Source organism: Manis pentadactyla, chromosome 3 (genome assembly GCF_030020395.1).
Source record: "Manis pentadactyla isolate mManPen7 chromosome 3, mManPen7.hap1, whole genome shotgun sequence".
Taxonomy (NCBI): Eukaryota; Metazoa; Chordata; class Mammalia; order Pholidota; family Manidae; genus Manis; species Manis pentadactyla.
The window spans coordinates 39,931,819-40,053,714 of record NC_080021.1 but is presented as its reverse complement, the minus strand read 5'-3'; the positions used below and the strand labels follow the sequence as shown (position 1 = coordinate 40,053,714).

The 121,896-nt window shown below is 36.9% G+C and overlaps 1 protein-coding gene and 1 long non-coding RNA gene across 2 annotated transcripts; both read right to left on the bottom strand.

Annotated features, from left to right (window-relative positions):
* Positions 1 to 15,773: 15,773 nt before the first annotated feature.
* Positions 15,774 to 70,962, bottom strand: RNF19A (ring finger protein 19A, RBR E3 ubiquitin protein ligase). The gene is made up of 10 exons (XM_036876259.2): positions 70,708 to 70,962; positions 45,308 to 46,070; positions 34,019 to 34,227; positions 29,340 to 29,484; positions 28,506 to 28,668; positions 25,370 to 25,484; positions 24,713 to 24,874; positions 21,842 to 22,055; positions 20,549 to 20,692; positions 15,774 to 19,921 (listed from the first exon to the last, which is right to left on the bottom strand). Exons 2-10 carry the CDS (start codon positions 45,901 to 45,903, stop codon positions 19,231 to 19,233), a joined length of 2,439 nt encoding a protein of 812 aa, XP_036732154.2. The 5' UTR covers positions 45,904 to 46,070; positions 70,708 to 70,962; the 3' UTR covers positions 15,774 to 19,230.
* Positions 70,963 to 80,865: 9,903 nt separating this feature from the next.
* LOC130683153 (uncharacterized) lies at positions 80,866 to 92,265 on the bottom strand. Its single transcript, XR_008996765.1, has 3 exons — positions 91,984 to 92,265; positions 81,902 to 81,939; positions 80,866 to 81,600 (listed from the first exon to the last, which is right to left on the bottom strand). It is a non-coding gene; the product is annotated as an uncharacterized LOC130683153 (long non-coding RNA).
* Positions 92,266 to 121,896: the final 29,631 nt, after the last annotated feature.

Sequence of the window (121,896 nt, the reverse complement as noted above, 5' to 3'; positions counted from 1 at the left end):
GCACCCAGAGTACTGAGGGGAAGAAAGAGAAAGTGAGGAAAGCGTAAGTAAATCAAAGGGCGTTAAAGGAATGTGGCTCCCACTGACTGCTTCAGGACTTCAGCAAGTATCTGCCCACAAGCCTCTGGGAGCATCCCACTCAAGGATTTACCCCCAGGGCCCAAGGGTGCTAACACCCCCAAGCGTTAAACCCACACCTCCTCCCACAGTGTGGCTGGGTCCTCGTGCATTGTTCTGAGTGTGGCAGTGAGAGCAGGTCCAGTGATCAGAATATTCTCAGAAAAGCAGACCAGGGTCTGTGGGCATGGGGGAAACCACAAACAGAAAAAGTTAAGAATTCTGTCACAAGAGGGAGTAAGTAGAGTGTAGCAGCTCTGCCCATTTAAAAGCTGGGGAAACCTGATACAGCAACACCATCTGAAGGCAACCATAACAATCTAAGGACATGTCTGCTACTTCAAATGAGAAAACAACACATAAATACAAGGAACATGAAAAATCAAGAAAATTAGTCACCCTCAAAAGATAGCAATAATTCAACAACCAAGCTCAAAGCCACACAATACTGTAATCTAGCTGATAATTTAGAATAGCTCTTTTGAAGAAACTCAATGAGCTACAAGAAAACTCAGTTCCATGATATTAGGAAGGAAAATACATGAACAAAATGAACTCTTTACTGTAGAAATAATTTTTAAGAAGGACCAAACAAATTCTGGAGCTAAAAAATCAATGGATAAGATGAAGAATACTACACAAAGTATCTGTAGTAGAGTGGAGCATATGGAAAACAGAATAAATGACTTAAGAGTATAGGAACTTTGAAATAATACAGTTAGAAGAGAATAAAAAAAGATCAAAGAAAGCTTGCAAGATCTATGAGACTCGATCAGAAGAGCAACTAGTAGAATAATCAGAGATCCAGAAGGAGAGTGAGAAGGAAGCAGAAAGCTTAAAGAAATAATAGCTGAAAACTTCCCAAACCTAGGGAAAGACTTGGACATCCAAATTCATGAAGCTAATAGATTACCCTATTATCTCAATGTGAAAACACCTCCTCCAAGACATTTTAATAAAACCACCAAAAATCACACAAAGAATCTTCAAGGCAGCCAGGGGAAAAAAAAAAAGCATGATCTACAAAGGAACATCTGCTAGGCTAGTAGATTTCTCAACAAAAACCCAAGGCCAAGAGAGAGTGGAATGACATATTCAAACAGCTGAAAGATAAAAACTGCCAAACTGCCAGCCAAGAGTACTCTATCTAGCAAAATTATTCTTAGATATGAAGGAGAAATATTTCCCTATATAAACAAAAGCTGAGGGAGTTTATCACCATCAGAGCTGCCTTGCAAGAAATGCTGAAATGTGTTCTTCAAGCTGAAATAAAAAGATGCTAGTGAGTGACATGAAAATACCTTTACACTGATGTAAAGGTGAAAAATACTCAAATTTTTAAAATTCTAATTCTATAATAGAATGGTGTATTAGCCACTTAACCATAGTATAAAGGTTAAAGGAAAAGAGCATTTAAAATATCTATAGGTATCATAATTTGTTAAGAAATACACAACATGAAAAGGTCAGTATGGCCCCAAAAATGTTTAAGGGGGGGGACTAAAAGGGGAGAGATTTTATAGGTGAACAAAGTTGCTTTCAGCATAAAATGGACTGTTTTATCTATAAGATGTTTTATTAAGCCTCATGTTATCATAAAGCAAAAATCGAGTAGATTCCTGAGTGATTTTAAAATGGTGAAATAGAGCTTCATCATGGAAAATCACCAGTTTACAAAAGTGGGAAGAAAAAAACCAGGGGGAAGAAAAAAAAAAACAGACACAGAGGTAAAAAGAAACAATGGAAATACAAAACAACCAGAAAGCGTTAAGATGGCAGTAGAGTAATTACCTTCCATATCAATAATTACTCTATGTAATTGGTAAATTGCTAAATGTAAATGGACCAATCAAAAGGCACACACAATGGCTGAACTGAAAAAAAAAATGACCCAGCTATATGTTACATACAAGAGACTCACTTGAGTTTTAGGACACACATAAAGTGAGGGGACAGAGGAAGATACTCTATGCCAATAGAAATCAAAAGATCAAGAATAGCCATATTTAGGCAAAATAGAGTTTAAGCAAATATGATAATGAGACAAAGAAGGTCATTATATAATGTTAAAGGGGGTCAATATATCTGAAGGGAGAAATAGACAATACAATAATAGGGGATTTTAACTCCCCGTTTTCAGCAATAAATAGATCATCCAGACAGAAATTCAATAAGGAACCATTTGAACTGAGCCATACTTTATACTAAATGGACTTAATATACACATCTAGAAATTCCACCCAAAAGCAACATTTTTCTCAAGTAGACAAGGACCATTCTCCAGGATAAAACTATATGACAGAATACAAAACAAGTCTTAGCAAGTTCAGGAAGATTAAAATCATACCAGCTACCTTTTTTGACTACAGTGGTATAAAACTAAAGACCAACATGAGGAAAGCTGTGAAATCTACAAATAACATGGGAATTCAACATACTTCTGAACAACTAATGGGTCAAAGAAATCAAAGGCAATATAAAAAATACATATCAAAACAAATGAAAATGGAAACAGCATCTCAAACCTATGCAAAAGCAGTTCTGAAAGGGATATTTACAGTGATAAATGTGTATAAGAAATTAGATCTCAAACAACCTAACTTTACACCTCAAGGAAGAAGAAAAAGAACAAATTAAGCCCAAAGTTAGCAGAAGGAAGGAAATAATACCATAGCAAGAAATAAATGAAATAGAGACCAGAAAAATAATAGAGACCAGAAAATAAATTTTCAAAAATTTAAACAAAATTGACAAACCTTTAGCTCAACAAAGAAAAAGACTCAAAATCATAAGTGAGAGAGGACACATTAAAACTGATACTACAGAAATACATAGGATCATATAGAGACTACTATGAATAATTATATGCCAACAAATTAAGTAACCTTGAAGAAATAGATATATTCCTAGAAACAGAATAAAGCCTGAGTCAGGAAGAAATAGATCTAAACAGACCAATAACTTTCTTCACTTAGAGACTGAGTCAGTAATCAAAACCTCCCAACACAGGAAATCCCAAAACAAATGATTATGCTGGAGAATTCTTTCAAACATATAAGAAGAATTCATGACAACCCTTCTCAAACCAAAATCATTTGAGGCCAAAATTACCCTGACATCAAAGCCAGGTAGGGACAATATTAGAAAACAAAACTATAGGTACCTATTCCTGATAAATACACATGTGAAAATTCTCAACAATATATTAGCATACCAAATTCAAGAATACATTGAAAAGATTATATACCATGATTAAGAGGGATTTATTGCTGGGATGCAAGGCTGTTTAAACATACAAATAATTTACTGTCATACTATGTTAATAGAATGAAAAAAACCACATGATCATCTTAACAGATATAGAAGAAGCTTTTGATAAAATACAACATCCTTTCATGTTAAAGCCCTCAACAGATTGGATTATAGAAGGAACATACCTCATAAAGGCCATATATGCACAATGACACCTAACATACTCAACAGCAAAACATTGAAAGCTTTTCTTTTAAGATCAGGAACACAAGGATGCCAACTCTAACCACTCCTATTCAGTATTAGTACTGGAGGTCCTATCTAGTGCAACTAGGTAAGACAGAAGTCATCCAAATCAGAAAAGAAGTAAAATTTTTATTTGCAGATACAATTTTATATATAGAAAATCCCAAAACTCAACCAAAAACTGTTGGAATTAACAAATTCAGTAAGGTTGCAGGATATAAAATAAACATAGAGAAGTCAGTTGCATTCTGTACACTAACAATGAAACATCTGAAAAAGAAATAGAGCCACCTCTTTAATAATAGCATTAAAAACAAAATGCCCAGGAATAAATTTTATGAAGGAAGTGAAATATCTGTACAACGAAAACTACAAGATTTTGTTGAAGGAAATCAAAGATACACAAACCAGTGGAAATACACCCATACTCATGGATTGGAAGAATATTGTTACACTGTCCATATTACCCAAAGCCATCTATAGATTCAGTACAATCCCTATTAAAATTCCAAGGACACTTTTCACAGAACTAGGAAAAAAAAAACCTAAAATTTGTATGGAACTACAAAAGACCCCAAAAAGTCAAAGCAATCATGAGAAAGAGGAACAAAGCTGGAGGTATCACATGTACAGATTTCTAATTATATTGCAAGGATATAGTAATTCAAACAGTATGATACTCGCGTAAAAACAGACACATACATCAACAGAACAGAATAAAGTGCCAGATTTAACCCCCCACATATATGGTTATCTAATATTCAACAAGGGAGCCAAGAACACCCAGTGGAGAAAGGATGGTCTCTTCAACAAATGGGGTTGGGAAGACTTAATGAACACATGCATAAAAATGAAATTTAACCCCTAATATTACAGCACAAAAATTAACTTGAAATAGATCGATTATAAGACCTAATACCATAAAACTCATAGAAGAAAACATGGGAACGAGCTTCTTGACATTGGTCTTGGCAATGATTTTTTGGACATGACAACAAAAGCAAAAACAAGTGGTTTCAAACTGAAAAATAACTAAATGGAAAGGCAACCTATAAAGTGGGAGAAAATATTTGCAAAGCATATCTTGGATAATGGCTTAATAGCCAAAATATATAAAGAACATATATTTCTCAATAACAAACAGGAACATGAAAAGATGCTCAACATCACTAATAACCAGAGACATGCAAATCAAACCCACAATGAGCTATCACCTCACCACCTGTTAAAATATCTATCATCAAGAAAACAAGAAATTACAAGTGTTAGGATGTAGAAAAAAGGGAACCCTTGTACACTGTTGGTTGGAATATAAATTGGTACAGTCACTATGGAAAGCAGTATGGAAGTTACTCAAAAATTAAAAATAAAACTACCATGGATCCAGCAGTTCCACTTCAGGGCATATACCCAAACAAAATGAAAACAGGATATTGAAGAGATATATACACTCCCATGTTTACTGCAGCATTATTCACAATTTCCAAGATAAGGGAAAAAAACTAAATGCCTATCAACCAATGAATAGGTAAAGTAAATATGGTATATGGAAAGTGTGTGTGTATATTATGTATATTCCACATATATAAAATGGAATATTCAGCCATGAGAAAGAAGGACATTATGCAAAGTGACATAAATGAAACAGAGACAAGTACTGTATGATATCACTTATATGTGGAATAATAAAAACAGTGAAATAGTCATTACCACATGGATGGGGGTTTGGGGAGTAGGAGAGATGTTTAAGTATACAGACTAACAGCTAATAGATAAATAAGTTCTGGATATCTAATGCACAGTATAGTGGTTACAGACAACAATATAGTGTTATAAACATCAAACTCACTAAGAGACTAGATCTTAATTATTCCCACCACAAAAAAGAAATGCTAATTATATGACATGATAAATATGCTAACACTACAATGGCAATCATCTTGCACTATATAAATGTACCACATCAACTTGTTGTAAACTTCAACCGTATACAATGTTATATATCAAATATATTTCAACTACAAAAAATTTTAGGTGATATTTTTTGAGCTTCACTTTGTGCCAGGCACTGGGTGTAGTTTATCACATATTCTCTAATATAATCTTTGTAACAACTCTCTTACAGATGAGGAAACCATGACACAGAGAAAATTTTTATTAAATCCTAGTAACTTAACAAGGATTTCAAATATTGAGAATTGTCAATCCAAGATTCAAACCTGGGCAATCTGTCTTTTGAACTCTGAACACTGTGCTGTGTAATGGAAAACATTAACTATGAGTGGAATAATCATTTATAATAATAATAAAGGTGCCTGGCCTTTGTTACAGTTTAGCAGAGGCAAAGGATATATGAGTTACCAATCTTGGTACACTAATAGAGGTCTTTATAGTGATTAGGCAGAGTGAGAGGAATGCCCATTCCTCCCTGTGAGAGTTTGGAAAGGTGTCGAGGAGGTAATGTTGCAGCCTGAGTTTGTCATTTGGACCAGAGAAAAGGATGTGCTAAGAAGAGGAAACAGGAGACATAAAGGTATAAGAATGTATGTTGAAGGTGCATGTTGAATGAAAGTATGAAATAAGTGGGGAGTTCAAGCAACTGCAAGCAATTTTAACATACATGGAGTATAAGGTTTGTGTGATAAGCCCAAAGAAATGATAGTTGAGTAAAATAGCTGTATGTTGCATATAAAATGGTAGAAATATAAGTTCTAATTACATTAGTAGTTCCTTTGTGAGTCAGGCATTATCACTCTAATGAATACCTGGTTTTCTTCCCCTTCCAGGCATACCGAGACTGTACCTCTCAGCCTCTTTATGATTGACTTAGGGCCACTGACCAATTCTGCCAGTAGAGTAAGAGATAGAAGTGATGTGCACTTCTGGGCCCAGGTATGCAAGAGCTGCAGAGCCCTCCAGGTCTTTTCACTTGCGACAGTGACTGAGAAGGCCTTATGTTCTCATTATGTTACAAGATGATGACACGTCCATCATCCTGGTTCTTTGAGTGTTGCTCTGAAGCAGAGTTCTGACAATCTGCACTGGACAGGTAGCATGAATAAGAAATCAGCTTTTTTTGTTAAGCCACTGAGATTCTGGATTGTTTGTAATTAAATCCAAAGACTTAACCTCTCACTGAGATTCTGGTTTATAATTATACACAAAGATTTAACCTCTCACAAGTCTTTCTATGTCTTCTGTTTTAACCCTTAGTCTTTCCTGAGATGACCTGTTAACTTGAAGCTGTTCATCTCCACATGATGTCTCAGACATTTCACATGTAGTATGTCACAAAGCTCTGTTCCTGCAAACTCAGGCTTCACTTATTTATTCCCTATCTGGTAAAAGGTACCGCATTCACACACTGGCCTACACCAGACAACATTGCCTTTTCCTAGACTTTTCTTGCTCTCTCAAATTCTACATCTAATATTTCATCCAGCAAACAATTTCATTACCCAGATACGGCACACTCACCCAACACGGACAGCTTTTGTATAGGATGTTTCCCTGCTCCAAAACCTCTTCTCTCCTTCCTCTTACCTCCAAAACACCACAAGGCTAATTTTAAAATCTAGTTCAAACGTCGTCTCCCAAAGGTTTTTCTTCACCTGCCTTGGCTGAGTTACATGATCTTTGTTTTCTCATAGTGCATAGCTCTACCCTAGTTCTAGCCATTGCTTAGGCGTTTTGAGTTGACTTGTCTGTGACAAATGTCTGGTTTTGTTTTGTTTCCCATAGTGCTTGCTCAGCAAAATGCCTGGCATAATAGAGATTCAATACATCTTCATTGAATGAAAGAAAAGCATTACTAACTGTATAATTGTATTTTGGGGCTACATATATTAAAGTACTTCAGTAGAATGCCAGCACTTGTTATATATAATGGGTTTCTATAAATCATGCATCTGGAAGTAAAGTCTCAAGGAAAAATAATATACAGAGTGACAGTGATTTACTATCAAAGCTTAAACTCATGCCTTAGGGATCTTAATAAGCAAAGTTTCTGGATATAAGAAAGACAAAATATTAGAACAGAAAAGGAAGGGAAAAAAAGTCTTTTAAATTAAAACTGACAATACTAGGTGTGTAACACTGAAGCAAATCGCAATCACTGGGCTTAAGTTTGCATATTTTAAAATGATTAGTAGATATATGGGCTGACATGATGTTTGTTGTAAAATAACATGAAGATGCCTTCTAAGTTATATATGATATGAGATTCATTTTATCTGGCTCATGGACAATATGAAAATTCCCCATGTACAGAATGTGAATCTAGGGTTCCACATTTCCTAACTATGGACCATCAATTAATGGCCAGTCTCTGCAGTTTTTGCCACATGATCCCATGGTCCACTTACCCTGGTCACCCTCAGCCTCCTGATCTTAAATAAAATAACTGAGGCCATCCCATATGACCACTCTAATCAGCTTCCCTTTCTTTTGACCAAATTTTCCCTGCTGCTTCTCTCTCCGAAAGTAGTTTTCTCTCTCCTTTCTGATGCTGATCCCTGATCCTATTCCTTTTTCAAGGACTTTCCTCCAGGAGTAATGCCCCTTTCACATCTGCACTATGTCCCTTTCTATTGCCACCTTCTTCTCAGCCTGCAAAGCTACTGAACTTTCCCATCTAAGTCCTTCCTTCAGTCCTCAACCTTCCCGTACTTTCCTACACCATCATGTTTTAAAAAATAATTTCATTTCCCCTATCTCCTAAATTTCCTTTTTTGAAAGAAATTTGGCTTCTATCCCCCCTCACTGTTGAAACTGCTCTCAACAACCTTGATCGAATCCAGAAGACTTTTCTAGTCATAGAATAAGGATATATTGTAGCCTGAAGAGATATTTCTAGAAATCATCTCACCTAAACCTAATCTCTTTATACTGAAGCCCAAATAAGAACACATGTTGTGTGGTGTGAAATGCTGAGAAACTGACTGCACTGGATTTGCTCCTTTGCTGAGGGGTCTGTGGGCAAAGGAGGTGAAATTTGAAAGATGAAGAAGCAAAGCCTTAAGGGCAGCTACAACACTGACTCTAAACTGGCTATTATATTTCTGAATTGCTCAGAATGAGCAACAATCTAGGCAAATTCAGAGAGTACTTCCTTTATGAACAAGATCTCAAAATGCAAAGGGCTCTACAAGTTGACACTGCAAAGTGATGGATATTTTGAGAATTTGGTGTTTGTCAGGAAAGCTTCAAAGACATAGAATGTAAGTTTAAACTTTTCACTTCCATTTATATGCATTTTGGTGAAAACTTCCCTCATATGACCAACTTGTGATGCCTCACTATTAGAAATGATATACTCTTAACTAGAGGCCTTCTGAGGAGGAAGTACAAAGGGTTAATGCTTTTTGTGTGCAAAGAGATTAACTATCAGTTATAGCAGAACATTAATGTTTAAATGATTTCAAAGGTATTTTCTTATACTTTTTTTCCTAATATATTATGGGTTTGCTGTCAGAAAAGGATGGAGCAAAGTGTGTTCATTTGTAATTTGTTTTACTCTCCTGTTAGCCAGTTGACACCACTCAGACCAAAAGGACCCCAATAACTGATGTGGAAGTCATAGAATCCTGCCTCTCACCATTCTCTTCACAGGGGATGTCTGTTAGCAGAAGCCTGTCTTCAGAATACAATTAATTTCAAGTTTATAGGCTTTGATGCCTTTTGCCAAAATTCAAAGAGATAGCTTAAGATTGATGGTAGAAAGATCAATGAAAAACAAACAGGTGATAGGGTATAAGATACTCCCACAACTGCCTCCTCTCTTTTTCTCTGGGAAACTGCTTTAGAGAACAGATTTTGGCACCACAAAAGCCTAGAATTAGATCCCAATTCTGTTACCCCTGAGCTGTACAACCTGGAAGGCTAGGTTCCACATCTGCAAAATGAGGAGGGATAGCTTCTCCATTTAGGGTTGTTGTTTTATGTAGTTAATATATTAAGTACCACCAGGCATTTTATAAGTACATTATCTTTCCTTCCATGTATGTAATTGCTTTCTTCCCATAAACATAATGATCTCATCTATATTGTTAGAATAGGGTAAGAAAGCTCTTTTCAAATGCTATGGATACCTTCACATTTACTTACTGTTTAAGAGATGTACATTAAGACCCCTCCAATGGAAATAGTATAGGCAAATAAGTGGCTGGCCTTGGACATCTGGTGCTGGCCTGGAAATCAGTCATGCTAAAACAGGAAAGAGTGAACTCCACAGGTCAAGATGCACAAAGAGTCTATTTGTAATAGCATGCATCTCTTTTCTAACCTCTCACTGTTTTGAGGGTGAGCCAATACAAAGAAATGTATATTCAGAGTCTGGCATAGACCAGTGGGTGTTCTTTTAATTTTTAAAAAATTTTTATTGAAGTATCACTGATATACATCTTGTATTGGCTTCAAATGTACAACAGAGTGGTTCAACAATTACTCATATTATTAAATCCTTACCCCCTTTAGTGTGGTTACTGTTAACATAAAATATGTTATAGAATCACTGACTGTATTCTCTGTATTGTACTATCCCCATGACCAACTTACATTATGATTGAGAATTTTTGTGCCCCTTTATCACCCTCACCCTCTCCACCCACCCCAACCCATTCTCTGTGGTAACTAGTCACGTAACTAGTCACTTCTCAGTGTCTGTAAGTCTATTGCTGTTTTGTTTATTCTGTTTTGCATTTTCAGATTCCACAAATAAGTGAAATCTTATGGTATTTGTTTTTCTCCACCTGGCTTATTTCACTTATTTCACTGAACTCTAGATCCATCCATGTTGTTGCAAATGGCAAGATTTCTTTTTTTTTAATGGCTGAATAATATTTCATTGTGTATATGTATCACCTCTCTTTTATCCATTGATCTGTTGCTTCCACATCTTGGCTATTGTAAATAATGCAGCTATAAACATAGGGATGCATATATCTTTTTAAAACAGGGAATCTGTTTTCTTCAGGTAAATTCCTACAAGTGGAATTCCTGGGTCAAATGATATTTTTACTTTTAGTCTTTTGAGGAACCTCCACACTGCTTTCCACAATAGCCATGCCACTTTGTATTTGGTAGGTGCTTAGTAAATGTTGAATGAATGCATCTAGAGGACATTGCCCTGAAACGTGCTCTGGTTTCCAAAATTCAGATTAGAGAAGTTTCTATTACTCAAGTTTACAATGATGCTCAATTTCTCAAACATTTCTTGGAATACTTGCATTAGTATCACTTGGGAATCTTTGAGTCCAAGAGATTAGGAATCTGATTTTTAAAATATCTCTTATGATTCTTAGGCAAGTATGGAACCCACTGTCCTAAAACTGAATGTACAGTAACTAATTAATATCTGAGTTTCACTGTAAGTGAACTAAGTTGTTGATGACCCTCTAAACAAAGTATTGTACAGCAGGCAGGTGAGGGAAATTAAAAAGGTAGCTCCTGCTTTAAATAAGCTTATGACTAAATAAGTTAATCAAGAACATTTTCAGGAAGAGGTAAAATCTAGCCAGGTTTTTAAATAGACTTAGATCAATGAGAAGAGCTCAGTATGACTGAATTACTTTACTGCAGAATTCCCAGTATTGCAGTGCACAAGATGCTTAGTAAAACTGCCACTGTGTAAGTGCTTCACTGATAAACAGGCAGAAACCAGACAGGACACTTACAAACCAAATTGACTTGGTTTTCTATTTTTACTTAGTGTTTCAATTGTGAACAGAAATTCAAAATTGTTGAAAATTTAATCTTACTAGCTTACCTCTACACTATGTCAATTTCCTAACTGTAAAATAGGGCCAAGTATTTGCTATAATTAAGCAGCAGGTTGGAAGGACTATTTCAACACACACAATTTTGATCCTAATTCATTTTGTGCTAAAACAATGGCACAGATTTCTCTAGAATGATTATAATAAAAAAGACAACAACAAATGTTGGCAAGGGTATGGAGAAATTAGAAACCATATATATTGCTGATGGGAATGTAAAATGGTGCACCTGATTTGGAATATAGTTTGGCAGTTCTTCAGAAAGTTAAACAGTGTTACTCTGTGACCCAGCAATTTCAATCCTAGTATCATATCCAAGAAAACTGAAAACATTTATTCACACAAAAACGGGAAAAAATGTTCATAGCATCATTGATAATAACCAAAAATGTGGAAACAACCCAAATGTTTATCAACTAAGTGATGAAAACTAAAATGTGGTACATCCATGCAACAGAATCTTATTTAGCCGTTAAAGGGAATGAAGTACTGATATACATTTCTCCATAGATGAACCTTGAAAACATCGTTAAGAAGCCAGACACAAAAAGGTCACATATTATATTATTCCATTTACATGAAGTATCCAGAACTGACAAATCTATGTAGACAGAAAGCAGCTTAATTGTTGCCAGAGGCTGAGAGGAGCAGGTAATGAGAACTGCTGATGGGCACAGGGTTTCTTTTGGGGTGATGAGAATGTTCTGGAGTTAGGCAGTGGTGATGACTGTATAATCATGTGGATATACTAAAAACTACTTAATTCTACGCTTTAAAAAGGTGAATTTTATGAGGTAAACTATAGCTCTCTCTTAAAAATTGGGGAACAGAAAAGCAAACCACTTGAGGCAGACAGTAACTAAATGGCAAATTCTGGGGTCCTCCCATCAGCCCCCAAAGGTCACCCCTTTAAGCTTGTCAAGAATTTACCAGAAGGAATGAAAGGTGAGGATGAGTGAAAGACTAAATCCTTCCTCGCTATGATTGGAAACAAGGTAAGATGTCTACTCTTACCATTCCTATTTAACGCTACATACTGGAGGTTGAACCCAGGATAAGCCAAAACAAAAACAAACAAGTAGTAACTACTGAAGGTTTCCAGACTGGAAAGAAAGAGGAAAAACTAACTTTATTTGCAGACATGATTGTCTATGTAGAAAAATCCCACAGAAGCTACTAAAACACTATTAGAATTAAAAAATGACTTGCAAGTTTGTAGGACTGAAGATCAAACTCCAAAAATCAACATTTCTATATTTTATTATAAATAATTAGAAGCTGAGGTTTAAAAAAAGAAAAGTATACTGAAATCTACCAAGCACTGTTGAAACTTAAAAACTAAATGAATGGATATATAACACTATGGTCATGGGTCAAAAGACTCAACAATCTTAAAATGCCAAATTGACCTATAGATTCAATGGAATTGCAATCAAAATCCCAGCAGGCTTTTTGGTAGAAGTCTAGAAATTCCGGTATAAAGCTCATAGTTAAATCAGTAAGGAAAAGATAGATTATTTAACAGTGCTATCACAGCTTTCCATCTAGAATAAAATATAAGACTGGGCCTCTATATTATACAAAACATAAATTCAAAACAGATTAAAGCAAATGTAAAAAATTAGATTAAAATCTCAAATTTAAGACTGTAACTTGGAGCAGAAGAGACCTTAACCATGAATAGGTTTGAAATATACAATTTAGACACATATGACAATAGTTTTCATAAGGAAAAAAATAATATATGGGTAAAGAGTATATGAGAAATCTCTGAACTATCTTTAAAACTTTTGTAAATCTAAAAATATTCCAAATAAAGTTTATTCAAGAATAAAATACAGAGCAAAAAATAGTTAAAGTCAATAGTCAAATAATAGATTTGGAGAAAATACAAATATCTATAATATATATATATAATATATAGCTACTATAAAAGCTATATAACACAAAGCTATTATAATAACTATATAATATATAATCACTATAATAAAGATCTCTTTCAAACTGACAAGGAAAAAAAACAACCCAAAAGAAAATAGGCAAATGATGTAATTGTCAATGAAGAACAGCAAATCAAATGCCACCATTCCCCTTCTTCCATAAATAAAGAAAACCACACAAAAAGATGTACAAAATCATTAGTGGTCAGAGATATGTAAACTCAGGTAATAGGTATTACTTTGTCAAACAGTCTTGCAAAAACTGTTAAAGCTCTAACATCTATTGTTAGAGGAACACAAGGGAAAGCAGACTCAAGTATTTGTGGAATTATTAACCGTGACAGTCTTTTTTGGAAGGCAATCTCATAAACTTACTAAAATTAAAAATGTGTTCACTTTTCAACCTAGCCATGTGACATCCATAAATCTATCTCCCATAGTCATTAACTACCAGAAAATAAGGACTTACGTATGAGGATATTTCTTGCAGTGTTTTATATAAAGTAAGGGAGGAAAAACCCCACAAAAAATAAAGGAGATGCAAAGTGAATGCCCACCAATATGCAGCCATTAAAAAGAGTGAATTGGGAGCTACACGGGTTGACTTGGACTGATTTCTGGAAGATAATGAAAATATCAAGAAAATAATCAATGCACATATGCACTGTGTATGATTACATGAACATGGAGGTGACTATAGTGTCATATGTACTTTGGTCATTTGCATTAGTTACTGGAGAAGGTAATGTGGGAAAAGGGGTAGAGAGGAAGGGGAAAGGTTAGAGGGAGAAATGGGAAATAAATTCTCTTGTGCACATTTTATTGTTTTTGTGGTAATTGTTTCTAAAAATTTTTGCCATCATACATCTTAGAATATTTATAAACTAACGTATTTGGTATAAAACCTTGTTAAAAGTGACTGCATAGTCCGCCACTGTCGTTTCAAACAATTTAGTGTACAGTTTAACAAAGTGCCTGATCATGGACTCTGAGGCCTAAGTCCACAAACATTCTCATTCTCTTTGCTCAGTTATTCTGTCCCATTATAGCAAGCTTATCTTCAATTCCCTGCCAATATATAAAGTATTTATTAAGAATTCACTTAGAGAAAGAAAAGGAAAGACAAGTCTTTTCAAGAGCCTTCAGTTTTTTTCAAAAAAATCTTTCCCCCAGCATCCTGAATTCAGAATTTAGTGGCACCTTGTACACATGGTGTGAAATACTAGGTTTTGCCTTCTTCATGCAGGACAAAAGGTAGCCAAAATAGGCGCTTCAATGCTATTAGGCAAAATGCTGGAAAGAAAAAGAGAAACGATAAAGTAGGACTGACTATGTTAACAGAGAGACAGCAAAATCTACATATTCTAGGATTAGTTAACTCTTACAGAGGAAAGAGCTTGCCATTCCTTACTGCTCATATTATTACAGATGAAAACGAATTGCTTATTAACCCTGAAAAACCTGGCTTTCTATAGTATTAAAAATCAATTCAGAAGGCCCAGACAGCCTTAACAACAATTTCTACCCAACATTCAAGGAAGACATAATTCCAATCTTACACACTCTTATACTGAAGTTTATCCTAGGAGGTTAATTTAACATTTGAAAAATCAAACTCACGACATTAATACCTTAAAGGAATAAATCCCAATTACGTGTAGGTCCCCTGCCTCCACCCCTTGCAAATAGTCAATAAAATTTAACGTATTTCCCGAGGTAAAAACTATTGGCAAACTAAGAATTAGAAGAGAATCAAATAAATTTGATAAAGAGTATCTATACCTGCAACAAATATATCTACAGAGTGGGGAATATGTCTGCAAGGTAAATATATCTGCAACAAATAATCAAAATTAATGGCTAAAACGCTGAAAAGATTTTCCTGAGATTATTAAGTGAAGAATGCCCCTGTAACCAGTGCTATTCAGCACTATACACTTGAAGTCCTGGCCAGTGCAAATGGGCCAGAAAAAGATATATATGATGTAAAGATCTGAAAGGAAAAAACAAAGTTTGAATCCAGGCTCTGCCACTTACCAGCTATGTAACTCTGGGCAAAGTACTTACTGACTCTGCCTTGGTTTCCCCATCTTTAGAAGTGGGGATAATGAATACCTTCTTTACAGGTTTGTTCTGAAGAGTAAGTATTTTAAAAGTACACAAAGTTTTTCATATTTCAAAGCACTATAAAAGTGGTTAATAAAAAAATTATTCACAGATGATAACTGTACATAGAAATGTCAAAGAATCTAGAGATAAACTATAGGAATAAAATTTCCTAGATACAAATTATTACACAAAAATCTGTATTTCTATATATGACTATAAACAAACAAAATGACATTAAAAAAGATAAATCAAATACCTGGGAATAAAATTTAACAAAAGATGTGAAAAGCTTCTTTATGGGTAATTATAAACACAATGCAATCCCAATCAAAACTGGTGGAACTCAAGGTTAAAAACTTTATGGAAATATGAAATGCCAAAAACAGTCAAAACACTCTCCAAGAAAAACAAGGTGGCATACTTGCCTTAATAAGTATCAAATTCCAAGACTGATGTCTAAATTGTCCATTAACTCACCTGGGACATCTTTCTAAAATGCTCATCCATTAGGTATGTCCATACAGTTCTTCCCTCACTTCTTTTAGATCTTTGCAGAAATAGCATGTAAGCAGAGATCTTTCCAGTTTGCCCTGTATAGAACAGCACTACCCCAATACCTCGTCACTTTATTCCCCACCCTGTATTTTTTCATAGCACTCATCTGACATTATTTTAACCTATGTGTATATGTTTTTTATGCCTCTTTCCCAACTATAAGCTCTTTGAAGCCAGAGTGTTTATTTGGGAAAATGCTCTACTTTGTTGCTTTGTTGAATGAGTAAGTAAATAAATTGGAAGAAATCACAAAAATTCTGATAGACTTATTAAGTATAGCAATTAACTAAATTTAAAAACTGTAACTCCCAGTCACTATTCATCTATTAAAATGGTATTACCAAAATACAGTAACTCTCCCTAAATTTAGAATATTCTGGTCATTCAAAATCAACCACGTTGTAAAGACTGGCTTTTGACAGTGGTACTTCATACTTTAATATGATAGTAAGTGAAACAAACCAATTAAAAGGAACCATATAAAATATAGCTCTGAGAATCTTCATGACTCTATAAGGCAAAATAATCTAAAGAACTCTTGAGTTTATTTTGTTTATGTCATGTAGGAATTAATAGGTCTGCTGGTTTCAACATATATTTATCCTTTGGGGATCAAAGTTTATATTTAACTAGAAAACATGCTATGGAAAGTCTTATATATTTACAATTTAACCCAATTTCCAGTGGAAGTAAGAGTGATGAAATTTAGCCCAATTTCCAGTGGAAGTAAGAGTGATGAATTGTGAGAATTTAACATAAAAAAGCTAATTCAGTGCTCTGAAGATGGGAATTTGTACATTTAGGATAATTCAGTGAAACTGGTGGCTTATATAATGAACAATAAAATCTTTGTATTCTCTCTCACTACCATGTGATTTTTTCCCAGAGGTCTTAATAAAAGCAAAGTACAAGGGATTTAAAAAAGATTCTGGTGAGTTAAGGCCTGTCTTGAACCCTGGAGTATTTTCTTATTCTAGGCTAGTCCAGAGTTAAACTCCAGGGGAATTCAGCTTGGTCCTAAATTAATCCAAGTTTGAAGGACCCCTGGGAGATGAAGGAACTTCTGAAGCCTGTTGAATGGTTTAGACCATTTTAAAAGTGAGACTGAGGTGGTACTGGTTGGGGGTACAACCAGAAGAGGGGTTCAGTGAACTGAATGCACTGGCCTCCTACATGGCATCATTTTTGCTTAATTCCTCCTAAAATCATTTAGTTTTCCATTTAAGCTCTATCCTTTTATAGAAATGTCAAGAAGGCCATTAAAATTCATACAGATTTTCATACAGTATTAACATTGTAACAGGAAAACAGAAAAAAAATCTAATGCCTTTATGGAGGCTACAAGAATAGAAAGGGTTTGAGTACAATTACCAGCTTCAATTTAAATGGCTCTAGTTTCATAATCTCATGTTGCCAAAGACTCTTTAAAAAGCATTTATACTTATCTCTTCACAACTTAATGGTAGATCTATTTACTTTCCAACCAATTTACCTTAAAAAAATAATGTTGATGAATAAGTCAGTTTCTTCTTGAAGGAAAGGCAGGTATTAGACATGAAGAAAGGACAGTGTCTAACATCGCCTGTAGAGAAGTTCAGCAAATGCTTCCCTTTGGGCTGAGACCGGAATGAAGAATCATCTCAATGTCTTGCAGGGTAATTTTGAGTAACTACCATGTGACAAACTTATATTCCTGTTCTTAGGAAAAAGCCTGTGCACAAACCATAGGCAGTGATACATTATTAGAATTTACATTTATTTCATGTGTGCAGTTTACACACACACTACTGAACAAAACTGGAATGCAAACAAATACACAAATGCCATAATAAGCATTATCGAATAAAAGAACTGGCACTAGTGTTATAAGCATATTAATGGACCTGATGAGAAAAGTGATGGAAGAAAAACTGCAGCCCATGGCGTTTTTCTTTTTATCAAAAGAAAACGCTCAGTAGCACCATAATGGTAATACTTAAAAGAAACGTGTAAGATGGAACATTTTTAACTGCTATCATTGAGGTTAACCTGTTTTATTTAAGTGAATTTTACAGGAAGTTAATAGTACAGGCAGTATTTGGCCAACTTCTGTTTAAGTCCACTGCACATCTTCCATAAACAAAAACAAACGAAAATAAAGCCAGTCATACATGGACCCCTCCTTAGGACATGAAACAAACTGCACTGTGCTTTGATTTCATGACGGGAGAAGATAAATGTGTTAAAACATGAGATTATGTAAAGTTATTCACTAAAGCCTGAGTGTGTCTTTGGTAAGCTAATACTTTTTCAGCATTGTTATTATTAATCATGTTTAAGTTTATCTATCCTGTGTTTTTCCACATAATCCAAGGAGGCTAAAGAGGAAATTATGGAAAACAATACAGCAAAATCTTCGAACAAGTAGGTCCTTAAAATCCAGTCTCTTCCAAAGGCACCAAGAATCAATGGGGTGCAAACTTCCCCTTGGTGAAAGATGACTTTTTGTAACACTTATAAATGCTAATGGAATTTTATTTTGTAGTTTTATATATCTTACTTGGTGCTATTGATATACTTAATTACCTACCCTTACACTTTTCTCCTAAGGCGGCATCAACAATATACAATATAGAGAGAGTACCAGGTATTTCTATTTCAAAGTTGTGCAAAAACTGCCACAATCTTGCTCAAAGTGTTTTAAGTATCCAAATGGTAGCAAATGGGCTGCATTAAGCTTTATGTCCACATTGCATATGAAGAAAAAATGAAATTTATACCGAGTTATGAACAGAAATGTTACAGAGTATCACATACTGAGAGTGACCTGCAAAATACTTTGAACAGTATTCCCTTAGTGGTTTCCATAAAATGTCACTAACCACTTACACCTAAACCTCAAGTTTTCTTCATAAGAATGCTATAGAACTGCATTAGTATTTTATATTGATTATAAATTAAGCCAAATTTCTATCTAAATACACAAAGTATGTGCTTCAAGCAATGTTTTGTGGCAAAAACACAAAACATAGTTAAGAATTATTTTCTTACAATAATGCACTTTTAAAGCCTTCATTTCATAGTTTGGTAATTAAGATCTACATGAAACACAATGATTTGCTGAACATAGAAGACATATCTGCATTATGATTATGCAATCTGGCATTTCTGGTAACTTGAAACAAAGTAGTCACACGTAGTTCAACCAGCTCCAGACAAGGTTTTTCAGTGGTAATAATTTTGCAGCAGTTAGAGGTTTAAATTTCAGTCTGAATTGCAACTTTTAATTCCATTGTCTGATGTGAGTGGTTGTTATTTGTTTCTTTTAGTGCATCACCAAAATATAAATCAACATTGGGTTTCAGTCCATTGTTGCCATGTTCTTCAGCAGTATGATTCAACTGTGGAACTTCTGAACATGAAACAGTTTTGGTAAGCACAGAAATGCTACACTGCTGTGGTGAATTTTCCAGACGGTCATTTTCTACCTCAGGAAGAACATTAACAGTAGCAAAGCGGGCATGATAATCACTGGAACCATGACTACAAGAAGTTTTCATGCTTTCTAGGTCAGAACAACTAAATTCAGAAAAATGACTAGAATGGGAATCAGCTACAGATGGCATACTGTCACTGAGGGATGGAGCCTCAAATTCACTTGAGTTCGTACTTTGCTGTTCTAACAACTGTGCATCCATGTCCTCTCTGGTCTCATTTATCTTCATGTTACTCTTCTTCCTCAATTTACCACTTTTCGATTTCTTTCCTGCTGTTGCTTCTTTGGACCACTTGGTGGCACTGGATTTACCTTCAGGCAAGCCACTGGATGAGCCACCAGGACGACTTCGGGTGGCACTGCCATCCTCCACACTACTGCTTCCGCTGTTGTGCCTGAATTTGGATGGCTTTGATTCAATATCCACTTGCACCTCCATACTGTTGCCTTCTCTAGAACATAAAAGTGACCAAGGTAAATACATTTTTTGACTTTTAAATTTTTATTCAGATGACAGCAGAGGGGGAGGAGTTTATGTATGAAAAATTCTAAGACTATAAAAGCATTCAGAAATTAACACAGGACACATTCTACTAAAAAAAACTGCTTGAAATAAGAGAATTGTTCTTATAATAACAATTAAATAATAAAAAAAAAAGAAACAGCTACATTTATTGCTTATGCTGTTCCAGGTACTATGATACCTTACTTCTCCATTTTGTTCCAGAACAGACTTGTTGAGATGTAATTATGCATCACAAATTCCACCTGTTTAAAGTGCACACAGTTCAGTGGTTTCTGTCATATTCAGATAATTATACAACCGTCTACCTAACTTCAGAACATTTTCATCATCCCCAAAAGAAACCCTGTGCCCATCAGCAGTTCCCTTTCTTCTCTCACCCCAACCACTGTTTACGTTTCTGTTTCTGGATTTGCCTATTCTGAACACCTCACCATTTTCTTTACCAGGGAACCTCTGGAAACCATTATTCATAATAATTTTGCCTAATGATAGGGATAATTCTTTTTAAATTAACTTAAAAATATTTCTCATTTTATACTAATTCTTTCCTTACTTGTCCAATGGGATGTAAGAATTCAGAATGGATCCCGCCATTGCTTTGGTGCTGGCATTATCACTAACTGTTCCCAAGCTGACAGTGCCAGATTCTCCACTTAGACTGTACCGTTCCTTCTGTACATCTGCTTGTACTTCCAACCTTAAAGAGGGAAGTATTATATAAAAAACTGAAATTACATACACTATCAGCACTATGGTAGTATCTTTAAATAATTCAGCTAAGAGCTCTAGTAACAAGAAACTATTTTAGAAACAACTATAAACATTTTTTTATATTCTCCAATTGTTCAAATTCTACTGTAGCACTCTAAAAGGTATTAGCCCATTCAAATAAAATGGGAAAAACTAGCTGTCTGCCAAATTACCCAAAAAGGACATAAAGAATTTTAATTTAAACATGCGCCATTATTCTCAGTCAGGATGTGGCACTTTGCTTGCCATGTTTCAATGCAAAACATAAAATAAGAAAACAATGAAAACCATTCTATGTGACAAATCAGTGAATCAAAAAGTCTTGGGCATCTATGTGTTAGAAACAGTTCTTTCTATAAATTTAACACCTGACTTTAAGACATAATAATAATATACACTACTATTCTTAAGAGTTTGTGTTTAGAAGCAAATTACCTAAAAATAAGATAAATATGACCAACTTATGTTTTTTAATTCTTGTACTCTCCCATGTTTAAAAAAAAAAGGCAAAGCTAATAAAAAGGAGTAGAGAATAGTAAATTAGAGAGGAAACAAAGGAAGATAATAATGTTTTAAATTCTCCTATTTATCTATATGGCCATTGGCCAAAGATTTTGTGAAAATAAAATAACCATTAATACACAAAAGGGCCCAGGCAGACTATCCTGGCCTGTGAATTCATGCATTCCCAGATATCCTGACTCCATCTGCTCCCCCAGGCCTCAGTGTGTCTCATTTCTTAACATCCAGTTGTTGACACCTCCAGAGGTTAAGATCTAGGCTTAAGCACTGTCTTTACTATGTGAGCACTGATTTGTAGCATAAAACCGGACAACTACAGTGAAAAAAATTGGCAGAATGTTATGCCTTAGACTTGGTTCTTACTACATCATGGTATTACAACAAAAAATTCAAACAAGTAAAAATCTCCTTATTCACTGTTCCCACTAAATTTCATTTTTTAACATTATTGTTTTCAACCCTGACACAGTAGGGTTTATATGTAATCATGCTTTGTGTTCAAATTTCTCCTCATCTAACTAATAATTTGTAGTTACAAGAGAAGGCAGAACAAAGCAAACCCTATTTTTCTTACCTGTTAAAACAGTTTACCATGGCACTTCCTGACAGACTCCCCGTTATACTGGCTCCAGCTAGTGCCATGGTGCTGGCCGTCTCACTCAGGTTGTCTCGAATGGCTCCTATTCGGTCCATATGGCTTCCACTTGCACTCAAACTGCCAGTCAGACCACCAACACTTCCCTCTCCTATGCTAGGGTTGTGTCTTGCTTCTGCTACTGAAGTTGTGTCTAAATGTACATATTTCGAAGAAATTAAATAAATGATTATTAATTTCCCTCTTTTAAAATTCTTCCATGATTTCAGAGAGGACACTTTATCATATAAAGTATAAAACTAACATAGGAATAGAAAATACATCTGGACTCAGGGATGCATAACTATGGGGTAAAAGTAAAGAGAAATTCTCAGAGAGTAAAGTTGGATCAGGAACTGGTCTTCAGTTCTAAATGCTGATTACTTTTTTAAAAAAATCTAGAGATTTTAAAAAAATCTAGGAATTCTATAACGAAATTGTTTAAACATTTAGCTGACTTAGGAAGGAAATTATGTGAGTTTTCAATGAGGGTGTTATTTAAAGAGCTCATTATGCCCTAAGCCAATAAGAATGGGACAAAAATTGACTTCTAAAAATATTCCACAGCTCCAATGGTCTACAAGTTATAACAAGATCTGACACCACTATATTCCAATCTTACAGTACTTTCTACATGCTTTGTACTGAAGGATTCACTTATTTTCTCCAGTATTTGAGTTCCTTTTACATACCCAACACTGTTCTACACTGGGAACATACTGAATCACAGATACAAACATCCTGCCCTCAAGAAGCTTACATTCATTCTCACTGGGGAATGCAATAAATATTATATAGTGACAAATGCTAGGAGAAAAAAATAATAAAGCAAAATAAAGGGGAGTATATAAAAGGTAGTGAGAGTGATGAGGAGTACATGTGTACATACTTCTGTGACATTTTATATAGAGTGATCAGAGATGGTCTTTCATTAAAGTGACTCAAAGTTAAGTGAGCCATGGAATTAACTGGGGAGAAGAATATTCCAAGCAGAGGGAACTGAAAGTTTAAAAGCCTAGAAATAGAAGTGTCCTTGGCATCCTTGAAAATGTCAAGGGGTGGTATAAAACAGAGTGACAGGAGATGAGTTCAGAGATGTAGTCCTGGACAGATCATGTGGGATCTTAGGGGCCATGATAAGGACTTTGGCTCCGTGCCACCCTCCCCCCCCGCCCCAGTATAGTAGGAGCCCTGGGAGAATTTTGAGCATGAAAAAGACATGATCTGACTTACGGTTACGAAGTATCACTATGGCTGTACCATGAATAGTGAATGGAAGCTAAGAAGGTAACGCCATCAGTTAAAGAGGCTATTACAATAGTCCAAGAAACAGGACAGCAGCTTGGACTAATGAAATAGCAGTGGGAAGGGTGAGAAAGGGTTGGATTATGACTAAATTTATTGAAGAAAGTAACAGAATTTGCTGACAGATCAGATGTAGCGTAAGGGAAAAGAGTCATCCTAAGTTAAGGTTTTTGGCACAAGCAACAAGCAAGGATGGAAACGTTACTTAATGAGGTGAGAATGACCGGAAGAACAACAGGTTTTAGAGGAAGAGTATGGTAAAAGACAAATTAAGCTTGAAATTGTTAGGCATTCAAATGCAGATTAAAGAGAAGAGTTAGAAGTACAAACGTGAAGCTTGGAGGAGAGTTGTAGCCCAGATATAAATTTAAGAGTGGCTGGCCTATTTATTATTTAATGGGTGAAGTTACCTAGGGAGTGAGTGTAGATAAAGGAGAGTAATCTAAGAACTGAACCCTGGAAACTCCAAATTTTAGAGGTTAAGGGAGAAAAATGAACCAGCAAAGACAACTGAGGAAGTGCAGCAGGATACATGATTAAGATGAGAACAAGGAGAGAAGTAAAAAAAAATGTTTCAGGAAGGAGGGCAGGGTCTACCACGTCAGGTGTACTGTTGCCTTAAGAGGAAAACTAAGAATTGACCACTGTAATTTGGTAACACGGAGGTCACTGGTTGACTCTGCTTTGTGGAAGAAGTAGAGATGGAATTCTGGAGTGGTAGGGACCAAAATCTGATTAGAATGACTTCAAGAGAGAATGAGAGGTCATAATGTAAGTTAGTGACAAGCATGGTAATACAGCATGAAGAATAGAGCCAATGCTAACATCTTTCTATGCTGACAGATAGTAACTGCACTTCTTGGGGTGAGGATTTAACAATGTGTATAACTGCTGAACGACTGTGTTGTACACTTGAAACCAATATAATATTGTATATCAACTACACTCCAATAAAAAAAAGTGAGAGAGAATGGGAGGTAAGGAAGTAAACATTATCCTTCACATATGCCTGATTATTTCCCTAAGATAAATTTCTTTAACAAGAATTGCTAGAATATAGAATACAGATATTAACTTATACTCCTACTGGTAGTCTATGAGGGCCTTTTCAATTCTCTAGTTATTATTCTAATTCATATTTCTTTGAATGTTATTGGGTTGAAGATATTTTCTACTCATTGGCCATCTGTATTTTTTGAATTATAAACTGCTTTTCTCTTTATATCCTTTTCTTAATGATTTGTAAAATTTTAGGAAAAATTTAAAATTAAAAGTTCAGAATTTCTATTGGAAATTCCACTGGAAGATAGGTACCCAGAACTATTCTACCCTCTTTCATCCATTCACCCTTCCTTGGCAGTTCATTTCGCTGTTGTACTATTCTGGATGAATACTTTTAGGCCAAGTGAAAGGAAGGCAATGGAAATTCTGACTTAAGTGTTATGTACAGCCTCCCCACTTGAACTATTAGTAAATACATTTTCTTTCTTTGCTTAAAAGACTTACCTACAGCTGTGTTAGTTCCACCAACATTTATATCATTTTCATCATCAAATTCAATCCTGACTCCTTTTCCATTGCCTGCTGAGACTCCACACCCTCCACTTCGACAGAGAGAAATTGGAACAACGCCATAGACATAAGCTAACATAATAGGAACACCAATACCTAAAGAGGAATTAAATTAGTCATTATAAACCAAAAAATAAATGAATTTATTTCAGAAACATGAATTTTAGATGGTCTTTTGAGAGAAGGTATATAGGAGAAATGTGCTGGAGTTCCACAACCCTTGCCAAAATAAATTTACCTAGCTATTGAGGCACAGAAGCAAATTCAAAGTTTCCAGCATTACAGGTGAAGGATAAAGATGTAGACCTTTTCATTTAAAGTGTCAGGGCTCTATCTACAAACTGTATTTGTAGAAGGGGTTTCAGCCACTAATAATTTAACAACTATTCTAAGGCTAGGCTCTTGAGTCTATAAACTTTTAACCAAGTTACTGAATGAAAGGTTTTCTGTAGACTCAGCTTCAATTGTCCTTAAATAAAAAGGCAATGCTCTTATCTTTAACAATATAATGCTTTGTTTTTAAAAATCCTTTCACACAAACTTTACTTCTACAAAATCTGAGGTAATTAGTATTTTCAAGCATAATCTTACCTACTGTTACTGCAGCTACAACTGGAGATATGATTACAGACAATGTTACACCACCTGTTATAGCCAAATTCCGTTTGTGCTTTGAAACGTCCTTGCCTTCATATCGGTTATGAATCTTAAATTAAATATAAAAATGGGGGTGGGGGATTAAAGAGAAAATATATTACATATTTATATTAAATGAAATAGACTTACATTTGCTAGAAGTTAAAAATTTCTCTATAACTTCATAGTTAAGTGTCCTAGTTTAAAAGGTAAACATATTACTGTTCTTAAACCATATCTTACAACACATAATTTGCTCCTTAGTAATAATTTGCTTACATAAGATAGTGATATAATAGATTTTATTTGGTGCTTACTTTTAAACCATCTTGAGTAAAAGTAGTCTTTATAATCTTATTCAAGAATAATATAATCATGTTTTGAACAAAGAAGGAATTAGTATTATTTTCAACATAAACTGAGTTGAATGTTTGACTAATAGGATTACTTTTAAGAAACTGAGCATTTCACATGTTTCTACATAAGCATCCCTAAATGGTAAAAATTTGCTTCTAGGGGAGGTTTCCACAATTTTTTAAATGACCTTAAAAAGTAGTGCTAATAAGTAAACATCCCACAGAATCAATTTTTTTCTCCAATGCCTTTTTATGAATAAAAATATTATCAAATGACTCAGTATCATGGGCTCTCATTTATAGCTTAAATAAGGGTTAGAAAGAAAAAAAAAGAGAATAAATATTGCTGCCAAAGACACAAGCTGAATCTGCTTAGCATCTTTGTATAGTACAGGTGTTAATAAATAGAAATTAATATCACCATGAGAGTGGCTTGTGAGATTTTACATGAACTTCAGGAAATAGCTCAGTATCTTTGTTCTCATGGTTTGCAAGGGCTAAATAAAGCACATTTCCCCCTCTCTTTCAAGATGGATTCAAAATACCCTCAAAAATATTTTTACAGGTAGTCTATAAAATATTTGACTTATAAAGAATATTACAGATGAGGCTTAATAAATTGATCTACAATTATCATGTGGTTATTTTAAAGGCTATGAAGTACAATGAGTTTGTGGGATACATTAAATAAACAGTGAAAAGTATGGGGTGGGGAGGTGGGCGAACATACATTAGACAAGGAACATTTCTGTTTAGTAGTTAGAATTCTGTTTCCAAGCTTTGGTTCATGTTACCAGGGAATGGACCTCTATACTTCCTAAATAATCCATGCCAGCAGAGATGGCAGACCTTCCCAAGACACAGTTCATTATCCTTCAGTATTGCAGTTAATTCCTGCTCTTCCCCACTCCCGTTTCTGGACAACTTAGCACTGAAGCAGAGAAAAGCCAAAGGTAAGAACTGATGAAGGAGACTTGCAAAGGCAGGGTGCCAGAAGAAAGGGATCATCCAGAAAATTATGGACCCTCAAGCACCAATGTTCAATTACAGTGATCATATCATTCCACTATTTCTGGTCCAACTTACTTGTTCTGTTTTGCAATTTTGTACCACATTTTCTATTTGCTATTGTAAATAAGGGCTCAGCTTTTAGGTACTTTTTTAACTTAATTGTTTTCCTGGGCTGGTTTGTATCCCTAAATACCACAGAGAACAATGTTTCAATGGAAAACCAGTTCATCATTTTGCAACCCTTTGGGTACATGTTTGAAAAAAGGAGACTTGCAATCACACCTAAGATTTGAATTATGAAGTAAATAATCTCTCCTCTATAAATTATTTGTAGGTGTATGCAGTACAATAGTCCATCTTTCCTTTCTAGTTCTATTTCTAAGTATCTGAATAAGCAGTTTTATTTCCAGCAAAACCTTACTTTGGATAACTACATGAAAAATTGTTTTAATCAGCTACTATGTTTGGGACTTAAAACAATTTAAGTTATTTAAAACCTTTTGATACAAACATTTGCTTCATAAATAGCTATGACTGTCCTTCATCCCAAAGCCAGTTTAAAAAAAATAGTATGTATTGTTATTTTTCTGATTATAAAAGTAATATATTTTGAATATAAAAATAATTGATGGGGGGGTTATATGGAAGATCAGCCTTGTTTTGACTTTGGTCCTCAAAGTCAAAACAGGAATTAAATGCAACAATTTAAAGGGGAAGAGATTCTGACTCAACATAAGAATTAACAATTATAGATACCTGGCAACAATGGGTTTCACCATTGCCCAAAAGGCTAGATTGAAATTTATCAAGGATCTTATACAGATCTGCACATTTAGGTTTAAATTCCAGCTCTGCTTCTTTCTGTGTAACTGAAGATAAATTACATAAACGTTCTTAAGCCTCAACATTCTAGCATACAAATTGCCGTGAGGTTAAAATAACTCAGTATACATAGTACACCTACGACACAGTAAAGGCTCAACAAACTTAGTTTCCTTTTTTTAAAAATTCTTTTACTTTGTTCTGTTTGGATACAAGGTTGGGATTAGATAATTCCAAAGCTACATCTCTAAAATTACTTTGGAGTCACTTCATAAATTATCCCTTTAATCTTTCAAAAGAGAACTATTGCTTGGCTAATGAAGTATATAACTCATAACTCATAGGCCAATGGTAAGAATTGGTGTTTAGACTCACAAGATTGTTATAATCTACAAAACAGCATATTTACTAATAGCAATGATCTGAGGAAAAAAAAAAAAGATTTGGACCTTCTTTGAGGAAATAATTGGTTAAATGTAAGTTGGAGATCATTTAGGGACTGGCTAATGTTCTCTGCCTGAGGCATGTGTTATTTAAACAACTTTTTATAGACCTGACTTTACAAGAATATCCATGAGAAAAATGTCAGGTGTATATCCTTCAATGCTTTATACTTGAAGTTTGGTTTATAATGCAAATTACAATATATTAAAGGTTTCAAATTCAGATAATTTTTAAGCAAGTCTACTTTATATGCATGTATACAAACTTGCCAAATTTTATTATCTGAAAATGTATTATCTTATGAAAAAATAGTAAATGGTTTTATACCAAAGATACTAAAATTAGCCTTTGTCTTTCAAAACAAATAAAAAACAAAACAAAAATAGAGCAAAATCATCAATCCTAAGCCTAAAGGTTTAAAATAAGACAATGAACTAACCAGGAATTATGCATTTTACCTTACGGCCCACATATACAGGAATGCCAAGAATCATTGCAGGGATAGCAATACCAGCTATTAAAGCAATTCCTACAGGAGCACCAACAAGTGTTCCCAGCTGCCACAATATTTTCTTCTTTCGGCTCCAGGGTTTCTTCCCCCAAAAAGTACATCCTGATGGACTAATGGAAAAAATTCTAATGTCAAGTACATGCTGCAAAACATCACAACAAATTACTACAATACATTAAAGCAGTGACTATAAATGAAGACTTCTCATACTTAGGAATGAGGGCTTTTTTTCCCCTTTCTTTGAATTTGGAGTTAATTGAAAAACAAAAATTAAGGTAAGAACCACCTTAATTATATTAAAAGGATACTAATAACTGGGATTCAGGTTATATACTTTTTGCTAATCCTCCGTTAGCCCCAAAACCTTAGGTTAGTTTTTGAAGAATAAATTAATGCAAAATACGTTTATTTTATCCCTGTTAAAGTATCTGGCATACAATTATCTGATTATATCATAAACTCACTTTGTGTCCTAAATGAGGGAATTTATATGAGAAAATTAAATGAGACTATTTATGACCCAGCATAATTACATGGGGTATTAAATACTGGTTTTCTAGTTCAACAAAAACAAAAAAGTCTAGTTATTAATCCACAATGACTAGCACAATAATTTGGTTACATTTAAATTTATGTAACTAGAATAAAACTTAGGATCCCTCTAAGTATCTTACGTCCTAAATTTAAAAATGCTTAGGATAATACTTTTTCAAAAAAATGTCCTTTTGTCTTACAATATAAACTTCTATTTATATAGAAATAGTTCCTTCTACAAGCTTACCTGAGATAATGTAAATCTGAGATTTCTTTCATACACAACCAACAAAACTCACAACCACAGACAGCACATGTCATGTGATTACAGCTCCCGTCATTCATCTTAATTATATAAGCAGCACATCGTGGACATGGCTTTATATCATCAGCTATTAGGAAAAGAGAGAGACCTGTTTGACTGTATCAAAATGGTCTAAAATTAACAACTTCTAGTCGATAATTGTAGCACTGCCAAAAAATCTGAATGTTTATAGTTTGTTAACTGATAGCTTTAGTCTGCTATTTTTATACATGAAGCATTTTCTCATCCCTTCTGAGAAAAGGAACATATTTTACATTAAAATTTCAAGTTTTAAACATTTTTCAAACACAATAGCATAACAGTGAGAAAAAAAAATAACAGAAAAGAAAGGAGAACCAAGGACAGCCCTAGGCAAATTGTTAACTACATAGTTTATCTTTGTCCCTAGCCTATAGCTATCTTCTCTGAGTGGCACTTCATGTTCTGGAACTTTTCTAACCATCTCTACTTAATTTATATTCTGCAAGCCCTTTATGAATAAACACTAAAAGTGGTGACACTTTGCTATTAATGTGAAGCACTATATATAAAGCACTGAATTTATTTCTCTCTTCCAAGTAATATCAACTATAAGTACTATAAATATAACATCTTCAGGAAAGTAGCCTTTTCTTCCTATTTTAGTTCATACAATGGACATATGGGCCTTATTCAGTACCCAGAATAGAAGGAAATAAGTATGAAGCTAAGGAAGTTATATGGTTATTAACACTTAACCAATGGAAAACAGTTTCAGAATTAATGCGATCATTTGTTGATCATGCTCATGACTGTTTTTAATTAGTTACGTCTGTCCTTCTATTTATTTATTCAAATGTTGTTATTGTATGCTTTTTGTATAGTAATACGGTTACAAAGCACAAAGGTGCCAATTTAAAATCAAGTTGTACAAAAACTTAGTAATCACTGACACAGAATAAGAGTAGTCTCAAATTACACAACTATTTTGAACTTTGGCATCTATTTAAATAGCAACAAGTAATTATTTTACTGTTTCTAGTAGCCAGCTATATTTTCAGTATACATAGGCAGTTCAGAAAAGATATTTATAGTGCTAGCCACTGAATTCAAGTATTTGTTCCAATTTTTACATGATAAGCATTTGGCTGTATTCTATTTTATTTTCTATAAATTTTATGGTCAAATTTTACCTATTTTGCCACTGAATTCAGGTTTCCTTAGTGCTTCTTTTAGGGCCAAAGCTGTTTTTTAACTTAAGAACAGGTTAATGCTTACAATTAGTGTTTTAACAATATGAACAATTTTGAGCAAACTGATAACTCTATACAGCCAGACCAAGACAAATGATAATTACTAGAATATAAAAATTAAAAATATCTGTAAGTCATTATGTAAATGATCCAACAATCATAAAGTCTGCATTAAAAATGTTTTAACAATAGCATGAATGAAGAGAAGCTGGCTTTTATAGGGTATATTACTATATCAAATTAAAGAAATGCTAATACTATCTACTTAAGTGGCATATTAATTGATAAACTTCCTCATTCCAGAGTATACTCATAAAAAGCCCAATTAGAGGTGGGAATAAAGAGAACTGGGCTTTGGTTCTGATACATACAATCTTCCAAAACAAACTGAAAAGTGAGATCCCCATTTATTCTTAGTGTTCTAAAAACACAAAGCAGCCTTTTAATATGCTCTAAGATTACATGTTAGAGAATTCACACCAGAACATTTTTTTGGTAAGTTTAACATACATGTACATGCATGTTTGTACTCTCTGTAGACTTATCTACAAAATCTGTTTTGTCTGCTTTGTCTCTTTTCTTAAAACAGTAAGTTAGTGGGAAATAATTACTATGCACATAAGGATACATATCTCTCAAAGTAGTCTCAAAATGCAAAAATCCTAAATAAAGCTGTTTTACTGATTAGACAACTGATGCCCCCTTCCCCAAGCATCAATTAATCTATAACTACTATATATTTTTTAAAAGTTTCCCATTCTTACTTTAAGTGTTTGACAAATAATTACCTTTGAATACTATGTTTACTATTAAAATATGGGCAGGCCATTGTCATATTAAGAAAAACAATAGGTTACAAAACTCTATGTTCTCAAAATTTATTTTACAACTCCCCTGCCCCTGCCACCTTACCTGTAAGGACTTACAACAAAATGTTAAGCAGTGGTTATCTCTTGGGATGGTAATAGCAGGGGACAGAGTATGGATGGGGAGCAAACTGAACACATTTTTATAAAGGGGTAAAAACATGGTAATGACATTGAAAGATATGTGGTTCATTTAAAATGTAACTCCAAGTGCATAACCACCCTAATAGATATAATAGTCTCATGCAGATGCAATAGTATCACCATTTAAAGACAAACATAATCATAATATAAATTATTTAATGTACTATATGATTAAACACACTTATCCTCAGGTAACTGATTAGAAAGAAATAGTCAACTAATAGTTCTTATTATACCAAATATTTATTACTAAAAGTGTAGCCAATTTTTCGAAGTATTATAATTTGAGACAAAAAATACCAAGATACCTGGAATAATAGGAATTAATAAAACCATTTTACATGGTAGTTCCTTTTCCTCTTTTCTTTCCTTAAGTCAGTGAGAAGCCAAGTTCAAGTTTTTAATTTTTGTAGATTATATTAAAAAAAACTGTCACACATGAACATTTGTTCTGAGAGCTTGGACATCTGGAGGATTGCAGTTAAAAATGCATGTATTTTAAATGTTCAGAACTATGAGATAAGATTTTTAAATCTTGGAAACATGGAAAAATGCCAACAATGCTAGTATTTAAAAGGCTCAAATCATTTGAGAACTTTTCTTTCATAATTACTTTCAAAGCTACTTTATATTTAAAAATCACCCTCATTATAATACAGCTACATCTTACTTTGGATGAACTTCAAACTAGTGATTCAACTTGATATAATACTCAAGGTGTGAGACGTAGCTCCAAAGAAACTCAGGCATTCCCAGAAATCAAACTGATAATAAGAAGGTAATTAAGTGAATGTGTCAGGATCTAAAGGTTGTGACCAATAAGGTATTCAAGGGTGACACTGCTGAAGTAAACATAAAATCTCTCACAGTGATAACTAGGAGGAAGACCAACATTCATCAAAATTATGATGTTTATTTTAAAATTAATAACACAAGCCATCTCTAAGTCTTTTTTTTTTTTTAATGATAGTTCAGACACACGTAAATCTCTAGCATGTTAACTGTGGTTTCTCTAAGTCTCTCCACTTCATATAGCCAGAGCCCTTATAATGAGCCAGGAAATGTTTCAACTTTATGGACATGAGTATTATTAGTATCTTCATTTTACAGATAAGGCAAGTAACTTGCTCAGGGTCACACAGAATTAGTGGAGAAGCTGGGATCCAAATCTAGAAAAGTTGGATTCCAGAGTCCATTCTCTTACTCTGTATGTCTGTATAAATACCAATGCCCAATAAATACCTATTCCCACTTAAAGAAAAGGGATATTATTTCGAAGCAGACCACTATACTGTAGCTGACTACAGGGAATAGTTTAGATACATCTGTGTTCTCTTTGAATTGCTTCTTGATCCTTACCTATAAATTATTATTAATAACTTTAGAGTTTCACTCCAAATCTTCAGAAAAGGAAATAGAAACAAGTCAATGAGCTAACAGGCATGAAAATTCATTTATATTTTGTGAAGTATTAAATGTCAAATTTAAAGTATATATAATTTTAAATGTTAATTTTAAATTCAACTTTAACTATGAATAAGATTTTTTCCTTGTAGCATAAGTCACATGATCATCTCCATACACTACTGGTAGGAATGTAAATTATTTTCTTGATAAAATTCTGTATCTTCCAAGTTTTTCTCTTTTATAATCAGTAAGAAAAGTGATTATTTTTGTAAAATTGACTGAAATTCCAATAAACAATGAAAATTCAAGGCATGTGAAATATTTCTTTGGAATTTTATTCAAAGAACATTAAGGTGTTCAGAAATTTTTTATTAATTTTTGATATTTATGAGATGCATACATTACTCATGTATAGATTCCCAGATAGTTTTTAAATTTTTAACCAAAGACACAAAGTTTTTAGTGTTCTCCCCACTAAGGTATGATTTTTAATCTGTTATTCTGGAATTGGATGAGACATCTGTAAATAAAACCTGTATTTCACAAAACATGTAAATGAAAAAGATTCAAAAAATAAACTGTTTTAAACCTGTAACTGATATTTACACAATTAGAAATAATCTAAAGGTAATATTCAAAATTAATACTTTATTAAAAATCTTTGCTAAGCTTTGCACAGCACACCTTCATAAATAACAGTTTCAGACCATCTTTGGCCTATGAGTTATATAAATTATAAATCATCATGACACTTCCTTTTGCTTTTTTTTTTTTAGGCAATAAAATCTTTCCAATCTCAGTCCTACTTTCTTCCACAGGAAAGAACAAGTGCTATTGGGAAAGAAATGCTAACACAGAATAATTTTGATAACTGAGGGAGAACATGTGGTAACAGGAACTGAATACTGTACTTCTACTGAAATAACTAATGCTCTGTATGTGTCAAATATTTTATTAGAAAAGATATAAATACCTGCTGCTCCAGACTCTTGACTGTAACTAATGGATGAAGAACGTATAGTTCTCAGACGTAAACTCTGGGCTCTCTCTTGTCGAGCAGCATCACAGGTCTGATTGGGGTGCCAAATCTGTTTACAGTGGTAACAAAACTCTGTTCCACAGCCTTCTCGCCCACAAGTTAATTTTGGACAGCTGGCACATCCAAATGCTATCACAGCATATCTTCAAAGAACAATAAAAATTATTTAAAATGTGGTATAAAACAAAAGATATTAAGTAAGAAAATTATACAATTTAAATGCTATTCCTGAAAAAGTTTTCTATTTATGCATGAGCAAGTGGTCATGAATCCTAACACCATCTCAACATACAAAAATTGGCAAGTGAAAAGTTCACAAATGAAGACATATAAATGGTAATAAACATTTTTAAAGTTCAATCTTTAACTTTTAACTTCCAACTTATAACTAGGAAGCCAAACTGTATAAATAGCCTAATCCCGATTTTATAAAAATTCTATTAAATTAGTATTCTATGCACCTAGAAAAGACTAGAAGGAAATTCACTAAAAATCTTGGTAGTTTTCCTACTATTAGGGTTCTAATTATCTTCTTTATATAGTACACATTTCTGACTTGTACAATTACCTGTTACTTTTAAAAACAGAAAGGTAATAAAATTACATTTTAAAAAATACAATGCCTATAGATCAGCTACACTTGTCAGTTAATAATAGGCTGTGCCAATTCATAAATTGTGTGCTGATCTTGTATTTATGCATAAATTCTCATATTCTTGTTTTTAAGATGCATGGTAAAAGTGGTCTTTGGGTGCCAATTTCTACCAAAATGTATACAAACTTGAATTTCTCAATCAGGAAACTTTGTTTTTTACTTCATATAAAAGATTAAGAACAGTAGACTCATTACTAGCCCTAACACTTATACTTTGAGCTAATATTGTTGGCACTTTAAAAATTTCTGACTTAAATTCTGGGCACTCTTGGGCATTATCCCAGATAAATGAACACTTATAGTCACATAAAATAAATGTTTACAACAGCTTTGTTTGTAATAGCCAAGAACTAGGAACCCAGATGTCCTTCATTAGCTCGTAAATGGTTAAACAACTATGGTGCATATCTATACCACAGAATACTACTCAACAACAAAAAGGAACCACCTACTAAATACTTAACAACTTGGATGAATCTCTGGGGAATTACGCTAAATGAAAAAAGTCAAATGCCAAAAAGTTATATACTGTATGATTCCATTTATATAATATTTTGAAATGATAAAGTTTTAGACATGGAAAACAGATTAGTGGCTGTCAGAGGCTAAGGATGGAGTGAGGGAGAGGAAGGGGTAGGAGAGAAGTGACAGAAGAGCAACATGAGGGAGCTTTGATGTGACAAAACTTACTACCTTTACTAGCATGGCAGATACATGAACCTACAGGTGGTAATAAAATGGTATACAACTAAATACACAAATACACATACACACAAATAAATACAAGTAAAACTGGGGAAATTTGAATAAGATCAGCAGACCGTATAAAATTCAGTATCCCAGTTGTGAAACTGTATTACAGCTTTGCAAAATGTTACCATTGGGGCAAACTGTGTGAGGGACACAGGATTTCTTTGTATTATTTCTTATAACTACACATGAATCTACAATTATTTCAATAAAACTTGCAATTAAAAAAATGTCTAGGGGTTTCTGGTTCTCCCTGAAAGAGAAATAAACAAGTCTTGTCTATAAACGAGGCTTTTGTAAATCTCAAATATTTCCTCCTGACTGGAAATACAGAGGAGTTCTCAGAGCTCCTCTTCTTACTGGCAATACAATTTAAATAATAATTTAACTGAGGTTTTTATTAAATTTCAAGATAATCCATTAAATTATACAAAATTTTAAGAGTCAAGAAGCTCGTCTATTTTGGACCTGTTGCTTCCATGGTATCTCACCCTTTTAACTTAAATTTTATTTTATTTTTTAAATTAAGGTTTCACTGATATATATAAAGGTTTTAACTTGAATTTTACATCTTAAATCCAATTTTATTTCTGATAGACCAATTCTCCAAGTGACATTGTCTACCATAAATATGTTCAAACATGATGGAACTAAACACAACTTAAATCAAGATGGGGATAATTTAGCAAAGTTTCACTTCCCTGAGCTTTAAGACTTCCCTAAGGGCTTTTTCAAGGCAGTCTCAAAAAAAGAAAAAATCTTTGAAGACTCTATTTTTTTTCTATCAAGTTATAATCTAAAGCAATCTTTAAATTATTAATTTCAGTTTAAAGGAAATGACATTCTCTTCTAAGGCTTCTCTATCCTACTCTTGAGGAAGAAGGGAAGAGGAGGGACCGGATGGGGAAATCTGTCTATATAAAAGGGACAATGCTAAGATCAGCTAAATTTTTAAGTCAGTAACAATTTATAAAGGCAGAAGAAAAGTTCAGTCTACTTGGCCCAAATTCTACTTCTACCACTTATTACTTGTATAGTTTTATATAAATTACATAATCTCCCTACAACTAAGTTTCCCCAAACAAAATAGGGATTCTCTGAAGTTTGGCTTAGCCTCAGTTTACAGCCAAAATCATCTTCAGCTTTGGTCTTGACCTTAGAAGGCCAAATAAGCAACTGACTGCTTCAGTGACATTTCTAGGAGCTCTGTACTTGTGCTTGATTAATGACCATGTGATCATTCAAATTACTGTCACTTTCACATCAGTATGAATAATGTGTCAACTAGGCTGAATATTAATATCCAAATATTCATTTTAAGATAAACACTGGTAGGCATTTTAAAGCAAAAGTCCTGTTTTTTTATATGGTGAAATTTTACTGGACAACTGAAGTATAAATACATATTGTGTTCCAAGAATAAAATGCAAGAATTACTGGTGATTGTGAACCCCAAATTTACATACAAATTTAAGATCTTTCAAACAATAGGGAAACGTTTACAATTAATATGAACACTGAGATTGCATTAACTAGATAAACTTAGGAAGAACATACCCTTCTTGAGCAAATATTCATAAAAATATATCAGGCAGATTAATAGAAATTAAGTTATGTCATAATTCTAACCTTTCAATAAACAAAACTTTTAAGTACTGATTTAATTTTTAGTTAATGACTTAGGCTATGAGTCTTTCAATTCAAAGTCCTACCAGGGAATTCTTCACATCTTGACAAGAAGAATTAAAAGCAGAACATCAACTTTGCCACTGCAAAATTTCATGAAGAGAAGTTCCAAACTGACACAACATCCACAAAACATGATGGGATATGGCAAGAATCTCAAGAGAAAACTGAGGACTCAAAACACATTTTCTTCTCAATAATCAAACTTCAAAACAGCTTCAGAAATTGCCTTCAGATGAAAAGTCCTTACAGTTTTGAGTCTAGAGATTTAAGCTTGCTCAAAAAGACTGCTTATAGACAGTGAGTACCTATTTAGAATTTTTTAAATATGCAGTATATTTGTCAGGAGCAAACTAACAGTTGACACATAGAATATTATCATTCCTGCATTATGATGTCAAACATTTAAAATTTGATTGCTAATTTAAAAAAATTATTTTTTAAAGTAAATTTTTACATTTATTCTCATATCACAGAAATTCACCACTTTGACAGGTGATACTTTGGCTTCAGAGGAATAGTGATGTAACATCTGGTCACTTGGCATTTAATAAAAATGTAGGTCTTAATGCATCTCAAAAATTAGGATATAATAACAGAGTTGTAATATTTAAATCAGACAATGTGTGTGTCTGTGTGTGTATGTGCAGAGGGAGAGGTGGGGGAAAAGTGGGAGAAAGGGAAAGAATTAGTCCACAGCATATCCATGTACTCATTGTGAGAGATAAAGTATAACAAACTTGTTTTACGCTACTTCTCAGTATTAGTTGAAAAGGTAAGATGTCCTAACCCAGAACTAAACATTCAAGACCCATTTAATCTGTGCAAATTCCAAAGACAGGATTATCTTTAATAATACTACCCAAATATTCTCACGAATGTGTATCTTGATGACTGCAAAAGTTTGTCTACTAGTTTTTTCTTATGCTAAAAATTAATGACTACTAACTATGTAAGTGTTCTGTGTTCATATACACATTCATTCCTAATAATATGTCAGGCACATTCTTTATGAAGGATTAAATATACCTAGCATTCACATATTCTGAAAACGGAATGTTATGCCTCTTGAAGATGACTTTCACTGTGTGGAAGCCAAACTTACTTTAAATTGGAAAACAGCTTTCAAATTATAATAGAAGAAAGTGGTAAAACTAAAAGACAAAATATTTGCTTTAAAGAAAAATGTCAGGAGTCTCTCTGCTCTGGTGCACTGTTATTTGAGAAAAAGAACAGGCTCAGCAGAAAGTCAGATAACCAGTAATACTGGCTACCTACCTAAACATCTCTGGCTTAAACAGTACCTAAATCTTGGTTTAGAAGATAGCTTAATTTCTTTCTATGATCAACTATGTATGTAACTTGTCTTACTTTGTCTCTTTTCTTCAGCTGAAGGTCACTAGCTACTTGAAATGCTCAAACCTTCCTACCTAGCAGAAGAGGAGTAGGAAGGGGAAGAAAGGGGCTGAAATAGGACAGTCTTTCCAAAGTGTTTTCTGTTCACTGAATTATCAATAAATGATCCACACTGCAAGTATTCAATGGTCAAATTAGGGAAATGCTAGGCAAAATTAAAGTGTTTTAACTATATTACACAGAGGATATATAACTAGGATTTGCTAAAACATTTTTAACATACCAATGTTCCATATATAGTATTCACTACCTACAGAATTTATATGGCCATGACACTTATTTCCTCAGTTTCAGAGTACTAGAATTCCACGAATTATACTATGGACAACACTAAGGAAGTAGGGATATTAGCTAGGCAGTATATTCTGCCTAAATTCCTTATAAAAGAACAAGTAAGAAGAACAAACTATACCTAATATGAAATGTAATCTGAAGAAAGATACAACAGTCCCAATAAAAATTTTAATGAGAAAAAAGAATGAAAATTATCCAGAAATCCAAGATTACTTTTTTTCCAGAAGCTTTAAGACAACCTCTCAAGAACAAAGAAAATAAAATCAGAAATACCAAAGTTATTTGACCCAGTTAAGGAGAAAAGTCAAGTTTTTTATCAAAATCAATAGGCTCATGTTTCCACTTGTAAGATGTAAGTATTACTCTGATAGGACAGGAGTGACTTACTCAATTAATGTATTTGGGAGAAGGTCTAGTCAAAGCGAGGCTCATCTCCTATTTCTCTCTTTATGGGTCTTCTTTGCTACATAGGATGCAATCTATTCTGCTTTCCACTACATGCTTCAGGGAAGGCCTACAGTTACGCAGAACTGCCCAGGCTATTTGAAGAAGTCTGTCTAATTTAAGGGTGGAGGGTTAGCAAGCCATTTTGGCTGGGTATTTAAAGCCACATTCTTTGGTCAGCTAATTAATAAGAGAATGCTGACTCGTTTCCTATCTTACATTATCAACTTGGTTCTGAATGAGGGTGTGAAGGGGAAAATGTTACTTTTATCGATTCCCTAAAACTCCACCCAAAATCTTGGTATCAATTAACAATGTTTGGTATAGCAGTAGTATATACTTAATTATTTGATGTTAAAATAAATTTAGATTAACTTTAAGATTAGGCAAACTCTCAGCTCAAGCTATTAACTCAGAATACTTTAAACTTTAATGAATGTCTATGTTAACACATACAATTTATCCCTAGTTATGAATTACAACTTCCCCTGAAACATAGTTTACTCATTATGGCTCCCTATACACAAAATCTGCTTTTTTCTAAGTCAAATGTATTTCCTCCCAAGAAAATCAAAGTTGTATCTGTTCTCTAAAATTTCTAAAAGGTAAGCCTACAAAGCATTTCTAGTATATCAAAAGATGGTCAAGTTATGGCTAAAACCCTTCTTTGTAGGGTGAGAATGAGAGTCAGATGGATATTAAGTAGAATTCTAAAAATACATATTTAGTCCCTAATCAATGGTCTCATTTTCTTAATCCATTATGAACAGTATCCTTCACCAGAACAAGTTATTATTTAGAGCCATTTCACTGTCACCAAATAAGCTTAAAGCTACACTAACCTGATTACATTTGCCCACACTGCTTTAAAATCGTTTTTATCAACTATTTCTTAGATATATGATTTATGTTAATGGCATATAATCAAATTGGTTCATTCAACAATTCTTGATTGAGCATGGGGTTAACCTGTAGTTACAAAGAAAAAAGGAATACCTGACCTTTGAGGGGCTCACAGACATTAAATCATTAATTATTATTATAGTATAATAAATGTTCTTATATATTCAAAGTTCCCCAGCAAAGTCAGAAGCACTCACATAAGATGACAGGGATAATTTGTGCTGACAGAAGAGAAGTCTTCACTTTTTGCTTTCTGCCTAGACAATGTACAGACTAGGCTTCCTAGGCAGAAGGTAATCAGATATTTTTTATCGAAGGCAGGTTCTAGACTTCCCTTCTTCCATGTCCCTCACCCCAGTTATTCTCCCCAGCCATGGTCCGCTTTTTCTCTGAACCTGTGTAGACTGGCATGTTCTAGAGGTAATCTAGCTAACGTCAACCTGGTTAAATCACAGCACACAGGTTTGGCCTCCTACACCCTTTCTCAAGGCGTTTTTTGTTTTTTTTTTAATACTGTCTTTTAAACAAGCTTAATCTGCCCTGACCTTCAGAGGAGTGGTAAGAGTATTAGGTCAGAAACCCTGAGAGATCTCAAATAGAACCAGGTCAGGTTTTCTTTCTACTCTGAGGGAAGGACAGCATTTCTTAAATGTTAAACTAATCGTTGAAGTAAAACTGTTATCAGACATAGAAAATGGTCATACTGATAAACATCAAATGTAAAAGGAAAAATTCATAATTTCAGACTTAGCATTTTTGGAAAAAAAGCCTTTCAAGGGTGTTGTAAATTAAAGGGGCTAAATACAAGCCTATCATCCTAGTACTACTGGTTAAGCATTTTATGAATAACTGTCAGTCAGATATTTACCAGTATTCCTTTTGCCAGATTTAAATAAATGGAGTTTGAATAAAAAAATGTCCTTTTGTGGATCCAAAAATTTAGTTAAGTTCCTAGAGGGTAGAGGTTTTCATGTTTTGTTCATTATTAAATTTCCAGAACCTGGCCCATAGGTGTGTTAAATACTTGAATGTCTGATTTTTAAAAATACAAGTAAAACTTTAGAAATGGAGATGAGGAATGACAAAACTATGAAAAGCTTATTACTGTGTGCTAGGAATTATGCTAGTATAATAACATTAAAGATCTACTTAATCCTTACAACATAACAGGACAGAGATTTAAAATCAGGTCTATATATGAGGCTTTATATAGTATTCTGTTTTCAAAGTATACATATAAATTTTGTTACTGGGTGATATTTTATACATAACACATCCATAAAACCTATGACATAATCAAGTACATTAAATATGCTCTTAACAATCTAGACAGTCAACATAAATATAAATGAAAATACATAGTAATAAAATAAAATAATTAATCTCCATGTCATGTTTTCTTTGTCCCTTGTGGATAAGACTACTGATAACCACCAAAACCAAGAATTAATTTATAGCCAAATTAATCAAGACCAATTCTCTGTTAAACTTATATAACAATCAAGTGGTTGTTTTCATAAAAATAATCTACTAAAGTAGGTGTTTCGATTACTTCATGATATTTTATATTTGAATTAGTATTTTCTTCTCCAGTATATTTAGAATACTAAGCCATTTTACTTTTTAACAATGTCTCAATGAAATTTAAGTATGCAAAATATCCAAAATATGAATTTCCAAAAAACTTTTTAAATTTTACTAAGAAATGTCATATATATAAAAGGATTTATAAAGAATAAAAAAATGAGTAACCCTGTATCTATCACACAAGTTAAGAACAGTATTAGTAGAGTGAGCAGTTCACTCACAACCTAAACTGGAACACTTAAGAAAGAAAGGTAATGCTATTAAAAACACCAGAACAATAAACATGAACTGGACCTGTACTGGGTAAATCATAAACTGTGGTTACCTTATTTATCAGTAGCTTTAGAAGTTCCTTGAATGCCCCTTGAAGTTCACATACCCTCCCTCTTCCTCTCAAGAGGTAACCATGAAATTAAATTTATCCATTTTACTGTTAATGAACATTTGTTTTTTTCTTGTTTGCTATTATGAACATTCTTAAACATGTCTCCAAACTAGATGTTTCTTGGCACCCAAGAGTTTCTCTAAGGTGTTTAGTTAGGAGTGGATCTTCTAACTATAGGATGTGTTATAAGTAATAGAATTTCTTCTAAGTTACAAATTTATTAAAATGATTTCTAATAAATAATACAGCAACAATTCACCTTTATTTCTTTTAGTTTTTCTCCTCTTAGTTATATTCCCACTGTAATCTGTTTCCATTTTGTTTTTTTGAGGTGTTCATGTGTGGTGACAATCTAATTTTCCCCCTCAATTCTGTACATTAAATAATCCTTTCCTACTTAGTTTGGCATGCTTCCCTTAAAATATCAAGTTCTTATACAAACTAGGATCAGCCCTATCTACTGTATTCTATTTAGTTGACAGTATTGATATTATCATTATGATGACACAATCAATCAACCCAACACAAGAGAACACTGGCTTACCTTGAAAATGTTATGCATTCAGTTCCAGACCACCACAATAAAGTGATAAAACAATAAAGCAAGTCACATTAATTTTCTGGTTTCCCAGTGCATATAAAAGTTATGTTTATACTACACTATAGACTATTAGGTGTACAACAGCATTATCTCTAAAAAAAAAGTAAACTTAATTTAAAAATTCTTTATTGCTAAAAAATGTTAACCATCATTTGAGCTTTCAGCTATTTGTAATCATTCATCATGATTACAGCAGCAAATATAATAATAATGAAAAACTTTGAAATATTTCAAGAATTACCAAAATGTGATAAAGAGATATCAAGTAAGCAAATGCTGTTGGAAAAATGGCACTGGTAGACTTGACACAGTGTTGCCACAAACCTTCCATTTGTAAAAAACACAGTATCTGTGAAGCACAATAAAGCAAGGTATGCCTACGTAGGCATTATTTCTCACTATACAAGTATTTGCTATGATTTACAAAAGCCCACCCCCACACTTTTTTAACCTAAAATTGGCTATCCAACTTGAAATCTATTCTAATGAATGTGTGTATTCCTGCACCAGTGAAATGTTGTGCAGGGGGGTCCATGGGATGAGGAATGATACAATTGCTACTAAGCTTTTTTCTGACAGGATACTGTCTCTTCCTCAAATTATTTAAAGGTATTGCTCATTATCCCTAATTTCATGCCAACTTTTTATTGAGAGTTTAGCCTTTCATGGGTTCCAGGGCTTGCTTCTGCCACACTCCTGGATCTGTAACATATTATTTTGTTATGTGTTTCAGTACAAGCTCCCTACAGTACAGGAGAGTGAAATTCCAATTTGATACTAAGTAGTATCTCTGAATCCTTCACTCAACTAATGAATTCATAAAATGTGAAATAATTCGGTAATAATTTTAATATTTTATATTATACAGAAATCCTTGGTGGACAGTTAAGTTCTAGGGATCCCTGGGAAAACCAGTTGAAATATACACAGGCTGGAAACACTACTTTTCTCATTTAATATTATGGAATATAGACTAGACATAACCCAAAAATCTGTTACTCAAGAAGCTTTTTAATAATGGATTTGGTTCAGACAATGAGTCCTGAATTTCATTTGATAAATTAAGTTTGTATTTCAGCCTTGCCTTTGCTTATATCTAGATAATCTTGAAAATTCTGGGTTTCCCCAAACTCTTATTTATAGATCATCTTTGGCTTAGTAATGGTATGCTAAATCACATTCAGAATGGCTTTTGTTTTTCTCTAAGAGCGTATTAACTATTTCTTCCTATTTCTGACAACTGTACATAGTAAATGCCCTATAAACAGAGGTTGCTGTTAACATAATAATAAAATATATGAGCAAAATTATTTATATTTTGGGAAAATGGTATTTGTAATTCAAAAACATGAGACGAATGACCTCTAGATGTTAAGACTAGCAAAGAACAGTTGACCCTTGAACAATGCGGGGGTTAGGGCATGGACCCCTTTACACAATTGAAAATCTGTGTATAACTTTTTACTCCCTAAAAACTTAACTATATAATAGCCTACTGTTGACTGGAAGGCTTACCAAGAACATAAACAGTTATAACGTATTTTTATATGTACCGTGTACTATATTCTAACAATAAGTCTAGAGAAAAGCCACTGTTTTTTCAAATTTTCACAAATCTCAAAAAAATTTTCCAGTATGTTTGTTGAAAAAATTCACATAAGCCAACCTGTGTAGTTCCAACCCATGTTGTTCATGGGTCAACTATACTTATGTATACAAACATGAACACATACTGTGGCACGTATTAAAGTGTTTTTCAAAAGGGTAATTTATGACCTCCCCGGCAAAAACAAACAAAACCTCCTATCATTTCATTATACTAAAAGTTCTCCAAGTGGATGGGGAAAATCAATTTTGCCCACAACTAGATCCTGTATTCCGCCACCTTATCCTTTTCTTCTGAAAATGATCTTAAATGAATTATGTGATGCAGAGACAATATAAAATTGAATGGGATAAGATTCCTGCCATAAAAAACTGAAGGAATAAAACAGCAGCAGACTCACAGAACCCAAGAATGGACTAACAGTTACCAAAGGGAAAGGGACTGGGAAGGATGGGTGGGAAGGGAGAAGGGGAATAGGGGCATTACGATTAGCACACATAATGTAGGTGGGGGGGTGGCACAGGGAAGGCAGTATAGCACAGAGAAGACAGGTAAGTGACTCTATAGCATCTTACTATGCTGATGGACAGTGACTGTAATGGGGTATGTGGTAGGGACTTGATAATGAGGGCAATCTAGTAACCACAATGTTGCTCATGTGATTGTATATTAATGATATCAAAATAAAAAGAATTTAAAAAGACTGTATTAAAAAAAAATTCCTGCCATTAGGATGTAGCATTGCACCAGACTTATGGTGTGTGTTCAATATATGTTTGCCTTTTGAATGAGTGAATTATCTGGCATGTTAAGATTTTTCTCTTGAGTAATAGCGATTCTTATTTTATCCACAGGGAAACAATTAACTCCAGAAAAATCAAACAAAATCTTCTTACCCACAGTCTGGAGCCGGACACCACCTACAATCTGGATCTGCAACGAGCCACCGTCTGAGCATAAATTCTTCATATTTTTCCATCAAGACATCATCACTTAATATCAAGCGAATATCATGGGGATTAAACCGTTCAGTACATTCTGGGCAACTGATATTAACTCTACTTTCAGAAATTTCAATCCTTAGATATTGTCGTAAGCAATCCACACAAGATCTGTGATGACAAGTCATTATCTCAGGAAATCTGTCCTTAGAATGTCGTAAAAGGCACAAAGGGCACTCTATAAAGTCTCCAATTTGTTTGCTGATTGAAGTCAATCCATTATCAGAGGAGGTATTTGTAGAGAAAATGGAGTTCTTATCAGTACACATTTCAGAATGTATACTTTCAATACTCGCAATTCCATCCACTCCCCCATTTAGCTCCCTTGATTTACGCTTGTTATCCTTTTTCCTTCGAAACAGAGAGCCTATTGAAATTCTTCTTTTTTTGGGTGCCTTTTTGACGGAAGGCAAACTCACAGATGAAGCAGAAGACTGAAGATCTCGATCTGAACCCATTTGCCGATGTAAACTCATGTCTAAAATGCTCATTAGAATTGACTCAGGGTCTGTGTTTACACACAGCCCTTCATGATATTTAGGGAGAAAACCTATCTCTTATTCTTTCATTCAGATTAAGTCATGATGTAATCCTACTTGGTTCCTTCACAGAATTCTTGAAAAAGTTTAATTAACAGAAGACTCTTATCAGAGATGTTCTGAAAAATAAAAACACCAAGATCATTAATCTGTATTTTTAGTCTGCAATTTTTTTAAAAGAACTTACAAACTTACTATGAAATTTCAATATGCTATTTCATCATGTTTTTTTTAAATAAGGTCAATTATCTACAAGAGAATATAACAATATAAAACCAATGCTGAAATAACAAGGACATTCTCTAAACTTAACAAAGGACTCTAGATTTGGGTTGACCTTATCATTATTAAAATTTTACCCAAAACTTTTGATCATTATCACTTGCCCTCAATAATTCCCCATTGCCTTTAGACGTTTTTTCTTTTTAAATCAACAATAAAATGTACATGCAATACAAATGGCTAAGTACAGCTTACACAAACTTGAAGAACAATGTGTATGAGAGGGGTGCTCTTATATTGCCAGACACAATAAATTAAAAAATTACAGTAATTAAGAAGATGGTGTGGTAGGTACATCACAATGATGGATACAAAGACCAATGGAGTAGAACACAGTCCAGAAGAAAAGTCCCACTTATATATGGGTACTTTTGTCAATGTTGATATTGCTGAGCACTAAGCATGGCCTTTTCAAAAACAAAACAAATAAACAACATAGTAATGTTTTATTCATTACCATCTGAAAAGAGAAAAGACCCTGACTATACATAAAAATCAGTTTCAGATGGTTCACAGACTTAATGTGAAAAGCAAAATCACAAAGCACCTAGGAGTCAGTAAAGAATATTTCAGTGAAAAAATTTCTTAAACAGAATATACAAAAGTACTAACTGTAAAAGAAACGACTCATAAATTGAACTACAATAAAATCAAGAGACAGTATTAAGGGAGTGAAAGAAGACATTTGCCACATACAACTAATAAAGGACCAGTACCCAGAATACAGACAGAACACTTGCAAATCAGTAAGACAAAGCAGACAATCCAATAGAAAAAAAGGCAAGGGAATTAACAGGCACTTCACAAAAGAATATGAAAAATGTTCAACATAATTCATCATCAGGAAAATGCACAATAAATTCATATTGAGAGACCAATACTTACCCAGCATGATGGCTAAAATTCAGACAGACATTTCCAAGTGTTAACAAAGATGTGGACTGCTGGTGGGAGTGTTAAATGGTACAAAACTACTATGGAAAACTGTCTAACAACAGATACTCTGCTACCCAATTATACTCCTAGAAATGAGTACACAAGAGAAATGAATGCACACATTCATCAAAAGATATACCTACAATATTCATAACATTAGTTATAATAAGCCAAAATACTGGACACAACCCACATTTTCATCAATAGTAGAATAAGCTGTAGTATATTCACACTCTAGTGTACTAGAAAGCAATGCAAATGAACAAAACTGCTATACACAGAAGTGAATTTTACACAAAAGAGTATGTGCTGTATAATTCCATTAAAATTAAGTTCAAGAACATAAATCAGCTATGATGTTAGAAGTCAGGATTGTAGCTATCTTTTGGGAGAAGGAACAAAGGGAACTCTGACACATACAGTAATTACAAAGGCATGTTTATCTTGTGATAAATCATGGACTTATAAACTAATAATTAATGTACTTTTCAGTATGACTGTTAGACCACAACTGAAGGTTAAAAAAAAAAAGCTTCCTGAGATGATATATCCTGCACACACATCCTTGAGAAAGTCATATTGATTTCCCAACAAAAAATCTAGAAAAACATTTCACTAAGGCAAACTTTATTCATGTCCATCAGTTTATATTTCCTCTTTATTTGCAGCATTCTTCCTTAATTCTGAGGAAAACACAGTGTAACAGTAGGTTTTACTAACATTTTATTCATACTGTCTTTAAATTTGATAGCCATAAAATTTATTACCCAAATAAGAATATTTAAGAGTGAATGGAGCTACTATTAATATTTAAACAAGGTAACAGGGGCAAACTGGAACATATGGTTCTCATACATAAGAAGCCTTTCTAAAATATTGTGCAAATATGTACAAATATGCCTCAACAGAAAACAAATTTGAATACTAAAAATTCAATATTCCTATATGGTAAAAAATATTATAAAGTAGAAAGACATAAATTAGGAAAACATGTTTAACAAATTTCTTTACTAAAAACAGCTTTTACACATTAATAAGAAAAAGATGTACAACCTAGTTGCAAAATGAGTAAAGATACAAGGAGGAAGTCTAGAGAAAAATAATACAAAAATAAGAAAGATAGGAAACAGTGTTCAACAACAATCAGAACTAAAGAAACGAAAATTCAAGCATTAGATAACCTCTTCATGCACATGAGATTGACAAAGGCTGTAATGGGTTGGTAAGAGTGTAATGAAAGAAGCATCTCACATACTGTTAGGAGGAGTGCAAATCAGCACAATTTGGGGGAACCCATTTCTCATCACCTATTAAACTTCAAAATCAAAATATTCTTTGACCAGTAATCCTACATGTAAAATTTACCCTTCAGAAACATAAGGGTAGAGGTGTACAAAGACATTTTGTGCAAGGCAATTCACTGCAGCCTGGTTGATAGAAGCAAACAAAACAAGCTCAAAAACCCACAGAAAACCTGAAAATAACTTAAGCATCCAACAGGAGTAAAAATAAATGACTCCAACCACAATTTACGTATAACGATATGGAAATATCACTGTATATATTGCTGAGTGAACAGTAATAACTGCAAAGTAGTATGTATAGTATGAGCACATATGTGGACAAAACACACCCACATAGGTACATAGGCTTACACACACACACACAGAGTTTCTGGAAAAATGTCAAGAAACCATTAACACTGGTTATCTTGGGAAGTACGATCTTCATTTACTTTCTGCCTTCTGCACAGTTTAAATTATATCATAGCATCTATTATGATAGTTGGAAAAAAAGCCTAACTGAACCCCGCAGACATCAGAAAACATATTCTACCCTAGAATTAGCCAATCAAAATGAGAATGGGGTCCCGAGTTTGTATATTTTGAAAATGTTCCTCAGTATAATTTAGTTGCATGCTCTGGTTAAGAACCACTAATACTAAATAGACTTTGCTCAACATTCTCGCTTAAAAACAAAATTCTATAGGCTTGATCTCCAAAACAAGGCTCCTTGTTTTTCACTACTTTAGGTACTAAAATTCCAGAAATGAAAAACAAAAACAAAGAAGATCACTTTATAGTCACTGCCAACTTACAGGGTTGTAGTGAGGTTCCCTTTAACAACCTATGGCATAGATATGACGAGAGCCTTAGCAGTTCACATAAATTAATGACTACCCTTCTGTAGAAATAATCTATGAAGATACATGTAAGCACTTGACTGGAAAGTACTTAGAATGCCTCTATCGAGTAGACTTTGGCCTAATTTCAGAGTTGAAATCTAGCCCAGCATATACTAAATCCTGAGATTATCACCATGGACAAGATAGATATGGTCTGTACCAATGTGATATGTCTGAAGAAGAAACATGTATCATAAAACCAGTAATTAAAAACCTATATACATTATTTCTCTCTGTTAAATCTCTTGAAAACAGCTGAGTCAATTTTCACCAGTTTAGAGGGAATCTTTGGGACATTCTGACAGACTATAGGCTAATACAGAATTCACCTTAAAAAGACAGGAAGCCATCTTTCAAGCATCTGAAACATATTAACAAGAGGCCTTACATAACAGCAGATTCTACAGATACAGCCAGTATTTCATTTCACCACCCTGGAAGAATAGGCATATCCATCCCTCTTTTACCTTCTCAATCATTTACAATTCACAAGTTTTACCCATACACGTTTTTTCATTTTTCTAACTTTGCAGATGGAAAACCAGAGCCTCAGAGTATTAAGAACTAAACCTAATTATTTTAACTGATATATGTAATTAAAATTACATAGCTCACCCATTATAAAGAGTTTCTAATCAAACTGTTTATTTGCATCAACACTGATAAATCAGTAAACTAACTTGGATTTGTAAGACTTCACCCTAAACCACTAAAAAAAACTAGTAACACAGAAATTCTGCCAATATGAACAGATGACAAAATGTATGAAATAAAGTTTCAGTGATTCAGGAACTTTACTTACTTTTGCAAAAAGCTGACATCATTCTATAGTGAAAAATAAAAATATAGTACTATTCTTTTGAACTCAACTTTTTAAAGTAAACTATCAACTGTATGAATCTGGAAGTCATAATATGTTCTGTTGCAGAAATGCACACACCATTAAGCCAAAAATATTATTTGAATTTCAAAACAAATAGATGGATTTCAAGTTCGAAAAAGGAAAAATATGTTGTATATAATAATACCACCACACATTAGAACTTACTTTCTGTCTGTGTCTTGTTTTAAACCTCTTTGCCTTATGGAATGGGTATTACTAACTTTGATGGATAAGAAAACTGAAGTTCAGGTGGAAAGAATATTGCATAGTTAGTAAATGGAAGGGTTAGGGGACAAATTCAGGTCTTCTGATTTATCTCAGCTTCAGTACCATCATCTGCCTGGAGATGCCTTCATGAAACTTCTCTAGTCACTATCAGGGTATCAAAAATAAACTCAGAAAATGAAAAAAAAATTCTATCTTGACATCATCCATGGCTGGTCTTAACTAACCCTGCTCTCCATGTCTTAGTCAAGCCACCCCCCCTTATATGAAATGTCACTACCTTTTCTCTCCTAACCAAATTGTACTTAACTTCTATAACTCAGAAAAAATTGCACTGCTTACTTTTTTCCTGATTACCTTCAACTATTTCATAAGGTTTTTAAGGTAGAATTTAAATATTTATGATTTCCTTATTTAATAAAACACAGGGCCAAGATGGTGTCAGGAACACAAACATGATGAGCAAAGACCAAACGAGTATCTCTTAAAATGACACAAGGTCACTTAAGTGATAATAATACCCCATAACCACAAGAAAGTATCAGTCTTGTTATTTCATTGTCATATCTCCTTGGCAAATACATATTCTATTTTTTAAAAAGTCCCGTTCGTTCATAATAGGTCTACAATGACAAATATGATGTCTACTGGATTAAATACAAAATAAATTATATATATAAAAACCCAGAAGGGGGGGTCGCTCAAGATGGCAGCGTGAGTAAGGTGGTGGGAATCTTCTCCCAAAACCATATATATTTTCAAAATACAGCAAATACAACTATTCCTAAAAGAGAGACCAGAAGATACAGTACAACAGCCAGGCTACACCTATATCTGTGACAACTCAGCATCTCACGAAAAGGGTAAGATACAAAACCGTGGCCTGGCAGGACCTGAGCACTCCCTCCACTCCAGCTCACTGGTGGGAGGACAAGAATCAGAGTGGGGAGAGAGTGGAAGCACAGGACTGCTAAATAACCAGCCCTAGTAATCTTCACCAGGAGCACAGACACACATTGCATGGTGTGCTGGATATTAGAGAAACGGAAAAGTAAAATCTGAGACTGAGACTGCGAGCGGGTCCCCACAGCTGGCTCCCCTGGGACAGAAGAAAAGCAGGTGCTTTAAAAGTCTTAAAGGGGCAAGGGCTTAACAGGTGGACAAAATCATCCTGGCACACTCAGCCCAGCAGGCTGGGAATTTTAAAAAACTTCAGGCGCCCTAACCCCCCAGGTGGCAACATAGCTCCGAAGCCCCTCATGGCAATAAGCAGCCTGCCATTCATTACCCCCCACCAGCACTGCAAACAAACTGGCTGACCCACCACTGCTGCGGACCAGATGGGAGCAGCCCCGCCCACAGCAACCACACAGAGTCTTCTCCAAGAATACAATTAACCAGGACAGACACAGAGGCTGCTGCCAGTACACAGCTGCCCGGAAGAGAGGAATCTGGCATAGAGTCCAGAAGGCACGAAGGGGCACTTTTCCTGCAGGAGAACACATGCCAACATGCGCCTGCAACTCCGGTGGTGCCGGAGGCCATCCAGAGGGCCGCACCTCCCATACAACTCAGGGGATTAACCCAGAGACAGCTCCCTTTGTGTGGGTAATGGCAACAGGCAGCAGAGAAGGGCAAGGTGACCAGCAAGCAGGAAGGGACTTTGTTCTCCCAGTTAACACATGCGCCACTTGCCGGCGATCACTTCTATTGCCATGAAAAGGCAGAAGAATGTGGTCCAGTCAAAATTCACTCAAACAACGCCAGAGAGAAGGATTGGTGAGATAGATATAACCAATCTTTCTGAAAAATAATTCAAAATAAAAGTCATAACCATGCTGATGGAGCTGCAGAGAAATATGCAAGAGCTAAGGGATGAAGTCTGGAGGGAAGTAACAGAAATGAAACTATCAATGTAAGGACTTAAGAGCAGACTAGATGAGGTGCAGGAGACAGTTGATGGAAGAGAAATCAAGAGAACAGGAATGCATAGAAGCTGACGCAGAGAGAGAGAGATAAAAGGATCTCTAGGAATGAAAGAATATTAAGAGAACTGTGTGACCAATCCAAATGGAACAATATTCACATAATAGGAGTACGAGAAGAAGAGAGAAAAAGGAATAGAAAGTGTATCTGAAAAAATTGCTGAAAACTTCCTGGGGAAGGAAATAGTTTCTCAGACAATGGAAGCCCACAGATCTCCCAACACAAGGGACCCAAGGAGGACAACACCAAGACATATAATAATTAAAATGGCAAAGATCAAAGACAAGGACAGAGTATTAAAGGCAGCCGGAGAGAGAAAAAGATCACCTACAAAGGAAAACCCATCAGGCTATCGTCAGACTTCTCAACAGAAACCTTACAGGCCAGAAGAGAATGGCATGATATATTTAATGCAATGAAACAGAAGGCCTCGAAACAAGAATACTGTATCCAGCAAGATTATCATTTAAATTTGAAGGAGGGATTAAACAATTCCCAGATAAACAAAAGTTGAGCAAATTTGCCACCCACAAACCACTCTACAGGGTATTTTAAAGGGACTGCTCTAGATGGAAGTACTCCTAAGGTGAAACAGATGTCACCAGAGAAAATTAAATCACAGCAAAGAACACAGACTAACCAAATACTAACTAAAAGCAAAAAATAAAATCAACTATCCACAAAAGCAGTCAAAGGCAACACAAAAGAGTACAGAATAAAACACCTAACATATAAAGAATAAGGTGGAGGAAGAATAAGAAGGGAGAGAAATAAAGAATCATCAGACTGGGTTAACTATAGTGTAATAAGAGAGTTAAAGTTAGACAGATAGTAAAGAAGCTACCCTTGAACCTACGGTAACCACAAATCCAAAGCCTGCAATGGCAATAAGTACATATCTATAGATAATCCCTTAAATGTAAATGGACTGAATGCACCAACAAAAGACACAGAGTAACTGAGTGGATAAAAAAGCAAGACCCATCTATATGCTGCTTACAAGTGACTCACCTCAAACCCAAAGACATACACAGACTGAAAGTGAAGGGATGGAAAAAGATATTTCATGCAAACAATAAGGAGAAAATATAGCAGGTGTTGCAGTACTTGTAGCAAACAGAATAGACTTCAAAACAAAGAGAGTAACAAGAGATAAAGAAGGACTTTACATTGTGATAAAGGGGTCAATCCAACAAGAGGACATAACCACTATATATATTCAACCAACTCAGATGCACCAACATAAGTGAAACAAATACTAACAGAATTAAAGGAGGACACAGAATGCAATGCATTCATTCTAGGAGACTTCAACAAACCACTCCCTCCAAAGGACAGATAAACCAGACAGAAAATAAGTAAGGACATAGAGGCACCGAACAACACACTAGAACAGATGGACCTAATAGACATCTACAGAACTCTACACCCAAAAGCACCAGGATACACATTCTTCTCAAGTGCACATGGAACATTTTCCAGAATAGACCACATACTAGGCCACAAAAAGAGCCTCAGTAAATTCAAAAAGATTGAAATTCTGCCAACCAACTTTTCAGACCACAAAGGTATAAAACTAGAAATAAGTTGTACAAAGAAAACAAAAAGTCTCACAAACACATGGAGGCTTAACAATGCTCCTAAATAATCAATGGATCAATGACCAAATTAAAACAGAGATCAAGCAATATGTGGAAACAAATGACAACAACAGCACAATTCCCCAGCTTCTCTGGGACACAGTGAAGGCAGTTCTAAGAAGAAAGTATATAGCAATCCAGGCATAGTTAAAGAAGGAAGAACAATCACAAATGAATAGTCTAAAGTCACAATTATTGAAATTGCAAAAAGAAGAACAAATGAGGCCCAAAGTAAGCTGAAGGAGGGGCATAATAAAGATCAGAGAAGAAATAAATAAAATTGAGAAGTATAAAACAATAGAAAAAAATCAACGAAACCAAGAGCTGGTTCTTTGAGAAAATAAACAAAATAGATAAACCCCTAGCCAGACTTTTTAAGAGAAAAAGAGAATCTACACACATAAACAGTATCGAAAAGAGAAAGGATAAATCACGACGGACAACACAGAAATACAAAGAATTATTAGAAAATACTGTGAAAATCTATATGCTAACAAGCTGGATAACCTAGAAGAAACGGAAAACTTTCTAGAAAGAAACAACCTTCCAAGACTGACCAAGAAAGAAACAAAACCTAAACACACCAATTACCAGCAATGAAATTGAATTGGTAATCAAAAAACTACCCAAGAACAAAACCCCCAGGACAGATGGATTCACCACTGAATTTTATCAGACATATAGAGAAGACATAATACCCATTCTCCTTAAAGTTTTCCAAAAAATTGAAGAGGAGGGAATACTCCCAAACTCATTTTATGAAGCCGGCATCACTCTAATACCAAAACCAGGCAAAGACTCCACAAAAAAAGAAAATTACAGACCAATATCCCTGATGAACATAGATGCAAAAATACTCAACAAAATATTAGCAAACCAAATTCAAAAATACATAAAAAAGAGCATACACCATGACCAAGTGGGATTAATCCCAGGCACGCAAGGATGGTACAACATGCAAAAATCCATCAACATCATCCACTACATCAACAAAAAGAAAGACAAAAACCACATGATCATCCCCATAGATGCTGAAAAAGCAATCAACAAAATTCAACATCCATTCATGATAATAACTCTCAACAAAACGGGCATAGAGGGCAAGTACATCAACATAATAAAGGCCATATTTGACAAACCCACAGCCAACATCATACTTAACAGCGAGAAGCTGAAAGCTCTTCAACTAAGATTAGGAAGAAGACAGGGATGCCCACACTCCCCTTATCTGTCGCTTTCCTATATACTAACAATTAACTAGCAGAAAGAGGAATCAGGAAAACAATTCCATTCACAACTGCATCAAAAATAATAAAATACCTAGGAATAAACTAACCGAGGAAGTTAAAAAGACCTATACTCTGAAAACTACAAGACACTCAAGAGAGAAATTAAAGAAGATACCAATAATGGAAACACATTCCATGCTCAAGGATAGGAAGAATTAATATTGTCAAAATGGCCATCCTGCCTAAAGCAATCTACAGATTCAATGCAATCCTATCAAAATACCAACAGCATTCTTCAATGAACTATAGCAAATAGTTCTAAAATTCATATGGAACCACAAAAGACCCTGAATAGCCAAAGCAATCCTGAGAAGAATAAGGCAGGTGGGATTACACTCCCCGACTTCAAGCTCTACTACAAAGCTATAGTAATCAAGACAGTTTGGTACTGGCACAAGAACAGAACAACAGACCACTGGAACAGACTAGAGAGCCCAGATACAAAACCCAACCATATATGGTCAATTAATATACAATAAAGGAACTATGGACATACAATGGGGAAATGACAGCCTCCTCAACAACTGGTGTTGGCAAAACTTGACAGCTACATGCAGGAGAATGAGACTGGATTACTGTTTAACCCCATACACAAAAGTAAACTCGAATGGATCAAAGACCTGAATGTAAGTCATGAAACCATAAAACTCTTATAAGACAACATAGACAAAAATCTCAATATAAACATGAGCAACTTCTTCCTGAACACATATCCTTGAGCAAGGGAAACAAAAGCAAAAATGAACACATGGGACTACATCAAGCTAAAAAGTTTCTGTACAGCAAAGGACACCATCAACAGAACAAAAAAGCATCCTACAGTATGGGAGAATATATTTGTAAATGACGTATCTGACAAAGGGTTAACATCCAAAATATATAAAAAAAACTCGCACGCCTCAACACCCAAAAAGCAAATAAGCCCATTAAAAAATTGGCAGAGGATATGAAGAGAGAATTCTCCAAAGAAGAAATTCAGATGGCCAATAGGCACATGAAAAGATGCTCCACATCACTAATTATCAGGGAAATGCAAATAAAAACCACAATGAGATATCACCTCACTGGAGTTAGGATGGCCAGCATCAAAAAGACTAAGAACAACAAATGCTGGCGAGGATGCGGAGAAAGGGGAACCCTCCTGCACTGCTGGTGGGAATGTAAGCTAGTTCAATCACTGTGGAAAGCAATATGGAGGTTCCTCAGAACACTAAAAATAGAAATACCAGTTGACCTGGGAATTCCACTCCTAGGAATTTACCCAAAGAATACAAGTTCTCAGATTCAAAAAGACATCTGCACCCATATGTTTACTGCAGCACTATTTACAATAGCCAAGATATGGAGCAACCTAAGTGTCCATCAGTAGATGAATGGATAAAGAGGGTGTGGTACATACACACAATGGAACATTATTCAGCCATAAGAAGAAAACAAATCCTACCATTTGCAACAACATGGATGGAGCTGGAGGATATTATGCTCAGTGAAATAACCCAGGTGGAGAAAGACAAGTGCCAAATGATTTGTGGAGTATAACAACAAAGCAAAACTGAAGGAAGAAAAAACAGCAGCAGACTCACAGACTCCAAGAAGGGACTAGTGGTTACCGAAGAGGAGGTTTGTGGGAAGTAGGGAAGGGAGGAAGGGAGAAGGGGATTGAGGGGTATTACGTTTAGTAGACATTGTGTGGGAGGGAGGGTCACAGAGAAGACGGTGTAGCACAGAGAAGGCAAAGAGTGAATCTGTGGCATCTTACTACACTGATGGACAGTGACTGCATTGGGGTATTGGGGGTGGGGGACTCGATAATATGGGTAAATGTAGTAACCATATTGTTTCATTGTTTTTTCATGTGAAACTTTTACTGTACATCAATAATACCTTAATAAAATATATAAATTTCAAAAGCAGCTATCAAACTTCTTTAGCATTATGGGATTAGATTGAGAGGCTGGGAGAAGATAAAGGATACAAAAAATTTTAACTTTAATGGCTACATATTTGGTATTATATGTGAAATTGGGAAACCACGAGGAACATTTGCTCTGGTGGGAAAGGTATTTCTGGTATTTCCTCATGTTACAAGTCATTTTTTACATTTAACTTTCTGTGAACTAACCACGTTTATATCCTGCTATTGGTGCATAAGACCTATTTATTTATACAGGAAGTTCACTATTGTGTGTCAAACACATTTTTTTAAAATTGTATTTGACTGTATGGTAATTTTCTAATTCAGTAGTTTCTAAATTTTTTAATATGTTCAAATTCACTTACCTTTCCCTTTATGACTTTTTGGTTCTATACCTGTCTTGAATGACAGACTTGCTCACTCCAAGATTATATTTTTTTAAATTCTCTCAGGTTGTGATTCTTCTATAGTTTATCTTTTTATTAAAATCTTCCATCCATTTCTATTTATTTTAATTGATCAAAATTTTATGTTTTCTAAGTGGCTAGCCAGTTACCTCAACATCAGTTTTTACTGAATGGATCTTTTTTCACCCACATCTCCCTACTATTTGATAAGCTACTTCTTTGGTGTATGAATTTCTTGCTACCTAGGTGGCATGGACTTCTAAAATATGCTCTTAAAATGAGCTACCAAACTGTTTTGTTCCTATTTGTACTTTCACCAGTCAAAAGGTGCTTATTTTTCTGAATTCTCACCATCTTATATCATCTCAACAGCTTTTTCTGAGTGGCAAAAAATAAACATTAAGTACTTCAATTTCCATTTCTTTGATTACTGAACAAATTGATATTTGTTCACACTTACTGTCCTCTTTATTTATTGAGTGATTTATCTGTTCATGTTTTGTCCAATTTTTTACATTGAACATTAATACTCTTCAATTTTAAACACTCAATATTCAACTTCCTCCTAACATTTGCCCTAAATTTTGTGACGTTTTGAAGAGGTTTAAAATTTTTATTTAGTCACATCTACCACACTTCTGTAAATTCCTTCATTGCTTTATATACTTAATCTTTTCAAATAAAATTTATTTATCAACATTTTTACCATTTCTGGTACTCTTCATTCCTTTTTGTGGATCCAGGTTTTATCTGATGTCCCTTCCCTCCAGCCTGAAGAACTCCCTTTAGCATGTCTTGGTGTGCAGGTCTCCTCCAGGCAGCGAATTCTCCCAACTTCAGTTTATCTGAAAATGTCCTTATTTTACCTTCATTTTGTATGAATATTTTTGTTGAAAACAGAATCCCAGAATGATAGCTTTAACCTTTCAGGACTTTGAATAGGTCATTCCATTATCTTCTGGTCTTCATCATTTCTAATAAGTCATCCTTCATTGACATTTTAATTCATCTGTATATAATGCTTTTTTTCCCTTTGGCTACATTCAACATTTTCTATCTTTGATGTTCAGCAACATGATTAGTATGTCCCTAGATGTGGTTTTCTTTGTATTTATCCTTCTTGAAGCTCACTGGATATCTTGGATTTGAAGTTGATTTAAACCAAATAAGTGAATTTCTTCACAATATTTTTACTTGCTTAAATTTTATTTTCTGCCCTGTCTCTCATCTCTCCTCCTGTTATTCATATGTTAGTGTAATACTGTCCCACTCGCCATCAAGGCTCTGTCCATTTTTTATAATCTTTTTTCTTCATTCTTCGGAGAAAATTTTATTGATCTTTCTTCAAGTTCACAACTTTTTCCTCCATCATATCCAAACTGCTGTTAAATCCATTCAGTGAAATTTTCATTTCAGATAATGTACTTTTCAGTTCTAGAATGTCTATTCTATAGTTTCTTTTTCTCTGAGAATCATCCATTTAGTCACTATGACTTTCTCCTTTTAAATCATTGAAAATATTGTAATTGCTTTAAAGTCTGCTAATTCTGCTAAGTCTTTTCATTAAGTCACATTTTCCTGATTATTCACATGTCTAGTAACTATTATAAATCGGAGATTGTGGATGATATGCTTTGGAGACTTTTACAGCCTCTTATCTTCTCCTGAAGAGTGAAAATTTTTACAATACCTGGCAGTTAAATGACTGGTTAATAAAGTTGAACTTGTGGAGGCTTGGTCTTAGACTTCTTTAGAATGGGTCTGTGAAGAGCATAAATATTTACAAAGCTGCTTTAACTTGGTGGGAATCAAACACCAAATTCTGTCTCCCCAGCAGAAGGTAGATGAAATCTCTAGTCAGCTTTTGCAGCCTGAATGCTGTTGTTTTCCACTGAGTTCCTTGGAATCTCCCATGCACACAGTTCCGAGGTCATTTAGGTATCTGATGGGAGGTTATTGATAGATTTTAGGGCTCTCCTACTGTAACTCCCTTCTTTCTGGGATTTATCTACTCAATTTCTAGCCATTCTGGCAGTCCCACACTCCATCCCCTGACACCTCAAGCCAGGAAGACTGGCTTTTGACTTGACTTCCAGTTGCCCTGTGCTACTTGGACTTCTTCTCAAGAGGAATGATGTATATAAATTTTTCTTGGAAAACATTTGGCAGTGTTTCAAAGGATACCTTCACCTAGGCTCTGAGATACTGTATCTATGAATCTGAATGATGCAGTCATAGGAAATTTTAGCCTAAGCTTAAGTATGCATTTGTTTTATCTACAATATAAACAGTTAGTATACTGCTTTTAAAAAATAATCTTTAAAGGGTTTTCTTCCATTATCCAACACTTGCAACTGTAATGGCTTCTGGGAATAACTAAATCTGTTAAGCTTTTTGTTTTTTTAGTACCCCTTGTTAAGTATTAATTAATCTATGCTTTTGACAAATACAGTAGGTGTCTATCACATGTCAGATACTCTTCTATGTAGTTATGCAATAGTGAACAAAAGAGACAAGGGCTCTGTTCTGTAGAACTTTCACTGTATGCATCTAAATGAAGCAGTAAATAAAGACACTCTAGACTATCTAAACAGTAATATGAAATTTGCAAGGACCTAAATTATAATAAAGTGATTCCCTTTTTTCATAAGCATAATTATGAAAGAGTAAAAATTTGATTTTATATTGGGGTATATGGTAGTCCCCTAATCTAAACAAATTATCAAAATCCATTCTAAAGCTTTTTTTTCCAAAAGACTATACATACTTTTGACAGTGCTCTATTTTTCACAGTGACAACAGTTTTCTAACACCATAAACAGCAGATGATTTAAGTTGTACAAAGGGGAATCACTAGTTATCTGACCAAATAATCTGGTGCAGAGGACATTCATTTGGCTCACTGTGTACAACTTCTGGAACCAATACAGTTAAATAAACAGCAGGGAGAACCTTCAAAACTTCACTCACTTTTTTGGCTCTGCTCTTCTAATGTTAAATAAAGGTTCCTAAGACAAGGACAAATGGAAGTTATCATTCTATAGGAGATACTATATAGAGAGTTGCAAACAAACTATCAAATTTAAATGTAACTAGTTAAAATTTAATGTAGTAGTTGACTACCAAAAAAGCAGAACTAATTAACATAAGCCATCCTTTTATCAGACAACAGTTTGAAGTGATATGTTAGAAATGATGTAACTGAACACAAGCTAATTTTGGTTCAAAGTAAATAGAGCTTTTGTAAATCTGAACCATCTCACTAAGAGAAGTTTGAGGTATTAAGCTGCCTGGATTTTCATACATGCCTTTCTCTGAACAGAAATAAATTACTAAGGTTCATTACAATAAACTTTGCTATTGTTCAAAAATGTTATTTAAGTATTTAAGTTATTTTTAATATGTTATTACATGAATTTCTCTAAGACAAATATGAATAATGTTTTCAGTCCTCTTATGTTTACATAGCTACAAACCAACTGCAAGTGGTCTAATATTAAGAATGGGATAAATAATTTTAATTCAACTACTTATAAGTGAGGGAGGTGGGTATAATTCAACAGATCATTAGGATGGGCAAATATCAGTTTCCAGAAACTTTTTGGAAAGTGAATGCCTACCAAGACTCAAATATACTATCTTCAGCTCTACCCCTAAGATAGGTTCCATAATTTCTCAGAAACTAAAAGTTCAAAGAAAACAATTCCCATATGCCGCAAAGCCTCCCAAGAGGATAGCTCTTAAACAGGTTCACAGAAACACACCTGCCACATTTACCAATTTAAGTTTATTCTTGATTGGGAGGTAGAAAAGAATGGCATTCTGTGGGTTTAATAGTAAGCATTACAAATAATACTCATTACTAAATCCATTACAAAGAGTTGGCTGCGGCAGAAAGAAAAAGCATTAGTGGTTCCAATTTTCCAATAAAAAAAGATTACAAACATTTGGTGAGCCCATTTCAGGCCCTCTTTGTTCAGAAGGGCAAGGAACACACCAGTATGGGAAATGGCAGGGACAGTGTAATGCAAAATCCCAGGTATGAAGGACAGCTCAGAGACATGAAAAAGTTTTAAAATAGGTTAAAAGATGTCTGTCAAAACTTTTTTTGAACTGGTTAAAATACTGCTGCAGCTCAACAGAAAAGAAATATTAACCTAATCTGAGTTCTTAGCCATGTCTACTTTTTGAATTTCAATTTTCATATTTGAAAGTTGGACTGCACCAGATAATGTGTAAGATCCCTTAGTTTAAAAATACTATGATTCTAATATACTCTATGGTTAAAAGTGGATAATTAAGATTTTGAGATAAAATTTTTTTCTGTTCTTTTGAAAATATCTTCAAATTATCTCGTTAACATATTCTTTTGTCAGCAAATTCAGTAGAATGAGTATAATCTTTACAAACTGAATTTTACAAGAGTCATTAATCTGAATAAATCTATTTGGACAATTACAAGTATTAAGCGTTTGAGCTAATTTGTCCTAACCACTTTTTCTGGAAGTCTTTTTTTAATAAAAATTATTGATAAGAGCAGCATCTCAACACTCCAATTTTGGAAGCTCATTTGCCTCTTTCTTCTGAAGAACATGCGGGGTGGAGGAAGAGAAAACTTCTAGTTAAGCAAATCATTGTGTGTGTTTAATTTTATGATATACATACATAAAGAAGTAGAGTACAGGCCTGGGAGAACTGTTTGGTAGAAGTCCTAGAAGCTGTTTTTTAAATTTTCTTCAAATTAGAAAATAATTATAAAGAAGGAACAATATCTCTTGGGAAACAGGAGGCACAGTAAGCAAAATGTGTCTATTTTCCTTTGATAGACAGCATTCATATAGCTTCTTTCTAAACATTTCCCCCAAAATAAAATGAAAACTGAAATACAAATGAAATATTAATTTTATAAGGAAAGAAAACACATATGGGAGTTTCTAAAGAACACATGGAAGAATCCAGGCAAGAATTACACAACAGGTAAAACAATCATAAAGGTTTATCATTACGGTTTTCTGACTGAGAATTCGAAAGGAACAAATAGGTTTCATTATAATTCTAAAACATACTATTAAATTAGATGCACTAGACATTTAACTATCAACCTGAAGACCAATTGAAAAATCAGCAATCAAGAGACAGTGGGTCTGTCTATTAAACACAGGGAGATACAAAGAATGAAAAGGCTACAAACCTGAACTATACCACAAATACTAGTCATGCACAGGGACATCTGCCTCAATCCCTTTGCTCTTCTCAGAATGCTGCACTATTTTTACTTGGCTGTGAACCTATCCTTCTATTGACACTAGGGTTCTCATCTAACCTCTGTATTTTATGCAAGTTAGAAAACTGTAGTCAAGCTACTCAGTCCAACACATCATCATTACCAGCCACATGAAACTAAGTGTAAATGGATAAAAAAAATTTTTAATTTACATTTCATTTCTTCATCTGCACTAGTCACATTTCAAATGCTCTATAGCCACACAGGTACTACACTGGACAGTGCAGGCACAGAACATTTCAATCACTGCAGAAAGTTCTATCAGATCACACTAGTCAAGAGCTATTTGATTTAGCCACAACTAATGTGGTACCACCAAAGTCTCAGTTCTATTTATCTTCCCAGACTAGGCCTTCATTTATCACCTGGTTTCTGAATGATAGCCTTAGCCTTTTTGTTAAGGTTTACTCACAAATCTCCAATCACTTCCCACAGACAAATTTCAAACTCTGCATAGCATTCAAAACCTTCCACAATCTAACCATAGTCTCTCGCTATTACCCTATATAAAAACTCTAGCCAACTGATCTATTTTTTAAACATATTAAAGTAACAGTTTCACCTCCATGGCTTTTCCTATGCCTTTGTCTCTGCCTAGAATACTCTTCTCCATCTTCTTTGCTTATCTAAATTTCTACTCTTCTTTTCAAAGCCCACCTCCTACCTTATCTTCACAAATCCTTCTAGGTTAGTAATTATAAACAAACTACTAAAAATTGCTTCATACTTTTATGTAGAAGTTCACCATTTTCTAAATACTTCATCTAAATATTTTACTACGATCCTTTGCTAAAATCTGGGGGGAAAGTTGAGTGAAAGACCAGATGGGCGAACCTGTGGTGCCAAATACAATCCTTAAAAGGGTAATCAGAACTTACTGAAAGACAACATTTTAAACAAAGACTTGAAGGGGATAAAGGAGTTAGCCACATGGAAATCTGGGGAAAGAGCATTTAAAGCACAGGGAACAGCCACAGCCAAGGCCCTAAATCAGGAATGTGCCTGTTAATTCAAGGAACAGCCCAGAGGCCAGAAGGTGGCCAAAGGGAAATGAGCAAGGCAGGTGGTGATAGGTGAGAGAGGTCAGAATGTAATGGTAGGCTATCTGTGTGACGCTTTATAGGCCACCTTAGGACTTTAGCTTTCATTCTAAGTGAGATGGAGAAGCTTTGGGGGTTTCTAGATGAAGATGGTTTAGAATTTGAAAAATTTAAAGGGATAATTATGGTGTTTAAAATGGAAAGGGGGGAAGGGTAGTAGCATGGAGAACAGTTTAAAGGCTACCGCAATAACGTAGGAAAGATGATGGGCTATCAGTGGAAGTGATAACGATATGTTTTGATACATATTTTGAAGGTAGAACTGTTATGATTTCCTAGGATTTTGGTCTGATAAGCCAGGTTAAAACTGTTATCCAGTGAAATCGAGAAGGCTGTGAAAAAACATGTTTTAGGGAGGAGCTAAGAGCAAGAGATCATTTTCAGACATTTAAGATGCCTTTTATATCTTAAGTGGGAATCTATATTCAAATAACTGTTTGACAAACCTGGAGTTCAGGAAAAAAGTCTGGCCTAGAGATATAAATTTGGGAAGAGTTGCTATACGGATGGTGTATAAAATCATAAAGGTGGATGAAATCAACAAAACAGTAAATACAAAAGGGTAAGGACTGAGCTCTGTGGCATTTCAACATGGAGAGCCACTAAAGGACATAGATAAGGTTGAAGGAAGAACCATGTAGGAATTATACCTTTGAAAACACAAGTTGTTTAGTCTATCCCCACCAATACTTTATTCATCCCCTCCCCTAAATGTAAACCATACCTTAAGAAAAGCAAAAAAGGGACAAACTGGGAGAAGCGAAGGAATGACATGAGAGAAAATAACAAAGTAACATATATAATGCTTCTTAAGGCTGTTGAGACTTGAGGGTATTAAGACACTTCCTCTGATATTTCTAAGGAAGGTTTAGAATTCTAAAGGAAGGACTGTCTAGTCTGTAATAGTTACAGTGCACAATATAAAACAAAGATAAGCATAGTACCAAAGACTTCTGAGTATATATTAGTTTACTCTGGCTATTGTAAAAAATGACCACAAAATGCGTGGCTTAAGACAACAGAAATTTATTTTCTTATAGTTCTGAGTAAAGTCCAAAATCCAGCAGGGCCATAATCCCTTCCAGGTTACCAGGGAGAAATGTGTTCTTTGCCTCTTTCAGCTTCTGTTGACTACAAGCAGTCCTTGGCTTGTGGCCACATCAGTCTAATCCCTGCCTCTGTGATCACTTTGCCTCCTCTTCTTCTGCCTATTATTTGCCTCTGCTTTACCCTTACAAGAACAGCCTGCCATTGGATTTTGGACCCACTCAGATAATCCAAGATGATTTCCTAATCTCAAAATGCTTAATTACATCTGCAAAGACTCTTTTTCCAAATAAGTTATCATTCACAGGTTAAGGAGTTTAGAATGTAAACCTACCTTTTTGAGGGCTTCCATTCAACCTATGGTTTTAGAAATTTTCGGTAAAGACATAAGTAAAATATTTTATGTTTATGCAAAAAATATTGAACAATTAAAAAATGTTTTGCTTGTCTTTTTAAATTAAAGGGTAAGGCTATGAGAAGACATCTATTTGACTTTACCTATGTACATGATTTGGCTATATTTGGCTATGTATATATAACTGCTTAGCAGGTAACTAACCACTGGATAAAAGAATTAGTCATTGTGCTATTCATCAGGTACACGCTATGAAGCTAGGCTTTTGGAAAAGGTTTTACTTTCCTCACTCACACGCACTTATCAGCACCCACCCCCTCTTTCCAAAGGACCTTATTTCAGGACTTTGGCTTGAGGATAACTATCTAAGAAGTGAAAGTTACTTGTACAAACAAAAACTGAAGGATAAGATTAGTTCAGGCAAAATTTAAATAGATCAGAGATTTAAAATCTGGTGCTCAAACAAAACCTCTCCTGATTCTGTTACAAGAGCATGTTGTATTAATTTATTCACTGTAATTGTTTCTAATGTGGGAGATAACAGGATCTCCATATACAGCAGTTTCATGGGGACTTCTTCTGTTTTCATACTCAAGACTTGCTATGACAGGTTGCTAATAATGAAAACAATCTCTTTTGTAACAGTATTGTCTGAGTAGTTCAGAATGTTTCAAAGACATAATACATACTAACTCAGTGAAACAGATGACAGCATATTCTCTCTCATTTTATATACAGGGAAAGAGTGAGGCACAGTCATTTTGGGAGAGTTGTAAAAACCAAAAGAAGTCAGTAATCCAATTGATATTCAATATTCAGTTCAACTCAGTAACTGCAGTTCAGTGACACATGCACTTGTGTATTTGATCTAGAGAGACATGTCAATCAGAAAGAGGCCATCAAAAAGACAAAAGAACTTCTAAGGAAAGGAACAAACATTTCATACAAAATTCCCCTGGAGTTATGCTGTGCAGTGTAAACACATACTGGATAGAAGACATAGCACGAATAAAAGAATGTCAAGTCACTCATTAACACATGCTAGAATGATAATATTTTGGACATGCTGGGTTAAATATTATGAAAATTAATTTCACCTCTTTTTACCTTTTTCATGTGGCTAACAGAAAATCTTAAATTACATTTATGACTCACATTATATTTCTATTAGCCCTGCTACAGAAAAGTTATGAAATATATACCTTATATTATATATACTTTATTCAGTTAGCAAATACTAACTCAACAGCTATCATTATCAGGTTTTATGCTAAGTGCTGAGACCTTAAGAGTGAACAAAGAGAATGGCCCCTGCCATCACAGAGTTTACATTATCTCCTACACTTCTACTGCACAGTCTACATACATTATTCCATTTATGATAATGCATAAAAATAACAATTTGGAACACCATTTTGGGGAACAAATGCCAATACTTGACTTAGAAATCACAAAATATAAATCATCAGTAGATTCATACTAATGGCAGTCTATTTTTGTGATATACTGTTTATATTATAATGCTATATAGTACTTATCTGGAAGCCTAATTCTCACATTCTCAATAGCTTCTCCTGGTTTCTTGCTCCTTCCCTCTAACAGTTTGCTCACTCCTTAAGGCTCACCTCTACCAGACTGCTTTTCCACTGGCAGCCTGCCTGCTATTCACATTACAGCAGGGCTATTTATATTTTCAGGGGTCCCCAGAGGAAGACAGGCTGAAAATGTTAACTGTGCAAAATTTTAAGGGGCCAACTCTGGTTTTTTGGTCCCAAGATTGAGTTTTGAAGTTTCTTTTGAGCTTAAACAAACTAGGGTGATTTCTGAGGATTTTGCTTCATAATTCAATGCACAAACTTATTTGAGGGCCAAATCAATTCATTAATTTTGTCCTACTGAGGTTTTCACACAAGAAAACTCTCCCAAATAGGGCTTGCAAAACAAATGATCACGTAGTATTTCTCTATTAAACGATTTTAAAAACAAATACTAGGTAACATCATTAGGAGAGAAATACATAATGTTTTTAAGGACAATGACATAAATATCAAAAAAATGTTACCAATAAATAATTGTTCAGGCTTTACTGGCAACTACAGAGAGAACAATACCAGCAAAAACAACTTTATCAAAAGGTGTTAATTCTTCCCATTTTAATACAGAAAGTTTTACTAACATATAATAGCTATTTACAAACAAATGAAGTACTGAAGCTTTAAACACCCAAATGATTTCACTGCCTTTTTTGGCTGAAGTCTACTACCATCTGAAATACAGATGTATTTAGAAAAGGAATATTTTATCTTCTAGTCTTTAGTTGTGCAGGTGTGGTTATGTACATAGCTGTTTTGATGTTACTACTCATATTCCATCAGCTAACAAATAACTTAAATCTTGTAACCAAAAAAAAAAGCTGAAGAAAAACAATTACTCCAGATTGGAGAAAAAAAATCACCTAAGGAAAATTTAGCTATTCTCCAATAGGCAATCAGATTAACATTTTTCTAAAAAAGAGTCAAACCAAAATAGAATACTTCATACATCATCATGGGTCTTTCAGACCATCATTAAACTACTAGTGCTAGCTTGCCAAATACAGTGCAATATGCAATCAAATATAAATTTAGAAATTCAACTCTCCTTTGGCCTTCCATTCCAAAAATGGCCTGATTTTTATATGGGCCTCAAACAATAAAAAAGCATAAAGCTTAGTCAGCACAAAACAGCCTGCATTTGACAATCAATTCTTGTCAGTAGCATCAGAAAAAGTTAACAATTCTCTAAGATTTCCTTTATAACCTGAATAGAAAAGGCAATTCAGATGTAAATACAACAAAATGTATCCCCAGCCTGTCTGTGCCCAGTACTTGACTAGAGACTTTAACATGTTATTACAAATATTTATATTCCCTCTCCCCCTTGAAAAATTCAGAGAACAGCATCTTTCAATACTTAGTGCTCACCAGATTAAAAAAAAAAAAAGTTTAAGTGGGAGGGGATGATTAGAACCCAACAAATTATCTGTGATATACCTAAATAATTTTTAAAATCAGAACCTGTCATAATATACAAGATTCTTTCAAATATTAAAAGTTGTTTCAGATTACCTACATATAACTCCATCTAAGCCTGTAATAGCCCTTTCAATTCAATCTCATTAAAGAAAGGTGACCCCAAGTGTCTTACATTAATAACTGCAAAAATATTACTTTATGAATTCCTCTATTTCAAATTTGTGAAATGCATTTATTTTCCATTAAGGTGCCAAAGCAACTTTAAAAATAGTTACCTTAGTATCTTTCAGGTTAGGTAGAAAAAATATGGCTTCATTTAGTCAAGTAAAAAGACACCCCAAATCCTACAAGTCATCTCCAAAATTTAAAAAAGAAATTCCAACACTGGTTAGATGACAGTAAAATGGACTGTTCTTTATTAAACTCTAATGATCAATTGAGGCATTCCCCCAAAGGGGGGATGAAAGAGCAATATTTTAAGTAGCTACTATTTGGAGGCTAAGAAGTGAGTTGTGTTTCAACTCCTAAAATAATGTTTCAGTTTTAAAAGTTACTGGAATCTGCCCGAAGTTAGAAATATTAAAAAAATACACTTCATTTAGTTGTCAAATATAATTTTTTTCCCAGAAACGCTACCTTGTGATGACAGTTTCTGTGAACACATGTAATTCAAACTTCAGTTATACTGTGCACAGTAATAAAGAGAATATTAAACTAACAAAAAGGTTTTTGTTGTTTTTGCATGATTTGGTTTATTAAGTATACCAAGCCTTAATTCTAAATCTTTACCATGGAATTGCATGTTGCAAAGAAAGAACATTTTACAACAAGAGGTAACAATAAATCATCGCCATTTTCTAAACAGGAGTATTTACATTTTAATTCAATTTAGATAGTTGGGTGTTACAGAAGCATAAACAGGCAAATATAGTAACAGATTGAATTATAAACAGAAGTGAAAAGATGCACGTTAAAATGGTTAATGACAAAACTGACAAGGAAATTTAGACATACTGTCGCAGTTCATGAAAAGGCTCAAGGAATCTAAGTTAAAATAATAAAAAATAAAATAAAAAGATAGCCATAGTCTTACAAAAAAGAGTGGAATAAGAAGGGCAAGGTAACATTTTAAGCAACCGGTAAGACGAAGGGATGTTTTATGCCTCCACTGTTTAGTAACATTTTGAAACTAGCATTTGCAGCCAACACTTGGGTTTGAATATTGCAGCGGTAGTTAAATGCTGTCCTTTCCAACCTCAACCCAACAGAACATTTTGAGTTGTGGATATTAAACAAAATAAAGCATCGTTCGTATACTTCTACTTTCAAGGGCCAGTGAGAAAAAAACTAAGACTTTTTTTTCTTCCATATTTAGCCTTAAACTCTCTCCCCTCTTTTATTTACTGCCCTTGTCGCGGGGTTAATGAACCCTAAACTTCTTTTTCTTCTTTCCATTAATGAAAATGGGGGCAAAGAGCAATGACACAGGGAACCCCAAACGACAGGAAAAACTGGAAATTAAAAAGAGTGGCATTACTTGCTGGGTGAAGGCTGGAAACTCCCTGAAGGTTTAGCATGAAGGAGACTATCCTGGAAGACCCCTACCAACACACACTTTACCCCAAACCTACATCATTTTTCGTATGTTTAATTTCTGCTCTTGAAGAGGATGGCAGTTCTCTCCTTAGTGGGGGCAGCAGGGAATGGGGGCGCTGGCCGCGGCTCCGAATGTGCGGCGGGGCCCGGAAGTCGGTCCCGTTAGAGCCGATTTCACCCGTCAGGAATGCGCTCCGCCCCACCCCCTCCCCGCCGCGGCCGCCCTCGGCGTCGCCCGCTTCAGGGGCCGGGAAAGTGTGGGGAGCACCGCCTTGCCCCGTCACAACATCGCCGGGTCGGCCGCCGTCCCCACAGACTGCCCGGGCGGAGACAGGGCTTGGGGCGGATCCCACGCTCCGCCTCAGCCGGCGCGGCCAAGGGGGAGCCGGCGCCCCCGGGTGGGGGACGCGGAACCGGCCCGAGGCCCGACCCGGGGACCCGCCTCAGCCCGATCACGAGAGGGGGCGCCTTTCCCACGGGTTTTCCGGACCCGTTTCCGTCCCGAGGAGGGACGCGAGGGCAGTGGCCGTGCCAGAGCGCCTCGGGTAGGAAAGGGGAGCCGCCCCTGCCCTCCCGCTCCCGGGAGCAACCTCCTCCGGCGCCCGCCCGTACCTTCAACTCCTCAGACCGGCAGCTGGCGCAGGGCTGCGGGCGGGCAGGCCCCTCTCCCAGCCGCGGCGGCAGGAGCCGCAGGAAGTACGGAGGAGGCTCCCTCAGACCCGCCGCGGCGCCTCTCAGCTGGGGCGGGGGACCGGGGAGGAGGGGTCCCGACGGCCGCTGTTCCGAACTCCTCCTCCGCTGCTCTGTCTGGACGGCTGTTCCCGGGAACCGGCTCTGCAACTGCCATTCTCCCCCTCCTTCGGCCCCCGCGGCCTCCGCCTCCTCCTCCCACTCCTTCCTCCCGCCCCCGGCCCGGCCAGCCCTGGCGCGCCGCTCGCACGCCGTGCGTCATGGCGTCACGCCCACTGGGCCCGCCGCGGGCGGCTCTGGGAGGCTGTCGTTCGCTCGCGTAGGTTCTCCGGGTGCTCTCCCTGGGTCGCCTCGCCTGCGACCCTGGTGGCGAGCGTGGCCCCGCTGCCCGCCCCTCAGCGGACCGCAGGACTTCGCCGGGACCGAGCTGAGCTGGAGGGCAGGTGTCTTTAAGGGAGGTTGAGGCTGGCTGGCGCTGTTCCCGAGGTGAAAGGAGATGCTGGACTTAAGACTCAAGCTTCTGGCATTTCGCACTCCTTAATTTCATCCTTTGATGAATAATGTTCATAAAAGGAATTCACTTTTATGAATTCACCTGCGGCTCACCTGTCAACCTGGCAACCCCAGGGAGAGCAGGGCCGAGATGTTGCCGCGAGTTTCTGCCGCTCTCCGTGAAGAAATGTTCTGCCCCAGGGTGGCAGCGCCCCACCCCCTCGTTCCTTAATCTTCCGCTGGAGCTGCTAGGAGCAGCGAGCGCTTTGCCAGTTTAACACCCTGTGGGCAGGTTGAGAGAGTATCTTCAACTCTTCTTACCCACCTCTTAACTTCACAAAGTCGCTTAAGTACACGGAATTCATATTTCAGTCCTTACTTACATATATTTTGAATTACTTTAATCCAGCTTTATCTGTTCTCTCCCCTCTTATCCTTTAAGACAGTCATACCCCCTTTGACTTTTTTAACCTGCACATGACTTGGTATCAATTCTTAGATGAATGAACACATTCAGTCTAGGCCTGGTCCTTTCCCTCCTAGCTGATTTCTTGTCAAAATTTAGTCACTCTTCCTTGGAATACTGAGAAACAGAATGTGAGAGATGCTGCACAGAATGTCCATTTGCCATCTGTTACTTAACTAAATATATCAACCCATCAATCCTTGTTTGAGTGTGTCTAATTTAAGTTAGAAACAAACCAAGGAGCGATGGTCTTTCAGACGGTACTTGGTATCTTTGGTAACCCAGTAAATGTTTACCAATTAGAAATTCTATTTTAAACAAGTTAGGCAATTTGGGTCTATGTGTCTTTGACCACGAATCTTGAAGTAATGATGGGTATGTTGATTTTCATTTATTGGAAGTTTAAAGCTATTATATTATCCTTCAAATGCTACTTGAAGGCTGTCAGCAATTTTAATCAATGGGATACTTGGCCTACATGTAGTATAAGAACAGTGAGTTAAATGGATTTATGGAACAGTTCCCATACATAATATCCTTCTTGAAAATATATCAACATGTTGAACTTTTCAAAACGGATGGAGCACTGACTTGGGAAGAGGTTTTGAATAAAGAGGCTGTGCAGAGTGGGAATGGTATTGTACTTCGTATGACTGTCATATTTTCCAGAGATTCCTTTTCCTGTTTTTCTTCTTAAAAACTAGAGAGATTTCAGCTCTTCACTAGGACAAAATAAATCTATAAAGAATTATCTATTGAACGTCTCCACTCAAATGTCCACAGACAGCCCAAAATCAGCCTAAGACAGATTTGTTATCTTTTTCTCAAGTTGCCCCTCTCATTCACCCAGGCCCAAGCCAGAAATCTAGGCTTCTTCCCAGGCACCCTCCTTTTTGTCATCTCCAATTCTTAGTCAGTCATCAAATCCTGCTTATTATACATCCTAAAAACCCCTCACTCCCTTCTATATCCTCCTTCTGCTTTTAGGGTAGTAGTTTCAACTTTGGCTGCACGTTAGGACCTCCTGCAAAGCTTTTAAAAATCCGAATGCCCAGGCTCACCCACCAATTAAATCCAAATCTCTTTCAGAGATTGGACACTCAGGCATCAGTATTTTTTAAAACTCCCCAGGTGATTGCAGTTTATAGCCAGACTGAAAACTACTGCTAGGGACTCATAATTTTTCACTGAATTACTGCAAAAGCATTATAATTGGCCCCATGTGCCTCAATTTTTGACAGCATTTGTCCATCTCTCCCTACTCTCTTCTAATTCATTCAACATCAATTCAATAAATATTATTGAGTGCCTAGTATATTGCAGGGAGGGGTTTGCTGTTAATAGAACATGGGAATATAGCAATGAAAAAGACAGCCCTTGTATGTGTTCTCATGGAGCTTGTATGGGGGCCAGGAAGAGCAAGGTTGGGGGAGGCAGAAAAAACAAAAGCAAACAAATTTACCAGAGTAACATACAGAAACCAGGGAGGTTGTTACTTTAGATTGGTCTCAAACTAAAGTCCACTCCTCTGACACTTGAGCTAGGTCCTACAGGACAAGGAGGAGGCAAACAACTTATGGAGTGGAGAAGGCAGAGGCAAAAAATAGCAGCTGCAGACGTCCTAGCAAGACAACCTTGCCGAGTTCAAGGCAGCTAGAGGCTGAAACACAGTGACAGGAAGATTAACAGGGGGTTAGAAAAGTAGGAGGAAGCCAGATTACTTAAGGCCTTTTAAGGTCATGATAAGGAGAATTCTAAATGGTTGGTATGATGTCTGATGAGACACTGTCTTGCCAATGGGTTTCAGCCCTTGGCAAGTTCACTATGGATTCATTGTGACCAAGGAAATGACAGTAGAATGTTCTTGGGGTGAAAGGGTTGATACCCAACTTTATTTCCACAGTGGCTGGTTCAATCACTAGAATCCCATCCACCCAGAGCAAGTCTACATGCAGCAAGCTGGTCTCTGCCTCTGGGCCTTTCTACCCCCCTACCCTCACCCGCAGCTGTCTCAGTCTCTGTCCTCAGCTCTGTCACCAGTCCAGCCTCTGCTCTGTTCTCCTGCTGCCTTGCAGCCATGCCACTGTGTCGCCCAGAGCACTTTGCGGAGCTCTTCATATAGAGTCAATAACAATGTATTGCCCACATGTGTGTAATGAGCTAGCCAACCAGGGCCAGATGAGAATCCTGGCCACAGGAACCTTCATTTTATCCACCTCCACCCCTCCAGGAGTCTCACCTATGAATCTATGTGCCTTCAGTCCTCTGCAATGGTCCCTGTGCAAGGAACATTGTAACCAAATTCCATAATAAGAACAGAGGCTACGACAATATACAAATAACAAGAATCACAACAAATTATAATAACCCTCAAGCCAGAGGAGATCCACTGCCACCAAGTGGTCATCCTGACTGTATTCAAACCAGTTCTACTCATATGAGTTAACCAAAAGGACCATGGGTGGGCCTTACAATACCCACCTTCTCCAGCCTCTCCAGCAAAAAGTCTTGCAGACACACAGGCCGATCTTGTTGCTTTATCTCTGCCTTCCGCTTCATCCTCAACAGCCAGAACCCTTACTCTGGTCTCAGTTGTTGCCACAGCTCCAGTCTTCCAATTTCTGTCTGTTTGCCTTTTCAAACCAACCCACATCTGGGTCCTTGTGACCTTCATGGGCCCTTTAAATTATTCCTTCAAGAAGCAGACCATATTTCCTTTTGTGCTTGTGCCTAAGGATAGAAGCAGAGCATGGAGTCCTCCACAACTTGAGGAGGGGGCTGCACTTCTCCTAGAAGAACCCACAATTGATGAGTCCTTCTGGCTTTCCACCAGCTTTCAACCAGGTGGAGTCTCAACCAAGGAGGGCCCAATGCCTCCAGCACCGGCAGGACCTCCACCCTCCACCTGTTTGTCAAACCTCCGCTCCTCCATTTCTGGGGTTGACAGCTCCACTACATCCTTCACCTGCACTGTGGCACCTGACAGCCTGCGCTCTCGTGCTGCTGCTTCTCATGCTGCTCCTTCTCAGGCTGCTGCTCCTTCTCATGCTGCTTCCTCTCGGGCCACCATGACATCCTTTACTATTTCCACAGCAATTCATAGTGATGCCATTTCAGTCAGCAACATATTTTCTTTCTCTTGGGGTGGACCCCAGTTCTCCACCCCTTCACAGTACCACATATCCACAGGGGATACTCGAATGTACCCCCCGTCCATAGGTGCAGCCTGCTGAAACATTCCTTCCACGAGGGCAGCCTTTTCCTTGTTCAACAATAAATCCTGCTAACTACGCCAATTGTCTTGCCAGTGGATTTTAGCCCCGGGGAAGATCACTGTGGATTCAATGTGACCAAAGGAATGACAGTAGAACATTCTTGAGGCAAAAGGGTTATACCCAACTTTATTTCCATGGTGGCAGGTCAACCACTAAAATCCTGTTCACTCTGAGCGAGCCTACATGCAGCAAGCTGGGTTCTGCCTCTGGGCCTCTGTACCCGCACAGCCATCCTCTGGGCCTCTGTCCTCGGCAATACCACCACTCCAGTCTCTGCTCTGCTCTCCTGCAGCCTTGCAGCCAGGCCACCATGTTGTGCAGAGCACTGGGTAGGGCTCTTTATATGGAGTCAATAACAATGCATTGCCCACATGTGTGTAGTGAGCTAGCCAACCAGGGCCAGGTGAGAATCCTAGCCACAGGAACCTTCATTTTATCCACTGGTGAAAGGATTTATACCCAACTTTATTTCCATGGTGGCAGGTCAATCACTAGAATCCCGTTCACTCAGAGTGAGTCTGCATGCAGCAAGCCAGTCTCTGTCTCTGGGCCTCTCTACCTGTGCAGCCATCTCAGTTTCTGTCCTCAGCACTGCTGCCGCTCCAGTCTCATCTCTGCTCTTCTCCAGCCTTGCACCATGCCACCATGTTGCCCAGAGCACTGGGCGGAGCTCTTCATATAGAGTCAATAACAACATATTGCCCACATGTGTGTAGTGAGCTAGCCGACCAGGGCCAGGTGAGAATCCTGGCCACAGGAACCTTCACTTTATCCATGGGCACAATAGACTTTTAAATACAGTGACACTTGATTTGTCTTTGAAAAAAATCACTCTGCTCTGTGGATTCAATTATAGCAGAGCAAGTGTGGAATCAGGGACTTCAGTTAGGAAAGTACTGCAAGAATCCAGAAATCACAGTTCTTTTGACCAAGGTGGAGAGGGGCAGTGGAGACAGAAGAGGGTGGGTGATTTTGGAATTTGTTTAGAGGCAGTATTGGTAAGACTTGGAATAGAGTAAAAGTTGGGAATGTAAGAGAACAATGGGATTAAATAATAACTACTCTTTGTTGAATACATATTTACATGACAAGCACTGTTCTAAGTACTTTATAAGTATATTAAGCCATTTAATTATCAAGAGTTCCCAAAGGTAGGTACTATTATTATCCTATTAACAAATTAGTATCTGAGGCTCCAGAGGTTAAGTCATTTGCTCAAAGTTACATAGCAGGTAAGTGGCAGAGTGGGATTGGGACCATATGGGTGGTTTGGCTACAGAGCTGGTACTCTTCTCCCAGCCCTACCCTGGTCCACTCCACCAGTGTCACAATCAAAGTGAAAATTTCTTCAGCCAAACTAAGCTGCTCAGGGGACCACAGATCCTCTCTCCTTTCTCCCTTCTCCTCCTTCTCCTGTTTCTGCCTATATATATAAGCATCTATTTCTTTGCATGTGCTATCCACTCTGCCTAGACTGCCCTCTCCCTTCTTCTTCTGTGTCTGGCTAAATTTGCCCACCTTTACTGGTCCTTACAGGCTAAGTCAAGCCCGTCTTTTCTGCCTCCCACTTCTATGCTTACCTCTCAAATTTTCTGTGTAACAAACTTATTATTTGTAGGTCTTTCCCACTAAACTTTCAAGGCAGTTAGCTTATGCCTGATAGATAAGGGAGAAAGGAAGGACGCAAGCAAAGATACCTAGGCATGCACATATGGCATTTTCCCTTGGTGCTTGAAGACACAAATCCACTAAAGTATTGTTCCTACCTTCAGGAAGCTTATAGTCTTGGCAGGGACACAGACACATAGAAAATCACTCTATTACAAGGGCAGAAAGTGTGATAGAAACATGTTATAGGAGTGATAAGGAAAATATTCAACACAGTCATCAAGGTCAGCAAACCGCTTTTTCCCTCCATTTGGCAAAGCACTCCCAGCTGCCTCCTCCCCTCCTCCAGGCTACTTGTTTGCCCTGTGCTTGCCGAAATGCCACATATCAAATTAATATAAATTGCTCCCCTTGCTTGTGCTCAGGGCTCAGACCTTGGGAGATTACTTTCCTCTGAGCCCTTCAGTGTAAAATAAACCTCAACACTCCAAGACCTCCGAGTGCCACTTGGTTCTTCCGTCAGTGATCCAGTCCAGGTTTTCCAGTATTTTCCTTAACAGGAGCACTGGATAGGACCTTTAAGATAAGAAGCTTGGCATTAGGATTGTTTCACTGGAAAAAAACATTCAATCAGGAATGTGCACTTGGGGGCCTTATTCTCCACTGTCATTTAATGTGGCTTGGGGAGGCAATCTTAGGACCTCAACTGGGAAGACTTGGGAGGTTCTCACATGCTGTAATTCACCGAATGTGCTATTTCCTGACTTCTCACTCTCATGTGTCCTAATGTGAAAAAGTGTATTAAGCCCTGAGTTGGTTCAATTCCCCTCCTGGCAGGGTCATAGATATTTCTTCTTATGAAGTCCCCTCCTTTTTCTCATCTATGAGGTTTCAGAACATCTATGAGGTTTCTAGCTGTGGGATCTTGGAAATGTTACCAAACTTCCATGACCCACAATGTCAGGCCCAGTGTGTAAGATTGTGAAGGTTGTGCCCCACATTACCACAGGAGGTGCCATGTACAGAGACCGCACTGTGCACACTACCCCATGGATGTGCTTCACAGTGGTCTGCTCAACATGTTCTGCCATAAAATGGGGGCAAAAATAGTACTGTAGGGAAAATGAAAGATCCTATGGCCAGGGTCCTCAGCTGACCCTAAACAACTTGAAGCTGTAATTGGCCTACTGCTAGGCTAATATTCCACACCCATTGGCAATGAGTCATTGTTGTCAGTGTTACTATATAAAGAGCACTGCCTGGAGGCAGAGGGAGACAGACTGCCCCAGAGGCAGATGTGATTCCAGCACTCAACCAGCCACAGTGACAATAAAGTTCAGTATAAACCCTTTTACCCCTAACATGCCGTTGTTACTCTGTTTCACCAAATCCAGAGAGAACCTGCCTGGAGGCAATCCCCTCAAGTGAAACATGTGCCTATACCACTGGGTTGTTCTTGGGATTGAATGAGTAAATGCAGATACGGCAGGTAGGCTTGGCATGTAATTAAATCATCAGTAAATGTTACTACTATTACTAGGTAAAGGGAAGCTTGCTAGATTGGAATTATTCCAGCGAGGATTTTTAAAATGGGGTCATCTCTGTACCTGCTTGGGTGGTTCACTTGATTGTTAAAACCATATAGGAAATCTGGAGAGAAGAGGCCTTGTCTCATCCTAGGCCCTTCAATGGAAATATCCTTTAGGGGGCTGAAGACTGAGCTGATCCTATTCCCCCTTGCTCCATCTCTCTCCCCCAACCTTCCACAAGGGAACCAGCGCTGTATCCTCCCCAAAGCTGACCCAAGGTAGTTTCTTGTGGGAAGGGTAGACTCCCCCAGAGGACTATTTAATCAACCATTGAGGTGGTATTTCTCAAAGTGTTGGCTAGAACCATCATTGTCAGAATAACCTGGAGCGTTTGTTAAAATACATTCTTGGGTTCCATCTCAGACTAACAAAATCATTATTGTGGGCTCAGGGTCCTGGAATCTAGTTTTAACAAGCCCTCCAGATAATTCATATCACATGTTTAAGAACTACAGGTTAAGTGTTTCAGCCATTATGATAATATCCCAACTTCAAGTAGTATTCTTTCACTGGGCCCTTTAAGAAGGAGGGCCTCTCTTTCCTCTTTATGGGATCCATCCAATTACCTGCAACCTGATTCGTTCTTCCTCCCACCCATTATTCCAGAAGTGACACCTCCTTTAACATTTTCTTGATGGAGACTGGGTCCTCAGGCCACCATTACCGATTGCTTACTCCAGTCTTTCTTGATTACCTCCCTATTTGGCTGACTCATGAACAAGCCTACCCCATGCTTGTGACCTTCAGAGTCCCCTATAACTACAGCTGGCTAGACTCACTCCACTTTAAACAGAGTGCATTTGGCTGACTAGGTCTACAGTGGTAGGTTGCATTGGGAGCAGGATATCAGTTGGTGAGGAGCAAGGACTTAGAATGACAATACGTCCCAGTTTGCTCAGGATGGTCCTAACTTATACCTGTTGTGTGGGCTTAATTATTAACAGTACCCCCTTTCACTCTCCAAGTGTCCTAGGTTAGACAATACATGGTCATCCTGGTGTCTTGCCTGAGGGTTTCAGCCCTGGGCAAGTTCACTATGGATTCTGTGGGACTGAGAAATGAAAATGGCAAATGGTCTTGGGGTAAAATGGTTTATACCTGGCTTTATTCTGCCAGTGGTAGGTCGAGCACTAGAATCACATCTGCATCCAGCAGTCTGCAGCTCCATAATTCACCTCCATATCTGCCTCCATCCAGTCGCACTGGGCAGAGATCTTTATACAGTGACTCACTATATAAATAGCTTATTGTCTATGAGTATGGAAGCATTAGCCTTGCAGTAGGCCAATTACATCATCAAGTACTTTAGGGTCAGGTGAGGCTTCTGGCCATAGGAACTTCCATTTTCCCCACACCTGGTAATGAACCTTACAGCAAGACTAACAGTTGTAACAATTTAGCTTCTGGACTGTGCCTAGACTACCCCCTTCCTATCCTCCAGGACTCCAATACCATGCCACGGCTTCTATCTCTATGCAGATTTCCTTAATGAATTTACTTTGGGCCTACAGTAAGAGATTTGTATGAAAATACCATGAAATTTGTTGTTATGTTTACTCTTTCTGGTACTACCTGGAAGATATTTTTCTTTGATTTTAGCACCTGGTATAAGTTGTGTTTTCCTTGTTTATCAATCGCCATTTATTTTTGTCTTCTGGATACGTAATGTGGACCTGAAAGTATTTTCCTTGGCTAGGAGGAAGCTTAGAGCCATATACATGGTCTCCTTCTCTCCTTATTGAACAAGATGCACTTTACATTCTTAGCTCACTCTGGATTTAAATCCTCTGTTTCCATTTCCTCACTAACTTCATATTTAATTTTTCTAGTGCTATTTTATATGAATCTATAGCCCATCTTTTATCCATTTTGAAACAAGCCAGGTATAAAAGAAAAGTATATGAACATATGCCCACAAAGAAATTGGTACTGATTGCTAGTTACATAACTAAAAGGTATTATTTTTAAGTGTATACCAAGAATTTCTTCACTTACAAAACACAATATTAACAAGTGAATAGCAGTTGAAGTGATGCTGGATTTGGCACTTTTCAATTATATTGTTATCTAGAAAGTGAAAAGATTCCAAACAAAAGCAAACAAACAAGAGATTAATTTTCAAGCTGAAATATTTTTAGATATGACCCAGAACCCTATGCCAAACCAAGTAATGAAGAACACTCACCACTGAAACCACATAGCCTAACTAGATAACATTCAGGGTGTTCACCTTCACAGTGAAATCCTGTACTGTTGGAGATGAAGAAAGGAAGAGAAAGGTGAATGGTCAGGAAGTCAGATTTGGGAATGTACAGCCCTGTTAATAATGATGGCCCATGAGAAGTTGTCTTGGGCCGGAAGCCTGTGGCCTGTAACAGTCTCCAGACAACTGTTCTTCCTGTTGGCCTTGATAATATTGCAGGGGCCTGGTGATTTGGTACCCTGTGGTTTGCAGCTAACATAAAACCATATAAAGAAATTCATCTTAATGAAATTACTAAGGGATACAGTTTACAACTAGTTTACTTTGGAGGTTGCCATCTATTCTGTTCAATGAGATTGTCACTTCGCAACTCACATGCTACCCAGGAAATTCATCAGCAATTACCCAAAACAATTCTGTTTCTAGTAGGGTTCCAATTTCAAAAATCCCATCTACCTTTGCCAGGGGAATCCCATCAGAAATGTGTTAGGAGAAGATGTACTTAAACAGTTATTTCCTAGCAAATGTGCTCAGAATCCAAAATGGCTAATTTAAAGTCTATGTGACATAAAAAAAATGGACAAGAGATGACATGTAGTACTTTGACTGCATGGACTGCTACTGGGGCTGGAGTGGAGAATTCAGGATCCTTTGTTAACTTTGAAATTCATACTTAGGAGTTTTCAAAAAACAACATCTTAAGTTTGGAGCTAATATGAGTGCCCAAGCCAACATTCCTATCTGTGATCAAAGAGAGTAAGATTTTAAAATAGTTGGATAACTAAGCAAGGGAGAAAAATATCTGAAATCTCAAAGCCAGAGATCTGTATTCAATTTCAAATGTTTCTAGGGGTTTTATATCCTGTGATAAATTCAAAACTTTTAAACATTGTATCTCAAGGACATGAGGGGGAAAGTGAACAATTACTATAGTAATTGCTGTGATTTTGAGATGGCTTTGTTTGAATAAAAATTCCCACATGCTAGAGTTGTATTATTATTTATTTTTTTACCAAGAGAAGGGTGTCCAGTCAAGATTTTGTGTAATGCTAGTTTCATACATCACATGAACTCCTTGAAATTATCTTCTCTATGTTTCAGTGTTGAATAGAAAAGTAAAAATTTAGTAGCAAGCATCTTGGGATTTAACACTTGACACATTCTATTTTCAGAAGTACAAATCTGCAACACAAATTCAAGGACTTGAATGACTTAAGTAGATGATCAATTGCAAAGAGGTATTTCTTTTGTTCCCACCTTCATATTTTACTGATTTATAGACCCAATAGCAAAATGAGTATAGAATTTTTGTTTTCCTCTAAAATGAACAATGGATTTCTTTGAAATATTACATTTTGAAGACTTAGAAAATCTGGAGGAGAGTGGAAGTTCCTTTCATTCCCTCTCCCTCCAATCCCCACTCCCACCTCACTCCCAACTAACAATGAGTCACTGTTTTCTCTTAATTAGGCTCCTAATGTACCTTTGCATTGATTTCCTCAGAAATGAAGTATTTCCAACCTGAAAAACATAAATAGATGTGTATATACATATATTTGCAAAATAAATGACATGAAAAAAATTAAATCAAAGAACCTTATAATAAGACATTTCAACAAGGGATGATGAAAATTAATTCAAAAGATTAATCTTTTAAATAGAAAATCCTAGAAGGGAAAATACTTTTGATACTGAAGGCAGAGAACTTACAAGGCTAAAGGGTCTTAGCAGGGGCGTTGACTTTTGGGGCTCCTGAAGAGGAATCACAGCAATGCTGGATTTTTACTTCCTATTTGGTACTGCTAATTTGTCCCTCCATTTGACCTGGCCAGTCCCATTGTTTTTTATCTTTGTCCTACTGTGTCATCTCTAGGCCCTTTCTTTTCAATAACTGACCTCTGGACAAGATGCCTATACTTGGGAATTTGATTCTAGGTCTCTGCCCTCAGTAGCTTCAAATCCAGCTTTTTTCCTGGGTTCCCAAGCCCAGTGTTTACCAGATCTTGGCCCCATCCTATAGAAGATAGAAAACACAACGAACTGACAGGTTTTCCAATCATTGTTATCATCCCCAATATTGCAGAAAATATCAGGGGATATTTATGAATGTGTTTTTCTGATTATTAGTAAACACACACATCCAAATATTTATATGCATTTATATACACATAAAAAATATGAATAGTTCATAACTTTAATAGCCATAACCCATGACAATCATGTCTTTAACTAATTTCCTTCCTTCCCTTCTCCCTTTTTTATCCATTTCATTTACAAACTGGGCTACAAGAGGCGACAAATGAGGCACAGGCCATGTCTGAACACTCACAGAACACTCACAGTACAAATCTGAATTGGGCACTTAGCCTGTTAGAAAGCTATGTGCTACACTGGTGTTTTAAAGGGGTTCTTTGCCTGAAGTCCTCAGAAATACTTGTAATCTTGTTAACTTGACAGTCTATTGCTGCTTTCAGTCTGTCTCCACCCTTGACCCCGTTTCAAGCCTGGCTCCATTGCTCTTGCATGAACACTAGACACTCCATCGCTCTCGCATGAACACTAGACCTTCTCACCCCTTTCCATTCCACTCTCTTGGTCATGCCAATTCCTGTTTGTCTGCATTTCTGTTCTTGCTTCTGAACTTTGGCAAAATGCTGATTTGCTTTAAATGCGTACCACCTAACTTCAAATTAATGGCTCCATTATTCATTTCTTGTTGATTCCTAACATAGCTATTCCCAGCATTTCTCATTCTTTTAAGCCCCACACTCTGTCATTCATTTTATTCAACAAATACTAATTGAAAATCAACAATAATGCCATGCTCTTGTGCTAGGTGGTGGGTATTGTAGTGGAGGACAAAACAGATCAAGTCCCTGCCTGAACAGATCTTACAGTTCAGTGAGAGAAACAGAGGTAGCTTCTCTCCCTTCCTGCTTTACTAGAAACATCCAGGCCTTTGGGGAAGCATCATCCACCTCATCTTCCCTTTCTCCATGTCATGTCTCTCTGCCTCTTCTTCAAAAGTCTCTCTACATTTCCTCTCTCTCAGAGAAAGATCCAATATTATTTCCTTTCCCATGAGCTCTTGCATTCATTCCCTTCTTTGCTCTTCCAAGACCTTACTCCTTATGGTTCTCAATATTTTTTTCCTGAAATAAATGATACTTACCTGAAAACCTTTAAACAGTCTGTTATTAAATACAAAATTGTATTTTAACTTTCTTTTATGAAAGAAATACTGAGTACGTTTGCTAATAATACCTTCAAACTCAGAATTGGCAGAGGCTCTTTGAATGCTATCTTATATTTTTTCCTTTTGAAATCTGTATTTTGTCCCAAAAATAATCAGCCTAGGAGCCAGTGGGGTGACATTCTTGGATGTGGTCTAAACATTCTGATGAACAATTCCTCAGCAGATATGTCAGCATTACTTCTTCTGTTTGGATCGCCTTCCAGGTACTTTCTATTTTGCTATGAAAAAGTCCCACACATCTAGGATTAGTTTTTCATCTTAGACTGGCTAACAAATGCAAAGGAAAATCATTTTCACTTTCTGATCTACTAATTTTGGATTGGTAAGGAAGAGTGCTTCAGATCCAAAATTCTTATGGAATTTCCTTGTAGGTTTAGTAATTACTTCTTATATACTATTTACTGCATTGATTCATGGAGATGTCTTTTTTGTGGTCAAAACCTGGAAAATCCTGAGTGTATGGTCCCTCAATTCCAGTGTCTTACTTTTCAGAAAGAGGGTGTTGGAAATTTCCCCTTAGGGAAACATCTGGTTCCCCTTTTTAAAATGATACAAAAAGGGTATCACCCAAAACAAGTTTGGAAAGGTGATGAGGGCATCACTGGTGGGTTTTTTTTTAATCATCACTCTTCAAGCCAGCATTTCTCCTTCAGGGACACAGAATGTGTGTCCAAGAAGCACAAATATGTCATCTCTCTATTGCTGTTGACACAATTTGACAATGAGATATTATAGAGATTTCTGGGAAAATGGAGAAATAAGTTTTAGCAAACACACAGGCTCTTCAAATGTTTGATGTACGAGTCCTATGCTATAGTAAGAGTCTGAATATCCATCATTTTCCCGAAGGGTGACTGCCTTTGGTTTTGAATGTGGGAGACAGAATATTGTGGGAGACAGATGAAAGGGCAGTTTGTATCCACCCTGGCAAAAGAGTCAGGGAAGAGGTTCACTTTTGACCACACTCCAGTGTCTGACCACATTTTCTTTAATCACCATAATTCACATTTTCCCAGAGCTTCAAGTGCTTTGGACCTCATCCTGTGGAAGCAGGCTCAGGCTTACGGGAGGGTGGTGTTGGGGCTAAGAGAGCACTGGAGACAAACTGAAGCAAATGAGCTATCCCCTATCAGGGAGAAGTCAGCTGTCAATATTATCAAGTCCAAAGGACAAGGTAAATTTTAGTTCACTTTGGAGTGTGTTTATATGCAAAGGGTCTAGTCCAAGGAGCCTTGGGTGATGTTTAGGAGAAAGCTTCTAGGAATTAACATCTTATAGCAAGTGGGTATGCAAATCTTAGATCAGGGAGGACCTTCCTAATTCTGGAAGCAGATGTATAGCCCCATGACAAGGGTCTTCTATGAACTAGATGAGGGGATTGTAAGGCAATCAGGACCCTAGATGACACAGGCTGAAGTACAGAGGATGTCAGTTCCAGTTAGGATGGGGTGGTGGGCATCTATGAATCTGAGACTTGGGTTGAAGGCTGATCAGACATTTGGCTCCATGATGGTTAATTAGGCTCTGGCAACTCTGTTCTAAAGTACAGGCCATAGGTGACTAATTCCAAATCCCTCTGGAGCTGTCCTGGCTGCTACCTTCTCATTGGCCATGGAAGAAGGGTGGAACAGCTTACTGGCACTAGTGTCTGCTCTTGCAGAGCAGCTGGCACAAAGCTGGAGTGGGGACAAAGGTTGGCAGTGACTGACCGGAAATAACTGGTCAAAGCTCATCATCTGATACACACACACATGCACACACATTATGGGCTAGAAAGCCTGCCCACTTATGATTGGTACAACATATGACCAAGGCATTATCAAGTAATAGAACTAGATTATTCAGGAATCAGGCATGACAGCTGGCCCGTACATAAGCCAAAAGACCAGTTAGATTAATGGAATGCCAGAATGTTCCCTTCTTTTGTAGTAGTGTCTTTTGGCCTTATACACCTGTTTATGTAGGGGTCACATTTGGGCAGGGCAAGTAATAGGATGGAGCATGAAACAATAAGTAGAGATTTAAAAGAAAAAATTAGGAAGTTCCATCCTTTGGGTTTAAAAAAACAATCTCTAATTACATAATTATAAAAGGGCTGACTTGGCAACCATTCATGAGAAAAAAGACCTGGGGATTTTGTTGGTAACAAGCTTAAAATGACTGAGCTGTGTTACAGTGTTGCAAAAAAAGCCAATGAAATCTTAAATTACATTAGCAAAGTAAAGTGTCCAGATAAAGCGAAGCAATAGTCCTTGTTGGGTCAGTGCAATCAACCTCCAAATAACCGGGAGACACGTGGATGCAAAAGCAACAGCGTTTATTGGGTAGCCAGCATGCTGGGGTCTCACACTCGCAGGTGGAGACCCCAAAGTACAAGTTCATTCTCCTTTTATACACAGGAATGGGGTCGTGTGCAGAGCGGGCCGTGCACAGAACGGACCGTGCGCAGAGCGGGCCATTTGCAGACCGGGCCTAGATATGACCTGACCTTCACTGCAATTGGTCTCAACTTGTTCTCCAACCATTTGGACCGGTTCCTTCTAGGTGGAGTGACACTCCTGACCGCTGGGTGGGAGAGCTGTTCACCTTCCACTGGCTGGGAGCATCCGGCCAGCCCTGTCTTTTACAAAATGAAGTCACTTATAAAATGGAGTAGCTTATGTCAAGACTCTTTAGTCAGGACTCTTCAGTCCCACTGAATTCAGCAGTGGTCAGGCCTCATCAGCAGACTTATACTTAAGCTTATCTTTTAAAAAGAGACACATATAAAGCAGCTTGAATCCAGAGAAAGACAATTAGGCTGTCGAAATATGTGGAAACCATGTCACTTAATATGTGGTCAAAAGAACTGATTGTGTTTGGCTGAAAGAGAAAAAAGATTGGGTCAGAAATGACAGTGTTTTCCAACATTGGAAGGATCCTCAGTTGAAAGGAATAGGTTCAAGGTTTGTTAATTCGGAGCACAAACTGAGAACTAGATTTCTGCTCAATAAAAAGCAGACACTTTAAAGAATCAAACCTGTATGACAGTGAAATGCATATTGTCCAGGATCATGAACTATACATTATTGAATATGTTTCAGTGGAGTTCGAATGGTTGTGTAAGGGATCCTCGTTGGTGTGTGGAGTAAGGAGGGAGGGCTTGCATATAGAGAAGGAGGGGAGCTGGTTGAGGTGGCTTCCACAGCCCTTCCCAATCCTAGGAGCCTATCATTATTCTCTACCAATTGCCATGTGAACACAACCCTTTCCATTTCTTCCAGTTTGTTCTCACAATCTCCTCCACCTACTCTTGCATCTTAACTTTTTCTCCCTCCAAAGATTCTTTCCAATTTTTTTTCTTAAAGAAGGAAACAGTCTTCATTTGAACAAAAGAAAAAAGATCTTCTTTTCCTTTTGCTTAGAGTGCTAGTATTGTTTTAACTGCTCAGCATCTTTTTGTTTGGAAATAGCATCCTGATTTCTTTAGGGGACTACCCTTCCCTCACTCTTGGTTCATAAGATTAGGGTGGTGTTAACTCCCCTTTTAGGGGTGATCATACGACCCCTGTCTGGGCTAGCCAATCCTTCTGAAGTCTGTCTCCCTTCAACATTTTTGCAAAGAACCTTCTTCACTCCTAAATGCTTTTGTCTCTGAGTCTTCCTTTCACATTGATCTGTCCCCTCCTCTCTGTGGCTCCTCCGTTTTTCTATTCTTTAGAACCCTGTTAGTAGTTTAATGCATATTTATTCAACACCTCTCTCATCTAGACTAGAGGCTGGTGATTCAACAGGAAAGTGCACGTTCATAGCCCCTATAATTTTGGGCTTACCATCTGATGACAATACTAACACCCCTTTATCCAAATCACAGTTTGGATAGAACCCTAGCACCTGCCCTTTTGAACCTCTATTTCACACAATGGAGAAAAGCCATAATCATACCTCAACAGCCACATTTTCCCATTGCAGACAAATGATACGAAATTCAAAAGGAACCAAAGGTTACAGAAAAAACCCTCTTTTTCATCTCTGTTCCTCAGTTCTCACCCCTTCAGCAGCCCTCCCCCAAGCAACTATTATTATCAATGTCTTATATATCAGTCCACAATAAGTTTGTGCACATACAAACAAATAATTTATATTCTCCCCATCCCCACCCTTTTTACAGAGTGGCAGTCTTTGTCCCTTGCTTTTTGACTCAACAATGTATGGTGGAGCAATGCTTTATCAGTACCTATAAAGGCACCCTCTTCTTTTTAATGGACACATACCTTAGGTTGTTTCCAATATAATGCTCCTACAGACCCATTGCAGTGGTTATCGGGGTCATATATTATTTCACACATGTTGTGAATTATCTGTAGGATAAATCCCTAAAAGTGGAATTGTTGGGTCAATGGATATGTCTATTTTTCATATTGAAATCTATTGTCCAATTATCATCCAAAGCAGTCACGTAAATTAACAGTCTATCAACAATGGTTGAGTGTGTGTTTTCCAATATCCTCTTTAACAAAGTACAAATTATTAAACATTTTGGTCTTTGTCAACTTGTTATGTGAAAATATTCTCTCATTTTTATTTTAACTTCCATATTTTATCATGAATGAGGTCGAGTATCCTTGTTTTTAAAAGCCTCTTGCCTGCAACTGTTTGTTCATATCCCTTGCCCATTTTTCTATTAGGTTGTTGACCTATTGGTTGGTATAAACTCTTTATATTTTATGGAAATAAGCTTCTTGTCTGCCATAAATATTGCAATCTTTTCTAGATTGCTGTTTAACCTTTCATATTGTTTGTGGGGTCCTTTTTCCTTTGTCTTGTTTATTTTTGCCAAGAACATGACAACTTTGAATCTTCTCTCTTTTCATCTTCAGTATATTGCTAAGACTTAAAATTTGTTCCTTCTTACTATTTCTATGCTAGGAAAAGAGAATGAGCAAACATTTATAAGTGAGGAAATGCAAGTAGCTAATAAACACATAAAAAGCTTAACCACACAAATAAAAAGAATTAGATTTCATTTTTTAGTCTAGAAAATTAGCAAAGATAATTAGAGTGAAGCCAGCATTGCTATACTCTATTGGCAGGAGTACAAATTAGTTCAGTACCTTCAGAAAGCAAATTCTCAGCAAGTAGTAAGAGCTTTAAATTTTTTTAAATCTGTATTCACTAATGGCAAGTTTAGGAATTTATGCTATAGATATAGCCATCATGAGACAAACATTAATACACTGAGATGTACCTCTGTATAGCACTGTTTTAACAAGGGAAGAATTGAAAAGCAATTTGAAAACTGTTGCCCTATAAGTAAATCATAGTGCAGCCCTACCAACAAAGGCCACAAAGCTACAAAAATAAAGCTTGAAGCTCTTAATGGCATGGGGAAATTCTCACACTATTATATTATAGATGGGATACAAAATTGCTTAGACAGTGAGTAGCTGCATACAAATATATGAAAAGAATATGTCAAAGCAGTAACTTGTGTTTAAAGAAATTATGCATGATATTTTTCTCCTTTTTACTTTTCTGTGATTTCAAAAATTTCATAATGTACATGTATTACATAGTGTAATAAAAATCCAAATCCAAATAAGCATAACAAAAAGAAATATAAACTTGTTTGGAGGGTTTACTCTTTTTCATTATCTGTTTCTACTATGACCACATAGGCCTTCTTCTTTCTTCCACATTGGGATTATGGTGACAATCTTTTTTACCCAGTCTTGCCATCTCTGGTCTCCTCCAATAGTCTGTTAGAGTACTAGAAAACATTGTCTGTCAGTACTCAAGGCCCTCCTATTCCTGTTGCATGATGTTTAAGTCACTCAGGCTGATACACCAGCCCTCTGTAACTGGCCCCACTCTTAGATCAGACAAGGGTATTTCCTACTACTCCCCAGCAATATTCTGCAGCCTAATTAAGAGGTCTTGTCCCTATTTGTGTCACCCTGTGCCCTTCCTTTGACTCTGCTCTTTTTGTTCACTGTTCTTGTAACTGCCTTCCTCATGCTCCTTTTGTGCCCAAATCTTCACTCATCCTCAGGAGGTTCCATCCCCTCCATGTCGAACGTTGCCTCACACCTGGTGGAACTCTCAGAACATGTCCTTTCAGTCACAGCCACAATGTAATGCTTTGAGGTTCTGCTGCCACTTTTTTTGTGTGTGTGCTAATGTCGACTCCCCAATTGTGAAAGCTCTGTGGAGGCAGGCAATGCTCATCATAACCTGTTCTCTTGCCACTTGGTTTCCACACAGCACTGAGCAGAGGGTAAGGCCTGGCCAGCCCCTGAGGAGGCTGCTGTGATCAGGTTCTTGGGCAATGTCTTCTTTTCTCCTTTCCTCTCTTCTGGCCTGGAAGCCTCTCTTCTGAGGAGGCCCAGCCCAGTGGCAGAAGCAAATTAGAGGAAGTCCTAGAATAGTGGGCTTCTCAACCTTGACTGGACATTATAAGTATTTTGGGAGTTCAAAAAAATATGGCTGCTTGCCCTCTCCCTTCCACCACCCCACCCCTGAGGTTTAGAATTTAACCCGTCTAAGGTGGGACCAGCACTGATATATTTTCTAAAGTTCCCTAGCTAATTCTAATGGCTTTGCTGACTCCTAGTCCTTCCAAGCTCCAGCCCTTTCGGCATGCATCCATTCCAGCATTTTCCTGTCTTGTTTCCAGGCAGGAAGTTAGCCTAGAACTAGCCAGAAACTCCAAGGAGATTGTCTTTAGATAAATCCTTTGTCATCAGCTATAGCCTTTGTTGTTTTTCAAAGTGTTTACTTTTAAGCCAACCACTGTCTGAGCGGGAGCGTGCTCTGCAGATTACTTTGCTTGCGTGGGTTGCCTTTCAGTCTAGAACCAAGATCAGGGAATGGATAGACAGACCAGCACAAGGGTCAAAACACACTCAGATCCCCCCAAACAAAACACTGTCATTATACAGTACAGCAAGCTGAAGCAGTTTGTTTCATATGGAAACGCAATACATAATTTGTGTGACAAAGCTAGAACAAAATGTCAAAGAGAAGAGGACGTATGTACAAAGAGGGAAAACTCAGCTGTTAAAAACTTCTATTAATATATTAGTATATACATTCCTTATTTATACAATAACAAACAACTACCACAGCATGATAGTTGTTAGCACTCACTACACAGAGGAGCCTGTTCTAAGGGGTTATTTGGACTATTATATTTAATCTGACCATTCGGAGGTGGGTACTATTATTACCCTCATTTTATAGATGAGAAGATTGAGGCACTGAATTACTAGAGTTTGGTAAGGGACAGAGCCAGGATTAGAAATCTTTCGAGGCTTCTCTTCTTGATAACTTTCTACGACTAACTCCTATTTCAAAGGAAAATGTGATATAAAAAAAATATCCAGGGTTTCTCAAATATCTGAGTACATTTTAAATAACTTCCATTATCTTTACTATAATAATTTTCAATGGAAATTATTCCAAAGTATACTATAGAAACCACTGCTTCTTAAATAGAGGACAGAACACAATTTAACCTTTCCTTAAGGACTCCATGTTAGCATCATAGACTTTAATTATTTGTGGAGGCTAGGCAGAGCCTGATTCTCACAGGCGTTTTAAGGTTTGTAAAATTAGATCACTTGACCCACTGCGCTGGACAATTATGGTGGCTGCTTTGCCCCCAGCCCCTTCTAAGAGTGACTGCACTGCCCATAGACCTGCTGAGTGTCAGCCCCTGACAGCCACGCTCTGCTCAGCACAGGCCTTGCAGCTCTGCAGCCATAAGTGGAGTGGACACCTGATCTAAAGCAGCTAAGCTCTAGGCTGGCCAGCATTCTACAATCTGACCCAGTGGGAAAAGTTTAGCCAAAAATGGGCGATGTGGTCCAGACTGTCCTTATGGGGATTTTGAACTGGGAATTACTAGTTAGCAGTGAGAGCTAAAAGGATATAGAAAGGGAGCCAGTGGGGTAGAATAAACAAAAGTTATGAGGAAGCAGATGTGCCGATGAGCAGAAACTGTGGCAGAGAAAAGAGATGGAGAGCAGGAATCACAAACTCAAGTACCTTCAGCAGTCTGGCAAGTTATGTAAATGAGAGAAGGGGGCAAAGATAATGGGGCCTGGCATAGATTCTGGAGACTGTCAAGTTCTTGTCCCACCCAAAGACTTTGGAATTCTAAACAACGTGAAGGCATCATCTTAGCCAAACAAAATGAGTCTGCAGGTTGAAATGGGTCAAGAAGCTGGCAGTTTACAAATTCCAAAGACAGGATGAGGAAGCCAGTTAGGGGCAGGCAGAGAAGCCGAAAGACAGTCAAGCACAGCTGGAGGGGAGCGCTGACTCACATTAATTAACTCATCTCCGAGGGGACAGTGCGCAGACTCCTGACGTTGCAGTCCTGGAGTAAAGTCAGACTCTCGACTGCGTCCTGCTTCCAGTCTTCCTGAGGCCTGGCTCTGCTACAGCGCCTGTTCTTCCAGAGGCTTGGAGATTTGGCCTCTCGTGGTTCTCACGAGGCTTTTTTGGGGCTGAGATCTTTGTTTTCTTCATTCCTTATAACTCCTTCCCTTAATATTAGATGTAACTTGAGCTGTTCCTCAGAACCAAAAGAGCCCAATGAAAACACTCCACATGGCCGCAGATGGCTCTTTCTTTCCCCTTTGGAATTGTTCTCCTATTTATAGTTTTTTCTGTTTCCTCCTTTGCTGCTAGGCTGTCAACTATTACTTTTTATGGCCGTAGTGTGCTCGCCTGTGCTAGCCATTCTCTTTGTTATTAAGGCGACTACTTGTGGAGTTGGACATTAGATCTGGAAGCTTGGTGGAATTTAAAAAAAAAAATTAAAATCAGCAAACAATTAGAGAAGAGTAAATTTTATAGTAAGTGAATTACATCTCAATAAAGCTGTTACAAAAATTAAATAAGCAGTGAAAGACCATTTAATATATGGTATTTTGGAAATGCAATTTGACCCTTTAGATATCTTGTTTACCTTTTTATTTTGGCTCTAGTCCAATCAGTCATACTAAAATATCCCTTGGTTCTGAAGAACCAAAACACATGGAGCCAGTACAAGTAAAAGAAAGGAGGTTTATTTAAGACATTATACAGAGCTGAAATGAAGAAAGTATGCATGATCAGAGGGCTTCTCTCTCTCTTTCTTTCCCTCTCTCCCTCTAGTTGCTTGGCTTCCTAATCTTTGTCCTTGTTTCAAATCTGCTCCATTTTCCTCTCTGCAGACGAGTTGTTCTGCTTCTCTGCAAGCTTTTTGGTTTCTTTTCCCTCCTCACACTGACTCGCATATGACTTTGGGCTGCCATTGCTGCTGATTTTGGCAACAACTCTTCATAACCTTGCATCTTCAGCGCCAACACCATCGTTTTCAGCCTCTGTCTGAGAATATGATCAATCCAGTTTGAGCCCAGTGTCTCCCCCTGGTCAAATGAGCCCATCAGCAAGGAGGGAAGGGCCCCTACTCCTTAAGGAACGCCATTCCAGCCTGCAGGCCGCAGGCTCACTGAGGAAATTTTGGTAAGGAGGACATGGTTAGCATTTTGACCAGAACAAAATGTCTAAATTACTGAGCTCTATTATGTTGTTATAACATTTACTTTTCCTCTTCTTCATGTCTCTCCATTCAGAGCTTCGAGTCCTGCTAACAATAAGTTGTTGGTGATGTTACCTGTCACCATGTGTAGTTAGTGCATACTCACTATCTTAGTTTTCATTCTTGTACAAATACAAAAAATGATAAAGGCTATAAGACAATCCTTGTCAGTTCTTTCCTGTCATTTCTCAGGATTCGATTAATCAGTTATCTTTGTAAAACTTTAATTCATGTTATGCTAAACATAATGCAGATTTAATTTTGTAACACCGTAGCTAAAATGGTGATGTTTCAGTGAAAAATCACTTTAAATTCCACATTGCATCTACATAGGGATACTTTCCTGATAAAAAAAGTCATGGTTTTAGGGGTGATTTGACAATTTGTCTAAAATCACTACTTCCTATTGTTTCTTTCCCTTCACAAATGTATGATAAAATTTTGAGTCAGTCACTGGTGGAAGTGTTTATTATTTGTTTTTCAAAAGATGCCAACCTATTAGAGGAAATTTTTGTCCTAGGCCAAGACAAGAACAGTTCTATTTTTAAAACAATAAAATACAAATTGAATATTTCTCCTTCTGCAGTCTAACATTTGAATGGTACTTAACAGTGTACAAAACATTTTCTCATGCGTGATTGAAACTTAATACTCAAAATATGGTTCTGGCATAACGACTATAGTACCACTTTGTAGCTGGAAAACAAGCTCAGAGAGGTTATATGACTTGTCCAAAGCCACATGTGGGCCAGACAAAAACTTCAGGATTTTACTCTAAATCCCATGTGTTTTGCATGGCACTTTGCTCTTCTTTTACTTATCCCTAACATTTTTGGGGGGAAGAGGGCTTCAGTTAAGTGTTTTGTCTAAGTGTTTCAAAATCTGTAAATTCTGTTTAAACTCTATGACCCCAATTTGTTTCTCTAACTCCAAGACCTGTATACTTTATAACAAAACTTTTAAATTAAAGTGATAGATTGAGGGGTACCACAGCCTAAGACAAGGTTTGACCCTGTCCCTCACAGTTGAAATCAAAAATACTATTTTAATTCAGTGTATTCCTCTTCTAACTTGTTCTAATTTTGCCAGGGATTTAACGCTAATTATTGCAATTGAAATAAAATGTTATTCTCTAACGAACCCATTCTTGGAAGGAATGACTCTCAATGATATCTAAAAAGAGCAAATTAGTCCCCTAGGTGAGACTGGGATTGTGTAGTTGTAGTGGTTAGGATGTTAGCCTACTTAAAAGAAGAAATGTTTTTTAAGGAGATAAGTGCATTTGCTACTTACAGGTAAACAGATTCTACTAACATCCAAACTGTTATTCTCATTAAAGTAGGCAAAAAGGGCCTCTAACATAGAAACCCCTCTTTAGCTCAAGTTACTCTAGGTATACAAAAGTAATACAATGATTTATTTAGCTTTTAAAAATTCTCTAATTCAGACTTTTCATTAATTTAGATTAATTTTTCTATTGAGTCTAAAATGAGCAAGATTTTGCTGTGTTTATTATTGTACAGAGGGCAAACATTTGATTGGAATTTAGGTCCTCTGTGTGAGCTATTCACTAAATTTTCTTTGGTGCATATAACAGATTATATTTTGTTTGGTGCTTATAACCAAATTCCATTTGGTGCTTATAACAGCCTGCTCAGGACTATGCCAAGCAGAGGAATTCTAACAGTGCTTATGGGTCTGGAGAGTATGAGCAAAAAATAACCCACATGTAATAAAATACCAAGAAACAGAGGGCACTTGCCAACACATGAGTTATTTTTATTTTTATTTCTAATTCTTACTTCTTTCTCTTGATTATATTCCTAATCTCTTTGCTTAAAAGCTTTAGGATCAATTTGGGATGATCATAATCTAGACATCTAGGCAACATTTTAGGGAAAAGGAAAGAAAGTCCAATTGATGGAATGGGCTGAAAGGGTGAAAGCTTCAGTTTGGAACAGACAGGAAAATTTAGAGATAAACATAGAGGAACAGCAGCATCAGGTTTCTGTTAAGAGTAAAATGGTTAAAGTGCGTGTTGGGAAGAAATGAGAGAAGTTATTTAAGTAAGACCACAGGATTGAAAAACTTTGATGTCAAAAGAGAGGTAAATAATCTCCTTTTCATATATGAGCTAGTGAAAATGTGAATTAAAATGAAATGTTTGAAAGCTAAACAACAAAATTATGTTTTAAGGGATGATTTTATTTCAGAGTATAAATGTAGATTTTTTTGTATACCTATGCACACACACATATGCATATATATATATACATATACAAAAATTTTGTTATACCATTTTGCGCATATTCTCAATTTTTATTTTTCCATCACAATTGAATATAACCTAGCCAGTTTAAGTCTAAAAAGCATTTGGAGAAGCTGGATTCAATCTTTTCTGACTGTCATGGTTGTATTAATACCAATGCTTCTAATTAGTATTATTAACACTTTTGTTTTATATTTTATACTCTTTTAATAAAGTAAGGGAAAAATGCAATAAATTCTTCAAGTAATTGCCCAAACCCTGTGAGGCAGAGAAAGATGGCGTTATACTTGAAGCCGAACTGTTACCTACCAGCCAGCTCCCCTCACTGATCTCAAATAATCACTTAAAACACAATAAATTTGAAACACAAAGGGTCTAAATGAAGGCAATTTAGGGGCATCATTTAATATATGACCTTGGAATGAAGTCAAGGAAATCAAATACCTAAAAGGCTTAATGCTGAAACTATGTTTTCTAGAATATGTGCAATGTGTTTGGGTATATATTAATAAGAAAAACAAGAGATTAGATAGAAGGAGGCTATTTTTTAAGGAAAAAGACCATAGAAATTCAGCTCTGAAAAGGCACATGGTTTAGTAAAGGTTCAAAGGATTTGGAACATTTCCATCATAATCTCCACCAGGTGAAGTGCTCTGAGCCTGGGAAGTCCTGAGTGACCCAGGGCAATTTATTTCCCTTCGATGGGCTTCATTTTCCACACCTGACAAATGGTACATTATTCCTTATTGGACTGATGTAAAGATTTGTAAGAAAAATACATGAAGCATTACTCAGTGACTGACACATAGTAGGTACTTAATAAATGGTAGCAATTTTTTTATTGGATGGATATTCTAAGGAACAATAATTTCTAATTATTATGAGCTGCTCTTCACTGTTACCAGTTAGCAGAAGGCTACTCCAACTGATTGTAGGGGAAAAGTCTCACCAACAGCAGCAGGAATTACTCCATAGTTTATGTCTCCAAATACTATCCTGGTTTAGGGTAGTATTTTGCAAAGATGGGAATCCTATGGTAATGTTTTCAGGACACTTTCCCTTCATCATTCTCTAAAATGGTTATTTTATTCATCCTTTTCTTTCCGTTCCTACTGCCATTGTCCATATTTCTGCTCATCTTGCCAATGGGTTTCAGCCCTGGGCAAGTTCACTATGGATTCAGTGAGACCGAGGAATGACAATGGAACATTCTTGGGGTGAAAAGGTTTATACCCAACTTTATTCCCATGGTGGCAGGTCAATCAGTAGAATCCCATCCACTCAGAGCAAGTCTGCATGCAGCAAGCTGGTCTCTACCTCTGGGCCTCTCTGCCCCAGCAGCCATCTCGGTCTCTGTCCTCGGTGCTGCCACCACTCCAGTCTCCACTCTCCCACAGCTGTGCACTGCCACCCAGAGCACTGGGCAGAGCTCTTTATATATAGAGTCAATAGCAACGTATTGACCCGATGTATGTAGTGAGCTAGTTGAGCAGGGCCAGGTGAGAATCCTGGCCACAGGAACCTTCACTTTATCCACAATGCTCATATTCTTTAGCCATAACCATGGCAAAATCTTCTAATCCTTATCTCTAATCCCTTCCCTCCACGTGTGGCATCTAGTCAGATCCTTTTAAAACTTTATTTATATTAGTTGCTTGCCTCTTAACTAGAGAGCCCCCCATTGCCTACAGAGTAAGTCCGTCCTCCTTGCTGTTTTATTCTGCCTTCTGCAATGAAGTGCCAGCCCCCGCTCTGCAGCCCTATTGCCTCACACACTAACCTTTAAAACTTTATCCTACTACCACCACGTGAAAAATGAGGTGTTTAAAAAGTAAATCCTGCACTTCATGACATCTGAGTCTGAGCTTTTCTGTTTTCTGTTCTCTTAGTCCATAATGTCCTTATCCTTAGTACAATTCCAATTATCTATCAAGGTTCAGCTCAAACCCTATATCCTCCAATTAGTGTGTCAAGCAGGAATTAGTTGATTGCCTCACTGCTCCATCATGTAACACCTTTAAGTCCTATAATATGCTGTGTATTATAATTATGAATTCCTGTTTCCCATCTAAATTGGAATTTTCTTATTCACCCTTATAAAATTTTTCTCCTGGAAACTATTGAAAGATGATTGAAGTCATATCCATGTTGGGTGACTAAGGTATAGACTCTCCTGAAGGCTAGTAACTGTATCTGAGGTCCCTTTTTTTCTTCTTTTTTTTTTATTAAGGTATCACTGATATACACTCTTATTAAGGTTTCACATGAAAAACACTGTGGTTACTACATGCACCCATATTATCAAGTCCCCCCCATACCCGATTGAAGTCATTGTCCATCAGTGTAGTAAGATGGTGAGATCCCTTTCACAACTGTAGGGTTTTGTCATATTAAGGTGCTTTTCTAAAAGTGTGGTGTGACAGATGCTGCTAGTCAACTACTCAACAGCACTTTGACCTAGTTGGCAAAGCCATCACCTATTACAGAAACTAGAAACCCTATCACTTGCTTTTCTAGTCTGCCATGCAATATCATATGGGCACATGACTAAGTCCTAGCCAATGGGAACTAAGGGGAATCTAGTATGGGGAGGGCTTCTAGGAAATATTTTCCTCTATGTTAATAAAGAACACATGAGGACAAAGCCATTTCTTCCTTCTTACCTTTGACTATGAAAAGATATGATGTTTGAAGCTCAGGTAGCCATTTTGCAATTATGAGTATAAAGCAAGACAATAGCAGAGACATTGCCCCAGGATCCTGATATTGTTGTGCCACTTATTTAACTATTCCTAGAGCTTTCTACCTCTAGGCTTCTTGTTAGGTGAGTCAATGGTTGGGGTAGGGAAAACCCTGCATTTCTGTTCTTTAGGTCGTTTTTATTTGGGTAGACTTTTACTTGCAGACACATGCATCCTAACTGATATACAGAATATTTAATTTGATCCCATGAACAAAAAGCATAGAATAAACACTAGACTTGGGGATTGCTCTTCATCCCCACCCAGACCTCTAGTTCTTGCAACCTTTCCTTTTGGTCTGATTCTATCAGTCTCCCCCGGATTTATTCCTTTCTGCTTAACCAGAACTCCAACTTCTCATCAGTTTCTCAGGGAATTCACTCTTTCCACTGCCAAGTCCCTCCTTGTGTTGGCTTTCATCCCTCCTACACTGTTGATGTTAAGCAATACAACTAAGGAAAATTGCCCAGCTCTGCAACTGGAACAACTACAATTTCAAGGTTTCCAAACTAACCTGGGCCCTTAACACCATTTAGCTTCTCTTTTATTGGTTGCTTGTTACCTCTCTTCTCCATTCTTTATAACATCTATTCCACATCTTAGGTATTCTTCTCCAACCTATTTTCCAGCCCTGTCACCCTCATTTTATTAGATGATCTTGTCTCCTTCATCAAGAAAATGGAGGCCAAGTGGTATGAGACCATTTAACTTCCTATTCTCCCACTTACAAATTTTGTTTTAATTTCTTTCCTTTCTGTCTTAGTGGGAGAAGGGGTTCATTTCTGTCATCATAAACTCCTTTTCCAATCTCCTCCTTCTTTTGCAATCTTGCTGTATCACACACCTTCCATTTCCCTCTCTCTCCTTCTCACTATAAATATGTTTAAGTCTCCTGTCCTCTCCATATACAAAACCTAACTCAAAATGGGTCATAGGCCTAACTGCAAAATCTAAAATTGTAAACCTTTTCAAAGAAAACATAGGACTTTGGATTAGGCAAAGATCTCTTAGGACACAAAAGTATGAATCATAAAATAATAAATTGATAAATTTGGACTTCATTAACGGTCCACAACTTCTGCTTTTAAAAAACACTGTTACGAAAGTGAAAAGACAAACCACAGGTTGAGTGTTTGAAAAACACATCTCTATTAGAGGATTTAAATCCAGGACATATACTTTTGTAACTCATGATAAGAAAACAACCCAATTTTTAAAATTAGCAAAAAACAACAAGAAAAGAAAATTACAGGCCAATATCCCTGATGAATATAGATGCAAAAATTCTCAACTAAATATTAGCAAGGCAAATTCAGCAGCACATTAAGAGTATCATATACCATGATCAAGTGAGATTTATGCCTGGAACACAAGGGTGGTTGAACATATATGCAACTTAATAAATGTGATACACTACATTAAAAGAATGAAAGGTAAAAATCATATGGTCATCTCAATAGTTGCAGATAAAACATTTCACAAAATGTAACATTCTGTCATGATAAAAATTCTCAACAAATTGGGTTAATGGAATATATCTCAACAAAATAAACACCACATATGACAAGCCCACGGCTAACATCATATTCAACAATGAAATGCTGAAAGCTTTTCCTCTAAGATAAGGAATAAGACAAGAGTGCCCACTCCTACCACTCCTATCCCACATAGTACGGAAAGTCCTAACCAGAGAAATCCAGCAATGAGAGGAGATAAAAGGCATCCAAATCAGAAAGGAAAAAGTAAAATTGTCTTTGCACATGATATCATCTTAGATACAGAAAATTCTAAAGACTCCACCAAAAAACTGTTAGAACTAATCAATGAATTCACTAAAGTGTCAGGATACAAAATCAACATACAGAAATCAGTTGCATTTCTATACACTAACAACAAAATAGATGAAAAAGTAAATAATCCCTAATTGTTTGTAATTTATACATTTCATTAAAAATAATAAAAATACTTAGCAATCAATTCAACTAAAGAGAGAAAAATTTGTACACTGAAAACTCTAGAACTTTGATGAAGAAATGGAAGAAGACACAAATAAATCAAAAGTTATGTCATGTTCATGGATCAGAAGAATTCATGTTGTTAAAATGTCCATACTACCCAAAGCCATCTGTAGATTCAATGCAGTCCCTAACAAAATCCCAAAGGGATTTTTTTTACAGAAATATTAAAAACAACCCTAAAATTTTTATGGAGCTACAAAACACTCCAGATAGCCAAAGCAATCTTGGGAAAGAACAAAGCTGGAGGCATTATACTTCCTGATTTTTAAACTATATTATAAACCTACTGGCATTAAATTAGACTTATAGATTGATGAAACAGAACTGAGAACCCCAAAGTGAACCCATGAATATACAGTCAACTATTTGACAGGAGAACCGAAAATACTTACTGGGGAAAGGATAGTCTCTTCAGTAAACGGTGTTGGGAAAATTGAATAACCAGAGTCAGGAGAATGAAATTGGACCCGTATCTAACACCACTCACAAAAAATTAATTTGAAGTGGATTAAAGACTTAAACATAAAACCATAAGACTCCTAGGAGAAAATGGAAAAATTTCCTTGACATTGATGTTGGCATCAGTTTTGGGGGTTATGACATCAATATCTACACAAGCAACAAAAACAAAAGTTAATAAATGGGACTACATCAAACTAAAAAGCTTCTAACACAACAAAAGAAACAATAACAAAATGAAAAAGTAACCTACTGAATGGGAGAAAATATTTGCAAATCATACAACTGATAAGGGGTTAATATCCAAAAAAGTATGAAGAACCCGTACAACTCAATAGCAAAAAACCCAAACAATCCAATTAAAAAATGAGCAGAGAAACCACATAGACATTTTTCTTTGCAAATGCTCAACAAGCACTTGAAAAGATGCTCCAAATCACTAATCATCAGGGAAATGCAAATCAAAACCATAGTGAGATATCACCTCATATCTGTTAGAATGGCTGTCATCAGAAAGACAAGAAATAAGTGTTGGTCAGGAAAGAGAAAAGGGAACCCTTGTGCATTCTTTCTTGGTGGACATGTAAACTGGTTCAGTCACTATGGAAAACAATATGGATGTTCCTCAAAAAAATAAGAAAATAGAACTACCATATAATTCATGCAATCCGACTTCCGGGTATCTATCCAAAGGAAATGAAATCAGTATCTTGAAGAGATACCTGCAATCATATATTCATTGTAGCATTGTTCCAATAGCCAAGATATGGAAACAATCTTAGCATCCATCAATGGATGACTGGTTAAAGAAGATGTGGTACACACACACACACACACACTGGAATATTATCCAGTCACGAGAAAGAAGGAAATTCTGAATTCTGCCATTCAAGAAACATGTATAGACCTTGAGAGCAATATGCTAAATGGCATAAATCAGACAGAGAGACATATAATGTGTGATCTTACTTATATATGTGGACTTTAAAAAGGCCAAACTCATAGAACAAAGAATAGAATGGTGGTTGTCAGGGGCTGGGGGCCATGGAGAAGGGGGTGGGAAATGGGAAGATGTTGATCAAAGGGCAGAAACTTCCAGTTATAAGGTGAATAAGTTCTGGGGTCTAATGTACAGCACAGCAGTTATAATTAACAATAATGGATTATATATTTGAAAGTTGCTAAGAGAATAGATCTTAAATGTTCTCACCACAAGAAAGAAATGGTAATTTTGTGAAGTGATGAAGGTGTTAGCTAACAAAATTTCACATTTTATAAGTGTGTCAAATCAACATGTTGCACCTTCAATTTATACAATATTGTATGTGAATTATATCTCAAAAAAGCTGGAGAAAAATAGAATTAGTAAAAGATTTGAAAAGATATTTCACTAAAGAAGATGTAGAAATTGTAAATTAACATATGAAAAGATGTTCGGTATAATTAGCAGAATGCAAATGCAATAGCAAATTTAAATTGAAACCAATATGAGATATCACTATACATATAACAGAGTGGCTGACGTTTTAAAAACTGACAATAAAAAGTTCTAGGGAAGACACAAAGCAACAGGAACTCTCATACATTGTGGGTATGCAAAATGGTATAGGCACTTAGAAAAAAACTTAGCAGTTTCTTATGAAGTTAAACTTATACCCAACAATCACACCCGGAAGGACTTATCAAGAGAAATGAAAACATATGTCTACACAAAGACCCGTACACAAATATTTATAGCATTTTTATTTGTAATTGCCAAAAACTGAAGTAACACTAATACCCATGAGAAATAGATGGACAAATTGTGATATATCTATACAATAGATTACTATTCACCAATAAAAAAAAAATACTAGGACATGCAACAGCGTAGGTGAATCTCAAAAGCATTATATTATATGAAATAAGCCAGATACAAAAGGCCCCTGGCTCGATTCCATTTACATGACATTCTCAAAAAGTCAAAGTTTATGAGGACAGAAGAAAAATGAGTGGCTGCCAAACAGGGGGTAGGAGAAGGGGACACAAAGGAACTTTCTGGGTGATAGAAATACTCTGTAATTTGGTGTGGTTGATAACGTGACTGTTTATGTTTATCAAAACTCATAGAGCTATATACCTAATACAATAAATCTGAAAATACGTATCTATCTTGTACCTGACAAAACACCCCTCCATCATGCATCCCATTCTATTCATCTATTTATTTGAGTGTGAGGTGTGTGAGGGAAGGGGCATTTTCTGTGTAATCTGTATTCAGCTAATATTTATTGACTGCTTACTATGTGCCAAACATGAATAAATTACTGGAGATTAAGGTCAATAAGACAGTTTGTCTTCGTCCTCAACATATAATCTGGGGGTTATAGCCTGACCCCATTCCTTTCCTTTTCTAGCAAGCTTTACAGAACAGCCACCTAAACTTAATGCTCATCTGACATCTTCCTACAGTCCAGGTTCCCCCTTCATCTTAATAAAATTTCTCTGGGTAGGTGGCTAAGACATCTGACAGCCAAATTCAGTGGAGGCTTTTCAATCCTTATTTCATTTGACTTTCCTGCGAAATTTGAACTGTTCATTCCGTTCTCTAACCTTCTTTCACTCTTTGATTCTGGAGGCACCATTCTGTCCTGATGTTTGATTTTTCAGACTTCTACACTGGCTGCTCTTCTACCCTGTAATGTTCTGCTGTTCCTCAGGGCCCTAATCCTAGCCCTTTGCTCTTCATTACCACATTCTTCCTAGGAGGCTGCCCATACTTTCTCAAGGCTTCAACTACTGTGTATGTATGTAGCTAGGAATTTTTGTTCATCTGTAACAGAGATCCTCCAAACTGTGGTTTAAACAATCTAGAATTCTAGAAATAGGCAATCAGGGTTGGGATGGAAGCTTTGTGGTGTCACCAGAGACCCAAATTGCTATTTTTCTGCTTGGGAATCCTCTGTTGAAGATTTCATTTGCAAGGTCTAAGATGGTCTGAGTTGACTGACAGACCTCCAGCTATCATGTTTGTGTAATAGGCAGAGGGAAGGAGAAAGGAGGGAGATGAGCACCTGCCCCTTACCTCTGTGCTTTAAAAAAGACTTCTTGGAAGTCCCAAAGAACATTTTGATGAGAATTTAAGCACAGAACCACAGTTAGGCTGAGATATACAGTTCCTTATTTCAGGCAGTAAAGGAAGTTCTAGAAAAAATCTCCATTTTACAACCATCATGGTAAATACTGATCTGGACGAGAATCATCAGAGAATGATCAATCCAGGGGTGAAAGTTTGCTGAAGAGTAAAACACTTATATGGCATTATATATTTCCCAGAGATTGCTTATTGGTCACAAAGGTGAAATAGTAACTAAGCAGTGGAGGAACCAGACATCCTGACTGGGTAATCAAGATTAACATAATCAAGGAGGAACAGGCAGATACCATGTGGCCTCCAGATGTGACCCTGTGAAGGACATGACATTGCTTATATAGTGTTCCAGCTGGAAATGCAAAACTTGAATCTAATCATGAGAAAACATCAGACAAACCAAAATTAAGGAACAGTCTATAAAAGACTGACCTGTACTTATAAAAAATGTCAGTGTCATGAGAGATAATGAAGAGCTGATGAACTGTTCCAGATTAAAGGAGACTAAGGAGACCAAATGCAATATGTGATCCTAGACTGGATCCTGTACTGGACAGAAGCAAAATGCTACAAAGGGCATTATTGGGACATTTGAACAAATTGCTAGAGATATTTCAGAGAGAAAATGATCAGGACCTGATGACTAAGTGTTGGATCTGTTTTTTTTTTCCCTATCCCCAGAGCCACTTTCTTAGTTCAGGCTCTCAACATTTCTCCCCTCAGCCTATTTCTAGAACCTTCCAAGTGGTATCACACAGTCCACTGACTTTTCCTTATAATCTGTCCTGCATATTGTCACCAGAGTGATTTTTTGAAGTGCAGATCTAATTATGCCATACTCCTTGTCTTTGTCCATTTGACTGCTTATAACAAAAATACCATAAACTAGGTGGCTCAAAAATAACACAAACATTTGTGGCTCATAGTACTTGGGAAATCCAAGATCATAACATTAGCACATTTGGAGTCTGATGAGAGCTTCCTTCCTCACTGAGGGCTGTCTTTTCTTGTTACCTCATATGGCAGAAGGGACAAGGGTGCTTTCTTGTCCCCTTTTATAAGGGCACTAATCCCATTCATGAGGACTTGAGCCACATGACCTACTCACCTCCCACAGTCTCTCCCTCCTAATACCATTCATTATGTTGGGGGTTAGGATTTCAACATAAGAATTTGGGAGGGGGACACAAAGATTCAACCTGTAGCATTCTGTGGCTTGCTATTGCCTATTCCTAGTCTGCATGAGCTACAGAGATGTATCTCTATATGGGTATGGAGTAACTTGTGGGCAGTTACTCTGCTGCACTCCTGTCTTAAATGGTTCCAGTTTGATTAGTCCCTCCACTTTCAATAGTCATGATATAATACCCAGGATAACATAATGAGGACAATGATAGGATGGAACAAGCCAGCAAGATAAGGAGTTATTCTAAAGCTTTTACCTAGTTTGAAATATAGGCTGAACTATCATAAGAAATGACTGCATTACATTTTTTTTAAAGGAATTAATTTTTCAGAGAATTAAATAAGAGTCTGCTATTTGTGCCAACTCAAAGGAGAGGGCAGATGGAGATGGGCTTGTTGGCTGACTTCCATCTTAAAGTTTCCTGTGAGGCTATTAGATGCCATCAGCTAAAGATGTCATTATCTTAGAATCATTTTATCAACAGCCCTCTTTCTCTGTCACAGCTGGTGCTGAGAGCCATAGATCATAAAACTCCCTGCACTCCCAAAGTTTTGAATCCTTGTTGAATGGGAAATAAATTGTTGTTGAATCAAGTGACCCATGGGGTTCCCAAGAGAATTTCCCTTTACATTTTATAGTTGTGTGGTGAAAACTCATGATTTTCCTTACCCCTGTGGCTTTTCTACCATTTCCTATCTGCTTACTCCCTATAATTTTTCAAAAACGTTATTCTATCAATCTGTTCAATAAACAAAGATTGCTTTCAAGACTAAGAAAGCTTCACAGAAATTGCATTTAATTATGAATTGGTACAATTCTATTCCTTTGTACTTATCAAATAAGATCACCAGCAAACAATTACTTGTCTAGAATTCAAGACAGAAGATAAAGCTATTTTATACATTAATATCTATTCTACAGATCCTTATCTATACCCAAGTGCATATATTTAAGGCACCAGCTATAACTGTTGTTAAGCATTCCATTAAGAGGCTATATTAATATAATGAATAGTGGAGAGGGTTGGGAATATTAATTGTGAATTGCCTAAGTGAAGATTAGTCACACTGCACCATGTATACTGTCATGTCAAGAATTCTAATTTGTGATCAAACACCATGCCCATCTCCATGTAGGAAAGATGGTCAATAGAGCTCCTAATAGCTTTGTATTTTGGAGGGATTCTGCTATGTCACTTTACACCTAATCAGTGTTCTTGATATGTCTCTATTTCTACTCTGCTCTGTGAATTACAAAAGTCACTTACTTTATATTCTTGGAGTAAGTGAACTAATACATTATTTGTAATAGCAGCGATGTCTAAGCTACAGACCAATTTAATATAAGCTATTATTCTTAGACTCTAAAATCATGTAAGATTTACAATGAGATTCCAGGAAATCAATGAAGAAAATCTGAGCTATATCCTCTTACCTTCCCAGAGAATACTTTAATGTCTACCTAAGTTTCCAAAGAATCACTAAAAATCTTATGTGTTGGCTACTCCTAAATACAATAAATCAGTGATCACTCTTCACGGGACAGATAATATCTACTCTACCTACCTCACAGGTTTGTGAAGCTCTCATAAAATAATTTACAGGAAACAGTATAAAGTGTTATTCTAATGTTAAGTCCTATTATTAAAAATAAGTTTCCTAAGTTGTAGATATAATCAGAGAACTACAAATCTTGTAAAACCATCCAACATTATTTTCTGATAATAAGTAGACATATATTCTGTTCACAAACCAGGAAGAGTAAGTTCAGAAGCCTGGGACCATTATTATTATTCAATGAATAATCAATTATTGTTCATTGACCATGAATAATCAATCATTATTCACTGCCAAAGTGAAATCAACTGAACTTGGAAACCTGCCTCAAGGTGAATCTTCCAGGGACTCACCCCATCCCTTATGGCCTCATTTAAAGTATCTGGGGGCATCTTTTTTTAAATCCTTAGTTCAGCCATTCTCAAAAATAATGGTCAATAATTGCAAAAGACTCACTCAGCTCTGGAGGGAGATGAGGGAGGCATCCCATGTCCAGTATAGCTGTGCTGGTTATTTAAGCTGGCATCCATTCTGACTGATCACAGCCTATGTTAGACATCCTATGACATAGATACTATTGTCATTATTAGTATCCCTGTTTTAAAATTAGAGAATTGGGAGGTAAACAACACTCCCAAGGTTACATAGTTAGTAAATGCTAGAGCCAGTATTTGAACTTATACAATCCGGCTCCAAACTTTGTGCTCCTTACCATGGCACTACAGTGCCCAATAAGAAGTGGCTGAAAGGGCCTGTGGAAAAGAGTCATACTGGGGATGTGTAGAGAACTAGATGAATGGAGAAGGTACAAAGGGAGGAAACTGTCTGAGCTACCCCTGGAAAAGGCCTGAGTGAAACATCTGTATCTGAATATCATGCATTCAAGAAGCATACAAACTGGATGGGGCCTTAAGAAAATAGCCTGATGCCTTCCTTTTACAGATGAAGAAAACACAGTACCAGAGAGGTTGTTTGAGTTATCTAGGGTCACACAGCTATTTCATTCATTTAATCATTCATTTAGTCAAGTATTATAGTAGGTGCTGGGAAATAAACATAGCAGGTCACCTTGTTTGCCTTCAAGAAAGTTATATTTTAGTCAGAAAACCTCTGGAAGAAACCAGAATTATGAAACAGCAAAAATACTATTAAAGAGATATAGCAAAGTGTGTGAGAAGCCAGAGACTTTCACTGCAGGAGTCCTTGAAGGCTTCCCAGAGGAGATGGCTTTTGAGCTGAATCTCTAAGATAAGTAAGGAGTTTGCCAGATAGGGAATAAGAGGAAGATCATTCCAGGCAGTCCAGCTGGTTGGTGGCCAAGCGCAAACTAAACCCCCTGTATCCTGACTCAGTCTAACATTCATCTGTCCATACTGCTAGGGAAAAGAAATCTCTGATTTGGGGAAGCATTCTTAACAGAAATGTTCCTGATTACTGGAGAATACATGTGAGGAAAATGCATACAATCAGTGGTAACTGTGAACATTTTAGATAATTTCTACTCTCCTAATATAAGAATTTCACATCTTTTACTACTGACTGAATTATAACTTGCAGCTGTATCTAAATTACATGGAAAAGATATATTAATGTACCTGTAGTTTCCTATTTTAAAACCACAAGAGATAATTTACTGTACAAAGGTCTCAAATGACTCTTACAGTGTTTTTGCTTGAAGAATCCATAGGGAAATAGTTTTATTACTATTCTTTTAAGCCTCTTATTTGATTGGTGAATAACCATTTTTGTCAATTCCAATCTCTGTTCGGCAAAGCATATTTTAACATTTCCTTCTAAGAATGATGATATATTTTGTTTTCTTCTGGGATCTTAATTCTCTTAAGAGAATATGACTATCCAGAGCTTCCAGGATTCAGTCACCCTGGTCTTGAATAGTAACAAAAATTTACGTAAAATTCATGGAGTTTGTTATTTTTTAATTAAATGACATTTTTCTTCCAAGTTAGGTTTTTTTTTTCCCCAGACTAAAATAGTAACTAAGTTGGTTGACTGTGCTCAAGAGTATATGTGTTAAGATCATGCCCTGAACAAGGGTTCTTGGCAAGAGAGGTGATTTGGAAGTGAAGTCCAGTCTGAACCTTCCAGTGAGACTCAGGAAATGAAGGCATTTCCTGATGTGTAAACATGTGCCAATTGGTGGTAGCCTTCTTGGTTATCCAAATGGATTTGGTCTTTTGTGGGAACTTAGAAAAACTTAGAATACCAATTCTAGTTCAGTTTTGAGTTTTTAGAAGGATTATTACTCAGGGCTAGGTTCTAGTTAACCATTAAATTAGCTTTGACGCCATGGTGGAGCCCAGACTGAAATCCAGTCTGACTCCAGAACTGTTGCTCATAACCACCAAGGTGTGTTGACTTCCACTGTGCAACTCAGCTTCCAGTCTAAATACACAAGTCAAATCACCTGATGGTACTGGTACCCTGAGGTTCCTGTGCTTGCTGTCTGCCAACCTCACACCCCGCACCAAGTAAAGACCCCGTTTCCCTGGCTATTTCTGGCAATACACTGAGGTAAGGGATGGGGGACTTAAATGCTCACACAATTGCCTGTTAGCAGTCCAGCCTGTTCCTCCTCTTCTTTTCCTCCTTTCTTCAATGTTTACTGTCTTGGAAGACGCCTGAGGGGCTTCATCATTGCCACTATTGATAGTGTCCCTCAAGAGTGTTAAAATAAGCAGCAAATACTTGGAAGTACTTACTGTGTTCCAGACACTGTTCTAAGGACTGGACACGCATAATTCATTAGATCCTTTAAACAGCCCAGTGAGGTAGATACTGCATTATTCCTCCATTTCATAGATGAGGAAACTGAGGCACAGAAAGTTCAAGCAACTTGCTCAAGGTCAGTAGAAGACAATAATGAAGCTAGTCTGTCTTCAGCGCCCATGGTCTTAAGCACACTGTTGTGATGCTAATGTTCCCACATGCTCCCAATGCATGAAGTGAAAAAATGGCCCTGGGTTCCTTCCCTGAGCAACAGAAAGGGCCTGCTCCAGGTGGGAGCTCCCTTTCATCCTCTTGACTCCAGGGCACCATCTGTGCTCACATGCTCTTAAACCCTTTGATGCAAACAACTCAGGCTTTCTCAAGCAAATGAGTTCTAAGAATATTATGTCTCCATAAGCACAGGCAACACTTTTCCTGCACTTACAGCTCCATTTCCTACATAGGAAAACTGAAAGCAAACAAGTAGAGTCTGTAATTATCAGTTACCTATTGCATACAAATCATTTCATGCTCATTTACGTGCTTTTTTCCCCCAGCAAATATTTATTGAGCACCTGCTCTGTGCTCTGGTGATGTGGTGGTAGTCAAACAGTCCAAATTTCTGCCTTGGTGAAAGTCATATTCTTGAACAGGGCAGTTTAGCAACTGGGAGTCATGCCTCAACCATTTCCATGTTAGAGGAGGGTCCGTGCTCCACATTTGAATAATTAAATGGCCCATGGCCACTTTCACTGTACTGCCACCTATGCAGTTCCACAGGGCCCCGTGCTTAGAAGGGGTGTCTGTTTTTGGGCTCTGCTGTTACCATTTTGGAACTCTTATGAATTTATGAACATTGGTCCTGAATTTTCATTTTGCCCTAGCCCTACAAATTATGTGGCTGGTTCTGACTGACCCTTTAGATTTCTTTGCATACTGCTTGCAGTCTTGAAATGTACTTTTCCATCCACATTTCAGTGATCTCTGGGCCACATTTCCACTAAAAATCAAACTCAAGGTCCCACGATGGTGGCCACAGGGTTACTTCTTCCCTCCCCATCTTGCTTCAGAAATCACTGTGTTTTTGCTGAGCATCAGTTGGTTCCTGTAACTCTGACAACAGAGATTGATTGAAGCCATGAACTTGCATTGGTTACTGACTGTTAATAAAATAGAAAGCCGAAGGAATAGCTCATTCCTCCAAACCATGGCTTGATCTCTTCTGGGATATACTGTCTCCCCACTTGTAATCTATTTACTCTTTCTTCCTCCCTTTCTTAGATAATGATGGGAGTGGTGAGCAGTCTGTTCCTTGGATAACATATGGGACTGAGGGAATGTGGCAGAACTGGAAATAAGAATATCCATGACCCTGCTTCTGGTCAGACTCTGATGTGGGCAGCTGGACACTAGATTCTCCATGAATTTTATACATCTTAGTGTCTGTCGGTAAAATTGCAGTATTTCCAGAATCTCTCATGTGGCCTTAGTGCATCTCCATATCAATAGGTGTTTCCACGGGGTGAAAAGAAGTGGCTCATCTCCATATCAATAGCTAATTACAAGGAAGAGCACTGGCATTATCTGGACTGGAGAGGTTGGGTGGGGTCCCTTTTTGCATCCTGGTGGCAAGAGACACAGCAAGCAATACTGGATGACTGCCTGTAAGCAATAAATGGATTTCTTCTACTTTATTTCTCCCTTTGACTGATTTCAGTTTCAAAGTTATTTTACCCCAGGCTGGGAATATATTTTCCCCCCAGAGTTACAGTGTTCATGACCCTTTTTGCTCTCTCCTCTTTCTTGAAACTTGATCTGTAGAAAGTGGAAAAGAGATATAATCAACTCATTTTTATCAAAATGCAAATAAATCATAAGACTTATTATGTACTTCTTCTCATGATATTTCAATTTGAATTTAATGCAAAACCCATTTGTTTATACTCGAGGGTGGAGAGCTCATAGGAAAATCCTAAGCCAGTGAGTAGCAGCTCGAGGTTATGTGGACATGGCTGGAGAGGAGATGAATGAGAATGAGAAAAGAAACCTTTCCACTGCTCCTGACTCTTACTCAGAGTCCTGAAAGCCCACTGTTGCCTCACATAAAATGGAATTGCTCTGCCTTTTTGAATGTGCTGGTGCAGGCCAGGTAGAAAAGGAAAATGGAAAACTAGGTCATGACCTCTTATGCCCAAATAAATAAATAAATAAATGTTGCAAATGGTAACTGGGGCATAAACATCTATGTGAATTCGTATGGAAGGGGATTTGCCCAGTCAGGGCCCTAGTTAACACCCTTGTGATTGTTGGTTCTGACTCAGACTGTTACTGAAGTGGAGGCATGTCTCTCCACAGGGCTTTCTTTTTCCTGATGGGCTTCCTTTCCTATGAGACCCTTTGTTGCTGGCTAATAAATGATGTCTCAATGTTGCTACTGGTCTTTGGCAGTTATACCTGCAATTTTTTATTAAAAAGTACACCAAAGTGTTGACAATGATGGACCAATAGTCTAAGAATATACATCACAGAGAGACAGGCATCTTCATTTAATCCAACAGTCAGCTTTGCAGAACAACTGAATCTCAGCATCATGACTTTTTTGCCATGATTTTGTTATGGAAGGTTACATGAAGTGCAACTGTAAGAGACTCTAAAAGATGGGTCAACATTGTGGGGCTGAGTTTACATATTGAGCTTGGGAAGATCCTCCAGGGGAACAGAGGAAGCAGATGGGAGGAGAAAAGGCAGCAGAAGGTGGTAGAGGACTGGCGCTGGTGTGGCGGGTCAAACTACCCCCTTCGAGAGAAGTGAGCTGTGTGCACAGGACCAAACAATGCGGCTGAGAGAAGAAGGCTCACCCCAGTGCAGGCGGGGTGGCAAGGGGCAGCCCGGACTGGCCATGAAGACTGCCATGGCATCCTGAGGGTCAGGGACGAGGAGCACAGGGATGGGAGTATATTGTATGTTGGACACATGATTTGGTAATAAAAAGAGGCTGAAAGGCATGTAACTTACCTTTTAGGGCTATAAAAGAGAGGCAAATGTTAAAATATGGATAGCATCAAAAGACAGACCAAAATGACCTTATGGAAACCCCATGTACTCTTTGGGGCACCTGAGGTTCTAATTCCTGGGTAGACTACAGGCATATGCCTCCTCATAGCAGAAGGCAGGGGCATGGTAGAAATGGTGATGTCATTCTGGCACTGCAGCAGAGAAAACGAACAGGTTGTGCATGGCAGGAAAAAAAAGAAATGCTTTACTGGGGTTGCTGTGTTCACTAGGCAGGGACAGTGGGATGGGTGGGGTGGGGTAGGGAGCTGGGTATGCATTGTTGGGAGGTACGGGACCCTATCCACCTAGGAGGGAGACAGACCTCATCTTTAAGACCTGCATGTCTGGAGCCTCACTTTGAGGCAGGGGTCAATTTGGATTGTGCAGAAGTTTACCAAGTAAACCTGTGGAAAACTTCTGCCATTAATATTTTGGGAGAAAGCCTATCATACCCAATCAATCCCCAATCTGAGAAATGCCTATTACATAACCTTTTACTTTATCTTTTTAATACCAGCTAAGAATAATAAACTCAAGCCTTCCTCCTAAGACAATGTATAAAAAATGCTTAGCAGAAATTTGTTACTTTGAAAAATTTTCCGTACATTTAAAAGTTATCATGTAATTAAACCACAAGTCAACACTTGCATTCCCCCCACTTTTGTCAATGAGGAAAGCCCACTATGCCTTCAAGAGAGATGCAGAACTATTACCATAGCTCAGTGAAGTAACAAGGTATTTCAAAAGAATTACCAGAATTGGCTGATTAACTACATATGGGGCACAAGAAGAGAGAAAGCAGAAAGAAGAGCCAGTTTGAGGGAGAAAAATAAGTTTTGTTTTAGACAAGCTGAGTAGACCATACACGTGGGAGCACCCAGCAGGCCTTGGGAGGATCAGGACTGAAGCTACGAATGGGGTCTTTCGCTTAGCAAGCGGTCATTGAGGTCACGACGGTGATGAGTCCAGGAGGCAAGAGTGGGGAGCCAGAGGGAGAAAGAAGTGTAGACAAATGTACTGGGAAGGTGGATCTAAGAGACGAGAGGAAAACCACACTATTGCTGTATCTCAGACGTGGAGAAAGAGAAATGGTTGATAGCTTCAAGTGGCCAGGACATTGACAAGGAAAAAGTTCTTAAACTTGGTAAACTGAGCCCAGAGATGGCCTTTAAGGGTACAATTTCCTTAGATTTCTAAGAATGCAAGCCTGATTGCAGGGTGTTGAGGCATGACTGATTGTGGAGAAGGTGATGACTTTCTTTTGCAAAGTTTGACTTAAAATTCTAGTGCCAAAAGTCAAAGACTAAAGGCTTGAGTCATTTATGTGGAATTAGGTTGAGGAAGGCACTGGGGGTACTTTCTGAAAGGCAATAAGTGAACCAGAGAAAGGCACAAGAAGCTTGTCAATATGTTTTGTAAACCTTTGTAGTTTTCAAAGCACTTTCTCACATAGTCCATTATTTTATCCTCCCAAGAAGCCTCTGGAGGCAGGTACCAGCATTTCCATCCTGCAGATGAGGAAGTTAAACCTCCAAGAAGCTGTGGCCTACCCAGGATGACAGCGGATTTGTGGCAGCACTGGGGACTCAAAGCCTGTTGGCTTGTCCTCTGTATTCTGAACGTCCCATTTCATCTCAATTCGCAGTTAATGAGCAATCTTTCAGGCAAAGCCCTACGATTCTGGGCTTCAGGGATCCTGCACTGAATGGGTTATACGGTTATCTATTCAGGATAAATATTCCATGTTTGTTTTGGTGAGGAGGATGGGTTAAAAGTCAGCTCAATAAATGTGGCTCAGAAACGTGAGACCAAGTGCACTTAACTTTCTCTTACTGGGGAGTGTAGCTAGAAGAGCTGGTCTTAGCAGCACCAGTCTCTCAGTATGTTAACTGGAATTGACTGAGTACCAATTGTGTGCTGGAGTCCAGAGTGCTTAGGGTACAAAGATGAGGCAAGTTCCCATTAAATAACAGGACAGAGTAAGACAGAGAGTTATCATACAAATATACACAATCACGGCCATAACTGCAAAACTGCCTGGAAGAAATAGTCATTGAAAGATTATTTTGGCAGCGTTTGACACATAGATTTTGTTCTAAATGAGTGGATGGTAGTTGGATAAAATTATCAAGTGAGTGAATGAAAGGTAGTAAAATTTCCTGGAATTAAGTGAGCTTAGTGGGAATTTAAGGAGGAAAAAGCATAGGATGTGTATGTTGCAGGATGGTGATGGGGACGTCAGGCTCAGTAGAGAGAGGGTTATTTCTCTAGGGATCTGGGCCGTTTGGCCCAAGACTCAGAGGCCATGCAGCAGATGCAGGAAGGCATCAGAAAGCCAGCTTGGTAGAGATGAAGGTGGGGGTTTTGGATAAGTGAGACATGGAAGGGAGCAGTTTGAAAAAAGATCAGTAACTAGCTAGTTGCCACATTTTCTTCTTTTACACATCTTTGAGAGAAGCTCGTAGGTGCACACCATGTTCAGGGTGGAGATTGTAGCCACTGTTGTTTCAGTTGGAATTCTCATTCAGGCGCACCCGCAAGCTAATTAGCCTGGCCCTTTTGCTGCAGTTTTTGCCCCACTTCCCTGCCCTAAGATCCTGCAAAAACCTTGGCACTGAGAGAGATGAGAATGTATCTTATATACAGGCAATTTTTTAAACAGAACCATTATTTTCTGAAAAGATGGTTATTTTGTGCAGCTAATAAGGCACAAAACATTTGGTTCTCAAATGTTAGTCAAGTAGGACCCTGGAGCTTAATTTTAGAACAAAAGAGCAAAGAAACATCAGCTGTATTATGAAGCATAAACTGTTACCACCTTATAGCACCATGTCCTGTTTAACAGATATATGTATATAGTGCCTTTTATTTTGCGAAGGTTAAGAAAAAGCTATTGAAATCTTCTCTAATCTCTTATATATATACTTCAATTTTCTCCAGCAGATTAGCTTAATGGAAAGAGTAACACAAGAAAAGCATACTTTACATGATACAGGATTCTAAGGGCATTTACACATCAAAGTGTAAATTGAAGGTATTTATATTTCATCTTGATGTCAAATTATTTTGTTTATACTACTCAAGGAAATGTTTATGGGGTGTGTAATATATAGTCTACTGCATTGTTTTTCTTACTGATAAAATTATAAAAAGGCATACAACAGAATCACAAACATCTGTTAGACTTGGGTAGGAGGGGGTTCTGTGGGATGTATGTGATATTGTATGTGATATCTGGGAGAATATAATGTGATATCTGGGAGAATATAATGGAAATTGAGCAATGTGAAATTTTCCTGACTTATTAAAAAATAAATAGCCATTTTGAAAGTGTTAGCTTGCTTTATTTTTCATTAAGTTTCTTGCCTCTAAGTTAGGGGTTAGCTTATAGACAGACTTACCTTTCTAAGTCCATGTGAACTGTCCCCTAAGCATTTGAATCATTTAAACTTTAGCCATTTACTTTACACATCAGGAGTATCTAATATCATTGACAAACAGTATTTCAAATACCAGTTGTCCTTTTGATGGTTCAGGAGAAAGTGGTGATGCTGTTTTTAGCTTCTTAATTTATGTGGTAGGCAGAATAATGCCTCCTGAAATACGCCCATCTCTTCATCCCTGGAACCATTAAACGTGGTATATTACATGGCAAAGGGGAATGAAGATTGCAGATGGAATTAAAGTTGCTAATCAGCCAACCTCAACATAGAGAAATTATTCCTGGATTATCCATGTGGTAATTACAATGGTCCTTAAAAGCAGAAGAGGTAGAGGAGACAGCATCAGATAAAGAGATGTGACACAGAAGTGAGTCAGAGGGATGTGATGCGGGGAAGGCCATCCCTGCTATTGCTGGCTGTGAAGACAGGGAAGGGGTCCAGAGCCAAAGAATGTGGATGGCCTTTAGAAAATGGAAAAGCCAAGGAAACCAATTCTCCACTACAGCTTCCAGAAGGGAATGCAGCCCTGCCGACACCTTGATAGAAGCCCAGTGAGATCCATCTTGGACTGCTGATCTCCAGAACTGTAAGATAATACATTTGTATTATTTAAGCCATTCAGTTGTGGTAATTTGTTATAGAAGCAAATAGAAAACTAATGTAATTTATGAATGTTCAAATTATGGTACTAGTCCAGGTGTTCCAAGTAGTACCATTCTAGCCATTTGAATGTAAAGAAAAGAATTGGCTTTCTACACCTTGCAAGGCTTATGCATCTACATTCTGTCTCAGGACCATAGCTGACAATCCTTCTGGTATTTGTTTCTTCACCTGTCCAAATCCAGTCAATAAAGAGCCTTTTTCTAGTGTCTAACATTGTTTTTAACATGGGCAACTCTGCATAAACTTTATGAGGACACTGAATGTCAAATTCTTTTAAATTTACTTGCCAAATGTCACTTAGTTCATGATGATTATATTCTCCACAGATATTTCTTTGTCTTCTTCGTTAACACGGAGGACATCATGTCACCCATATGTAGTGAAGGAGAAGCTTCGCTGTTCCTTTTCTGGGCACAGCCCCTTCCCCTACAGTCATCATGTGGCACTAATAGGGGCTTGGCCTCCTTGCAGTTACTGGCCCTGGCACTACTGTTTGGCTCAGGGCTGGGCAATATAATCCAGCTCTTCCCTGGTACTTCTGAGCCTGGGCCAGAGCAAGTGTTTCATTCTCTCTGGTCGCAAGGCCGTGAAACACCAATTTGTAGGAGCAGCGAGGAGCTCAACAGAGAGAGAAAAACTGGAGTGGGGCACGGCAAAGTGGGTGAGCAAGGAGGGCAAGAGAGAAAAGCCCGCACAGAGCTTGACTGCTGGGCACCATTCTACTCGAGGCACCATGAATCATAGTCCTTCCCAAAGTTTACTTTTATGAGCAAATAAGTTTTTTTTATTCGGTCTTGTTTGTTGTGTAACCTAGTTTGCATTGGTTTGCTTTCATTGGCTAGGTTTCCGTCTGCAAGGAAAAGGATCCTGATGAGTACACCTGATGGAAGAGAGTAGGAAGGACTCCATAAAACTTACGTTTGCTCCATCTGGCTTCAAACCATGGGTTAGGGGCTTCCCTACCTACTAAAAAGAACCACCAAATAATCAATGAGTCACTGTTAAACTTTCCTTGGAAATTTTATAAAATTCTTTCCCAAGTCAATCTTATCCTGCTGTCTTGTATTCTGTTATTCCCTAAGAGTGTTTTATAGAACCATATTTATTCAAAATGATCTATTCAAAACATAAGGTTACAAGGATTAAAAAAACAGGATATGCTGAGTGCTGTCTTTTGGAAAGTTATAACAGAGATGAGCATATTAAAGATACATTAAATAAATCTTGCATTAAATAAATCTGATCAGATAGTTCCCAAAAATAATTAATGGATTTTAAATGTATGAAAAAAGTTCAACTTCACTTATAATAAAGACAAATTTAAATAACACTGTTCTAATCAGTTAGATTGGTAAATATAAAAAATTATGTTACTACACTGTTTGGGGTATAATAGGAGGAAACAGGAATTTGCATACATTGTTGCAGGCAGTGTCAATTGCTGTATCATCTTTGTGGGACTGACAATATTTATGATAAAAATGCACACACTCTTTGGGCCCCCATTCCCTTTACAGAATGTTATTTTATAGATATGCTTCTGCATTTGTCTGAGAATATTCATTTCAGTTTGTCTTTTTTCTAGTAAAAGACATTAAATAGCCTAAATGACACCCATATTGTAGTGGTTAGATAAATGATGATTCATCCATATAGTGGAATAGTGTGTGGCCATTAAAAAACCCTAAATAGATCTAAATCAGGGTGCCCCAAGAGCAGCACCATTGCCTTTTTGAGCTAGATAATTCTTTGTGTAGGAGACTGTCCTGTGCACTGTAGGGTGTTAGTAGCATCTCTGAACTCTACCCACTAAGTTGCCAGTAGCATCCACACCACACCCAACTTGTGACCATGAAAAACATTTCTAGTCATCACCCCTGGTTGGCAACTACTGATCTAAATGAATTGATATTTCCCCCAACATATATTACCTAAACAGGGGAAGATGCAGAAGTGTGTATCATATGATACCACTTGTGAAAGCTATTTACCTGTATCTACCTATATTGTGATGAAGTAAGAGGCTTGGAAATGTGTATAATATCTCTGAAAAGATACACAAGATGCTCCACATCGCTAGTCATCAGAGAAATGCAAATTAAAACCACAATGAGATATCACCTCACACCAGTAAGGATCGCCACCATCCAAAAGACAAACAACAACAGATGTTAACGAGGTTGTGGAGAAAGGGGAACCCTCCTACATTGCTGGTGGGAATGTAAATTAGTTCAACCATTGTGGAAAGCAGTATGGAGGTTCCTCAAAAAGCTCAAAATAGAAATACCATTTGACCCAGGAATTTCACTTCTAGGAATTTACCCCAAGAATGCAGCAGCCCAGTTTGAAAAAGACAGATGCACCCCTATGTTTATTGCAGCACTAATTATAATAGCCAAGAAATGGAAGCAACCTAAATGTCCATCAGTAGATGAATGGATAAAGAAGAGGTGGTACATATACACAATGGAATATTATTCAGCCACGAGAAGAAAACAAATCCTACCATTTGCAACAACATGGATGGAGCTAGAGGGTATTATGCTCAGTGAAACAAGCTGGGTGGAGAAAGACAAGTACCAAATGATTTCACTCTTATGTGGAATATAAGAACAAAGAAAAACTGAAGGAACAAAACAGCAGCAGAATCACAGAACCCAAGAATGGACTAACAGTTACCAAAGGGAAAGGGACTGGGGAGGATGGGTGGAAAGGGAGGGATAAGGGCGGGGAAAAAGAAAGGGGGCCTTACGATTAGCATGTAAATGTTGGGGGGAGCATGGGGAGGGCTGTACAACACAGAGAAGACAAGTAGTGATTCTACAGCATCTTACTACGCTGATGGACAGTGACTGTAATGGGGTTTGGGGGGGGGACTTGGTGAAGGGGGGAGCCTAGTAAACATAATGTTCTTCATGCAATTGTAGATTAATGATAACAAAACAAAAAAAAAGATACACAAGAAACTGTTAACAATTCTTGATTCTGTGAAGAACTAGGGGACAGAAGGTGAAATGAGAATAAATCTTACTTTTCATTTTATGCCCTTCTGTACTGTTGAATTTTTATCTATGAATATGCATTACTTTTTAAAGAAGCCTAGAAACTAGTTTAACTGTTCAACCCAATGGCTCCTAAATTATATAATTCCACAGCCCCCACCCCTACCCCCAGTGAGTGACATGCAGAATGTATTTTGGGAAACATTTCCTTGGTTCACTTTCATTGGATCACTTTTGAGGATCTAATCGTTTTCTTATTTGAACCTAGGGGGTAATGTTTTTAGAAGATTTTGATCTGAGGAGTACAGGGCAGCCCATTTTACAAACTCAACTTTAGCAGAACCACTGTAATTGAGTCAGTTATGCTAAAAGGCTAAGCATTTATTAGTCTTGCCTGCCTTCCAAAAACTCGGCTGATGCAAATAAAGTTGTTCTTTCCATATAGCATTTGCTTTTAGCTGGCCTACACTTTTTTCTTCCTTCTGTTTCCTAAAAACCCAGCTTTCATTTATTTTGTGTTAATATTATAGCACTTACTTGCTAAACTCCATGCAGTTTAAGATTGGTGATGGTTACTTTCTTAGTAGAATTCATTTGCCAAGAGTATGGTAAGTGTTTGGTACTGTAAAAGGCACAGTGCAAATACTATCTCTGTTACAACAACCTTGCAAGGGTGACACTCTTTTTCCCACTTGACTGATGAGGAAGTTGAGGTTCCAAAAGTGACTTGCCCAACGTCACTCAGCTTTGAAGAGGTGGATCTAGGGTTCAAATCCTCATCAGTTACCCTCCAAAATTTGTGTGCTTTTTCTGCTCAATTCTGATTCCATACTCTATTCTGCTGTCTCAGGTCTTCTGTTTCCTCAACAATTATTTCTCTGCTACTTTAAAGGCATCATCTCAAGCAAGATTTTTCCAATTCCTCAAAGATTGTGCTAAAAGTAGTCAGAGCTTGATAAAAATGCTATTAATGTAACTCATAACAAAGCTGTGTTGTCAAGATTCAAATCTTATCCCTTGTCATCTATTAAATTTTGGAACAAATTTGCAAGAAAATCCTGCACAGTCTGAGCCTATTGTTTTAATCTCAGCTAAAGAAATACAACTGCCCAAACTGATTATATCAAATTGCAGTTTAGACTTGACAAAGTGCACATCTAAAGGAATAAAATATACAATTTCTCATGTATGAGTTCTAAATATTCCAGCTGCCCAAGATATATTTTTGTGTCTGCAGTTATTTGCAAACTGAACTGCCTTTGTTCCCCAGGATAGGGAGGATTTATTCATCTCTGCACTTAATGAATCTCGACCAAATACTCATTGTCCATCCAAATTTGTGTAACTTTTCAAAGAGCTGAGATACAAATGTCTTTTGTTTAGCAATGGAGCATATCAACTGAGCCTCGTGTTAATAGTTTCCTCCTCCAGTTACATTTAACAAGACACACAGGCTATTAGGCTCTTGAGAGTTTAGACATAAAATGAGAATTTTTCAGCAATTAGTTTGGTAGAATTTCTTGCTTTAGAGGTCCCTGAAAGAACCAGGTAAAAACCATTTAGTGATGCAGTGCTGGCTAATTAGATAGTTTTCACTGTTTTTTTAACTTTACTGTGGCGACCCTTTAGCAGTTTTCATCTATTTTAGTCCTCAGGTTGCATAAATTAGTGTTTTCCAAAGTATCTTCAGGAGGAAGCTAGTCCTGAGAGGTGTTCTGTAATAAAAGAGCTTCATAATCAAATACGTTTGGGAAACCCTGTATTCTATAGCTCTGGCCACATGCATAAGCAAAATAAAGGCTCTGAGAAGTCCTGGAGTAAAGAAATACGTTTAATTGGTTTTAATCTAGTTTTTCTGAAATGTGTTTAGCCAAAGACCATCTTTTCTGTCCCCCCACCTTTCTGCCCTCCTTTTTTCCCTCTCCCTCCCTTCCTCTGTCTCTGTCAATAGTAACACCCATTAAATCTCACAGCCACTCTCCCTTGGAAAACACTGACTCAGGCCATTGCAAGGTCGTGGGGACAATCCACTTCCTTCTTGTGGTGAGCCCGCTGGGAAGTTTTGGGGATACAAAACTATGGTAGATTTGTCACAATTAATAAATTGATATTCATACATTATTAATCACAGTCCATAACTTCTTCAGCTCTCTAATATAATACCCTTTTTCTTTCTAATATCATTTTCTTTTTTATCTAATATCCTTTTTCTGTTCCAGGATCCCCCCAAGATACCACATTACATTTAGTCATTGTACCTCCTTAGGCTCTTCCTGGAGGTGATAGCTTCTCAAACTAGCCTTGTTGTTTGTGACCTTGACAGTTCTGAGGAGTACCGATCAGAATGATTCCTCTTCATTTTCCCCTTGCTTATTTGCTATCTAATTGTGGCAATGAACTATC

Coding starts and splice junctions, on each gene's coding strand:
- RNF19A (XM_036876259.2), bottom strand. CDS start 45,903: ATGAGCATTTTAGACATGAGTTTACATCGGCAAATGGGTTCAGATCGA. Junction 22,056..24,712: donor TGGAACTAACACAGCTGTAG/GTAAGTCTTTTA, acceptor ATGTACATTTAG/ACACAACTTCAGTAGCAGAA. Junction 20,693..21,841: donor ATGGTAAACTGTTTTAACAG/GTAAGAAAAATA, acceptor TCCCTCTTTAAG/GTTGGAAGTACAAGCAGATG.